This window comes from Cherax quadricarinatus, chromosome 6 (assembly GCF_038502225.1).
Source record: "Cherax quadricarinatus isolate ZL_2023a chromosome 6, ASM3850222v1, whole genome shotgun sequence".
Classification (NCBI taxonomy): Eukaryota; Metazoa; Arthropoda; class Malacostraca; order Decapoda; family Parastacidae; genus Cherax; species Cherax quadricarinatus.
In genome coordinates this window covers 6544583-6688761 of record NC_091297.1, presented here as the reverse complement: position 1 = coordinate 6688761, position 144179 = coordinate 6544583, and the positions used below count along the sequence as shown (strand labels likewise).

The 144179-nt window shown below is 41.0% G+C and overlaps 1 protein-coding gene across 3 annotated transcripts; it reads right to left on the bottom strand.

Annotated features, from left to right (window-relative positions):
* Window positions 1–38073: 38073 nt before the first annotated feature.
* GCS2beta (glucosidase 2 subunit beta) lies at window positions 38074–119077 on the bottom strand. 3 transcript variants are annotated; one of them, XM_070079985.1, is made up of 11 exons: window positions 118857–119077; window positions 114471–114608; window positions 103287–103537; window positions 89090–89392; window positions 86488–86655; window positions 76714–76776; window positions 52171–52215; window positions 46942–47074; window positions 45314–45504; window positions 45012–45155; window positions 38074–38845 (listed from the first exon to the last, which is right to left on the bottom strand). In XM_070079985.1, exons 1-11 carry the CDS (start codon window positions 118942–118944, stop codon window positions 38690–38692), a joined length of 1680 nt encoding a protein of 559 aa, XP_069936086.1. In that variant the 5' UTR covers window positions 118945–119077; the 3' UTR covers window positions 38074–38689. The 3 variants fall into 3 exon arrangements, with proteins under 3 accessions (XP_069936086.1, XP_069936090.1, XP_053637927.1); XM_070079989.1 differs by lacking the exon at window positions 52171–52215 and having other exon boundaries at window positions 118857–119076; XM_053781952.2 differs by lacking the exons at window positions 52171–52215; window positions 76714–76776.
* Window positions 119078–144179: the final 25102 nt, after the last annotated feature.

Here is a 144179-nt window from a genome sequence, read left to right as displayed (position 1 = left end):
AACTATGGGTTGTTGCTGTGGGGGTGAAGTTTGTAATGTAGTGGGTGGGGGCATTGGATGTGGCATGGGTGTTTTGATTTAGAGTGTTTGGTTGCACTGGGGTTGACCTGGTTGGGAGGCTTCTATAGAAAGTTGTGAGGGAGGCTGTATTAGATCTTCTTCCTGGGTCTGGGATCTCCTGTCTGTCTTCTCCATCCTCTCTCTTTCCTCCTTTCGCCTTTGTACCATCTCTCTCAGTTTCTTCCTTTCTTCTTGTGTTCTGTCGCGGTCGAGATACACCCTCCTGTATGCCGTCATGTCCCTTAATCGTGCTTTCTCCTGCAGGATCCTGGTCCGAGTCGCTTCTGCCTTGAAGGTCACTCTCACTGGCCGGGTTCTTTTTTTTACAAACCCCCCTATTCTCCGAAAATTTTCCAGCTGGGTCATATCGTCTTCTCCTATTGCTTTCATGATGCTTTCAATTGCTTTTCTTTCCCCTTGTTTTCTTGCTTCATATGTTTCCCCTTCGACTTCCTGGAGCCCATACACAAAGACTGACCTCACCCTTTCATTCTCCCACTGCATATCCCTGTGTATCCCCTCATTTAATTTGGTTTCCTCCACTGCAGCTTTCCTTTCATCAGTTTCACTGGCTAATGTACTTGGGCTCAGTGGCCTGTCATTTTCCCTTCTCGGCTTTCCTTTGGCTCTGTTGTTGTCTGTTAGGGCCTCCACATAAAGCTTAGCTCTTTCATTTGCTACAGTCTCCTCTGATAGAGCATCTCCATGCAGTTGTGCCCCTTCTTTCCCTACAGTCCCCTTATTTGTGGCTGAGGTAGCAGTCTCTGTTGTCAATCCCAAAATGTTCTTTAGTTCTTTAGGCTGTTTCAGATTTTTCAATTCCTCTTCTAAACTCTGTATCCTAGCTTCTGCTGCTTTGACATGCACCTCCCACTTCCTGCTTTCCATATCTATCCTTTCTTCCATTCTCATGCTAAGTTCTTCTAGTTTCTTTTCCCATTCATGATCCCTTTTTATGAGCTCTGCTGCCCAATCTTCCTTTGCATTTTCCTCCTCCTGTCCCTTGGTTTTTCTTGTTGCTCTCTGGCAACCCATTTTTGTTTTATCCTGATTGCCTCAGAGTGGGAAACCTATGTAGTTCTGTATGTTAGGTTAGTAGTGTGTATGTCAGAGTGTGGGGGGGGAAGTAGTGGAGGAACTGTGGCTATTTGGGAGCTGAGTGGGGAGGGGTGGGGAGGGTTTGGGGTGAACGGGGGAGGGGAGGGTGATCGAGGGAGGGGAGGGATCAGGGGAAGTAGTGAGATGTCGGTGGTGAGGGGGGAGTGTATGTGTACTCACCTATTTGTACTCACCTATTTGTGGTTGCAGGGGTCGAGTCACAGCTCCTGGCCCCGCCTCTTCGCTGATTGCTACTAGGTCCTCTCTCTCCCTGCCCCATGAGCTCTATCATACCTCGCCTTAAAACTATGTATGGTTCCTGCCTCCACCACATCACTTTCTAGGCTATTCCATGGCCTGACTACTCTATGACTGAAGAAATACTTCCTAACATCCCTTTGATTCATCTAAGTCTTCAACTTCCAATTGTGACCTCTTGTGTCTGTGTCCCATCTCTGGAACATCCCGTCTTTGTCCACCTCGTCTATTCCGCGCAGTATTTTATATGTCGTTATCATGTCTCCCCTGACCCTCCTGGCCTCCAGTGTCGTCAGGCCGATTTCCCTCAACCTTTCTTCATAGGACAATCCCCGTAGCTCTGGGACTAGTCTTGTTGCAAACCTTTGCAATTTCTCTAATTTCTTGACGTGCTTGACTAGGTGTGGATTCCAAACTGGTGCTGCATACTCCAGTATGGGCCTGACGTAGATGGTGTACAGAGTCTTAAACGAATCCTTACTGAGGTATCGGAACGCTATCCGTAGGTTTGCCAGGCGCCCGTATGCTGCAGCAGTTATCTGATTGATGTGCGCCTCAGGAGATATGCTCGGTGTTATACTCACCCCCAGATCTTTTTCCTTTAGTGAGGTTTGCAGTCTTTGGCCATCTAAACTATATTGTGTCTGGATATGTGTGTGTGTGTGTGTGTGTGTGTGAGTGTGTAATTTTGTGTGTAATTGTGTGTGGAATTATGTGTGGGTTTATTATGTACTGAAAGGTAGGTGGCTTGTGCGTTTAAGGTAAGTCTCAGTGGTCCTTGGCTGCCCACACCTTCTTGTGACCTGACACCCCAACCTCCTGGGACTTACCGCACTTACAGTGTGTGTGTGTGTGTGTGTGTGTGTGTGTGTGTGTGTGTGTGTGTGTGTGTGTGTGTGTGTGTGTGTGTGGTGTGTGTGTGTGTGTGTGTGTGTGTATGTGGGTGTGTGTGCGTGTGTATGTGGGTGTGTGTGTGTATGTGTGTGTGTGTGTGTGTGTGTGTGTGTACTCACCTATTTGTACTCACCTATTTGTGGTTGCAGGGGTCGAGTCACAGCTCCTGGCCCCGCCTCTTCGCTGATTGCTACTAGGTCCTCTCTCTCCCTGCCCCATGAGCTCTATCATACCTCGCCTTAAAACTATGTATGGTTCCTGCCTCCACCACATCACTTTCTAGGCTATTCCATGGCCTGACTACTCTATGACTGAAGAAATACTTCCTAACATCCCTTTGATTCATCTGAGTCTTCAACTTCCAATTGTGACCTCTTGTGTCTGTGTCCCATCTCTGGAACATCCCGTCTTTGTCCACCTCGTCTATTCCGCGCAGTATTTTATATGTCGTTATCATGTCTCCCCTGACCCTCCTGGCCTCCAGTGTCGTCAGGCCGATTTCCCTCAACCTTTCTTCATAGGACAATCCCCGTAGCTCTGGGACTAGTCTTGTTGCAAACCTTTGCACTTTCTCTAATTTCTTGACGTGCTTGACTAGGTGTGGATTCCAAACTGGTGCTGCATACTCCAGTATGGGCCTGACGTAGATGGTGTACAGAGTCTTAAACGAATCCTTACTGAGGTATCGGAACGCTATCCGTAGGTTTGCCAGGCGCCCGTATGCTGCAGCAGTTATCTGATTGATGTGCGCCTCAGGAGATATGCTCGGTGTTATACTCACCCCCAGATCTTTTTCCTTTAGTGAGGTTTGCAGTCTTTGGCCATCTAAACTATATTGTGTCTGCGGTCTTCTTTGCCCTTCCCCAATCTTCATGACTTTGCATTTGGCAGGGTTAAATTCTAGGAGCCAGTTGCTGGACCAGGCTTGTAGCCTGTCCAGATCTCTTTGTAGTCCTGCCTGATCCTCGTCCGATTCGATTCTTCTCATTAACTTCACATCGTCTGCAAACAAGGACACTTCTGAGTCTATCCCTTCCGTTATGTCGTTCACGTATACCAAGAACAGCACAGGTCCTAGGACTGACCCCTGTGGAACCCCGCTTGTCACAGGCGCCCACTCTGACACCTCGTCGCGTACCATGACTCGTTGTTTCCTCCCTGTCAGATATTCTCTGATCCATTGCAGTGCCTTTCCTGTTATGTGTGCCTGGTCCTCTAGCTTTTGCAATAACCTCTTGTGAGGAACTGTGTCGAAAGCCTTCTTGCAGTCCAAAAATACGCAGTCGATCCACCCCTCTCTCTCTTGTCTTACTTCTGTCACCTTGTCATAAAACTCTAGTAGGTTTGTGACACAGGATTTTCCTTCCCTGAAACCGTGCTGGTTGTCAATTATACACTTGTTTCTTTCCAGGTGCCCCACCACTCTCCTCCTGATGATCTTCTCCATGACCTTGCATACTATACACGTTAGAGATACAGGTCTGTAGTTTAGTGCCTCATGTCTGTCTCCCTTTTTAAAAATTGGGACTACATTTGCCATTTTCCATACCTCAGGGAGTTGCCCAGTTTCAAATGATGTGTTGAAGATCTTTGTTAATGGCTCACACAATATCTCTGCTCCCTCTTTAAGGACCCATGGAGAGATGTTGTCTGGTCCCACCGCCTTTGAGGTGTCAAGTTCGCATAGCAGCTTCTTCACCTCCTCCTTGGTTATATGTACCTCATCCAGCACTTGCTGGTGTGCCCCCCTGTTCTGATTTCTTGGAGTCCTACTGGTTTCCACTGTAAATACCTCTTTAAATCTTGTGTTGAGCTCCTGACATACCTCTCGGTCGTTTCTTGTGAATTCCCCATCACCCTTCCTCAGTCTGATTACCTGGTCCTTGACTGTTGTTTTCCTCCTGATGTGGCTGTACAACAGCTTCGGGTCAGTCTTTACTTTTGATGCTATGTCATTTTCATATTGTCTCTGAGCCTCCCTTCTTATCTGTGCATATTCGTTTCTGGCTCTTCGGCTGATTTCTTTATTTTCCTGAGTTCTCTGTCTTCTGTACCTTTTCCATTCTCTATTACACCTAGTTTTTGCCTCCCTACACCTTTGGGTGAACCAAGGACTCGTTCTGTTCTTCCCATTATTTCTGTTTCCCTTGGGAACAAACCTCTCCTCTGCCTCCTTGCATTTTGTTGCTACATAGTCCATCATTTCTTGTACTGGTTTTCCTGTGTGTGTGTGTGTGTGTGTGTGTGTGTGTGTGTGTGTGTGTGTGTGTGTGTGTGTGTGTGTGTGTGTGTGTAATTATGTGTCGAATTATGTGTGGGTTTATTATGTGTCTGAAAAGTAGGTGGCTTGTGCTTGGAGTGTAATGTAGATTCTCAGTTGTCGCTTGTGTCCACAACCTCTTGTGACCTGAATCCCACCCTTGCAGTGGTGCCTATATCACCTGCTTATAGTGAGTTAATCGCCTTGTTCAATGGATTACCATTTCTAAACCTTATTGAATACTTGAGTGCCTATTCTTTATCGTGCTATGAGAGACCATTCACATTCAGCTTGGCGGTTAATTGGAACCTGGACCCCACACCCAAACAACCACTCATAGGTGATACAGTACTTGTAGTGCAGCTGTAGCAGTGTAGATTGTCCAGGTCGATGTGACGTCCTGGAGTAGATCCAGCTCGATGTACGTCCTGGCGTAGATCCACCTCAATTTCTTCTCGTTAATAATGTACCCTATTCACTGTATTTCTTTCACTGGTCACACTATTGTTTCACTTTATTAAAATCTTGGGTGACACTTGGCAATGCCGCCTTCACACTAGCCTGCGCCACGACGCTTTTATTTTCCAGATCACTTTCAAAATTGTGGCTCTCCCCACACTTGTGTGGCTCAGGCAATTAAAAAAAAAACACTTCTAGGATTGTTGACTACCCTGACACACTTAGCAACCCTTGCAGAACACTTAGTAGCCCTCAAAAACACTTAAATCCCCGGAGCACCGACGGCGTGTGTGTGTGTGTGTGTGTGTGTGTGAGAGAGAGAGACTCAGCAATCAACATTTGCACCAATAACTCACTACAGTTTTGACCGGGTGTGGAAGTGTGAATTGCTCATTACTCTAAAATTTGTTCATGATTGCAGCCATGTATACACGTAAGTAACCATTCTTACAGTATTCATTACCTTTGTAACTTGTGAGTTCATTACCTTGTACCTAGTTCAGCCATCAAAACTTTGGAGTCCAGTCCCTGGACCAATTATGTACCTCTGTAATCTTTTGACTACCGCCCACAGGATGGGTATGGGGTGCATAATAAACATATTAAATTGAAACTGAAAAGCAGGGGTGTCACTAGCACGTTAAGAGACCATGCAATAAGTGTCAGGGGCCCGAGACTGTTCAACTGCCTCCCAGCATACATAAGGGGGATTACCAACAGACCCCTGGCAGTCTTCAAGCTGGCACTGGACAAGCACCTAAAGTCGGTTCCTGACCAGCTGGGCTGTGGCTCGTACGTTGGTTTGCGTGCAGCCAGCAGCAACAGCCTGGTTGATCAGGCTCTGATCCACCAGGAGGCCTTGTCACAGACCGGGCCGCGGAGGCGTTGACCCCCGGAACTCTCTCCAGGTAAACTCCAGGCTCTATGGTGTCACCCGGGGCGCCCCCCCCTTACCACGCCTCTGCTTTGGGTGAGCCCATTGCATGTTCAACTGTGTCGGCCACGAGGTATAGTCGTGGTACTGATAGGGTTAGGGCATGTGTGTGTGTACATTATCTTTCTGTGTCTTTTTTCTTGTACACGGGACTTCTCCCTTAAGACAGAGGTTTTAATACCTCATTGCTTCAGAACTTGAAGAGGTTACTGAAACCTTAAGTATTCACATGGCCTCTTATTATGAGTGGCTCAGTGGGTTTACTGTACAGCATTGTGTCTTTCAGATGTACCCTATCAATGGAATGTACATGTACTATGAGAAATTTTGTAATATATATGTAAGAATTATCGTTGTATTTGAGGTTAGTTAGTTAGTTTAATATGTTTATTATGCACCCCATACCCATCCTGTGGGCGGTAGTCAAAAGATTACAGAGGTACATAATGGGTCCAGGGACTGGACTCCAAAGTTTTGATAACTGAGCAAGTTACAGAGGTAATGAATTCACAATTTACAAAGGTAATGAACTCACAATTTACAAAGGTAATGAACTCCAGGTAGGTCTAGTCACAATCATGACAAGTTACAAAGGTATTTACAGATTACAGAGGTACGTAATGGGTCCAGGGACTGGGCCCCAAAGTTGGATGGCTGAACTAGGTACAAGGTAATGAACTCACAAGTTACAAAGGTAATGAATCCTGTAAGAATGGTTACTTACGTTTATACATGGCTACAATCATGAACAAATTATAGTGTAATGAGCAATTCACACTTCCACACCCGGTCACAACTGTAGTGAGTTATTGGTGTGTGTAATGACATTTTATACCACTGTTTTCGCTATGTAATTTTGTCGGTTGTTTTTATGTACTATGTATGTCTTAAATAAAATAAATAAGATAAAAATAAATAAAATAAAATATGTCTTAAATAAAATATGTGTATCTCTTCAGTACAGGAAAGACTGTGCTATAACTTAAATTGCCAGGCATACCATCTAAAGGGGACAAAAAGATACAAAACATCCAGGCCATGGGAAAACCTGGGTAGCCACAGCCACTCAAGAGGGAGAGGTTTTTTAGTGCCAGGAAGGAAAAAAAACTGGCAGGAAATGGCAGAAATCGTACACCAAATCCAGTCATTCCTGGAGTGGAACCACAGTCGATGGCCTCCACTCCAAACCAACAGATACAGATACTAATGCCGGAAAAAAAATCCCCCCCCAGTACCAACAATACCACCAGTCCGATAACATTCTTCTTTGCAAATATACAGGGTCTAAAGCCAGCAATAAACAACAAAATACCTTTCATCCGTGGACTGCTTGCAGAGGCAAAGGCAATGTTCGCGGCTTTCACTGAGACCCACATAAAGGATCACTTGGACAACGAAATATGGATCCCAGGTTACAACCTATACAGATGTGACAGAGTGAACAGGCAAAAGGGGGGGGGGTTGGCCTGTACATTGCAGAGTCACTTGTTTGCACAGAACTGCTTAATGCCTCAAATGACGTAGTGGAAGTTTTAGCAGTAAAGGTCGAGAACCAAAACCTAGTCATTGTGGTAGTCTACAAGCCTCCGGATGCAACATCCCAGCAATTCCAGGAACAGCTGTTAAAAATTGACCACTGTCTGGAAAATCTTCCAGCTCCTGCACCCAACATCTTGCTCCTGGGGGATTTCAACTTAAGGCACCTAAAATGGAGGAATATAGCAAATAATATTGTTGCAGTAATAACACCAGGAGGCAGCTCTGATGAAAACTCACACTCACACGAGCTTTTAAATCTCTGCACAAAATTCAATTTAAACCAGCAAATAATAGAGCCTACTAGACTGGAGAATACACTAGACCTCATCTTCACTAACAATGATGATCTGATAAGAAATGTCACCATATCAAAAACAATATACTCAGATCACAACATAATTGAGGTTCAGACATGTATGCGTGGAGCCTCAGACCGACAAAATGAGACTAGTCACGAGGGAGCATTCACCAAATTCAACTTCAATAACAAAAACATAAAGTGGGACCAAGTAAACCAAGTCCTAACCGATATAAGCTGGGAAGATATACTAAGCAACACAGACCCAAACTTATGCCTAGAACAGATTAACTCGGTGGCACTCGATGTATGCACAAGGCTTATTCCTCTAAGAAAAAGGAGGAGTAGATGTAAAATAGAAAGAGACAGGCGCTCCCTTTACAGGCGACGGAAAAGAATAACAGAGCGGCTAAAAGAGGTCAATATATCAGAAATGCGCAGGGAGACACTGGTCAGAGAAATAGCAAGCATCGAACTTAAGCTAAAAGAATCCTTTAGGAGTCAGGAATCGCGGGAAGAACTAAAAGCCATAAATGAAATCGAAAGAAACCCAAAGTATTTCTTCTCCTATGCCAAATCAAAATCGAGAACAACGTCCAGTATTGGGCCCCTACTTAAACAAGATGGGTCCTACACAGATGACAGCAAGGAAATGAGTGAGCTACTCAAGTCCCAATATGACTCAGTTTTTAGCAAGCCGCTAACCAGACTGAGAGTCGAAGATCAAAATGAATTTTTTATGAGAGAGCCACAAAATTTGATTAACACAAGCCTATCCGATGTTATCCTGACGCCAAATGACTTCGAACAGGCGATAAATGACATGCCCATGCACTCTGCCCCAGGGCCAGACTCATGGAACTCTGTGTTCATCAAGAACTGCAAGAAGCCCCTATCACGAGCCTTTTCCATCCTATGGAGAGGGAGCATGGACACGGGGGTCGTCCCTCAGTTACTAAAAACAACAGACATAGCCCCACTCCACAAAGGGGGCAGTAAAGCAACAGCAAAGAACTACAGACCAATAGCACTAACATCCCATATCATAAAAATCTTTGAAAGGGTCCTAAGAAGCAAGATCACCACCCATCTAGAAACCCATCAGTTACACAACCCAGGGCAACATGGGTTTAGAACAGGTCGCTCCTGTCTGTCTCAACTACTGGATCACTACGACAAGGTCCTAAATGCACTAGAAGACAAAAAGAATGCAGATGTAATATATACAGACTTTGCAAAAGCCTTCGACAAGTGTGACCATGGCGTAATAGCGCACAAAATGCGCGCTAAAGGAATAACAGGAAAAGTTGGTCGATGGATCTATAATTTCCTCACTAACAGAACACAGAGAGTAGTCGTCAACAGAGTAAAGTCCGAGGCAGCTACGGTGAAAAGCTCTGTTCCACAAGGCACAGTACTAGCTCCCATCTTGTTCCTCATCCTCATATCCGACATAGACAAGGATGTCAGCCACAGCACCGTGTCTTCCTTTGCAGATGACACCCGAATCTGCATGACAGTGTCTTCCATTGCAGACACTGCAAGGCTCCAGGCGGACATCAACCAAATCTTTCAGTGGGCTGCAGAAAACAATATGAAGTTCAACGATGAGAAATTTCAATTACTCAGATATGGTAAACATGAGGAAATTAAATCTTCATCAGAGTACAAAACAAATTCTGGCCACAAAATAGAGCGAAACACCAACGTCAAAGACCTGGGAGTGATTATGTCGGAGGATCTCACCTTCAAGGACCATAACATTGTATCAATCGCATCTGCTAGAAAAATGACAGGATGGATAATGAGAACCTTCAAAACTAGGGAGGCCAAGCCCATGATGACACTCTTCAGGTCACTTGTTCTATCTAGGCTGGAATATTGCTGCACTCTAACAGCACCTTTCAAGGCAGGTGAAATTGCCGACCTAGAAAATGTACAGAGAACTTTCACGGCGCGCATAACGGAGATAAAACACCTCAATTACTGGGAGCGCTTGAGGTTTCTAAACCTGTATTCCCTGGAACGCAGGAGGGAGAGATACATGATTATATACACCTGGAAAATCCTAGAGGGACTAGTACCGAACTTGCACACGAAAATCACTCACTACGAAAGCAAAAGACTTGGCAGACGATGCACCATCCCCCCAATGAAAAGCAGGGGTGTCACTAGCACGTTAAGAGACCATACAATAAGTGTCAGGGGACCGAGACTGTTCAACTGCCTCCCAGCACACATAAGGGGGATTACCAACAGACCCCTGGCAGTCTTCAAGCTGGCACTGGACAAGCACCTAAAGGCAGTTCCTGATCAGCCGGGCTGTGGCTCGTACGTTGGTTTGCGTGCAGCCAGCAGCAACAGCCTGGTTGATCAGGCGCTGATCCACCAGGAGGCCTGGTCACAGACCGGGCCGCGGGGGCGTTGACCCCCGAAACTCTCTCCAGGTAAACTCCAGGTAAGACAATTTAGGAAATTTGCTTAGTATATCTGGTATCTTATTTTCATTAATAAGATATCTTGACATGTCACATAGATTATTATATTGTCTATCTCTGTATTCCTCTATAAGTGGACAGTTAAGCACATAGTGTTCAAGAGAGTGACCATATGCCTGATCACATAATTTACATTTAGTTTGATCATCATCTGTGTGTCTCCCAAACTGCCAGAAGTACTTGTAACCAAGCCTAAGTCTGGCCACTACAACATCAGTCTGTACTTGTAACCAAGCCTAAGTCTGGCCACTACAACATCAGTCAGTACTTGTAACCAAGCCTAAGTCTGGCCACTACAACATCAGTCAGTACTTGTAACCAAGCCTAAGCCTGGCCACTACAACATCAGTCAGTCTGTTCACATTGCAAGTTGCTCCATAAACATACTTATCTACGTTCATGTTATCATAGTGGGTTATAGATCTACTCAGGCTTCTAACTGCATTCCTATAACAATCATTTTCATTATTTACTTCTCTCCTAATATTATTCCTAATGCTAGACACAGTTATACCAAAGTTATATTCTACATTCTCCTTCTGGGTACTCTTCTTGGCTAAAATATCAACTTTATCATGAAGGAGTTATCCAATGTGTGATGGGATCCATACCAATTGTACATTAATTCCTTTGTCCCTGATTTTTCAGTATCTATACCTGGCTTCTCCAATGAGCATGTTGTTGGAGTCATTATATGAGTTGAGAGCCTTCAGTGATGACATAGAATTACTTCCCTTATAATTTTTACACTCTCTTTTGTCCCCTTTGCCTTTATACAAAGGAACAATGCATACTCTCTGCCAATCCCTAGGTACCTTACCCTCTTCCATACATTTATTAAATAAAAACACTAACCACTCCAAAACTATATCCCCACCTACTTTTAACATTTCTATCTTTATCCCATCAATCCCGGCTGCTTTACCCCCTTTCGTTCTGCGCACTGCCCCACGCACTTCCCCCACACTCACAACTGGCTCTTCCTCACTCCTACGAGACATTATTCTTCCTTGCCCTATACACGAAATCACAGCTTCCCTATCTTCATCAGTATTCAACAATTCCTCAAAATATTCCCTCGATCTACCCGATACCTCTAACTCCATTTAATAACTCTCTCTCTCTCTCTCTCTCTCTCTCATATATATATATATATATATATATATATATACATATATATATATATACATATATATATGTATACAATATATACATATATATATATATATATATATATATAAATATATATATATATACATATAAATATATATATATATATATATACATATATATACATATATATATATTTTTTTTTTTTTTTTTATTATCACACCGGCCGATTCCCACCAAGGCAGGGTGGCCCGAAAAAGAAAAACTTTCACCATCATTCACTCCATCACTGTCTTGCCAGAAGGGTGCTTTACACTACAGTTTTTAAACTGCAACATTAACACCCCTCCTTCAGAGTGCAGGCACTGTACTTCCCATCTCCAGGACTCAAGTCCGGCCTGCCGGTTTCCCTGAATCCCTTCATAAATGTTACTTTGCTCACACTCCAACAGCACGTCAAGTATTAAAAACCATTTGTCTCCATTCACTCCTATCAAACACGCTCACGCATGCCTGCTGGAAGTCCAAGCCCCTCACACACAAAACCTCCTTTACCCCCTCCCTCCAACCCTTCCTAGGCCGACCCCTACCCCGCAATCCTTCCACTACAGACTGATACACTCTTGAAGTCATTCTGTTTCGCTCCATTCTCTCTACATGTCTGAACCACCTCAACAACCCTTCCTCAGCCCTCTGGACAACAGTTTTGGTAATCCCGCACCTCCTCCTAACTTCCAAACTACGAATTCTCTGCATTATATTCACACCACACATTGCCCTCAGACATGACATCTCCACTGCCTCCAGCCTTCACCTCGCTGCAACATTCATCACCCACGCTTCACACCCATATAAGAGCGTTGGTAAAACTATACTCTCATACATTCCCCTCTTTGCCTCCAAGGACAAAGTTCTTTGTCTCCACAGACTCCTAAGTGCACCACTCACTCTTTTTCCCTCATCATATATATATATATATATATATATATATATATATATATATATATATATATATATACATATATATATATATATATATATATATATATACATACATATATATATATATATATATATATATATATATATATATATATATATATATATATATATATATATATATATATATATATATATATATATATATATATATATAAAGTAGAACCTTGGTGTTCGAACTTAATTCGTTCCAGAAGGCTGTTCGAGTCATAATCAGTTCGACTGAAAGTTAAGACACATGTGCAACATCTGGATATCTTTATTGTAGACGTTTCGCCATCCAGTGGCTTTATCAATACAGATTCTAGGACATAATAGGAAGACAGTAGAACTATATACAAAAGATGAGGTAATCAGTCCCTCAGCCTTGGAGTTAGTGTTCACAGCATCGTGGTGGAGGAGAATCTGGAGCAAACGCAAGAAGACTGGCGGTTATATAGGCGTCAGTGGATAAGGACGGGCAGCAGACGAGGGCATAGTTACTGGTAGGCGGGATTCCTCAGTGGAAGTAGGTCCTACCCAAAGGGATGGGTTAGTAGTAGTAGCAGTGAAGAAGGTCTTGTGGATGTCCTCTGAACCAAGATTCCTATATAAGACGCCTATATAACCGCCAGTCTTCTTGCCTTTGCTCCAGATTCTCCTCCACCATGATGCTGCGAACACTAACTCCAAGGCTGAGGGACTGATTACCTCATCTTTTGTATATAGTTCTACTGTCTTCCTATTATGTCCTAGAATCTGTATTGATAAAGCCACTGGATGGCGAAACGTCTACAATAAAGATATCCAGATGTTGCACATGTGTCTTAACTTTCATATTGTCGGTATTTTATACCTTTCTTGCACATCAGTTCGACTACCGAACGAATTTTTCCCATAAGGAATAGTGTAAACTTGATTAATCCATTTCAGATCCCCAAAAATACACTTGCAGCGACTTTGCGGTGTATTTTCGTGTGGTATTTATGGTTGTATTCTCGTTTTCTTGGTCTCATTTGATAGAGTGAAAGATACTAATTACCCAACAAAAGGCTGCAGTCAGAATGATAACAAATTTCGACTCCAAGCAGCATACTCCACCAATATTCAAAACTTACTCACCGCACAAAACATCCATACTTATTACTGCACCTACTACATACATAAAACACTAAACTCAGATATAAACCCTCCCCTCAAACTTATCCTTACCAACCTTACCAACCTCAACAGAACACATGACCACAACACAAGGCACAGATCACTCTTTGATGTTCCCCGTGTCCATCTCACACTATGTAAAAACGCAATGAACATAAAAGGCCCAAAAATCTGGAATTCATTACCTGTTTACCTGGAGTTTACCTGGAGAGAGTTCCGGGGGTCAACGCCCCCGCGGCCCGGTCTGTGACCAGGCCTCCTGGTGGATCAGAGCCTGATCTTTGTGTCATCGGCGAATTTGCTCATATCACTAGTAATTCCCTCATCAAGATCATTGATATATATTATAAACAACAACGGGCCCAAGACTGATCCCTGTGGAACGCCACTAGTTACAGATCCCCACTCGGATTTAACCCCATTTATGGACACTCTCTGCTTCCTGTCAGTGAGCCATGACTCGATCCACGAGAGCACTTTTCCCCCAATGCCATGAGCTGCCACTTTCTTTAACAGTCTATGGTGCAGAACTCTATCACAAGCCTTACTAAAATCTAAGTAAATAATATCAAATTCTTTATCGTGGTCAACAGCCTCAAAAGCTTTACTGAAGAAAGTTAATAAATTTGTTAGACAAGACCGGCCTCTTGTGAATCCATGCTGAGTATCATTAATCAAGCTATGCTTATCGAGATGGGTTCTTATAATCTCAGCTATAATTGACTCTAGTAATTTGCCTACAATTGAGGTCAGGCTTATTGGGCGGTAATTTGACGGTAACGACTTGTCCCCTGTTTTAAAAATAGGAGTTACATTAGCCATCTTCCACATATCAGACACTACACCTGTTTGAAGAGATAAATTAAAAATATTAGTTAATGGTTCACAGACTTCCATTTTGCATTCCTTAATAACCCTTGAAAAAACCTCATCAGGACCCGGCGACTTATTTTGCTTCAGTCTGTCTATCTGCTTCACAACCATCTCACTAGTGACTGTGATGTTACATAATTTATCTTCTTCTAGCCCACTGTAAAAATTAATTACTGGAATATTGTTAATGTCTTCCTGTGTAAAAACTGAGAGAAAATAATTATTTAAAATCAAGCACATTTCATTCTCTTTGGAAAAAACTTTTTGGGTTAGTTTTAGAATCCCTAGCAACTTTAATTTCATAGTCCCTTTTAGCTTTTCTTATCCCCTTTTTAATGTCCCTCTTAATGTCAATATACTGATTCATAAGATGACCCTCACCTCTTTTGATACGCCTATAAATTCCTTTCTTATGCCCTAGTAGATATTTGAGCCTATTATTCATCCATTTTGGGTCATTTCTATTTGATCTAATTTCTTTATATGGGATAAACGCTCTTTGAGCAGCATGTATAGTGTTCAGAAAACTGTCATGTTGATAGCTCTCTTCGTTACCCCAGTCAACAGATGATAAGTGTTCTCTAAGCCCATCGTAATCTGCTAAGCGAAAATCTGGGACTGTTACTGAGTTATCGCTACTATCGTACTTCCATTCAATGCTAAATGTAATTGATTTGTGGTCGCTAGCACCCAGTTCCTCTGAAATTTCTAAATTATTAACAAGGGATTCATTGTTTGCCATAACTAAGTCAAGCAGGTTATTTCCCCTTGTAGGTTCTGTCACAAACTGCTTCAAAAAACAATCCTGAAATACTTCTAAGAAGTCGTATGATTCTAAATTCCCAGTCAAGAAATTCCAATCAACATGACTAAAGTTAAAGTCTCCTAGAATTACTACATTATCGTGCCTTGTGGCCTTAACAATTTCCTCCCATAGTAGTCTCCCTTGGTCCCTATCTAAGTTTGGGGGACGGTATATCACCCCTAAAATCAGTTTTTCATGCCCCTCTGAAAATTCTATCCAAACAGACTCTGTGTGTGTTACTTCAGACTTAATACCCGTTTTTATGCAACAGTTCAAGCGATCTCAGACATACAATGCCACCCCCCCCCCTCCCAATACTTCTATCTTCTTGGAACAATTTAAAACCCTGAATATGACATTCCGCAGGCATGTCCCGACTTTTTGAATTAAACCACGTCTCAGTTAAGGCGAATACATCAATGTTACCTACACTAGCAACTAATCTAAACTCGTCCATCTTATTCCTAGCACTACGGCAATTAGCATAATAAACATTGAAAGACTCTCCTTTCTCTTTACCCTTCCTGCTCATTTCTATTTTTCTACTAAACCTATTACTGTCCTTATCACCCAAGGTCCCTGGCTTTTCAATATCTATCTCGTTCTTATTATTACTAGTTCCCCTAGAACTCGTAATATTACTACACTGGGACTTCACTGTTTTCCTGCCAAAACCCATACCACTAACTATTCCTAGTTTAAAGTCCTAACTGCTCCCTCCACTGCAGTTGCCAGTGCTCCCACCCCACACCTAGATAAGTGAACCCCATCCCTAGCATACATGTCATTTCTGCCATAGAAGCGGTCCCAGTTGTCAATGAATGTTACCGCATTTTCCTTACAGTATTTGTCCAGCCAGCAATTGACACCAATTGCCCTGGACAACCATTCATTTCCAACTCCCCTCCTTGGCAAAATACCACATATGAGAGGGTTCCCACCCTTACTTCTAATTATTTCTATTGCTGACCTATACCTGCTAATCAGGTCCTCACTCCTACGTCTGCCAACATCGTTGCCTCCAGCACTGAGACAGATAATAGGATTGCTCCCATTACCTCTCATGATGTCATCCAGACGGCTAACAATATCCTCCATCCCAGCCCCAGGAAAGCAAACTCTCTGTCTCCTACTCCTGTCCTTCAAGCAGAACGCCCTATCCATATACCTAACTTGGCTATCCCCAACAACAACAATATTCGTACCTTCCTTAATGTCTTTCGTCGTGACATTCCCAGCAGTCGACTCACATTCGTCGGGTAGCACTGAGAATGTATTGGATGTTTCCACAACAGTTTCCACGGCAGTCTCTTTCTTCTTCATCGTTTCTACCTTTCCATTCGTCTTCTTGATCGTCAACTTCTTTCCCTGCTGTCCAGCCACTGACCAGTTTCCCTTCTTGACCTGAGGACTCAAAACAGGAGGACTACTCCGAATCTTTTTGTTTTGCTCGGTCAGTCGCCGAATTTCCATATTTGCCAACCTCAATTCTTCCTTAAGCTGTTGGTAAAGTTGCTCGATGGAGGGCATCTTGCTTCAATTCTAGAGAGCGCGCAAACAGGTCTTCACAGAGCCAAGTACACGTCAACACGTCAACACGTCAGTCTGTTCACATTGCAAGTTGCTCCATAAACATACTTATCTACGTTCATGTTATCATAGTGGGTTATAGATCTACTCAGGCTTCTAACTGCATTCCTATAACAATCATTTTCATTATTTACTTCTCTCCTAATATTATTCCTAATGCTAGACACAGTTATACCAAAGTTATATTCTACATTCTCCTTCTCGATACTCTTCTTGGCTAACATATCAACTTTATCATGAAGGAGTAATCTAATGTGTGATGGGATCCATAGCAATTGAACATTAATTCCTTTGTCCCTAATTTTTGAGTATCTATACCTGGCTTCCCCAATGAGCATGTTGTTGGAGTCATTATATGAGCCAAGAGTCTTCAATGATGACATAGAATCAGTAATGATGACAGAGTCAAGCTCAGTGTCATAGGTTAGCTTTAGCGCCATTAGGATTGCAAACAATTCAGTTTGCAGTGTAGACGCCCAGTTGTTAATTCTTATGCCTAACTCAACAAATTTATTATCGTTCTTAACTAGGGAGGTGGCAACAAGAGCAGATGCAGCCCTGCCAGAAGACTCCTGTTTAGATCCATCAGTGTATATAACTTGTGAAAACTTGTTACTACCAGCTAGGTGAGAAATTTCTTCTTGAGCAGTTGCTCTAACAAGAGATTTAAGGAAGGGATTACTAGCAATGAGCTTCTTGGGAGGGACTTGTAGGTATGTGATATTAAATGAACACATCTTCCATGGAGGGGTGAAATGCTCTTGTTGCCTACAGTGATACAGCTCATGCGGGTTATAAAACTTAATGCAATTGCACGTTTTCACAATCCATTTAGATCTGTGTGTATTTACCTCTAGACACTTGGTAAGATTCACTGTGACAATGTCTGGTTCGTTTCTCAACATTCTAATACCGAGTACAGTGTTAATTTCAACAATCCTATCACTGATACTAGAAATACCAAGCTCCTTCCTCATGTTAAGAACTTTTGTAGATCTGGGACAGCCAAGAATAATCCTGAGAGCTTCATTTTGCATTAACTCCAAGGGTCGGAGAGAACTTTCTCTAGCTAATATCAACATGGGAGCAGCATAATCAATTAAGGACCTAACATAGGCTATGTACATCATTCTCACGATTCTCACATTTGCACCATAGTTGGGATTGTAGCCAGCAACAGCTAAGAGAGAATTTAGCCTAGCTTTACATTTCTTGTTTAGTTGTGGTATAGTGCATTTGTTAAAGGGTACATCTACACCAAGATATCTGTAAGTTTTAACGTAGCTAATGATTTCACCCTGCAAATAGATGGGTGGGGGATGTCGTTTGCTTGTTAATATCTTAGTTTTAGAGGAAGATATTATGAGGCCTAGTCGATTACAAATTGCTTGAACTTCATTAAGAATGGTATTCATCTTCTTATGCCCTGTTGTATGGATCATGATATCATCAGCATAGCTTATAGCTATATGTTTAGGTGAGGCAGGTAGAACATTTAGGAGAGCATTAATCAGAATATTAAATAGCATGGGACTAAACTCCTCCCTGCGGTGTACCTAAAGACATTTCTTTAGAATCACTTCTGAAGCCTTGGTAAAGGACAGAGGATACTCTATTTGACAGGTATCCTATTATCCAGCAGAGTAAGCTACCACCAATATTCATTTTGGCTAGTTCATGTAGTATAACGGTTCTGTTCGCAATATCAAATGCAGATTTTAGATCAAGAAAAGTGGTAAAACTAGTAGAGGTGTGTGCAGTGAGAAAGGTGGAAATACAGTTCTGCACACTTTTACCTTTCATGAACCCATAGAGGTAGGGGGAAAGTTGATGTCTGATTCTGTAGTACAGTCTGTTAAGCATCATTCTTTCAAAAGTTTTACAAAGACAACTAGTTAAGGAGATCGGCCTAAATGTATCAGGCTGTTGGGGCTTAGGGATAGGCACAATGAGACTATTGGTCCAGGAAGTAGGAAGAACGCCCTCAATGTAACTGAGATTATACAGTGCCAACAAAGGGTTATCAGGCACGTGCCTTAGAGTTCTGAGAATATCATAGGTTATACCATCCTCTCCAGGAGCAGTTGATCGACTTTTGGTTAATGCATTATCTAATTCATACTCGGTAAAGAGGCAATCACTCTCATCAATATTTTGGCTCATAAAATTAATCAGTTTCAACATTTCTTCAGAAGTACTCTCTAAATTTTTTCTAATATGAGATGGAAGGCTTTCATGCCTGGATGTTTTGGACCAGTCATTTATGAGGTCATTTGCTTTTTCAAGAGGAAATGGATGAGCAACATTGCCAGTCTTTTTCCTGGTTATTTTATTTATACCTTTCCAAGCCAAACTCAAAGGGGTGGACCTATTTAATCCACTAACAAACTGTTCCCATTCCTGTTGCCTAAGTTCTTCCTTTCTATTCGTTGCATTTGTTAGTGCAGCTTGGAACGTTCTGAGCAGGTCTGGGGTTCTACATTCACGGTATGCTTTACCAATCCTCCTAGCTGCATGTGTTAGATTGCGCAGCTGTGGATCATTATAGTATTTACATTGGTTTTTATTGTTATTTATAGTGGAGGGTTTTTGTTTCCTATTCCTGCCCACTTGATCTGTGAGAACACTCTCAATAGTGGTAATTAAATCATCATTAAATTTTTGTGTGCCAATGGGCTCGTAATTCTTATACCATTGATCCAAGTGGTTAATAAAGTTGTCTCTGTGTTCTGGTTTGAGAATAAGTTTTCTCCTTCTGTATTTAGCTCCTTGATTGCTGGAGATGTGATCAAGATTGACAGTTGTTAGTCTTGGGAAGTGATCAGATAGAAGATCATCAACTATGACAGAGTCATGCATCGTATATGATGTATTAAATCCAAGACACAGATCTAGTATGCCACCATATATGTGAGTAGGCTCAGTAGTGCACACAATTCGAACATTATCATGCTCATTTAGCAATCTCACTAGTTTAGTTCCATTGGTGTTTGTTATAGACCCACCAATATTCTTATGTCTGGCATTAAAATCTCCAAGAATGATGGTAGGTTCACTATTGATGCGATCTGGTAAAGCATCAGGTCGAAGCTGGTTCGCTGGGGCATAGAGATTAAAAATGTTTATGGAAAAATCGCCTGCATATACTTTGACACCATGATACTGCATGTTAACTCGACTCTGCAAGGAAAGGAGTGAATGTGGCAAGCTCTTTCTGACATGCATCACACAACAGTTGGTTGACCTTAGGTTATAAGCTGCATATCCAGGCAAGTTTGGTGGAGGTGCTCCATCTTTCAATCTACATTCCTGCAAACAGATGACATCAATATTCTTGGTTGCACTAATATGATGTAAGTCAGGCAACCGCTTCTTGATGGAAGCAATGTTCCATGAAAAGATTTGTAATGTATCCATTGTAGTGAGTTATTACAATCTCTTGCTCATAAGATGGTAAAACTATAATGATTTGACTACAGTGTGCAGATAAGTAAGAGCAAATAGCATAGTTTGTACGTCTTTATCTTCAGGACCTTTATTTTTAAGCATTTTTCGGCATTTTGGCAGCCAGTTATAAGGCAAGTCTTGAAGGCAAGAGTTATGGGCTTCTTTCTCACAAATTGCTGGAAGCTGAACGGAGATTGCTGCACTTTTGACATCATCACCATGCTCAAGAGCATCATCCTGATTACATATATTTATTAAACTTGTCAGGATCTGTTCAAGATGCTCAATTTTTTCCTGGAAAGTTGTTATAATATGAGGAAGGTCAGGCGAATCCAATGCCTCTCCGGAGGATGGCACTTCTGGGTTAGTGCTTTCTTTAACACCTATCACCTTAACAGGTACCATGGTTACATTAGTGTTCTCTGTTTCATCATTCATTGCAGGTAGGTCCTGTGCATCTGACTCATCTCCAATTTCCAGGGAGGTTACCTGTGTGGTGTCCGTCTGACTGTTGTAGTTGTGTGTATTGGGAGAAATGACAAACTCATCCCCATATTCAGGTGTAGCCATAGGTATCTGTAGTGGCAGACCAGTAGTTCCATATGTGCTAGCAGGGATGGCTAGCTCCTCCACAGCTGGTGTGTGTGATGGCATTCTGGTATCACCAGAATCCTTTGCAGTGAGGTGGGGTTCTTGCACACTTTGCAGAGGTTCAGTCTCAGATCTGGCTGTGGTAGACTGGATGGCCCCATCCTCAGTTACCATTAAAGGACTGTTATCAGGTTTACATCGAAGGTTGTTTGGGTTCTGACTGCAGTCCTTGTGGGAAACTGTAACCCCAACTTCGAACAGGCGATAAATGACATGCCCATGCACTCTGCCCCAGGGCCAGACTCATGGAACTCTGTGTTCATCAAGAACTGCAAGAAGCCCCTATCACGAGCCTTTTCCATCCTATGGAGAGGGAGCATGGACACGGGGGTCGTCCCACAGTTACTAAAAACAACAGACATAGCCCCACTCCACAAAGAGGGCAGTAAAGCAACAGCAAAGAACTACAGACCAATAGCACTAACATCCCATATCATAAAAATCTTTGAAAGGGTCCTAAGAAGCAAGATCACCACCCATCTAGAAACCCATCAGTTACACAACCCAGGGCAACATGGGTTTAGAACAGGTCGCTCCTGTCTGTCTCAACTATTGGATCACTACGACAAGGTCCTAAATGCACTAGAAGACAAAAAGAATGCAGATGTAATATATACAGACTTTGCAAAAGCCTTCGACAAGTGTGACCATGGCGTAATAGCGCACAAAATGCGTGCTAAAGGAATAACAGGAAAAGTCGGTCGATGGATCTATAATTTCCTCACTAACAGAACACAGAGAGTAGTCGTCAACAGAGTAAAGTCCGAGGCAGCTACGGTGAAAAGCTCTGTTCCACAAGGCACAGTACTCGCTCCCATCTTGTTCCTCATCCTCATATCCGACATAGACAAGGATGCCAGCCACAGCACCGTGTCTTCCTTTGCAGATGACACCCGAATCTGCATGACAGTGTCTTCCATTGCAGACACTGCAAAGCTCCAGGCGGACATCAACCAAATCTTTCAGTGGGCTGCAGAAAACAATATGAAGTTCAACGATGAGAAATTTCAATTACTCAGATATGGTAAACATGAGGAAATTAAATCTTCATCAGAGTACAAAACAAATTCTGGCCACAAAATAGAGCGAAACACCAATGTCAAAGACCTGGGAGTGATCATGTCGGAGGATCTCACCTTCAAGGACCATAACATTGTATCAATCGCATCTGCTAGAAAAATGACAGGATGGATAATGAGAACCTTCAAAACTAGGGATGCCAAGCCCATGATGACACTCTTCAGGTCACTTGTTCTATCTAGGCTGGAATATTGCTGCACACTAACAGCACCTTTCAAGGCAGGTGAAATTGCCGACCTAGAAAATGTACAGAGAACTTTCACGGCGCGCATAACGGAGATAAAACACCTCAATTATTGGGAGCGCTTGAGGTTCCTAAACCTGTATTCCCTGGAACGCAGGAGGGAGAGATACATGATTATATACACCTGGAAAATCCTAGAGGGACTAGTACCGAACTTGCACACGAAAATCACTCACTACGAAAACAAAAGACTTGGCAGACGATGCACCATCCCCCCAATGAAAAGCAGGGGTGTCACTAGCACGTTAAGAGACCATACAATAAGTGTCAGGGGCCCGAGACTGTTCAACTGCCTCCCAGCACACATAAGGGGGATTACCAACTTTTGTTGATGTAAATATAGGTGAGAGTGGTACACCGCTGGTCGTAATAAACACACTGAACTTCTCAAGGTCACACACTAGGCCCAGCTTCTGGAGTTACCAGCGTTTTAATGTGTTTATTATGTGTCAGTGCGTGTCTGCAGTCATTAAATTGGTGTATCAGAAGTTAAACACTACAATCCAGTTGATCAAATAGTCTAAAACAATTTACACAATGTATAGCTAGAAGTATAATGATTGCAAATTGTTACTATTACAATTTTAACTAGGCGCTAGACCCACTAGATGAGATGGCAAGGAACATAGATGTTAACAGGCTGACTCTTGCTTAACACAGTTGAAAGGTAACCGAATTACTCAAGTAAGAAAGTATTCATGAAACTGAACATTATGCAGGAGTAAGCTTGTTCACAGCAAAAATACAAAGCATAAGTTACACACTCACACCACAGATGAACACTGCAATTTGAAATATTACTGGGAATTTAGCAGTAAAGTTTCAGTCTGAACGAGAAAATGTATTAGAAAACACAACAATGACACTAGGACAAGCAACTTAATTATGTAACCGTATTTAATAGTTCAGTTACACTGAGCAGAGCATGTATTACACTGATTTATCAAATGTAAGGAGTCACTACACTGAAGTACACTCTGAGCCTTTTAAAGTCTTAATACAGGCTTACAAATGACAATTAACTGTTGGGGAAAGCAGCACTTCTAGCACACATATGACAGATGAATGTTCACTGTGTACAAGCCAATCACCACAAGCTTACTATGTTTATAAGTGAACCTCTGGCATGTCCCACTCAAAATGTCAGCACTGCAATGCTCGTCAAATTGTTCTCAAGCCACTACAGGAAACACTGGTATGCCAGCAGCACTGCAGAACGTATACAGACATGCTGGGCCCTAGGACAGCTATAACTGCAGGCTGCCTTAGCTTGTTCTGGCTAGCTTTTAGTGCTGCCCTCAAGCTTGCTTGACTGTGCTCGCCAAGCCCGCGCCAACCACCCGGACACCTGCTTGCAGCAGGCAGGCAGGCACACAGGAGACACTTGCAAGATGAGCGGAGTGCGGCACAGAGGACATGGGCACTCAAGAACCCATGTGGTCTGGCAAAAAACTGCCTCTAGACCACAAGCAAATAGAGGCGAACGGCTGAGTTCCAAATCGAGGAAGGAGAAGGGACAAGGAAAGGATATTCACCTCGCTAGACACAGGCAATATGGGTGTAGTGGCCTGCAGGTCGCAGTGCAATTTTCAAGGTCATTCACTGGGCCCACAGTCGTCTCGAGAGTTACCAACCCTGTACTACTTGTTAATTACTCCAAACCCACAGCACTTAACACATCTAGCACACGTGTCTTGGAATGACAAGACAAATTTTCACTACATAAGAACTAGTTCTCACAACACCGAAGGTACGGCCGGAACACTGTAGAACGTTCACAAAGGCATTCTGGGATTCAGAATGCCTTGGTCAGAGTACAAAACAAATTCTGGCCACAAAATAGAGCGAAACACCAACATCAAAGACCTGGGAGTGATCATGTCGGAGGATCTCACCTTCAAGGACCATAACATTGTATCAATCGCATCTGCTAGAAAAACGACAGGATGGATAATGAGAACACGAGGGATGCCAAGCCCATGATGACACTCTTCAGGTCACTTGTTCTATCTAGGCTGGAATATTGCTGCACACTAACAGCACCTTTCAAGGCAGGTGAAATTGCTGACCTAGAAAATGTACAGAGAACCTTCACGGCGCGCATAACGGAGATAAAACACCTCAATTACTGGGAGCGCTTGAGGTTCCTGAACCTGTATTCCCTGGAACGCAGGCGGGAGAGATACATGATTATATACACCTGGAAAATCCTAGAGGGACTAGTACCGAACTTGCACACGAAAATCACTCACTACGAAAGCAAAAGACTTGGCAGACGATGCAACATCCAACCAATGAAAAGCAGGGGTGTCACTAGCATGTTAAGAGATCATACAATAAGTGTCAGGGGCCCGAGACTGTTCAACTGCCTCCCAGCATACATAAGGGGGATTACCAATAGACCCCTGGCAGTCTTCAAGCTGGCACTGGACAAACACCTAAAGTCGGTTCCTGATCAGCCAGGCTGTGGCTCGTATGTTGGTTTGTGTGCAGCCAGCAGTAACAGCCTGGTTGATCAGGCTCTGATCCACCAGGAGGCCTGGTCACAGACCGGGCTGTGGGGGCATTGACCCCCAGAACTCTCTCCAGGTATCCAGGTATATACATATACATAAATATATATAAGCAAAGAAGGTGGCAGCAGTAGGCTTGAGGAAGTAGAGCCGACATAACAGGTTGGGTGTCATCACAAATAAGAAGTGTACTTACCAAAAGTGAAGTGTAAATTATGAAAGTAGCAGTATACAAGTGATAAGTGTGGTAAATGAGGACTCAAAAGGGCAACGAGAAAAGAATAGTTGAAGTCAGAGGCGGAAGGGCGAGGTGCGAGTCATCGTACAGTGAGCATCGTACATCAGGCATCTGGATGGACGTCGCCTCTGAGTTGTAACGTACAAATCACCTGTTTGTGGTTGGCGGGAAGTTTTGAGTGGTAGTGCCGGCCCTACGATCACTGGTAGCTGACCGTCACAAACCCTGCTCCAGAGCGATTATCATACACACAACACCTAGCAGTAGTAGGAAGATAAAATTTGTAGGAGCAAGGAATAGGCAGGAGCATTAAGTCGGGGCTAATGGGACTACAGCCCTGACAACAGTTTCGAGAGATAATGTTTTAGGACACAAAGACAGTACAATCTGAGAAGCAAGTATTGGGTACACATGTAGTAAAAGGTAGTACATAACTGGGTGAAAGAAAGACTCGTTAACACACGCTAGTATTATAATTATTAGAATTACTCTCAGTGTTAATGGTATCTTATTAGTATTATGGATACACAGAGGTGAAATGTATTTCTGAGACATAGAAACAACTGACGTGCTCACACACACACACGCGCACACACATACACACTCGGGGCCAGGAGCTGAGTCTCGACCCCTGAAACCACAACTAGGTGAGTACACACACCCACTCATTCACACAGCTGATCCTTGGAATTTGACCACGTCCCCTCACCCCCCCACACACCTTTCCCTCCCCCACACACCTTTCCCCTCCCCCGCTCTTGCCTTCACTCTCTCCTCCCTTCTATCTTTCTCCCCCTCCCTCGCGTTTCTCTCATAGCCTTTTTCCCTCCCTTTCCCCCTTCTCTCTCTCTCACTCCCATAACCCTATCCCTCACCCTCCTCTCTCTCTATAGGTTTCTCTCTCCATCTCCCTTTTTCTATATTTATACCCTTCCTTCGCATTTCTCTCTCTCATAGCCTTTTCTCTCACCCTCCTTTCTCCCTCTCTCTATCTCTCTCTCTCTCTCTATCTCTCTCTCTCTCTCTCCCTCTCTTTCTCCCTCTCTCTACCCTTTCTCTCCCCTTCACATTTCTCTCTCTCTCCCCCTTGGTCTTATCCTTCACCCCCATACTCTCTCCTCTCTCTCCCTCTTTCTACCCTTTCTCTCTCCTCTCTCTCCCTCTTTCTACCCTTTCTCTCTCCCCCTCTCCCTCCTCTAGCCTTCTGTCTGTGGTTAAAAAAAAAAAAATGGGTGGCCCTAGAGGACGGAAAACCAGAGATCTGTTGGACGAACCAGGGAGGAAAGACTGGGAGTTAGAGCTCCAAAAAAGGGAGGAAAGGTGGGGAAGGAAGATAGTAGAGCTTAGTAAGAAAATGGAGGAGCGGATAGCTGAAGAGTGCAGAAAGTGGGAAGTACAGGTCTTAGCAGCAGAAGCTAGGATACAGTGCTTAGAAGAGAAACTGCAAACCTGAAACAGATTAGAGAGACAAATGACAATTCAGATGTGACAGGAAATTCAATGTCAGGCACAGACAAGGAGATGGTAAGCAACAAAGGAGACATGCCGTACGTGAAGGCCCTATCAGACCCACGTGGGACCAGGGAAAAGACGAGGAGCACACTAAGATCAAATGACAGGTCCGAAGACAATGAAGGTATGCTATATGCAGAGATTCTTACAGCCAACTGCAGTAGCAAGGGACAGCTGGTCATGAAAGACAGTTCACTGAGAATAGAAGTTTCAGATATGACAGGGACTGAAGGCAAGAACATGCCAATGGAAGGAAATAAAATGCCTCAGAGGAAGCAGATGGAGACTCAGTGGGAGGAGGAAAGGGCGAGGTCAGTTTTTGTGTACGAGCTCCAAGAAGCCAAGGGGGACAACATCGAAGAAATAAAACAGGAGGAGAAAAAAATGATTGAAGGCATCATGAAAACAATAGGTGAGGGCGATATGACCCAGGTGACAAATTTTCAGAGAATTGGGTGGTTTGCGAGTGGAAGGATACGGCCTGTCAAAGTAATTTTCAAGGAAAAATCAGTTCAAACCAGGATTCTGCAAGAGAAAGCAAGACTGAGGGACAAGGGTACCAGAGAGTATACCTCGACCGCGACAGAACACAAGAAAGGACTACACTGAAAGAGAGGGTACAGAGACGCAAGGAGGAACGAGAGGCAATGACGAAGATGAGCAGGACCCAGACACAGGAGGAAGGGCAAACACACCACACAGAATCTCCCACCAAAAGACTCCAACTGCGACATTCCCAACGCAACTGAGCAACCTATACTACAACCCACTCACTGTTCCCTCTGCCACCAACCCCCATATCACAAACCTCACCCCCAACAGCTGTCCCTTATGGGCATTCTGACCCCACCCCCATCATCACAAACCCCACCTACACCAAAGCCCCATATAGGCCCCCACCAAGGCTCTCGGTCCCCCAACCCCAATATTCTTGCATGACCACAATGATAGAAAAGAAACTGAAAGTTTGGTACACAAACGCGGATGGAATAATGAATAAACATGAGGAGTGGAACGAAAGAATCAGTGAAAAATCCCCAGACATCATAGCAGTCACAGAAACAAAACTCGCTGAGACAATAACAGACACAATCTACCCAATGGGATATCAGATCCTGAGGAAAGATAGAAGGAGTAGAGGGGGAGGAGGGGTTGCACTGCTCATAAAACACCGATGGGGATTTGAGGAAATGGAAGGCATGGACATGATTGGAGAAAGAGACTACATTGTAGGTACAATTCAGTCCGGAGAACATAAAGTAGTCATTGGAGTGATGTATAACCCACCACAGAACTGCAGGAGGCCAAGAGAGGAGTATGAAGAAAACAACAGGGTGATGGTGGACACACTGGCTGAGGTGGCAAGAAGAGCTCACTCGAGCAGAGCAAAGTTACTGGTAATGGGCGATTTCAACCACAGGGAGATCGACTGGGAAAACCTGGAGCCACATGGGGGTCCTGAAACATGGAGAGCCAAGATGATGGATGTGGTACTTGAAAACCTCATGCATCAACATGTCAGGGATACAACCATAGAGAGAGGGGAGGATGAGCCAGCAAGGCTGGATCTTGTGTTCACCCTGAGCAGTTCAGACATTGAGGACATCACTTACGAGACGCCCCTTGGAGCTAGCGATCACGTGGTTCTGAGTTTTGATTATATAGTAGAGTTAGAAGTGAAGAAGGTAACAGGAACTGAAGGGGACAGGCCAAACTATAAAAGGGGGGACTACACAGGTATGATAAACTTCCTGCAGGAGGTTCAGTGGGACAGAGAAATGGTAGGAAAATCAGTAAACGAGATGATGGAATATGTGGCAACAAAGTGCAAGGAGGCAGAGGAAAGGTTTGTTCCCAAGGGAAACAGAAATTGTGGAAAATTTTTAGGGAGTGATTACTTGTACATACCTCAACATTACATACATACGAGTAATCTCCTTGGGAGACAACAACGATATTGTTTACCGTAGTCACCCATGTAGACATGTGAGACAACTTAACCACCTCTGGTCACTGCAGGTGGCCCCTCGACCCTCACAATCTTGTCCATATCTATCCGAGACCAGTATAAATTGGGTAGCACCCTCAAGTACGGCGCTACTAATTAATTGTGGACTGTATAGATTATATTAGTTTAACTGAATGAAGGGGGGGGGGTAGGCTACACATGGATATACCCATCAAGGAAAAAACACTTGTACATAATCCCACCACTTACCAGATATTCTCTGGTGGTCACTTGATGTGGCTGGATCACCCATAACCTATCCAATTAAAACATACCTAACTGGCCAGTATCAGTCTGCTATAACTAGAAAGGTTACTTAACTGTGGGTGATTGATGCTCCTTATTTCCTCCATTCACCATCTCTTTTCGATGTCCTGCTTCACCGACACGGTTGTTATTCCAGCAGGACGAGGTATCCGTTGGTTTGTCCTGGTTTAGAAGTCGTGATTCCATAAAACTTCGGGACGAGAACCACGCGTTCACTCGGAGCAGGGCGATTTATTTCACTTCATGCATTCTCTTAACTTAGCGTTATTATCATTAATTACATTACAATTCACAAGACGATTTAATGTCTCATAATTATTATACACATTAGAGATCACTCCATTAAGATCTGAGACTGATGAGTGATGATTAAACCAAGGGTAATTTTCCCCAGGACACAGTCCATGGTGACACGCCAGTCACCCGGTCCTACCCTTATTCACTCATTTTACCACTCTATTACGGTGGTCCCGTAAATCACGTTCCCTCACTCTCCACCAGGAACAGTTACGACACTTCCTATTATGAAATGAGGCCTATATTAATCCTTTGGCCGCCGTAAACGCCAATTTCCTGGTTCCATGCTTTCCCAGCCTCCTCACTACATTCAAAACACTCCCGCCTCTCGTGCCCCAGTTCGACCTATACCCCGGCACATCTGCGCATGCGCAGCGGGAACCCAGTTAGTTCCATTCAAAATACAGAAGCGTGCGATCGCTCGCCGTGTCCGTGATGCTAAACGCACTTGCTGGCGAGATTGTCTCCACCATCACCTCTGCTTCCTCTATGAGTGCAGTCTGGAAAAAAGTACGAAAACTGAGTGGTATATATTTTCCTGACTCGGCTCCTGTTCTGCGGGTTGCCCACTCAAACCCACTAGATGTTGCCAATGAAATTGGCAATCATCTGGTCCGTATTTCTCAGGGACTCCATCTATGCCCCTCATTTCTTTCCTCAAAGTCTGCCAGAGAGTTAGCACCCTTGGACTTTTCTTCTCTCAGAGAAGAACAGTATAATGTGCCTTTTACACTTCAAGAACTGGAGGCAACACTCTCAGCTTGCCGATCATCGGCAGCTGGGCCCGACGACATTCATATTCGTATGCTACAACATTTACATCAGTCAGCCCTTGCAGTCCTATTACGCCTTTACAATCTTATTTGGTCACAAGGAGTTCTTCCACAGCTGTGAAAATCCGCCATTGTTCTCCCTTTCCACAAACCAGGCACTACGGGACATGAAACCTCCCACTATCGTCCCATTGTTCTTACCAGTGCAGTTTGCAAAGTGATGGAACGCCTAGTATTATTATTATTATAATCAAGGGGGAAGCGCTAAACCCGGAGGATTATACAGCGCCTGGGGGGGGGGGATGTGGAAGGCATTCAGGCTTAATTCAGGGAACTGGAGCACAGATCCAATTCCCTAAATCAAGAGCCCCTCACCAACATCAAGGAACCTTCCTTGAGGGGCGAACGCCTAGTAAATAGACGTTTAGTGTGGTATTTAGAGACACACAACAGTCTCTCCACTCGTCAATATGGCTTTCGTAAGGGACGTTCTACCATAGACCCCTTACTGCGCTTGGATACGTATGTTCGTAATGCCTTTGTGAATAACCACTCAGTTATTGCCATATTTTTTGACCTTGAGAAGGCATATGACACAACTTGGAGGTATAATATTTTAGCCCAAGCCCACTCCTTAGGCCTTCGAGGCAATCTACCATCCTTCCTTAAGAACTTTTTAACTGACAGGCATTTCCGTGTTCGGGTTAATAATGTGCTCTCCCCGGACTTTATCCAAGCTGAAGGTGTCCCTCAGGGATGTGTTCTGAGCACAACACTTTTTCTCCTTGCTATTAATGATTTGGCCTCTAGTCTTCCATCAAATATTTGGTCATCACTCTATGTTGATGACTTCGCTATTGCCTGTGCAGACGCTGACTGTCACCTTATTACAGTTTCTCTCCAGCATGCAGTCGACCGTGTTTCCAATTGGGCCACCACACATGGGTTTAAATTTTCCAGCACTAAAACCCACCAAATTACTTTCACTAGACGACGCTCTGTCATCTCCAATCATCCTTTGTACTTCTATGGCTCCCGTATCCCTGAACGTGATACAGTCAAGTTTCTGGGCCTCCTCTTTGATCGTAGGTTATCCTGGAAACCTCACATTACCTTTCTGAAGGCAACTTGTCACAGCCGGCTGAACCTTCTTAAAATCCTTGCTCATCTTTCATGGGGAGCTGATCGCTGAACCCTCCTTCGCCTACATTCCACCCTTATCTTATCGAAACTTGATTATGGTGTCCAGATCTATTCAGCGGCATCTCCTGCTACTCTCTCTAGCCTTAACCCCATTCATCACCAAGGATTACGTTTATGCCTTGGTGCTTTTCGCTCTTCCCCTGTCGAGAGCCTCTATGCAGAAGCGAACGTTCCATCCTTATCCGATCGCCGTGATGCCCATTGCCTTCGCTACTATGTACGCTCTCATGATCTCCGCAATCCTTCCATTTATAGAATGGTCACTGATATTAGTAGACATTCTTTATTTGTTTGCCACCCCTGTTTACTCCGTCCCTTCTCTCTTCGCCTTCATTCGCTCTTGTCTTCTCTTCAATTACCACCTTTCTATGTACATGTAGCATCTCACTTTTCCCTACCCCCCTGGGAAGTTCCAGCTGTTTGAGTCTGTTCTTTCTCTCTCCCTTGCTCGAAAGCCCAACTGTCTACGGCCGCTTCCCGCTCTCTTTTTCTTGACCACTTTCACTCTCATTCTCATGCCATTGCTGTGTACACAGATGGCTCTAAGTCTTCTGACAGCGTAAGATTCGCAGCAGTGTTTCCGGACAGCGTCGTACAAGGGCATTTACTATCTTCGGCTAGTATTTTTACTGCTGAATTGTATGCCATCCTTACAGCACTTATCCGTATTGCATCTATGCCTGTGTCATCATTTGTGGTTGTCTCAGACTCCCTTAGTGCTTTACAGACTATACAGAAATTTGATACACCTCACCCCTTAGTCCTCCATATCCAACTTTGGCTACGCCGCATCTTTACCAAGCATAAAGATATTGTTTTTTGTTGGGTCCCTGGTCATGTTGACGTACAGGGCAATGAACAGGCAGACAATGCTGCGCGGTCAGCAGTACATGACCTACCAGTTTCGTGTAGAGGTATTCCATTTACTGACTATTTTGCTGCAATATCTTCCCACCTTCACACCCGTTGGCAACAACGTTGGTCTACTATGCTCGGGAACAAACTTCAATCTATTAAACCAAGTATAGGTTACTGGCCATCTTGTTATCACCAGTGTCGAGGTTGGGAGACTACTCTCTCCCGTCTTCGCATTGGCCATACTCGTCTTACTCATGGATATCTCATGGAGAGGCGCCCTGCTCCTCTCTGTGAGAATTGCCAAGTTCCATTATCATTCAGCCACATTCTGTTGGACTGCCCACTTTATCAACGAGCACGCAGAATTTACCTCCGTCGTAGTCTTCGCTCTGCTGCTCTCTCTTTGCCTTCCCTTCTCGCTGATGGACCCACCTTTCATCCAGACTCTCTCATTGACTTTTTGACAACAACTGACTTACTTCACAAATTCTGATACCTTCAGCCCTTTCTACTTCAATCTCTTGCTACCCTCTACCCCCGTACTATCCCCTGCCCCGCTGTTTTCTGTAACCTACTGATCATCCCTCCTCCCTTCTGCCATCCAATACCCTCGCTTCCTTCCCTACCCTGCAGCGCTGTATAGCCCTTGTGGCTTAGCGCTTCTTTTTGATTATAATAATAATATGGAGCGGGAGCATGGATGCAGGGGTTATCCCACAGCTGCTAAAAACAACAGACATAGCCTCACTCCACAAAGGGAGCAGTAAAGCCATAGCAAAGAACTACAGACTGATAGCACTAACATTCCATATCATAAAAATCTTGAAAGGGTTCTAAGAAGCAAGATCACCACTCATCTAGATACCCATCAGTTACACAACCCACGGCAACATGGGTTTTGAGCAGTTCGCTCCTGCCTGTCCCAACTACTGGACCACTATGACAAGGTCCTGGATGCTCTAGCAGACAAAATGCAAATGTAGTATACACAGACTTTGCAAAAGCCTTTGACAAGTGTGACCATGGTGTAATAGTGCACAAAATGCATGATAAAAGAATAACAGGAAAAGTTGGTAGATGGATCTAGAACTTCCTAACAAATAGAACACAAAGAGTAGTAGTAAAAAGAGTAAAGTCAGAGGTGGCTACAGTGAAAAGCTGTTCCGTAAGGCACAGTACTTGCTCCCATCCTGTTTCTCATCCTATCTGACATAGACTGGGATGTAAGCCACAGCACCGTGTCTTCCTTTGCAGATGACACCCGAATTTGCATGACAGTGTCCTCCACTGAAGACACTGAAAGTCTCCAGGCAGACAACACTAAAATCTTTAAATGGGCAGCAGAAAACAATATGAAGTTCAACGATGAGAAATTTCAATTACGTACTCTGATATGGAAATCTTGTGATGAAATTAAAACTATATCAGAATATAAAACAAATTCCAACCACACAAGAGAATGAAAAACTCGTGTAAAAGATCTGGGAGTGATAATGTCAGAGGATCTCACTTTCCAAGATCACAACATTGTATCAATTGCATCTGCTAGAAAAATGATAGGATGGAGAATGAGAACCTTCAAAACTAGGGATGCCAAGCCCATGATAACACTCTTCAGGTTGCTTGTTCTATCTAGGCTGGAATTTTGCTGCACACTAACAGCACCTTTCAAGGCAGGTGAAATTGCTGATGGCACACACAAGTGCTATAAAACACCTAAATTACTGGGAACATTTCAAGTTCCTCGACCTATACTCCCTGAAACGCAGGCAGTAGAGATGCATGATTATATACACTTGGAAAATCCTAGAGTGATTAGTACCATATTTGCACACGAAAATCACTCCCTATGAAAGCGAAAGACTAGGCAGATGATGCAACATCCCCCCAATGAAAAGCAGGGGTGCCACATGCATGATAAGAGACAACACAATAAGTGTCAGGGGCCCCAAGACTGTTCAATTGTCTCCTAGCATACATAAGGGGGGATTACCAATAGATCTCTGGCTGTCTTCAAGAAGGCTTGAACAGGCACCTAAAGTCAGTATCTGACCAGCTGGGCTGTGGTTCATACGTCGGTTAACATGCGGCCAACAGTAACAGCCTGGTTGATCAGGCCCTGATTCACTATGAGGCCTGGTCACAGACCAGACTGCAGGGAGCATTGAGCCCAGAAACCCCCTCCAGGTATACTCCAGGTACTACACAAATTATGTCACTTGTCCAATAAACATCCAACTGGCCAGTCTAATATGCATTTAGGAATGCACTGACATTATTTATACAATTATTACAATAATGCAGTAGTCTCCTTAACAGTAAATCTTCTATTTTTTTGTGTGAATAAAAATTCAAAATGGAAAGCAAGCATAATATAATTATTATTATTATTATAATCAAAAGGAAGCGCTAAGCCACAAGGGCTATACAGCAAGCATAATATAAGAGGGGCTGGAGACGTGACCCCTCAAGGAAGATTCCTTGATGTTGGTGAGGGGCTCTTGATTTAGGGAATTGGATCTGTGCTCCAGTTCCCCGAATTAAGCCTGAATGCCTTCCACATCCCCTTCCCCCAGGCGCTGTATAATCCTCCGGGTTTAGCGCTTCCCCCTTGATTATAATAATAATAATGTAGACGTGACTAAGGAACAGGGGAAATGTTTTTTTAGTGCCATGAATGTCTACATTGTTTATTCTGGACCCTATTTTGAAATTGACAATTTTTGAATTTTGCGTGAAATTGGCCAAATTACTGATTTCTGATCACTTCATTGAGTAGTTGAAATAGATAAATGGGTGGCTTCTTGTACTCAATCAATAGAAGAAATACTAGTAAAATAGCAATCAGTTTGGTCAACGGGAACAATGGAGTTGCCAAAAATTGGGCACAAAGTGAGCAAAATTGCCAATGCATAAATATCACAGACAGCTAACTTTGCAGGATCGTAATTCTGTAAGTTTTCCATCAAATTTTGTACTTTTGGTTTCATTACCTTGTGAAAAAGATTCTCTACCATTTCATAAGAAAATTTTTTTTTTTTTTTAAATTTTGCGACCCTAAGACCAAGTCTGAGAGCACGGGTCACAACTTTGAAAGGGTTTAAAGAACTGCTTTGTTTTATTTACAAAAGTACTAGAACAGCTTGGTTGGTCACAGCTTTAATCGTATACTGTTTCTAACAAACTTTACCATCATCATCAACTTGTTACTTTCATGACCAATTCAAAGTCAATATTATTGAAATCATAATCCCACAGCATGTAAAGCTATTTGAAGTCTAATTTTTAGCATTTCACAATCCATATCTATACCTTTTTCAGGTTTGACCACAGGAAAGGGAGGGGTAACTCCAAATTCCTTGGATTGAGAGATCTCAAGCCCTAGCATCAAGGCATACTCCTTAAGTATTAAATTTATATAAAGCACTAAATCTGTCAAGGTAACACAACACCTGGAGAACTGGCAAGTAATAAGGTTTGATCCAAAAGAAAACACAGTTTCACTTTGTCAGATCAAGAGTCCATCACCAAGAAGTAAGGAACTCTCGTAGAGGAGTAAATTTAGCTAAAACCTACCAGACTTCTATTTCATTAACCTAAATTTAGCAGTTATTTTTCATCATCATTGAAACAATTTCAAAAGATTAAGACTGATATTTGCTGTAGAGTTATAGCAACAATGAATTTTCACTGGACTTGTTTGGACAAATGATCGTTGTTGTATAAGCAAAGATTGCAAATTCCTGAATAGAAAAGTATGACATATAACAAACAAGAGTAGTGTTAAGTGAAGGCAGCAGCTTAACTGACTACACACTGTACACTTATTAAAAATTATACCTTGTCAATTTGCAAACCAGAATTTTCCTAATTAATTTTTTTTTTTAACACATCGGCTGATTCCCACCAAGGCAGGGTGGCGCGAGAAAGAATAACTTTCATCATTCACTCCATCACTGTCTTGCCAGAGGGCTGGTTTACACTAGTTATAATAATGCAACATTAACATCCTCCTTCAGAGTGCAGACACTGTACTTCCCATCTCCAGGACTCAAGTCCGGCCTGCTGGTTTCCCTGAATCCCTTCATAAATGTTACTTTGTTCACACTCCAACAGCACGTCAAGTATTAAAAACCATTTGACTCCATTCACTCATCAAGTATGCTCATGCATGCTTGCTGGAAGTCCAAACCCCTCGCACACAAAACCTCCTTTACCCCCTCCCTCCAACCCTTTCTAGGCCGACCCCTACCCCACCTTCCCTCCACTACAGATTTATATACTCTCAAAGTCATTCTGTTTTGTTACATTCTCCCTACATGTCCGAACCACCTCAACAACCCCTCCTCAGCCCTCTGGATAATAGTTTTGGTAATCCCACACCTTCTCCTAATTTCCAAACTACGAATTTTCTGTATTACTGTATTACTAAATCTGTATGGGCTATACAGCACCTACGGAATGAGAGGTAACCAGGTTTGATCCAATTCCTTGAATCAAGAGCCCCATCACCTACATCAAGATGCTCTTTTAAAGGGTCTAATATAGATCATAGCAGGTTACATCACATTATTATTTATAACTAAGTCCATACTGTGGAGCATGTGCAAGACCAAATAATTTTTACATTCAAAAGAAAGCACCAAACCCAAAGGTACCTATGTACTGCACCTGAGGAATATGAAGTAATCAGGTTTGATCCAATAATATTTTTATTTATTATCACACTGGCTGATTCCCACCAAGGCAGGGTGGCCCGAAAAAGAAAAACTTTCACCATCATTCACTCCATCACTGTCTTGCCAGAAGGGTGCTTTACACTACAGTTTTTAAACTGCAACATTAACACCCCTCCTTCAGAGTGCAGGCACTGTACTTCCCATCTCCAGGACTCAAGCCCAGCCTGCCGGTTTCCCTGAACCCCTTCATAAATGTTACTTTGCTCACACTCCAACAGCATGTCAAGTATTAAAAACCATTTGTCTCCATTCACTCCTATCAAACACGCTCACGCATGCCTGCTGGAAGTCCAAGCCCCTCGCACACAAAACCTCCTTTACCCCCTCTCTCCAACCTTTCCTAGGCCGACCCCTACCCCGCCTTCCTTCCACTACAGACCGATACACTCTTGAAGTCATTCTGTTTCGCTCCATTCTCTCTACATGTCCGAACCACCTCAACAACCCTTCCTCAGCCCTCTGGACAACAGTTTTGGTAATCCCGCACCTCCTCCTAACTTCCAAACTACGAATTCTCTGCATTATATTCACACCACACATTGCCCTCAGACATGACATCTCCACTGCCTCCAGCCTTCTCCTCACTGCAACATTCATCACCCATGCTTCACACCCATATAAGAGCGTTGGTAAAACTATACTCTCATACATTCCCCTCTTTGCCTCCAAGGACAAAGTTCTTTGTCTCCACAGACTCCTAAGTGCACCACTCACTCTTTTCCCCTCATCAATTCTATGATTCACCTCATCTTTCATAGACCCATCCGCTGACACGTCCACTCCCAAATATCTGAATACATTTACCTCCTCCATACTCTCTCCCTCCAATCTGATATTCAATCTTTCATCACCTAATCTTTTTGTTATCCTCATAACCTTACTCTTTCCTGTATTCACCTTTAATTTTCTTCTTTTGCACACCCTACCAAATTCATCCACCAATCTCTGCAACTTCTCTTCAGAATCTCCCAAGAGCACAGTGTCATCAGCAAAGAGCAGCTGTGACAACTCCCACTTTGTGTGTGATTCTTTATCTTTTAACTCCACGCCTCTTGCCAAGACCCTCGCATTTACTTCTCTTACAACCCCATCTATAAATATATTAAACAACCACGGTGACATCACACATCCTTGTCTAAGGCCTACTTTTACTGGGAAATAATTTCCCTCTTTCCTACATACTCTAACTTGAGCCTCACTATCCTCGTAAAAACTATAATCAAACTAAGCCTAAATCTGTAAGGGTCAGGTCTGATCCATGAAATAAGCATTAAACAGTAAACAACAAAGGCTCCTCAAATTGATCAAATTCAAAATTGTGACTGGCATGAAGACTGAAGGTGTGGGCAGTTAAAAAGTGCTCATAACCATAGTATTATGGTTATGGTTCAGGCTGCAAAAAGGTTCATTAAAAAAGTTCCATAAGAATCAGCTTTTACATTTTACTAAGAAAACATCAGGTTATTAATGAAGTTTATTATTAAATTTCCACAAATGCTATTATTTATCATGTTTTAGAGGAATGTAATCATCACAGGTACCAGCTTAAACACTCACTCAAACTGAATTTAAATAATACAGAATTTATATGCACAGACAAATAAATGAAAAAATTATTACAGTACAATTATTACACAAGTTAATTTTTATTGTGAAAATATTGTGTGACTAAGTACTAATTGCTACAGTAAACAACAATGTGTAACAGAAGTGCATTTTAACCAAACCCAAATAAAATAGTGCTGAACATTTAGTATTATTAAAAAGATTAATTGAACCTTGCTTCAAATTACCAGTCTGGTATAATATACTCTGTCATCTTTTACACTAGTACATTTTAAAGAAACTGAAAATATATTTAATCAGCATAAATCCCAAACCAATGTGAATCTCGAAATGAGTAACATGACACAATATTTTATCTTAAACAAGAAGATAAGTTTACTCTCTGAAATAAAATACATGAATTTTTAAAATTCGCATTTAATTACAGTTACAAAAAAAATATAATGTACAAAATCCTGGAGTTACATTACAAGAGTCACTACAACTCTATATGGCTGTGATCTGTGCTCTCGTCTCCGTTAGTCTCCTCCGGTTTGGTACATACTGCTGGACTGGTTAAAAGGAATAAGTATTCGCATCGATTTGGTTCAGAAACACCTATAAGCTTCGTTTCAGTCCCACAGGATATTTGAACCTGAAATTATGATAATTTGATACATCATATGCAACAAAAGATAATCAATAATTATAAACAAGAAACATAAAAGTGAACAGTGATTAGCAAACTACTTGTGATATTTCATATATGAAACATTACAAAAAAGAAAATTCCATTAGAAACCATAAAAAACATATATAGGATACTCCATTCACAGCTACTTAATGAATCAATATTTCATGTTTATTTGAGGGTCACCCTACCTAAGTGGGCGATGGCTGGTGGGGTAAAAAAAAAAAAAAAAAAAAGAAGTGTGATACAGTAATCACTGATATGAATAAATCAAACAGGCCAGATTATGAGAATTTTTTTTTATTAACACATCAACCATTTTCCACTGAGGCAGGGTGACCTGAAAAAGAAGAAACATTTTCATCATTCACTCCACTGTCTTGCCAGAGGCATACCTACACTAATTTAAAAAAAAAATGCAACTTTTCAACAACCCTTCCTTCAGAGTGCAGGCGCTATACTTCCCACCTTCAGGATTCAAGTCTGGTTAACCGCTTTCCCTGAATCCCTTCATAAATGTTGCTTTGCTCACACTCCAACAGCATGTAAGGTCATAAAACCCCTTGTCTCCACTTGCTCCTATCTGACACATTAACTGACTCTTGCTTGAAGTCCAAGCAGCTCGCACACAAAACCTCCTTTACCCCCTTCCTCCAACCTTTCCTAGAACAACTCCTACCTGCCTTCCTTCCACTATAGATTTATACACCTTTTAAATCATTCTATTGTGTTCCAGCCTCTCTAAATGTCCGAACCACCTCAACAACCCCTCCTCAGCCCTCTGGATAATACTTAAGAACATAAGAAAGGAGGAACACTGCAGTAGGCCTGTTGGCCCATACTGGGCAGGTCCTTCACAAATCCAACCCACTAACAGAATACTTGCCCAACCCACTTTAGTGCTACCCTAACAATAAGCTCTGATAAATCCACTAGCTCGTGTGCATGTTCCACTCAAATTCAACCTTTCTCACTCGTATATTTATCCAACCTAAACTTGAAATTACCCAAGGTTTTAGCCTCAATCACCCTACTAGGCAGATTGTTCCACTCATCAATCCCCTATTTCCAATCCAATATTTTCCTATATCCGTTGTAAATCTAAACTAATTTGAATGCATCATTGCAGGCTCTCTCTTGGAGGGACATCTTCAAGACACTATATTCTTTTTTTCAACACACCGGCTGTATCCCACTGAGGCAGGGTGGCCCAAAAGGAAAAATGAAAGTTATTTTTTTTTTTCAACAAGTCGGCCGTCTCCCACCGAGGCAAGGTGACCCAAAAAAGAAAGAAAATCCCCAAAAAGAAAATACTTTCATCATCATTCAACACTTTCACCACACTCACACATTATCACTGCTTTTGCAGAGGTGCTCAGAATACAACAGTTTAGAAGCATATACGTATAAAGATACACAACATATCCCTCCAAACTGCCAATATCCCAAACCCCTCCTTTAAAGTGCAGGCATTGTACTTCCCATTTCCAGGACTCAAGTCCGACTATATGAAAATAACCGGTTTCCCTGAATCCCTTCACTAAATATTACCCTGCTCACACTCCAACAGATCGTCAGGTCCCAAGTATCATTTGTCTCCATTCACTCCTATCTAACACGCTCATGCACGCTTGCTGGAAGTCCAAGCCCCCTTGCCCACAAAACCTCCTTTACCCCCTCTTTCCAACCCTTTCGAGGACGACCCCTACCCCTCCTTCCTTCCCCTATAGATTTATATGCTTTCCATGCCATTCTACTTTGATCCATTCTCTCTAAATGACCAAACCACCTCAACAACCCCTCTTCTGCCCTCTGACTAATGCTTTTATAAACTCAACACCTTCTCCTAATTTCCACACTCCGAATTTTCTGCATAATATTTACACCACACATTGCCCTTAGACAGGACATCTCCACTGCCTCCAACCGTCTCCTCGCTGCTGCATTTACCACCCAAGCTTCACATCCATATAAGAGTGTTGGTACTACTATACTTTCATACATTCCCTTCTTTGCCTCCATAGATAACGTTTTTTGACTCCACATATACCTCAACGCACCACTCGCCTTTTTTCCCTCATCAATTCCATGATTAACCTCATCCTTCATAAATCCATCCGCCAACATGTCAACTCCCAAGTATCTGAAAAACATTCACTTCTTCCATACTCCTCCTCCCCAATTTGATATTCAATTTTTCTTTATCTAAATCATTTGATACCCTCATCACCTTACTCTTTTCTATGTTCACTTTCAACTTTCTACCTTTACACACATTCCCAAACTCATCCACTAACCTTTGCAATTTTTCTTTAGATTCTCCCATAAGCACAGTATCATCAGCAAAAAGTAACTGTGTCAGTTCCCATTTTGAATTTGATTCCCCATAATTTAATCCCACCCCTCTCCCGAACACCCTAGCATTTACTTATTTTACAACCCCATCTATAAATATATTAAACAACCATGGTGACATTACACATCCCTGTCTAAGACCTACTTTTACCGGGAAGTACTATTCTCCCTCTCTTCTACATACCCTAACCTGAGCCTCACTATCCACATAAAAGCTCTTTAAAGCATTTATTAACTTACCACCTATTCCATATACTTGCAACATCTGCCACATTGCTCCTCTATCCACTCTATCATATGCCTTTTCTAAATCCATAAATGCAATAAAAACTTCCCTACCTTTATCTAAATACTGTTCACATATATGCTTCAATGTAAACACTTGATCTACACATCCCCTACCCACTCTGAAGCCTCCCTGCTCATCCGCAATCCTACATTCTGTCTCACCTCTAATTCTTTCAATTATAACCCTACCGTACACTTTTCCTGGTATACTCAATAAACTTATTCTTCTATAATTTTTACCATCTCTTTTGTCCCCTTTCCCTTTATATAAAGGGACTATACATGCTCTCCGCCAATCCCTAGGTACCTTCCCCTCTTTCATACATTTATTAAACAAAAGTACCAACCACTCCAACACTATATCCCCCCCTGCTTTTAACATTTCTGTCATGATCCCATCAGTTCCAGCTGCTTTACCCCCTTTCATTCTACATAATGCCTCATGTACCTCCACCACACTTACATTTTGCTCTTCTTCACTCCTAAAAGATGGTATACCTCCCTGGCCAGTGCATGAAATACCGCCTCCCTTTCTTCCTCAACATTTAAAAGTTCCTCAAAATATTCTCGCCATCTACCTAATACCTCCCTCTCCCCATCTACTAACTCCCCTACTCTGTTTTTAACTGACAAATCCATACTTTCCCTAGGCTTTCTTAACTTAACTCACTCCAAAATTTTTTCTTATTTTCATTAAAATTTCTGGACAGTGCCTCTCCCACTCTTTCATCTGCTCTCCTTTTGCACTCTCTCACCACTCTCTTCACCTTTCTTTTACTCTCCATATACTCTGCTCTTCTCATAACACTTCTGCTTTGTAAAAACCTCTCGTAAGCTACCTTTTTCTCTTTTATCACACCCTTTACTTCATCATTCCACCAATCACTCCTCTTTCCTCCTGCCCCCACCCTCCTATAACCACAAACTTCTGCCCCACATTCTAATACTGCATTTTTAAAACTATTCCAACCCTCTTCAACCCCCCCACTACTCATCTTTGCACTAGCCCACCTTTCTGCCAATAGTCGCTTATATCTCGCCCGAACTTCCTCCTCCCTTAGTTTATACACTTTCACCTCCCTCTTACTTGTTGTTGCCACCTTTTACATTTAGTAATTTATGCAGGAGAAGGGATTACTAGCCCCTTGCTCCTGGCATTTTAGTCGCCTCTTACAACATGCATGGCTTATGGAGGAAGAATTCTGTTCCACTTCCCCATGGAGGTAAGAGGAAATAAACAACAAGAACAAGAACTAGAAAGAAAATAGAAGAAAACTCAGGTGGGTGTGTATATATATGCTTGTACATGTATGTGTAGTGTGACTTAAGTGTAAGTAGAAGTAGCAAGATGTATCTGAAATCTTGCATGTGTATGAGACAGAAAAAAAAGACACCAGCAATCCTACCATCGTGTAAAACAATTACAGGCTTTCGTTTTACACTCACTTGGCAGGATGGTAGTACCTCCCTGAGTACTACCGTCCTACTACCTACACTACCAACCTACTACCTACACTATTTATATACCCTTTATTAATACCCATCTTCCACTTCTACACTTCGATCATGTCTGCCCTCATTCTTCGTCTTACAAGTGAATGAATTTAAGGGACTTCAATCTTTCTTCATACGAAAGATTTCTAATGCTATGAATTAATTTTGTCATTCTTCGCTGAATGTTTTCTAACAAATTTATATCCTCTCTGTAATATGGAAACCAGAATTGAGCTGTATAATCTAGGTGAGGACCTATTAATGATATATAAAGCTGTATTATAACAGCTGGACTTCTGTTGCTTACACTTCTTGATATAAAACCCAGTAATCTATTTGCCTTATTATATATGCTTAGGCATTGTGTCTTGGTTTAAGGTTACTGCTCACTGTAACCCCAAAGTCCTTTTCGCATTCTGTACGGCTAAGTTCTACATTATTAAGCTGATAGGTGCTAGGGTTATGAACATTCTCGAGCTTTAGAACTTTGCATTTATCTACAATGAACTGCATCTGCCACTTTTCTGACTCCCAAACATAATATACGATATATAAAGCGGCCCAGAGCGATAAAATACACATAAAGTACACTTATTACTTAGCTTAAAATATGTGTAGTCTTAATGTAGGACAAGAGGTGAGTAGTATTTATTTGTAGGTTAGGTGTACATAGCTGGTAGGTGTAGCTATGTAGCCCATCTGAGCTACATAGCTACACCTACCTACATAGCTATACAATATTTAAAGCAGCCCAGTGATATTATTACCATCGATATACCTTGTTCACTGAGTTTAATAATTTCTAACAAGTACCTTTAGATGCTATCACAAACAAAGGGAGAAGTAATGAGAAGTCATGCTGAGAATTGTAAACAAAGCTGAATGCGTTATGGGGAGTCACTGGGTCAAAGGCGGATCGATACACATTTTCTCTGGTGCTGGACCAAAGAAATCGGAATTTTTTTCCTCCTCCTGGCTACCACACCTCATATTTATGTGAAATTTATTGTACTGTGGGTGTGTGTATCATGTGTATATGCTATGTAACCTGTTTCTTATAAAATTTTGAAGAAAATATCATAGGGGTAAAGGAGGTTTTGTGGGCGAGGGGCTTGGACTTCCAGCAAGCGTGCATGAGCGTGTTAGATAGGAGTGAATGGAGGCGAATGGTATTTGGGACCTGACCAGCTGTTGGAGTGTGAGCAGGGTAATATTTAGTGAAGGGATTCAGGAAAACCGGTTATTTTTATATAGCCAGACTTGAGTCCTGGAAATGGGAAGGACAATGCCTGCACTTTAAAGGAGGGGTTTGGAATATTGGCAGTTTGGAGGGATATGTTGTGTATCTTTATATGTATATACTTCTAAACTGTTGTATTCTGAGCACCTCTGCAAAAACAGTGATAATGTGTGAGTGTGGTGAAAGTGTTGAATGATGATGAAAGTATTTTCTTTTTGGGGATTTTCTTTCTTTTTTGAGTCACCCTGCCTCGGTGGGAGACGGCTGACTTGTTAAAAAAAAAAAAAAAAAAAAGAAACATAAAATATGCAATAGCTTTAAAACCCTTGAAATTTTGGAAAATTTCCATTCATAATGGAGAGACGTGCTCACAGAGAATGCAAACAAACCAAGTCGCATGCAGTGACTATATTAGAAAGTCAGGTGGGGGGAACCATATAGCAAGTTTTGGTCATAATTTGAAGTGTCCATATTAGCGAAACGCTGTAAAGCGGGGCCTTACTGTATATCTCCTTTTGAGGTTCTGTAGTGACTTATTCTACATCAAACCAATCTAGAGATTAAACCTGCCTTAGGATACTGCTATTCAAATGGGTTAAGTCAAAAAGTAGTAGTATAATGCAGTAGGTTTGCCTAAAGTAATCTGACTATACTGTAATCAGGTAAACTGTGGTTTAACCAAATAAAAGGCAGTAATATACATAAAATTCATGTTCTAAGTTTTATACACTAACTGCAAACAATTTGACTCACATCAGCAGATCTAGTAGGCCCATTCCAACAGGCCTGACCATTGCTATATAACATTCTGCTGTATTTGTATTCTTCTGGTCCCGTCCACTCGCCCCACTGACCAAGCCGTGTTTCACCATGACCAGATTTGGGTTTCTGGATTGCCTGTAATTAATAAATAACAACAATTTGATACAAGTTATGATAAATTCTTAAGGATATGCAAAAATTACAAACTGATGAGCTAAATTCCATATTTATAAGTATCCTCATAACTTTGCTAAGAAGAAAATACTACGAAATTTAATAAACCATCAACACACCTTATCAAACGGACAAAGTCTGTAGGTGTATTCTCTATCTGTATATTCAAAGCAGTTTCCTTCAAGAACCCTAAATTCTTCCTCTGGCCCATAGTCTTTTTCTTGAGATTCTTCCAGTGATTTCAATTCCCTGGCCAAATCTCTGACGTGCCTGTCTGCTTCATCAAACTGTTCACGAGCTTCATTAGCCACTGTTTGAGAAAAAAAAGTGTGTGAATACACCACATATCAGTATTAAGGAAATGAAATATTATATTCACAAAAAATACTTAAACCCTAAGGGTTACTCAATGCTACACAGCAGAAGAAAAGAAAAAAAAATGGTAGACGGGGAGAGATAGAGGTGTTGAGGGAAGGACAGTGAAGAAAGTGAGGAAGGGAAAGGAAGGGGAGACAGGGAAAAGGGGGAAAAAGATTCAAAGTTGATGTAATAATTTTTTTTTTTTTTTTTTTTCAACAAGTCGGCCGTCTCCCACCGAGGCAGGGTGACCCAAAAAAGAAAGAAAATCCCCAAAAAGAAAATACTTTCATCATCATTCAACACTTTCACCACACTCGCACATTATCACTGTTTTTGCAGAGGTGCTCAGAATACAACAGTCTAGAAGCATACACATATAAAGATACACAACATATCCCTCCAAACTGCCAATATCCCAAACCCCTCCTTTAAAGTGCAGGCATTGTACTTCCCATTTCCAGGACTCAAGTCCGACTATATGAAAATAACCGGTTTCCCTGAATCCCTTCACTAAATATTACCCTGCTCACACTCCAACAGATCGTCAGGTCCCAAGTACTATTCGTCTCCATTCACTCCTATCTAACACGCTCACGCACGCTTGCTGGAAGTCCAAGCCCCTTGCCCACAAAACCTCCTTTACCCCCTCTCTCCAACCCTTTCGAGGACGACCCCTACCCCGCCTTCCTACCCCTATAGATTTATATGCTTTCCATGTCATTCTACTTTGATCCATTCTCTCTAAATGACCAAACCACCTCAACAACCCCTCTTCTGCCCTCTGACTAATACTTTTATTAACTCCACACCTTCTCCTAATTTCCACACTCCGAATTTTCTGCATAATATTTACACCACACACTGCCCTTAAACAGGACATCTCCACTGCCTCCAACCGTCTCCTCGCTGCTGCATTTACCACCCAAGCTTCACACCCATATAAGAGTGTTGGTACTACTATACTTTCATACATTCCCTTCTTTGCCTCCATAGATAACGTTTTTTGACTCCACATATACCTCAACGCACCACTCACCTTTTTTCCTTCATCAATTCTATGATTAACCTCATCCTTCATAAATCCATCCGCCAACACGTCAACTCCCAAGTATCTGAAAACATTCACTTCTTCCATACTCCTCCTCCCCAATTTGATATCCAATTTTTCTTTATCTAAATCATTTGATACCCTCATCACCTTACTCTTTTCTATGTTCATTTTCAACTAAAGAAACTAAAGAAAATGAAATGTTATAAATGATAACTACAAACATTTCTGTTTATATAACATTATCTAAACTCAGGTCTGCAGTGACTAAGGTACAACCAATGAACAGAAATAATTCTTTAAATAAACACTACATTAATTACTGTCATAAAATCTGACCATCAACAAGTTTCTGGGTTTCATCGTCATATTTAGGGCCGTCTTCCTCTTCCTTCTGTTCTCCTTCCTTGGCATCATCGTGGTCATCTTCAGAATTGTCATACTCTTCACTATCTTCATCCTCACTTTCATCCTAATCAACATCAGTAATATATTAGCAAATTTGTACATGCACTTTTAAGAAAATGTTATCATAAACCAAAGAGGTACAGTAGTTTAATCTTAACCATAAAGTAAAATATTTGTTCCTGAAAATATATACATGTAGTTGTAAATTGATTGTAAAATTCTATGAGAAACAGCATGGCACCACAACAGCTGTGGTAAGAGTTAGTGTGCTACATTTGTAATCAATCAACTATCCTAGTGTTATGAAAGCAGTACATCACAGGACATCAAAAACACTTCAACCCCTACAACAGGGATTGAAGTAAATTCTCAGTGTATATAGACTAAGAGATACACACCCTGATGTACAATATATTTCAAGTACAGGAGGACCCTGCCTTACAGTGGTACACTTTACAGCATTTCGCTAATGCAGTGGTTTTCAATTACGGTGCACCCCCCGTGAATTCGCAGTTCCGAATTTACGGCTTCAGTAATTCATGAATTTTTCCTTGCAACCGAAATAATAATTGTTTGCTGAAATCTCCACAAATTCACAGAATTTTTTTTGGCTTTTTTTGTGGCAACATATAATTTTTTGTGTTTTAACAGTAAATATCAAGAAAAATATAATTTAAATTATTACCGTATATTTAAGGAGGGGTGTTAATGTTGCAGTTTAAAAACTGAAGTGTAAAGCACCCTTCTGGCAAGACAGTGATGGAGTTTTTCTTTTTCGGGCCACCCTGCCTTGGTGGGAATCGGCCAGTGTGATAATAAATAATAAATATTTATTGTATGTACAGTATACCAAAGAAAACAAAGTTGCATGAATTACAGTACAGTACTGTATATGGGTTGATCTTTACATTCTTTTTTTTTTTTTTTTAAGGGTGATGTATGAAGCTGAGTTTGAAATTAAATTGTAGTGTTTTGGGGAATATTTAGGGTTTAACCCTTTCGGCTTACACATCAGGGTTTTTGACGTACTACTACACCTAAATTCTAGTGCCCTCAAATCTAGTGAGAGAAAACTGGTAGGTCTACATATGAAAGAATGGGTCTATGCGGTCAGTGTGCGCAGTATAAAAAAACTCCTGCAGCACACAGTGTGTAATGAGAAAAAAAAAACTTTGACCGTGTTTTTGGATTAAAACAGCAAATCTGCACTGTATTTTCGTATGGTATTTATTGTTGTATTCTAGTTTTCCTGGTCTCATTTTATAGAATGGAAGACATACTACAGAAATTGAGATGATTTTGACTGGTTTTACAATGAAAAGTACCTTGAAATTGAGCTCAAAGTAACAGAAATGTTTGATTTTTACCAAAGTTCAAAAGTAAACATATCATGCTAAGCGTCCAATAAATGGGTGGTTTCTTGTACTCGTTCGATAGAAAAAAATGGAATTCTAGCAAAATAGTTATGATTTTTGTCGACTAGTACACTGGAATTGGCCGAAAATAGGGCTCAAAGTGGGCAAAATCGTCGATGCGTAAACATCTCCGAGACCTCTAACTTCGCGAGAGCATAATTCCGTACGTTTTCCATCAAATTCCATACTTTTGATGTCATTATGATCAGGAAAAGATTCTCTATCTTTTCATAAGAAAAAAAAAATTTTTTTTTTGGAAATTTGGGTGACATTGAGAACAAGTCTGGGAGAGGGCCTGGAGACCTTGAAAGGGTTAAACTATAGAAATATGCATTTTTTCAACCACATCTAGAATTTGCGGGTGGTCTTGGAACATAACCCCCGGAAATTTGGGGGGACTACTATATACCCATTCCTCATTTATTTCCACTTCGTATAATAAATATATTCACCACTCGCTATAAGCTAAGGATGAAAATATTTCAAGATAAGTAATGTGTCCTAGGTAGACAGCAACCTCCCAGGGAGGTATTACCGTCTTGCGAAGTGAGTGTAAAACGAAAGCCTGTAATTGTTTTACATGATGGTAGAATTGCTGGTGTCCTTTTTTCTGTCTCATGAACATGCAATATTTCAGGAACCGTCTTGATACTTCTACTTGCACTCAGGTCACACTACACATACATGTACAAGCATATATATACACACCCCTCTGGGTTTTCTTCTATTTTCTTTCTAATTCTTATTCTTGTTTATCTCCTCTTATCTCCATGGGAAAGTGGAACAGAATTCTTCCTTGGTAAGCCATGTGTGTTGTAAGAGGCGACTAAAATCCCAGGAGCAAGGGACTAGTAACCCCTTCTCCTGTACAGATTACTTTTGTTTTTCTTTTTGGGCCACCCTGCCTTGGTGGGATACGGCCGCTTTGTTGAAAAAAAGAAAAAGTAATGTGTGTACTGTATATGTATTTTTAGGCCTAGTTATATAGCTTACTTAATCTATGATAGTGTAAAAATGCTATCAGGCTTTTATATGCATTTGAAAGCAATTTTTGCTATACAGCAATAGCCCAGAACCTAACCTGCTGTATAAGCAGGGCCCACCTGTATACACACGCTAAAAGATACTACTCTGTGTATACTGTACCCTGTTATCTGCTCTAGGTTAAAGAAAGCCTTCTAGTGTTAATATATAGTTTGGAGCTCCTTAACCTGTTACAATATAGGAGAAATGATTTAATAAAATTCAGGCCAAAAAGAGAGCCTATAAAAAAAAAAAAAACAGAATAGGCAGGGCTCAAATTCATGGCAAGTGATTTGTAAAACTCCAGGTCAGTATGTAAGCCAGTGGGCCAGCTGGCCCACTGGCTTACGTACTGACCTGGAGTTTTACGACTCACTTGCCATTAGTTCAAGCCCCACCCGCGTCGTGGTTTGTTTGCAATTTTATTACAATTTCATGAGTCAGGAGCCTATAAAACAAAAACATTTGTTTATAACACTTCATGAAATGTGCTTCCAAATTTTCTATGCAGCCTGAGTACTACATTTACATTCCAGCTGTGAATAAATAACCTTAACACTTTAACTAGACATAACAGAAATAATTAATTGTTGGAGAACTAGGAGCATCGAGTAGGTAGACATAAATCATAATGGTCACAAATGAAATTTTGCATATCATAATTTATGCAGTAATTGTGAATGAGTGATAAAAGATGCAAAAAACCACAAAGGGAGTTGACTGATAGCTTTAGGCCTTTTGTGTTGCAATCAGCACATCAGGAGCTTGCAATATTGCAGAATTAGAGTAGGAAACAAAACTGCCTGGATTTACTACTATAATTCTGCAACACTGCAAGCTTCTGATGTGTTGATTGCAACACAAAAGGCCTAGAGCTATCATTCAACTCCCCCTGTAGTTATTTTGCATATCATAATTTACATCAGGTAAGCAACTTGGCCCTGATGCTCTAAATTTAATCCCAGTCAAAAATATGTACTTTATGAATCGTATCATAGCAGTTTTTTGTGTTTAACCCTTTTGGGGTTTCGGCCGTACTAGTACGACTTATGCACCAGGGTTTTTGACGTACTAGTACGCATAAATTCTAGCGTCCTCAAATCTAGCAAGAGAAAGCTGGTAGGTCTACATATGAAAGAATGGGTCTATGTGGTCAGTGTGCACAGTATAAAAAAAATTCTGCAGCACACAGTGCGTAATGAAAAAAAAAAAACTTTGACCGTGTTTTTTGTTTAAAACAGCAACTTTGCACTGTATTTTCGTATGGTATTTATTGTTGTATTCTAGTTTTCCTGGTCTCATTGTATAGAATGGAGGACATATTACAGAAATTGAGATGATTTTGACTGGTTTTACAATGAAAAGTACCTTGAAATTGAGCTCAAAGTAACATAAATGTTCGATTTTTACCAAAGTTCAAAAGTAAACAGATCATGCTAAGCGTCCAATACACGCCAACTGGTGAGTCTAATATTCTTTCACAAGTGCGCTGATATTATTTATACCATTTCTACACTAATGCAGTAGTCTGCATAACAGTAAATCTTATTTTTTTTTGCGAGAATAAAAAATTAAGTGGAAAGCAAAAGAAATGTAAGAGGGGCCTAGGGACGTGACTAATGAACAGAGGAAATGTTATTTTAGTGCCAGGAATGTCTTTCTTGTTTATTCTGGATCCTATTTGGAAATTGGCATCTTTTGAAATTTGTGTGAAATTGGCAAAATTGCTAAATTCTGACCACTTTACTGGATAGCTGAAATCGGTAAATGGGTGGTTTCTTGTACTCGTTCGATAGAAAAAAACGGAGTTCTAGTGAAATAGTTATGATTTTTGTCTACTAGTACACTGGAATTGGCCGAAAATAGGGCTCAAATTGGGCAAAATCGCTGATGCGTAAACATCGTAGAGACCGCTAGCTTCGCAAGAGCATAATTCCGTAAGTTTTCCATCAAATTTCATACTTTTGGTGTCATTATGATTGGGAAAAGATTCTCTTATCTTTTCATAAGAAAATAATAATTTTTTTTTTTTTTAAATTTTGGCGACTCTGAGAGGGCCTGGCGACCCCAAAGGGTTAATAACATTATGGCAATCATAAGGGTAAGGATGCTATCCTGTGGAAACACAACACTGGTGTTACTGGGAAACAGAGTTGCAGATAGCAGTAGCAATCATACCAGTGGCATAGTAATTCTTATAATGATCAGCACTTCTGTGAAATTATACTTGCTTACCCAATATTATTAATTTCCAAAGATTGTAATCCTTATTAATTTGCATAATTCTTAAAATGTACAAAAAGTTCTTTTAACTAATAAATTTTCACAGCTCAAATGTAAACTGGTATTGCTAAAATTACTATTATTATCATTACATTACTAGAAGTAGAGCTAAACCGGCAGATATCATACAGCACCTGGGAAAAGGGAGGCAAACAGGTTCGATTCAAGAGGAGGAGGTTAAGTCTAATTTCTTGGCTTAAGAACCCCTACCTGTACCAGCATCAAAGAACCTACCTTCAGGGGATTACAAAGTAGAAATAGCTAGATGCTGTACAGTTTTGCTAACCTAAAAGACACCAGATTAATGAACATGCTTAGAAAATTTTTACATCACGAATGATATGTGCAACTTTCCTCAAGTGAAAGGATATTAACAACACATTACAAACACAAACAAGTTGTAAAGACAGCGATCATGCACCAAGCATCAGCCCCTCACCGACAAAAGGTCCCAGTTAGCTCTGGAGTTAACGTAGCGTGATATCTGCTTGACAATGATGGCAAGAAAAATTTGGAAAGGTTAGTATTTGTTGAGTAAAAACATTATATATTTATTAAGGCATCCTTTCATATTTTGAAAGCATTTTTTTTCCAACTTTTATACCTTCGAAATGGATTTCAATTATTCCTGAAAATTGCTAATAAAAATTATTATTGTATTAACACTTACAATCTAGTCAGTGAGATTATTATTTGTACAACAGATACTTAATGAGTTAACTAAAGCTTGGACGAAAAAACGCAGTCAAGATATATAATCCTCTAACTGATTTTCAATTTGCCATACGAGTCTTTTCTTAATACAATAACATTTCTGGCTTTTAGTATTAAACTTCCAATCCTGCAAATACTGCAAGCCATTAATAGAGGAGAAAAGCAGCTGGGATAAATAAGATTAAGAAATATTTAAAGCAGGAGAGGATATATTGGAGCAGTTGGTGTATTTGCTTAATACAGTGGAACCCTGAGTTTCGAACACATCGACTATCGAATGCTTTGAGTTTTGACTGCTTTTTTCGCACAATTTTGTCCCAAGTATGAAATGTGCCCAGTGTTTCAAACCGCGTACCAGACCTGTCCACCTGCCCTGTGCACCTCCCCGTGCAGGTGTCGTGAGTCAGTCTGGCTTTGTTTCTCGAGTGAACAGTACATTATACACTAGGCATTTAAAGTGCCCTAGAGCAATAAGATGCATATACAGTACACTCATTACTTACCTTAAAATATTTGTAGTCTTAATAGAGGGTGTAAGGTGGAGTAAGGTAGGTGGGTATCACAGAGTGGTTGGTATGTAACCCCCATCTGGCCATGCCACCCCACCCCACACATTATATAGCAGGCATTTAAAGTGCCCCAGAACGATAAGATGCATAACCAGTACACTCATTACTTATCTTAAAAAATCTGAAGACTTAATGGTCTTAATATAGGGTGCAAGGTTGAGTAAGGTAGGTGGGTATCAAAATGTGGTAGATATGTAACCCCCATGTTTGCGAGTTTTGTAAACAAACCAGTTGTTGTTGTTGATACCAGCCTGGACACGAATGGTTTTGGTTCACTTCGTCAAGCCGACTGGAAAAACATCTTATATTTATGTTAATTTATATGTTACGTAGCATGTTTATTATTTTTTTTTTTTTTTAACAAGTCGGCTGTCTCCCACCGAGGCAGGGTGACCCAAAAAAGAAAGAAAATCCCCAAAAAGAAAATGCTTTCATCATCATTCAACACTTTCACCACACTCGCACATAATCACTGTTTTTGCAGAGGTGCTCAGAATACAACAGTTTAGAAGCATATATGTATAAAGATACATAACATATCCCTCCAAACTGCCAATATCCCAAACTCCTCCTTTAAAGTGCAGGCATTGTACTTCCCATTTCCAGGACTCAAGTCCGACTATATGAAAATAACCGGTTTCCCTGAATCCCTTCACCAAATATTACCCTGCTCACACTCCAACAGATCGTCAGGTCCCAAGTACCATTCGTCTCCATTCACTCCTATCTAACACACTCACGCACGCTTGCTGGAAGTCCAAGCCCCTTGCCCACAAAACCTCCTTTACCCCCTCTCTCCAACCCTTTCGAGGACGACCCCTACCTCGCCTTCCTTCCCCTATAGATTTATATGCTTTCCATGTCATTCTACTTTGATCCATTCTCTCTAAATGACCAAACCACCTCAACAACCCCTCTTCTGCCCTCTGACTAATGCTTTTATAAACTCAACACCTTCTCCTAATTTTCACACTCCGAATTTTCTGCATAATATTTACACCACACATTGCCCTTAGACAGGACATCTCCACTGCCTCCAACCATCTCCTCGCTGCTGCATTTACCACCCAAGCTTCACATCCACATAAGAGTGTTGGTACTACCATACTTTCATACATTCCCTTCTTTGCCTCCATAGATAACGTTTTTTGACTCCACATATACCTCAACGCACCACTCACCTTTTTTCCCTCATCAATTCTATGATTAACCTCATCCTTCATAAATCCATCCGCCGACACGTCAACTCCCAAGTATCTGAAAAACATTCACTTCTTCCATACTCCTCCTCCCCAATTTGATATCCAATTTTTCTTTATCTAAATCATTTGACACCCTCATCACCTTACTCTTTTCTATGTTCACTTTCAACTTTCTACCTTTACACACATTCTCAAACTCATCCACTAACCTTTGCAATTTTTCTTTAGACTCTCCCATAAGCACAGTATCATCAGCAAAAAGTAACTGTGTCAGTTCCCATTTTGAATTTGATTCCCCATAATTTAATCCCACCCCTCTCCCGTACACCCTAGCATTTACTTATTTTACAACCCCATCTATAAATATATTAAACAACCATGGTGACATTACACATACCTGTCTAAGACCTACTTTTACCGGGAAGTAGTCTCCCTCTCTTCTACACACCCTAACCTGAGCCTCACTATCCTCATAAAAACTCTTTACAGCATTTAGTAACTTACCACCTATTCTATATACTTGCAACATCTGCCACATTGCTCCTCTATCCACTCTATCATATGCCTTTTCTAAATCCATAAATGCAATAAAAACTTCCCTACCTTTATCTAAATACTGTTCACATATATGCTTCAATGTAAACACTTGATCTACACATCCCCTACCCACTCTGAAACCTCCTTGCTCATCCGGAATCCTACATTCTGTCTTACCTCTAATTCTTTCAATTATAACCCTACCGTACACTTTTCCTGGTATACTCAATAAACTTATTCCTCTATAATTTTTACCATCTCTTTTGTCCCCTTTCCCTTTATATAAAGGGACTATACATGCTCTCCGCCAATCCCTAGGTACCTTCCCCTCTTTCATACATTTATTAAACAAAAGTACCAACCACTCCAACACTATATCCCCCCCTGCTTTTAACATTTCTGTCATGATCCCATCAGTTCCAGCTGCTTTACCCCCTTTCATTCTACGTAATGCCTCGCGTACCTCCACCACACTTACATTCTGCTCTTCTTCACTCCTAAAAGATGGTATACCTCCCTGACCAGTGCATGAAATTACCGCCTCCCTTTCTTCCTCAACATTTAAAAGTTCCTCAAAATATTCTCGCCATCTACCTAATACCTCCCTCTCCCCATCTACAAACTCCCCTACTCTGTTTTTAATTGACAAATCCATACTTTCCCTAGGCTTTCTTAACTTGTTTAACTCACTCCAAATTCTTTTCTTATTTTCATTAAAATTTCTTGACAGTGCCTCTCCCACTCTATCATCTGCTCTCCTTTTGCACTCTCTCACCACTCTCTTTACCTTTCTTTTACTCTCCATATACTTTACTTTTCTTATAACACTTCTGCTTTGTAAAAACCTCTCATAAGCTAACTTTTTCTCTTTTATCACACCCTTTACTTCATCATTCCACCAATCACTCCTCTTTCCACCTGCCCCCACCCTCCTATAACCACAAAGTTCTGCCCCACATTCTAATACTGCATTTTTAAAACTATTCCAACCCTCTTCAACCCCCCCCACTACTCATCTTTGCACTAGCCCACCTTTCTGCCAACACTCTCTTATATCTCCCCCGAACTTCCTCCTCCCTAGTTTATACACTTTCACCTTCCTCTTTTCCCATCTACCTCTTACTCTAACTGTAGCTACAACTAAATAATGATCCGATGTATCAGTTGCCCCTCTATAAACATGTACATCCTGGAGCCTACCCATCAACCTTTTATCCACCAATACATAATCTAACAAACTACTTTCATTACGTGCTTCATCATACCTTGTATATTTATTTATCCTCTTTTTCATAAAATACGTATTACTTATTACCAAATCTCTTTCTACACATAGCTCAATTAAAGGCTCCCCATTTACATTTACCCCTGGCACCCCAAATTTACCTACTACTCCCTCCATAACATTTTTACCCACTTTAGCATTGAAATCCCCAACCACCATTACTCTCACACTTGATTCAAAGCTCCCCATGCATTCACTCAACATTTCCCAAAATCTCTCTTTCTCCTCTACACTTCTTTCTTCTCCACTTGCATACACGCTTACTATAACCCACTTTTCACATCCAATCTTTATTTTACTCCACATAATCCTTGAATTAATATATTTGTAGTCCCTCTTTTCCTGCCATAGCTTATCCTTCAACATTATTACTACTCCTTCTTTAGCTCTAACTCTATTTGAAACCCCTGACCTAATCCCATTTATTCCTCTCCATTGAAACTCTCCCACCCCCTTCAGCTTCGTTTCACTTAAAGCCAGGACATCCAGCTTCTTGTTTATTATATAGTTCTGAAAAAAATATCATAGATGGATTAAGCAAAATGTCCACATTAACATTTTATATGACATTTAATGCACCTCAGAGTGATTATTATTGTCTTATTGTTATTATTATTAATATGTCATCTTCATGACTAATAACACACTCTTAATGATTTTAATGTGTTCCTGCATGCCAGCACATGTACAAGTTGTGGAGTTTAAAGCCAATCTTCTGCAAGGTATGTTAACGGTGTACGTACACCATTTCATTTCTATATTATGGTTTTCTTATGAAAGAAGTGATCTAATGCAGTTGGCATTACAAACTCCACTTTCCCTTATACTAACACGTCTGAAGAAGGAAAGAATGGGAAGATATTTTCATAGCCGGAGCAAGAATGCCCGCGACTGCGTACTCCCCGCAACCACATACGTAATGACATACATATTTTATTAATTCTAGAGTATATATCAGGTTTTTATGTTACTTATATTGTTTATTATGTCATATTAGATGAATTGTGATAGATAAATAAGCCGTAGAGTTGATAACAGTGTCATATTGAAGTACTATTTTGTCATGCCTCCTGACAGCAGGAACGAATTAATTGGATTTACATTATGTATTTCTTAAGGGAAATACTGCTTCAAGTTTCGAACGTTTCGACTTTAGAAATAGAACAGATTAAGTTCGAAACTCGGGGTACCACTGTACATGCATGAAAGATACCTGAGGACTGGCAGACAGCATGAAGAATTCCTTTACATAAGGGAAAAATGGGACAAGTGTGTGTTAGAGTTATTGGGTAACTAGTCTGTTAAGGATGCTGGGTAAAGTGTGTGTGACAAAATTATTAGTGAAAGAGGTACGAGTAAGAAAATACGATTGCAGAGGAACATGGAAAATTTAGGAAGGGTAGGGGATATCTAGAACAAGCATTTACACTGAAACAATAATGAATGATGCTTCAATAAATGTAAGGAAGTATTTGTTGCATTTGTGGATGTAGAATAAATATACAATAGGGATGATACGGAAGTACCATTGCAAATACAGTGGTACCTCAAGTTTTGAATAGCTCCCAACTCGAACAATTATGTAAGTGTGTTTTTGTAAGCGTATTTTTGGGGGCCTGAAATGGACTAATCTAATTTACATTATTCCTTATGTGAAGAAATTCGTTCGGTATTGGTACTCGAACAGCCTTCTGGAACGAATTGAGTTCGTACCTCGAGGTACCACTGTATACGAAACAGGTAGTTACTAAAAGCAGGGAAGAGTTTTTATACAGAGCGAGAACCAGGTTAGGGTGTATAGGAGAAAGAAGGGACTTTTCCAATAATAGTGGATCTTAGAGAAGGATGTGTGATGTCACCATGGTTAACATATTTACTTAACACATTTACCTCTGCAAAAACAGTGATTATGTGTAAGTGAGGTGAAAGTGTTGAATAATGATGAAAGTATTTTCTTTTTGGGGATTTTCTTTCTTTTTGGGTCACCCTGCCTCGGTGGGAGATGGCCGACTTGTTAAAAAAAAAAAAATTACAGATGGGGTTGTAAAAGAAGCGAATACTAGGGTACTGGTGAAAAGTGTGGGACTGTAAGATAAAAGGACAATGTGAAACTAATGAGACACTGCAGCAACATATGGCCTGACACAGCTCTTAGAAAGCAAAACATTGCTGTAATAAAATGTCTCCATTAGATGCACATGTGTATTTTACCTAACATATTCAAATTCAAATTGTCAGTAATTCTACAAACATAACAGTTCTTTTGAGAAATTCTAGCAAGTTGTAAAGGGTGGTAGAGGAATTTGGGAGAATAAAAGGAAATTAAAAGGGGACATAGAAAAAAGCAAGGTGATGATATTAACAAAAAAAGTCTAAGTAATAGAGAAGTGGATATCAGATAGGAGGGATGAAGTATGGATGAGTGAATGTATTCAGACATTTAGGAGTGGACATGTCAACAGGTGGTTGAACCATAGAACAGACTAGGAAAAAAAAGGTAGGTAGTGTGTTGAGGCATCTGTGGAAAAAAAGTTTATATATGGAGGCAATGAAAGAGAATTACTAGAGTATAGTTGTACCAATACATTTGTGGGTGTGAGGTATGAAGCTGGAGGCAGTGAAGATGTCATGTTTGAGAGCTAGGTGGTTTGAATATAATGCAAAGAATCCAAAATGTGGAGATTAAAAGAGTTACCAAAAGTATAATTCGAGGACTAAGAAGGAATTGTTGATGTGTTTTGGGTTTTTACAAAGAACAGAGCAGAATAGGATAACTAAGAGGCTATATAAATCTGGGGAGGAAGGAAGGTGGATGGGGTATGCATCCTAGGAAGAGTTGGAGGGAAGGGGTAAAGGTACTGAGTGGTAAGGGCTTAACCATGTAACAGGCTTATATGTGTGAATCAGAGTTAAGGGAGACTAAATGGTTTTTACGATTAGAAGTGATGGTGGAGTGAGCAAGGTAAAATTTATCAAAGGATTCAGGGAAACCAATTATCTGGACTTAAGCTCTGGAGCTGGGAAGTATAGTGCCTGCACCCTGAAGGAGGGATGTGGGGATGTTAAGAGTTCAGAGGGTCATCAGAACTGCAAAGTCAGCACACTTCTGACAAAACAGTGATTAAATCAATGATGGTCAATGTGTTTTCTCTTTTTGGGGTCATCCTACCTTAGTGAGAGAGAGACAGTGTTAAAAAATTAATACAGGTGTTAATAATCTTGACACTGTGGCCCAAAAGAAAATAATAAATGAATATAATGGACTGAAGGGGGATTTTCCAAGTGTCTTTTAAGTCAGAATGGTATTAAATAATCAATTAGAAGCACTAAGATACTTTACTGTCTACTTAATATATTCAGTACACACAACTTACAGATATACTGCATTAAACACTGAAAATAAATTAAAAGTACAATTTATGCAGTGAATTTTCTTTTCATCTGGAAGTCCATTATATCAAGGTTCATTGTGTTAACCCTTTCAGGGTCCGTCCCGTAGATCTACGGCTTTATGGTGAGTGTCCAAACCGTAGATCTACGCCATGAGCTCAGCTCACTCTGATAAACTGTGAGTGGTACATTTGGGCCTAGATATGAGAGAATACATCTATGTGGTATGTGTGCACCACATAAAACAGATCCTGCAGCACACTGTGTATAATGAGAGAAAAAAACTGAAATCATGATTTTTCGATTAAAACAGCAACTTTGCAGTGTTTTTTCGTATGTTTTTTATAGTTGTATTTGCGATTTCTTGGTCTCATTTGATAGAATGGAAGACATATTACAGAAATAGAGATGATTTTGATTGGTTTTAGCACTGGAAATGGCTTGAAACTGAGCTCAAAGTAGCGGAAATGTTAAATTTTTGCCGATATTCAACAGTAAACAAACGACCTCACACGTCTAATACACGTCAGCTGGTGGGTCTAATATACATTCACAAATATGGTGATGATATTTATACAAATATTACAGTATTGCATAGCAGTAAATCTTCTATTTTTTGGTGTGAATAAAAATTCATTATGTGAATAAAAAATCAAAATGGAATTTATTTGTAAAGCCTCAAAACATGACTAATGAACAGAGGAAATGTTAGTTTAGTGCCAGGAATGCCTACATTGTTTATCCTGGACCCTATTTTGAAATTGGAATATTTTGAACTTTGTGTTAAATTGGCCAAATTAACAATTTCCGATCACTTTATTTTGTAGTTGAAACAGTTGACTTGGCGATTTCTTGTGCTCAATCGATAGAATAGAAGTAATACTAGTGAAATAGCTAAGAATTTGGTTGATTGGAATAATGTAATTGGCCTAAAATGGGAGTCAAAGTCGGCAAAATCGCCGATTCGTAAATATCGCTGACACATCAAAATTCGCGAGAGCATAATTTCATCAATTTTCCACCAAATTTCGTACTTTTTGTTTTATTACCTTCACAAAAAGATTCTCTACGATTTCATAAGAAAAAATAACAAATTTTTTTTTTGAAAATTCTTGGACACTGGTGCGTGACTCCAGATTTGGGCCTTGGACCCTGAAAGGGTTAAGGGTTAATTATACAACACTTGCAATGAAAAATTCTAAAAACTTCCTGCAGTACTCAAGTTCCTTACTACTACATCCACACAACTGCTTCTTCTTTCAATGTGCTCACTATGTACCAATGATACATCACACAAACTCTCTAACAATGCTTCATGCACAAGTTCCACTTGTTTTATTAAGCCTAGTAGCAATAGTAATTTTTCTGTCTTCACAGTACCCTTCACAATTCACTATCATCACCGACATAAAATCAACGTAAATAACTGATTTTACCTTACCCCTAATACATCCTATTTCATTATATGTAGCTACTTTTCACATAGTTAGGTTACTTACCTGTTTTAACTTTTAAATATAAATAATACTCATCACAAGGACCCCAATGGAAATCTACACATATGCTGCTATGTATGATAATTATCATAATTATTAGTGTTTATGTAACTTTATTTATGTGCACCTGTACCTAAATAAACTTACTTATCAACCTGAACAATAAATAAATGTCAAAGATCACTACGGGTGGAACAAAACACCTCACAGTGCAATCTTTAAATATCAACATCAATTAGCAAAATTATATCACTTGACTGAAAATTTAAATGCAAAAGTTCTCACTCTGAAACCTTTCATTTCTCTTTTCTTTTCCCTCTGATGAAAAATAACAGATGAAACAGAATTATAAGCAGAAAAAGCATAAGCAGAAATAATAGTAGTAGTAGTAGTAGTAGTAGTAGTATAGTAGAGGTGGAAGAAGTAAAAGTAGAAAAAGATAAAGTAGATAATGGTGACAACAGTGTCTTAATCAATAAATAATTCCTCTGTTATCCATGCTGACTGGTCTGACCTCCAAATAATTGGTAGTGATTTTATCTGTATCTTTCAAAGCACAGGGGGTTCTTACAGCAATAAATAACCATGGGCTGACACTTAAAATTTCTTGACACATTACCAAAATGTAGCAAGCTGAAGCGATCCTTTGCTAATGCAAGTTCTCACTGGTATCTTCTTCCAATAAAGACTTGATTTGTCAACATTAAACACTTACTGTAGCTCATGGCCACCTTCAGAAATAATTTCCCATAACTCAGCAGGGAAATTCCCTGCAGTTGTATGGTCTGAGTGCTCTAAGGCTTATTTTCTTTAGAAAGATGAAATTAAATGGTGCACCTTTTTTGTTTTTTGCTCAATCCATTCATTCAGTAACTTATTTAGCTGTCGTTACTTGTCATTCTTCTCAGGAGCTCACAACCTGGGTTACTTATTGCACCTCATTCCTTCTATGAATATTAAAGCTTCATTCATGCCATCTTCATCACACATGCATCACTCTTAAATTTATCAAATATCTATATTTTAAAACACCATGACTTTCATGATTATGCTTCTCACTGGCACTTCCATGATTGCTCGCATTCCTTTTAGGTGCTGTGGTTATTGACCAGAGACAATAAAGGATGGTGAAAAGATCAAAACTGATTCACTAAGACAGGCCGAGTATAATACTGGAAGTGTACGAATGGAACACTGAGATAAGGGAGGGTGTGTACATTGAGAAGGCCTTCCTCACAAGACAAATTATTATAAAATCAAATAAAGCACTAAACCAACAAGGGTCATGCACAAGACAAAGAATTCATCCATAAGTTCACTGGGAGGAGGGGCAAGAACCCAGTGTGTACCACATTTTTCCCCAATACTTAGTAACTTAGGAGGTACTCAGACATGTTGCATTTCCAACATAATTCATCAGAACCCAAACCAAAGCTAGGAGGGAGTAAATTGGGCACATGGAAAGTTGAAAGACAGAGCCAAGAGCTGAGATTCAACCCCTGGAATTATAAATAAGGTGAGTACAGAAATATACACACCTACTGTTCTGTAGTTCAAATGGAACAAAACTGCTTAGTTAAGTAAATATATTTGAGAGATATTGATTTACAAGTGCTTATTTTTTTCCCTAGAGTTTATAGCCTTGTTTACAGCCATTTCTAGTTTCAATAATGTTTTGATATCCTGCAACTGACTCTGAGCCATGCATATGCAGTTAATTAGCAGATGGAGCCAAGAGCTGGGACTCTAACCCTACAACCACAATAAGACAAATACATACACTGTAGTGCACTAATTGTATCCTTAATAACACTATGGGTGCTCCCTGGCTAACGATATTTTGACTTTACGATGGTGCAAAAGCAAATGCTTGAAGATGAAACTTAAGATAATTACCCAGAATGAAGGCAGCAAGTACGCAACATTTTTTTTAATGTGTCGGCTGTCTCCCACCAAGGAAGGGTGACCCAAAAAGGAAACACTTTCACCATCATTGAACACTTTCATCATCATTCACACATAATCACTGTCTTTGCAGAGGCTCCCAGATATGACAGTTCACATGTCAATCTGAACAGCCAGTATAACAAACAACTCCTTAAAAGTTCAAGCATTGTACTTCCTACCTCCAGGACTCAAGTCCAGCTAACTAGTTTCCCTGAGTCCCTTCACAAAATATTACCCTGCTCACACTCCAACAGCTCGTAAGGTCCCAAAAACCATTCGTCTCCATTCACTCCCATCTAACATGCTCACGGACGCTTACTGAAAGACCAAGCCCCTCGCCCACAAAACCTTTACTCCCTCCCTCCAATCTTTTTGAGGATGACCCCTACCCCGCCTTCCTTTCCCTAAAGATTTATATGCTCTCCAAGTCATTCTACTTTGTTCCATTCTCTCTAAATGACCAAACAACCTCAACAACCCCTCTTCAGCCCTCTGACTAATACTTTTAATAACTCCACACCTCCTCCTAATTTCCACACTATAAATATCAGATCACTTTCTAGTTGTAGCTACACTGAGAGTAAAAGGTAGATGGGATACAAGGAGAATAGAAGCATCAGGGAAGAGAGAGGTGAAGGTTTATAAACTAAAAGAGGAGGCAGTTAGGGTAAGATATAAACAGCTATTGGAGGATAGATGGGCTAATGAGAGCATAGGCAATGGGGTCGAAGAGGTATGGGGTAGGTTTAAAAATGTAGTGTTAGAGTGTTCAGCAGAAGTTTGTGGTTACAGGAAAGTGGGTGCAGGAGGGAAGAGGAGCGATTGGTGGAATGATGATGTAAAGAGAGTAGTAAGGGAGAAAAAGTTAGCATATGAGAAGTTTTTACAAAGTAGAAGTGATGCAAGGAGGGAAGAGTATATGGAGAAAAAGAGAGAGGTTAAGAGAGTGGTGAAGCATTGTAAAAAGAGAGCAAATGAGAGAGTGGGTGAGATGTTATCAACAAATTTTGTTGAAAATAAGAAAAAGTTTTGGAGTGAGATTAACAAGTTAAGAAAGCCTAGAGAACAAATGGATTTGTCAGTTAAAAATAGGAGAGGAGAGTTATTAAATGGAGAGTTAGAGGTATTGGGAAGATGGAGGGAATATTTTGAGGAATTGTTAAATGTTGATGAAGATAGGGAAGCTGTGATTTCGTGTTTATCTGGAGTTTATCTGGAGAGAGTTCCGGGGGTCAACGCCCCCGCGGCCCGGTCTGTGACCAGGCCTCCTTAGGTCAGTGTCCCAGGATGCGACCCACACCAGTCGACTAACACCCAGGTACCCATTTTACTGATGGGGAACATAGACAACAGGTGAAAGAAACATGTCCAATGTTTCTACTCTGGCTGGGAATCGAACCCAGGCCCTCACCGTGTGAAGCGAGAGCGTTAACCACCAGGCCACCAGAGCCTCATATAGGGCAAGGAGGAATAACATCTTGTAGGAGTGAGGAAGAGCCAGTTGTGAGTGTGGGATAAGTTCGTGAGGCAGTAGGTAAAATGAAAGGGGGTAAGGCAGCTGGGATTGATGGGATAAAGATAGAAATGTTAAAAGCAGGTGGGGATATAGTTTTGGAGTGGTTGGTGCAATTATTTAATAAATGTATGGAAGAGGGTAAGGTACCTAGGGATTGGCAGAGAGCATGCATAGTTCCTTTGTATAAAGGCAAAGGGGATAAAAGAGAGTGCAAAAATTATAGGGGGATAAGTCTGTTGAGTATACCTGGTAAAGTGTATGGTAGAGTTATAATTGAAAGAATTAAGAGTAAGACGGAAAATAGGATAGCAGATGAACAAGGAGGCTTTAGGAAAGGTAGGGGGTGTGTGGACCAGGTGTTTACAGTGAAACATATAAGTGAACAGTATTTAGATAAGGCTAAAGAGGTCTTTGTGGCATTTATGGATTTGGAAAAGGCGTATGACAGGGTGGATAGGGGGGCAATGTGGCAGATGTTGCAAGTGTATGGTGTAGGAGGTAGGTTACTGAAAGCAGTGATGAGTTTTTACGAGGATAGTGAGGCTCAAGTTAGAGTATGTAGGAAAGAGGGAAATTTTTTCCCAGTAAAAGTAGGCCTTAGACAAGGATGTGTGATGTCACCGTGGTTGTTTAACCCTTTGAGGGTTTTCGTCGTACTAGTACGTCTTACGCGTAGGGGTTTTTGACGTACTAGTACTCATAAATTCTAGCGACCTCAAATCTAGTGGGAGAAAGCTGGTAGGCCTTCATATGAAAGAATGGGTCTATGTGGTCAGTGTGCACAGTCTAAAAAAAATCCTGCAGCACACAGTGCATAATGAGAAAAAAAAAACTTTTTCCATTTTTTTTTAATAAATCAGCGACTTTGCAGTGTATTTTCGTATAGTATTTATTGTTGTATTCTAGTTTTCTTGGTCTCATTTTATAGAATGGAAGACATATTACTGAAATTGAGATGATTTTGACTGGTTTTACAATGAAAGGTGCCTTGAAATTGAGCTCAAAGTAGCAGAAATGTTCGATTTTTACCAAACTTCAAAAGTAAACAAATCGTGCCAAGCGTGCAATACACGTCAACTGGTGAGTTTAATATTCTTTCACAAGTGCACCAATAATATTTATACCATTTTTTACACTAATGCAGTAGTCTGCATAACAGTAAATCTTATATTTTTTGTGAGAATAAAAATTCAAAGTGGAAAGCAAAAGAATATAAGAGGGGCCTTGAGACGTGACTAATGACTAGAGGAAATGTCATTTTAGTGCCAGCAATGTCTTTCTTGTTTATTCTGGACCCTATTCCGAAATTGGCATCTTTTGAAATTTGTGTGAAATTGGCAAAATTGCTAAATTCTGACCACTGTACTGGATAGTTGAATTTATAAATGGGTGGTTTCTTGCACCCATTCGATAGAAAAAATGGAGTTCTAGCGAAATATTCATGTTTTTTGTCGACTAGTACAGTGAAATTGGCCGAAAATGGGGCTCAAAGTGGGCAAAATCGCCGATCCGTAAACATCGCCGAGACCGCTAACTTTGCGAGAGCATAATTCCGTAAGTTTTCTATCAAATTTCAAACTTTTGGTGTCGTTATGATCGGGAAAAGATTCTCTATCTTTTCATAAGAGAAAATAATTTTTTTTTTTTTTAAATTTGGCCGACCCTGAGAACGAGTTTCGGAGAGGGCCTGTCGACCCTCAAAGGGTTAATATATTTATAGATGGGGTTGTAAGAGAAGTAAATGCGAGGGTCTTGGCAAGAGGCGTGGAGTTAAAAGATAAAGAATCACACACAAAGTGGGAGTTGTCACAGCTGCTCTTTGCTGATGACACTGTGCTCTTGGGAGATTCTGAAGAGAAGTTGCAGAGATTGGTGGATGAATTTGGTAGGGTGTGCAAAAGAAGAAAATTAAAGGTGAATACAGGAAAGAGTAAGGTTATGAGGATAACAAAAAGATTAGGTGATGAAAGATTGAATATCAGATTGGAGGGAGAGAGTATGGAGGAGGTAAATGTATTCAGATATTTGGGAGTGGACGTGTCAGCAGATGGGTCTATGAAAGATGAGGTGAATCATAGAATTGATGAGGGAAAAAGAGTGAGTGGTGCACTTAGGAGTCTGTGGAGACAAAGAACTTTGTCCTTGGAGGCAAAGAGGGGAATGTATGAGAGTATAGTTTTACCAACGCTCTTATATGGGTGTGAAGCATGGGTGATGAATGTTGCAGCGAGGAGAAGGCTGGAGGCAGTGGAGATGTCATGTCTGAGGGCAATGTGTGGTGTGAATATAATGCAGAGAATTCGTAGTTTGGAAGTTAGGAGGAGGTGCGGGATTACCAAAACTGTTGTCCACAGGGCTGAGGAAGGGTTGTTGAGGTGGTTCGGACATGTAGAGAGAATGGAGCGAAACAGAGTGACTTCAAGAGTGTATCAGTCTGTAGTGGAAGGAAGGCGGGGTAGGGGTCGGCCTAGGAAAGGTTGGAGGGAGGGGGTAAAGGAGGTTTTGTGTGCGAGGGGCTTGGACTTCCAGCAGGCATGCGTGAGCGTGTTTGATAGGAGTGAATGGAGACAAATGGTTTTTAATACTTGACGTGCTGTTGGAGTGTGAGCAAAGTAACATTTATGAAGGGATTCAGGGAAACCGGCAGGCCGGACTTGAGTCCTGGAGATGGGAAGTACAGTGCCTGCACTCTGAAGGAGGGGTGTTAATGTTGCAGTTTAAAAACTGTAGTGTAAAGCACCCTTCTGGTAAGACAGTGATGGAGTGAATGATGGTGAAAGTTTTTCTTTTTCGGGCCACCCTGCCTTGGTGGGAATCGGCCAGTGTGATAATAAAAAAAAAAAAAAAAATTCTCTGCATAATATTTACACCACACATTGCCCTTAGACACGACATTCCACTGCCTCCAGCCTCCTCCTTGCTGCAGCATTTACAACTCGAGCTTCACACCCATATAAGAGTGTTGGTACCACTGTACTTTCATATACAGTGGACCCCCGGTTAACGAACTTTTTTCATTCCAGTAGTATGTTCAGGTGCCAGTACTGACCGAATTTTTTCCCATAAGGAATATTGTGAAGTAGATTAGTCAATTTCAGACCCCCAAACATACACGTACAAACGCACTTACATAAATACACTTACATAATTGGTCGCATTTGGAGGTGATCGTTATGCGGGGGTCCACTGTATTCCCTTCTTTGCCTCTATGGATAACGTTTTTTGTCTCCACAGATACCTCAACGTACCACTCACCTTTTTTCCTTCGTCAATTCTATGGTTAACCTCATCCTTCATAAACCCATCTGCTGACAAGTCAATTCCCAAATATCTGAAAACATTCACTTCTTCCATGGTCCCTCCCTTCAATGTGATATCCAATTTTTCTTTATCTAAATCGTTTGAGATCCTCATTACTTTACTCTTATCTATGTTCACTTTCAACTTTCTACCTTTACACACCCTCAATAAACTTATTCACCTATAATTTTTACATTCTCTTTTGACCTTCCCTTTATATAAAGGAACTATACACACCCCACCAATCCATAGGTACCTTCCCCTCTTTCATACATTTACTGAACAAAAGTACCAACCACTCCAAAACTATATTCCTGCCTTCTTTTAACATTTCTGTCATGATCCCATCAGCTCCAGTTGCTTTACCCCCTTTCATTCTACCCAATACCTCATGCACCTCCCCCAAACTCACCTCCAGCTCTTCATCACTCCTGAAAGATGTTATACCTCCCTAGCCAATTTATGAAATTACTGCCTCCCTCTCTTCATCAACATTTAACATTTCCTCAAAATATTCCTGCCATCTTCCCAGTACCTCCAACTCCTCATCTACTAACTCCCCTATTCTGTTTTTAACTATCAAGTCCATTTGTTCCCTAAGCTTTCTTAACTTATTTATTTCACTACAGAAAAAATTGCTGACAGCACTGCACCCACTATCATTTGCTCTCAATTTGCACTCCTTCACCCCTCTCTTTTACTCTCCATATACTCCACCCTTCTTTTATCACTTCTGCTTTGTAAAAAACTTCTCATAGGTGACCTTTTTCTCTTTTATCACACCGTTTACCTCATCAGTCCACCAATCATTCCTCTTTCCTCCAGCACCCACCCTCCTATAACCACAAACTTTTGCCCCACATTCTAGCAATGAATTTTTAAAACTATCCCACCCCTCTTAAACCCCCCACACTACCTATACTCTTACTAACCCACTTTTCTTTCAATAGTTGCTTATATCTCACCCTAACTTCCTCCTCCCTTAGTTAATAAACTTTCACCTCATTCTTACCTGCTGTTGCCATTCTCCTATTATCCCATCTACCTCTTACTCTAACTGTAGCTACAACTAAATAATGATCTGATATATCAGTTGCCCCTCTATAAACGTGTACATTCTGAAGTCTACCCATCAACCTTTTATCCACCAATACATAATCTAACAAATTGCTCTCATTATGCACTATATCATATCTTGTATACTTACTTATCCTCTTTTCCTTAAAATATGTATTACTTATTACCAAACCTCTCTGTATATATAGTTCAGTTAAAGACCTCCCATTTTCATTTACCCCTGGCACCCCAAACTTACCTACTACTCCCTCCACAACAGTTTTACCCACTTTAGCATTCAGGTCCCTCACCACAACTATTATTTCACTTGGCTCAAAACTCCCCAAGCACTCACTCAACATTTTTTTTTTTTTTGCTTTACTACTTCTTTCTCGTATGTTTTATTTCGTTTTACTTCTTTATTTCTTCTCCCCATGGGTGTCATTTGCAATTACATAGCTCGCTATCAAGCTCCACAAATGTGTAGACAAATCTCTCTTTCTCTCTACACTTCTCTCTTCTCTGGGTAAAGAAACACTTACTATAACCCACTTTTCACATCCAACCCTTATTTTACTCCATATAACCCTTGAATTTATACATTTATATTCCCTCTTTTCCTGCCATAACTGATCCTTCAACATTATTGCTACTCCTTCCTTAGCTTTAACTCTAACTTTATTAGAAACCCCTGACCTAATCCCATTTATTTTTCCCCAGTGAAACTCTCCTACCTCCTTCAGCTTTGTTGTACTTAAGAGCCAGGACATCCCGCTTCGTTTTCATTCATAACATCCACAATCATCTCTTTCTTATCATCTGCACTACATCCATGCACATTCAAACATCCCAACTTAAAGGTTTTATTTTTATTTTTAGTAAGCTATATGGGAAAAGGGGTTACTAGCCCACTGCTCCCAGCATTTTAATCGACTTTTACAGCACACATGGTTAACAGAGGAAAGATTCTTATTCTATTTTCCCATGGATATGAAAGAAAAAATAATAAGAACAAGAACTATTAAGAAAAAATTAAAGAAAACTCAGATGAGTGTGTATACATTAACATGTATATACATGTGTAGTGTGACCTAAGTGTAAGTAAAAGTAGCAAGATATACCTGTTATCTTATGTGTTTATGAGACAGAAAAAAAGACACTAGCACTCCTTCCATCATGCAAAACAAATACAGGTTTCTGTCTTACACTCATTTGGCAGGACAGTAGTAGTACCTCCCTGGGTGGCTGTATTCATTTATTTACTTTTCAGGGGCTTGGACTTTCAGCAAGCATGCATGAGCATGTTAAATAGGAACAAGTGAGGAGTGCGAGTGAAGTAACATTTATGAAGGGATTCAAGGAAACCAGCAAGCTGGACTTGAGTCCTGGAGATGGGAAATACAGTGCCTGCACTCTGAAGGAGATAGGTGATGGGGTGAATAATAATGAAAGAGTTTTTTTATTTTTTGGGTCACCCTTCCATGGTGGAAAATGGCTGATGTGTTAATAAAGTACTTACTCAGAAAGAGTAGTTATTTACTTATTTATTTACGATATTATATTCATATTGGACTTACGATGAGTTTGTCAGAAGGTAACCCCATCGTAAGTCGAGGAGAACCTGTATCTGCAAATTCTGTAAATTATACACACCCACAAACATGAACAAATCTGATGTATACTTTAGGACAACAAATAACACGTAGCAGTATAACACACAACACTACACTATGGTAAGAATACCATCGAGAAGCAAAACACTTTTTTTTTTTTTTTAACAAGTCAGCCGTCTCCCACCGAGGCAGGGTGACCCAAAACGAAAGAAAATCCCAAAAAAGAAAATACTTTCATCATCATTCAACTCTTTCACCTCACTCACACATAATCACTGCTTTTGCAGAGGTGCTCAGAACACAACAGCTTAGAAGCATATACAGTGGACCCCCTCATAACGATCACCTCCGAATGCGACCAATTATGTAAGTGTATTTATGTAAGTGCATTTGTACGTGTATGTTTGGGGATCTGAAATGGACTAATCTACTTCACAATATTCCTTATGGGAACAAATTCGGTCAGTACTGGCACCTGAACATACTTCTGGAGTGAAAAAATATCGTTAACCGGGGGTCCACTGTACGTATAAAGATACACAACATATCCCTCCAAACTGTCAATATCCCGAACCCCTCCTTTAGAGTGCAGGTATTGTACTCCCTATTTCCAGGACTCAAGTCTGGCTATATAAAAATAACCGGTTTCCCTGAATCCCTTCATTAAATATTACCCTGCTCACACTCCAACAGATTGTCAGGTCCCAAATACCATTCGTCTCCATTCACTCCTATCGAACATGCTCACGCACGCCTGCTGGAAGTCCAAGCCCCTCGCCCACAAAACCTCCCTTACCTCTTCCTTCCAACTCTTTTCGAGGACGACCCCTACCCCGCCTTCCTTCCCCTACAGATTTAAATGCTCTCCATGTCATTCTACTTTGATCCATTCTCTCTAAATGACCAAACCACCTCAACAACCCCTCTTCAGCCCTCTGACTAATACTTTTATTAACTCCACACCTTCTCCTAATTTCCACACTCCGAATTTTCTGCATAATATTTACACCACACATTGCCCTTAAACAGGACATCTCCACTGCCTCCATCCGCCTCCTCGCTGCTGCATTCACAACCCAAGCTTCACACCCATATAAGAGTGTTGGTACTACTATACTTTCATACATTCCCTTCTTTGCCTCCATAGATAATGTTTTTTGTCTCCACACATACCTCAACACACCACTCACCTTTTTTCCCTCATCAATTCTATGATTAACCTCATCCTTCATAAATCCATCCGCTGACACGTCAACTCCCAAGTATCTGAAAACATTCACTTCTTCCATACTCCTCCTCCCCAATTTGATATCCAATTTTTCTTTATCTAATCATTTAATACCCTCATGACCTTACTCTTTTCTATGTTCACTTTCAACTTTCTACCTTTACACACACTCCCAAACTCGTCCACTAACCTTTGTAATTTTTCTTTAGAATCTCCCATAAGCATAGTATCATCAGCAAAAAGCAACTGTGTCAATTCCCATTTTGTATTTGATTACCCATAATTTAATCCCACCCCTCTCCCAAACACCCTAGCATTTACTTCTTTTACAACTCCATCTATAAATATATTAAACAACCATGGTGACATTACACATCCCTGTCTAAGACCTACTTTTACTGGGAAGTAGTCTCCCTCTCTTCTACACACCCTAACCTGAGCCTCACTATCCTCATAAAAATTCTTTACAGCATTTAGTAACTTACCACTTATTCAATATACAGAGGACCCTCGCCTAACGAACGCATCCATAACGTTAAATCTGCCTAGCGATACATTTTAACGCAAAAATTTTGCCTCGGCTAGCGCTAAAAAACTCGCTCTACGCGATTCGTTCAAGACGCGTCCACGTGCGGCCTAAGCCCACCTCACTTGTTCCGTGGGTGCCAGTGTTTACAAGTCAGCCACCGCGGTCGCTTCCAAGCATACAATCAGAACATTTCATATTATCACAGCCTTTTTATTGATTGCACCTGCAAAATAAGTCACCATGGGCCCCAAGAAAGCTTCTAGTGCCAACCCTACAGGAAAAAGGGTGAGAATTACTATGGATATGAAGAAAGAGATCATTGCTAAGTATGAAAGTGGAGTGCGTGTCTCCGAGCTGGCCAGGTTGTACACAAAACCCCAATCAACCATCGCTACTATTGTGGCCAAGAAAACGGCAATCAAGGAAGCTGTTCTTGCCAAAGGTGCAGAGATCGCAAGTGATAGAAGATGTTGAGAGTCTATTATTGGTGTGGATAAACGAAAAACAGATAGCAGGAGACAGCATCTCTCAAGCGATCATATGTGAAAAGGCTAGGAAGTTGCATGACGATTTAATTAGAAAAATGCCTGCAACTAGTGGTGATGCGAGTAAATTTAAGGCCAGCAAAGGTTGGTTTGAGAGATTTAAGAATCGTAGTGGCATACATAGTGTGATAAGGCATGGTGAGGCTGCCAGTTTGGACCACAAAGTGGCTGAAAAATATGTGCAGGAATTCAAGGAGTACATAGACAGTGAAGGACTGAAACCTGAAGAAGTGTTTAATTGTGATGAAACAGGCCTGTTTTGGAAGAAAATGCCAAGCAGGACCTACATTACTCAGGAGGAAAAGGCACTCCCAGGACATAAGCCTATGAAAGACAGGCTTACTCTGTTGATGTGTGCTAATGCTAGTGGTGATTGCAAAGTGAAGCCTTTATTGGTGTATCACTCAAACTCCCAGTGTTCAGGAAAAACAATGTCCTCAAGGCTAATTTGTGTGTGCTGTGGAGGGCAAACAGTAAGGCATGGGTCACTAGGGACTTTTTCTATGACTGGTTACACCATGCATTTGCCCCCACTGTGAAAAATTACCTCCTGGAAAATAAATTGGACCTTAAGTGCCTCCTGGTATTAGACAATGCTCCTGGTCATCCTTCAGACGTGGCAGAGCGACTTTATGCGGAAATGAGCTTCATTAAGGTCAAGTTTTTGCCTCCTAATACCACTCCTCTCCTGCAGCCCATGGACCAGCAGGTCATTTCCAACTTCAAGAAACTGTACACAAAAGCTATGTTTGAAAGGTGCTTTGTAATGACCTCAGAAACTCAATTGACTCTAAGAGAGTTTTGGAGAGATCACTTTAGCATCCTCAATTGTGTAAACATTATAGGTAAGGCTTGGGATGAAGTGACTAAGAGGACCTTGAACTCTGCTTGGAAGAAACTGTGGCCAGAATGTGTAGACAAAAGGGATTTTGAAGTGTTTGAGGTTAACCCTAGGAATCCTATGCCAGTTGAGGAATCCATTGTGGCATTGGGGAAGTCCTTGGGGTTGGAGGTTAGTGGGGAGGATGTGGAAGAGTTGGTGGAGGAGGACAATGACAAACTAACCACTGATGAGCTGCTGGATCATCTTCAACAGCAAGAGGCCAGACCTGAGGAAACTGCTCCGGAGGAGGGGATAGAGAAATTGAAGAAGTTGTCTACTTCAAAGATTAAGGAAATGTGTGCAATGTGGCTTAAAGTGCAAACCTTTTTTGATGAAAATCAGGTAAAAATTTTTTTTTGATCATACTTTGGGGTGTCAGGAACAGATTAATTTGATTTCCATTATTTCCTATGGAGAAAATTAATTCGGCTAACGATAATTTCGCCTAACGTTGAGCTCTCAGGAACGGATTAATGGTGTTAGGCGAGGGTCCACTGTACTTGGAACATCTGCCACATTGCTCCCCTATCCACTCTATCATATGCCTTTTCTAAATCCATAAATGCAATAAAAACTTCCCTACCTTTATCTAAATACTGTAGAATGAAAGGGGGTAAAGCAGCTGGAACTGACGGGATCATGACAGAAATGTTAAAAGCAGGGGGGGACATAGTGTTGGAGTGGTTGGTATTTTTGTTTAACAAATGTATGAAAGAGGGGAAGGTACCTAGGGATTGGCAGAGAGCGTGTGTAGTCCCTTTATATAAAGGGAAGGGGGACAAAAGAGATTGTAAAAATTATAGAGGAATAAGTTTACTGAGTATACCAGGAAAAGTGTACGGTAGGGTTATTACTGAAAGAATTAGAGGTAAGACAGAATGTAGAATTGCGGATGAGCAAGGAGGTTTTAGAGTGAGTAGGGGATGTGTAGATCAAGTGTTTACATTGAAGTATATATGTGAACAGTATTTAGATAAATATAGGGAAGTTTTTATTGCATTTATGGATTTAGAAAAGGCATATGATAGAGCTGATAAGGAAGCAATGTGGCAGATGTTGCAAGTATATGGAATAGGTGGCAAGTTACTAAATGAGGATAGTGAGGTTCAGGTTAGGGTGTGTAGAAGAGAGGGAGACTACTTCCCGGTAAAAGTAGGTCTTAGACAGGGATGTGTAATGTCACCATGGTTGTTTAATATATTTATAGATGGGGTTGTAAAAGAAGTAAATGCTAGGGTGTTCGGGAGAGGGGTGGGATTAATTTATGGGGAATTAAATACAAAATGGGAATTGACACAGTTGCTTTTTGCTGATGATACTGTGCTTATGGTAGATTCTAAAGAAAAATTACAAAGGTTAGTGGACGAATTTGGGAGCGTGTGTAAAGGTAGAAAGTTGAAAGTGAACATAGAAAAGTGTAAGGTGATGAGAGTATCAAATGATTTAGATAAAGAAAAATTGGATATCAAATTGGGGAGGAGGAGTATGGAAGAAGTGAATGTTTTCAGATATTTGGGAGTTGACCTGTCAGCAGATGGATTTATGAAGGATGATTTTAATCATAAAATTGATGAAGTAAAGAAGGCTAGTGGTGCATTGAGGTACATGTGGAGGCAAAAAAATGTTATCTATGGAGGCAAAAAAATGTTATCTATGGAGGCAAAGAAGGGAACGTATGAAAGTATAGTAGTACCAACACTCTTATATGGGTGTGAAGCTTGGGTTGTAAATGCTGCAGCAAGGAGGCGGTGGAGATGTCCTGTTTAAGGGCAGTGTGTGGTGTAAATATTATGCAGAAAATTTGGAGTGTGGAAATTAGGAGAAGGTGTGGAGTTAATAAAAGTATTAGTCAGAGGGCTGAAGAGGGTTTGTTGAGGTGGTTTGGTCATTTAGAGAGAATGGATCAAAGTAGAATGACATGGAGAGCGTATAAATCTGTAGGGGAAGGAAGGCGGGGTAGGGGTCGTCCTCGGAAAGGTTGGAAGGAGGGGGTAAAGGAGGTGTTGTGGGCGAGGGGTTTGGACTTCCAGCAAGCGTGCGTGAGCGTGTTAGATAGGAGTGAATGGAGACAAATGGTATTTGGGACCTGACAATCTGTTGGAGTGTGAGCAGGGTAATATTTGGTGAAGGGATTCAGGAAAACTGGTTATTTTATATAACCGGACTTGAGTCCTGGAAATGGGAAGTATAATGCCTGCACTCTAAAGGAGGGGTTTGGGATATTGGAAGTTTGGAGGCATATATTGTGTATTTTTATATGTATTTGCTTCTAAACTGTTGTCTTCTGGGCACCTCTGCAAAAATAGTGATTATGTGTGAGGTGTAAGTGTTAAATGATGATGAAGGTATTTTCTTTTTGGGGATTTTGTTTCTCTTTGGGTCACCCTGCCTTGGTGGGAGACGGCCAACTTGTTGAAAAAAAAAAATATATATATATATACATGCATATTTAAGATGCTACAATGCTATCCCTGGACACACACATTTTCTGATCCTATTACGAGTGGCTCAATGGCACATGAATACCTACATTATAGACTCTGGGTGCACTTTAGCTGTTATTGCTAGAATCAAATACCCTTAAATTTTAGGTGACTACCGTACCTATAACAATACAGCATGTGTTGACAAGATAGCACTAAAAGTCATTTGCTGTCCTCAAGCTCAGATTGAAATAGATGTCTGTTTTGTATAGTTTGGGGCATAATATAAACAAAGTGGGTAGTTAATGTATGTGGTTCATCAAACCTAAGAACAGAAATACCTTTTATTGTGCCTCTCTCATTAAACATTAAAATCAGATGATTTTTTTAACACATCGGCTGTTTCCCACCAAGGCATAAAAAGAATTGCTGCTTCTGCTGTGTGCCAAATTAGTGCCAGTTCCCCTCCAATGCTGCATAATATCTATATCAACATTTAACTAATTAGAATGCTAATAAATAAATTTGTAACAGTTCATGCTTCAGTGCAGATTTCTGTCACACGCATCAGTTCATGGCTTTTTTGTTTACTAAAATATGAATATAAAATGCATCTGAGATACATGTACATATATTTTTACTATGTAGATGATGCTGAAACAAGACAAAGCAATGTACCCCACAGCAAAGCAATCATATCCAAGAGGTAAGAACAAGCAGAAACACATTTATCATGCCACAGAGATTACCTCAGGGTCTAAGTTGGATTCAAAATCTTCATGATCTTCTTCCTCTTCAGTACCATAATTGTCCTGTAAGAGGAAAGTTCATCAAGTGGAGGCTCTACAATGAAACTTTACAACAAACACAGTTTATATACAACATTCTGACACCTCTCACTCTCTACAAAATATATATGTATGTACATATGCATTCTTCGTCTTTAAGCCATAGGTGTTGTACGAGGCGACTAAAATGCCAGGAGCAAGGGGCTAGCAACTCCTTCTCCATACAAATTACTAAATTTAAAAAGAAACTTTCGGTTTTCTTTTTAAGTCACTTTGCCTCAGTGATACGGCCGGTGCATTAAAAAGAAAGAATGAATTAATGTATGTATGTATGTAATAAGCGTGTATGCACCTGGAGAAGAGAGGAATGCAGAGGAGAGAGAGAGATTTTGGGAGATGTTAAGTGAATGTATAGGAGCCTTTGAACCAAGTGAGAGAGTAATTGTGGTAGGGGACTTGAATGCTAAAGTAGGAGAAACTTTTAGAGAGGGTGTGGTAGGTAAGTTTGGGGTGCCAGGTGTAAATGATAATGGGAGCCCTTTGATTGAACTTTGTATAGAAAGGGGTTTAGTTATAGGTAATACATATTTTAAGAAAAAGAGGATAAATAAGTATACACGATATGATGTAGGGCGAAATGACAGTAGTTTGTTGGATTATGTATTGGTAGATAAAAGACTGTTGAGTAGACTTCAGGATGTACATGTTTATAGAGGGGCCACAGATATATCAGATCACTTTCTAGTTGTAGCTACACTGAGAGTAAAAGGTAGATGGGATACAAGGAGAATAGAAGCATCAGGGAAGAGAGAGGTGAAGGTTTATAAACTAAAAGAGGAGGCAGTTAGGGTAAGATATAAACAGCTATTGGAGGATAGATGGGCTAATGAGAGCATAGGCAATGGGGTCGAAGAGGTATGGGGTAGGTTTAAAAATGTAGTGTTAGAGTGTTCAGCAGAAGTTTGTGGTTACAGGAAAGTGGGTGCAGGAGGGAAGAGGAGCGATTGGTGGAATGATGATGTAAAGAGAGTAGTAAGGGAGAAAAAGTTAGCATATGAGAAGTTTTTACAAAGTAGAAGTGATGCAAGGAGGGAAGAGTATATGGAGAAAAAGAGAGAAGTTAAGAGAGTGGTGAAGCAATGTAAAAAGAGAGCAAATGAGAGAGTGGGTGAGATGTTATCAACAAATTTTGTTGAAAATAAGAAAAAGTTTTGGAGTGAGATTAACAAGTTAAGAAAGCCTAGAGAACAAATGGATTTGTCAGTTAAAAATAGGAGAGGAGAGTTATTAAATGGAGAGTTAGAGGTATTGGGAAGATGGAAGGAATATTTTGAGGAATTGTTAAATGTTGATGAAGATAGGGAAGCTGTGATTTCGTGTATAGGGCAAGGAGGAATAACATCTTGTAGGAGTGAGGAAGAGCCAGTTGTGAGTGTGGGGGAAGTTCGTGAGGCAGTAGGTAAAATGAAAGGGGGTAAGGCAGCCGGGATTGATGGGATAAAGATAGAAATGTTAAAAGCAGGTGGGGATATAGTTTTGGAGTGGTTGGTGCAATTATTTAATAAATGTATGGAAGAAGGTAAGGTACCTAGGGATTGGCAGAGAGCATGCATAGTTCCTTTGTATAAAGGCAAAGGGGATAAAAGAGAGTGCAAAAATTATAGGGGGATAAGTCTGTTGAGTGTACCTGGTAAAGTGTATGGTAGAGTTATAATTGAAAGAATTAAGAGTAAGACGGAGAATAGGATAGCAGATGAACAAGGAGGCTTTAGGAAAGGTAGGGGGTGTGTGGACCAGGTGTTTACAGTGAAACATATAAGTGAACAGTATTTAGATAAGGCTAAAGAGGTCTTTGTGGCATTTATGGATTTGGAAAAGGCGTATGACAGGGTGGATAGGGGGGCAATGTGGCAGATGTTGCAAGTGTATGGTGTAGGAGGTAGGTTACTGAAAGCAGTGAAGAGTTTTTACGAGGATAGTGAGGCTCAAGTTAGAGTATGTAGGAAAGAGGGAAATTTTTTCCCAGTAAAAGTAGGCCTTAGACAAGGATGTGTGATGTCACCGTGGTTGTTTAATATATTTATAGATGGGGTTGTAAGAGAAGTAAATGCGAGGGTCTTGGCAAGAGGCGTGGAGTTAAAAGATAAAGAATCACACACAAAGTGGGAGTTGTCACAGCTGCTCTTTGCTGATGACACTGTGCTCTTGGGAGATTCTGAAGAGAAGTTGCAGAGATTGGTGGATGAATTTGGTAGGGTGTGCAAAAGAAGAAAATTAAAGGTGAATACAGGAAAGAGTAAGGTTATGAGGATAACAAAAAGATTAGGTGATGAAAGATTGAATATCAGATTGGAGGGAGAGAGTATGGAGGAGGTGAACGTATTCAGATATTTGGGAGTGGACGTGTCAGCAGATGGGTCTATGAAAGATGAGGTGAATCATAGAATTGATGAGGGAAAAAGAGTGAGTGGTGCACTTAGGAGTCTGTGGAGACAAAGAACTTTGTCCTTGGAGGCAAAGAGGGGAATGTATGAGAGTATAGTTTTACCAACGCTCTTATATGGGTGTGAAGCGTGGGTGATGAATGTTGCAGCGAGGAGAAGGCTGGAGGCAGTGGAGATGTCATGTCTGAGGGCAATGTGTGGTGTGAATATAATGCAGAGAATTCGTAGTTTGGAAGTTAGGAGGAGGTGCGGGATTACCAAAACTGTTGTCCAGAGGGCTGAGGAAGGGTTGTTGAGGTGGTTCGGACATGTAGAGAGAATGGAGCGAAACAGAATGACTTCAAGAGTGTATCAGTCTGTAGTGGAAGGAAGGCGGGGTAGGGGTCGGCCTAGGAAGGGTTGGAGGGAGGGGGTAAAGGAGGTTTTGTGTGCGAGGGGCTTGGACTTCCAGCAGGCATGCGTGAGCGTGTTTGATAGGAGTGAATGGAGACAAATGGTTTTTAATACTTGACGTGCTGTTGGAGTGTGAGCAAAGTAACATTTATGAAGGGATTCAGGGAAACCGGCAGGCCGGACTTGAGTCCTGGAGATGGGAAGTACAGTGCCTGCACTCTGAAGGAGGGGTGTTAATGTTGCAGTTTAAAAACTGTAGTGTAAAGCACCCTTCTGGCAAGACAGTGATGGAGTGAATGATGGTGAAAGTTTTTCTTTTTCGGGCCACCCTGCCTTGGTGGGAATCGGCCGGTGTGATAATAAAAAATAAATAAAAATGTATGTAAGGTAGTAGGTTGGTAGACAGCAACCACCCAGGGAGGTACTACCGTCCTGCCAAGTGAGTGTAAAACGAAGCCTGTGATTGTTTTACATGATGGTAGGATTGCTGATGTCTTTTGTCTGTCTCATAAACATGCAAGATTACAGGCATGTCTTGCTACTTCTACTTACACTTAGGTCACACTACACATACATGTACACATTTATTTATACACACTCATCTGAGTTTTCTTGGATTTTATCTTAATAGTTCTTGGTCTTATTAATTTTCCTTTTATATCCATGGGGAAGTGGAATAAGAATCTTTCCTCCGTAAGCCATGCGTGTTGTAAAAGTCAACTAAAATGCCGGGAACAATGGGCTAGTAACCCCTTTTCCTGTAAAGATTACTAAAAAGAATAAGAAGAAGAAAATTGTCAAAGTGGGAAGTCTGAATGTGCGTGGATGTTGTGCAGATGATAAGAAAGAGATGATTGTGGATGGTATGAATGAGAAGAAGCTGGATGTCCTGGCTTTAAGTGAAACAAAGCTGAAGGGGGTGGGAGAGTTTCAGTGGAGAGGAATAAATGGGATTAGGTCAGGGGTTTCAAATAGAGTTAGAGCTAAAGAAGGAGTAGCAATAATGTTGAAGGATAAGCTATGGCAGGAAAAGAGGGACTATAAATGTATTAATTCAAGGATTATGTGGAGTAAAATAAAGATTGGATGTGAAAAGTGGGTTATAATAAGCGTGTATGCACCTGGAGAAGAGAGAAGTGTAGAGGAGAGAGAGAGATTTTGGGAAATGTTGAGTGAATGCGTGGGGAGTTTTGAATCAAGTGTGAGAGTAATGGTGGTTGGGGATTTCAATGCTAAAGTGGGTAAAAATGTTACGGAAGGAGTAGTAGGTAAATTTGGGGTGCCAGGGGTAAATGTAAATGGGGAGCCTTTAATTGAGCTATGTGTAGAAAGAAATTTGGTAATAAGTAATACATATTTTATGAAAAAGAGGATAAATAAATATACAAGGTATGATGTAGCACGTAATGAAAGTAGTTTATTAGATTATGTATTGGTGGATAAAAGGTTGATGGGTAGGCTCCAGGATGTACATGTTTATAGAGGGGCAACTGATATATCGGATCATTATTTAGTTGTAGCTACAGTTAGAGTAAGAGGTAGATGGGAAAAGAGGAAGGTGGCAACAACAAGTAAGAGGGAGGTGAAAGTGTATAAACTAAGGGAGGAGGAAGTTCGGGTGAGATATAAGCGACTATTGGCAGAAAGGTGGGCTAGTGCAAAGATGAGTAGTGGGGGGGTTGAAGAGGGTTGGAATAGTTTTAAAAATGCAGTATTAGAATGTTGGGCAGAAGTTTGTGGTTATAGGAGGGTGGGGGCAGGAGGAAAGAGGAGTGATTGGTGGAATGATGAAGTAAAGGGTGTGATAAAAGAGAAAAAGGTAGCTTATGAGAGGTTTTTACAAAGCAGAAGTGTTATAAGAAGAGCAGAGTATATGGAGAGTAAAAGAAAGGTAAAGAGAGTGGTGAGAGAGTGCAAAAGGAGAGCAGATGATAGAGTGGGAGAGGCACTGTCAAGAAATTTTAATGAAAATAAGAAAAAATTTTGGAGTGAGTTAAACAAGTTAGGAAAGCCTAGGGAAAATATGGATTTGTCAGTTAAAAACAGAGTAGGGGAGTTAGTAGATGGGGAGATGGAGGTATTGGGTAGATGGCGAGAATATTTTGAGGAACTTTTAAATGTTAAGGAAGAAACAGAGGCAGTAATTTCATGCACTGGTCAGGGAGGTATACCATCTTTTAGGAGTGAAGAAGAGCAGAATGTAAGTGTGGGGGAGGTACGTGAGGCATTACGTAAAATGAAAGGGGGTAAAGCAGCTGGAACTGATGGGATCATGACAGAAATGTTAAAAGCAGGGGGGGATATAGTGTTGGAGTGGTTGGTACTTTTGTTTAATAAATGTATGAAAGAGGGGAAGGTACCTAGGGATTGGCAGAGAGCATGTATAGTCCCTTTATATAAAGGGAAAGGGGACAAAAGAGACTGTAAAAATTATAGAGGAATAAGCTTACTGAGTATACCAGGAAAAGTGTACGGTAGGGTTATAATTGAAAGAATTAGAGGTAAGACAGAATGTAGGATTGCGGATGAGCAAGGAGGTTTTAGAGTGGGTAGGGGATGTGTAGATCAGGTGTTTACATTGAAGCATATATGTGAACAGTATTTAGATAAAGATAGGGAAGTTTTTATTGCATTTATGGATTTAGAAAAGGCATATGATAGAGTGGATAGAGGAGCAATGTGGCAGATGTTGCAAGTTTATGGAATAGGTGGTAAGTTACTAAATGCTGTAAAGAGCTTTTATGAGGATAGTGAGGCTCAGGTTAGGGTGTGTAGAAGAGAGGGAGACTACTTCCCGGTAAAAGTAGGTCTTAGACAGGGATGTGTAATGTCACCATGGTTGTTTAATATATTTATAGATGGGGTTGTTAAGGAAGTAAATGCTAGGGTGTTTGGGAGAGGGGTGGGATTAAATTATGGGGAATCAAATTCAAAATGGGAATTGACACAGTTACTTTTTGCTGATGATACTGTGCTTATGGGAGATTCTAAAGAAAAATTGCAAAGGTTAGTGGATGAGTTTGGGAATGTGTGTAAAGGTAGAAAGTTGAAAGTGAACATAGAAAAGAGTAAGGTGATGAGGGTGTCAAATGATTTAGATAAAGAAAAATTGGATATCAAATTGGGGAGGAGGAGTATGGAAGAAGTGAATGTTTTCAGATACTTGGGAGTTGACGTGTCGGCGGATGGATTTATGAAGGATGAGGTTAATCATAGAATTGATGAGGGAAAAAAGGTGAGTGGTGCGTTGAGGTATATGTGGAGTCAAAAAACGTTATCTATGGAGGCAAAGAAGGGAATGTATGAAAGTATAGTAGTACCAACACTCTTATATGGGTGTGAAGCTTGGGTGGTAAATGCAGCAGCGAGGAGACGGTTGGAGGCAGTGGAGATGTCCTGTTTAAGGGCAATGTGTGGTGTAAATATTATGCAGAAAATTCGGAGTGTGGAAATTAGGAGAAGGTGTGGAGTTAATAAAAGTATTAGTCAGAGGGCAGAAGAGGGGTTGTTGAGGTGGTTTGGTCATTTAGAGAGAATGGATCAAAGTAGAATGACATGGAAAGCATATAAATCTATAGGGGAAGGAAGGCGGGGTAGGGGTCGTCCTCGAAAGGGTTGGAGAGAGGGGGTAAAGGAGGTTTTGTGGGTAAGGGGCTTGGACTTCCAGCAAGCGTGCGTGAGCGTGTTAGATAGGAGTGAATGGAGACGAATGGTACTTGGGACCTGACGATCTGTTGGAGTGTGAGCAGGGTAATATTTAGTGAAGGGATTCAGGGAAACCGGTTATTTTCATATAGTCGGACTTGAGTCCTGGAAATGGGAAGTACAATGCCTGCACTTTAAAGGAGGGGTTTGGGATATTGGCAGTGTGGAGGGATATGTTGTGTATCTTTATATGTGTATGCTTCTAGACTGTTGTATTCTGAGCACCTCTGCAAAAACAGTGATAATGTGCGAGTGTGGTGAAAGTGTTGAATGATGATGAAAGTATTTTCTTTTTGGGGATTTTCTTTCTTTTTTTGGGTCACCCTGCCTCGGTGGGAGACGGCCGACTTGTTGAAAAAAAAAAAAAAAAAAATGTATGTATGTATGTATGTATGTATGTATGTATGTATGTATGTATGCATGCATGTATGCATGCATTTTAGTTTAAAAAATTGCCGATTGGTGGTACAGAGGTGAAATGCAGCCTTAACAGCCCTAACAAAATAACCTGGGCATAAAGTAACTAACAATACAGCCCATTCATTTTAAACATATACTCTTAATGAGTACACTAACAAAAACTTAACACAGATGAAGAGTGGCACATTACACAAACTGTTCCCATGTGCTTAAGAGGCACTGTTATCCAAAAGACACTCCATGGACCTGCCTGGCCCTAAATTTTTTTCTTAGTTGAGAAGAGATGATAGAACATCTAAACAGTTGAGCTGAAGCACAAAATGTCAGCAGGTATCAAATTTGAAGGCATAAAAATTATGCGTAAATTTACAATGGAGTACGATCCCCTGCATAAATTTTACATTAAATAATTAAAGGCATAAACTATATTCTTAAATCTATTTGTGCTGCATGATACTTCTGGTTGAAAGTACCAACCAAGTGTCATACTGTGTTCTGAGCCCCAATATGAACACAACTTTGAGCCATGGATAACAAGATACCATCTCCTGCCTTACTACCTAAACAATTAATTTGATTTTATTCCTAATTACAATTAACCATTGTAAATAAACACATTTTAATGAAATATTTAAAACAATTACAGTACTGCATTATAATAAAGAAAACTCAACTTTCACTGGGGCTGTAGATGAATGGTTCAGAGAACCGACATGTTGAATTAGACACATGTGCAACTCTTGGGTATCTTTATTGAGTATCTTTATCCCCAATAAAGATACCCAAGAGTTGCACATGTGTCTAATTTCACTGGGGCACCAGTATAGCAATCTTCTCCCTCCCTCACTCACTCACTGACACACTGGCTCACTCAGTTTTTCTCTCACATGCTCACACTTTCTACATCCCATTATTATAAGTTTACAGTATACTTACATAGTCCTTTTATGTCATCCATCTGTGCTAATGCCAACAGAAAATATTTGCTACTGATAAGCTATTAAGAGAACTACGTGGATGATTGGCTATTATGAGAACTAAGCCTAAGATAAGTTAGTAAGGGACCCAAGCCTATAACAGGGAATTGAAGGAACTAATCTTATTAAAGAGTACATTTTTTAGGTAAGTCCAGACAATCAGTAGGGTCTCAGTCCCTAGAGTGCTGGAGTGAATGGTTTGCACCACACAAAATAGTGGAACCCCGAGTTTCGGCTGCCCTGAGTATCGGCTGCTTTGAGTTTTGACTGCTTTTTTCGGCTAAATTTTGTCCCGAGTTTTGGCCGTTGCCCCGTGTTTCGGCCGGCGTACCAGACCCGTTCACCTGTCCGCGCCTCCATTCGCAGGCGCCATGAGCCAGTCTAGCTTATTTATCCTTGAGTGAACATTACCCTGTGTGCTCATCTGAACGTTTCACAATAAATTCATTGTGTTTAGTGCTTGTTTATTGATTGCGACTGTGAAATAAGCCACCATGGGCCCAAAGAAACTTCATAGTGGCAGTGGTTGAGGCAATAATAAGTCCTCCCTCTCTCCTCCTCCCTATCTTCCAGATGCAAACGAGTCTTCAATAAAGGTACGTAAATGTGATTTTAAATGCTTAATTAAATGTTTATTTATGTATTGTATTACTCATTTAATACTCATTTATGTGCAAGAAAGGTATAAAATACCAACAATATGAAAGTAAAGACACATGTGCAACATCTGGATATCCTTATTGTAGACGTTTCACCATCCAGTGGCTTTATCAATACAAATTCTAGGACATAATTGGAAGACTGTAAAACTATATACAAAAGATGAGGTAATCAGTCCCTCAGCCTTGGAGTTAGTGTTCACAGCATCGTGGTGGAGAATCTGGAGCAAAGGCAAGAAGACTGGAGGTTACATAGGCGCCTATATAACCACCAGTCTTCTTGCCTTTGCTCCAGATTCTCCTCCACCACGATGCTGTGAACACTAACTCCAAGGCTGAGGGACTGATTACCTCATCTTTTGTATATAGTTCTACAGTCTTCCAATTATGTCCTAGAATTTGTATTGATAAAGCCACTGGATGGTGAAATGTCTACAATAAAGATATCCAGATGTTGCACATGTGTCTTTACTTTCAATACTCATTTATGTACTATGTATATGTTAAGCTATAGTTATTCTTTAAACATTATATTTTCTTGAGAATATTTTTGTGGGTCTGGAACGGATTAATTGTATTTACATTATTTCTTATGGGAAATATTGCTTCAGCTTTTGGCCGTTTCGAGTTTAGGCCTAGCTCCTGGAATGAATTAATGCCGAAACTTGGGGTTTCACTGTATAAGTAAAATAAAACATTCTTTCTTTTCAGAATCAAATAAGATTAAGTTGGATGCAACAAAAAGTAACTTTTATACATTTGTTAATAGTGGTATGCTCAAACTGTACTTCAGGGAAAACAATTAACTCTTCTTCTTGTTCTACCAAAGGACTAAATGAATATGAATGATTTAATGATCCATGTCACATTCTTGACACTAAAGATTATTACCATAATTAGCAAGTAAAAGATATAATGGGTTTATCATTATTAACAAACTTGATCCAATTCGAACATTAGGCAGGCTACATAGAGAGACAATGAAGTCATTAATATTACATTCTAACTGACGGACATATCTAATGAGCAAGAAGTTACAATTTTTAAGACTTTCACGGACCTAAGTTTAGATTTAAAGCCATTCCATTTTCCAAGGCTAGTATGAAGCATCATAAATGAAGACATATGACAACATACCTCATCAAACACAGGTGGGGGTGGAGTGAGACTCTCCTCAGGAGGGGTTGGGGTGGACGAAGGAGGTGTGAACATTCTCTTGTCCATATTGTAGACAGGCCGCATCATTAGCCATCCAGAGTTGAAGAAGTCATCCTTTGACATGATATCCCCTTGCCTAAGGTAGAACTATCAAAGCAGAAATTTGTTAAAATTTGTTGTAGCAAAGGCTTGCCCAGTTAAGCTGCTGTATCCTAATTTATCAGAATGAATACTGGTCTACCTCAACTGCTATTGTTGAAACAATGATTCCACAGCAGCATAACTGTTAATTTAGAGAGGATTCAAGGTGTTAAAAGTTTATTTTTAACACGTCGGCCGTTTCCCACCAAGGCAGGGTGACCAAAAGAGAAAGAAAATCCCAAAAACAAAGAAAAAACTTTCATTATTCAACACTTTCACCATCACTCATACATAATCACTGTCTTTGCAGAAGCGCTCGGTTACAAAAGTTTAGATGTCCCTCCAAACAGCCGATATCCCAAACCCCTCCTTTAAAGTGCAGACATTGTACTTTTCACTTCCAGGACTCGAGTCCGGCTAACCAGTTTCCCTGAATCCCTTCACAAAATATTACCCTGTTCACACTCCAACAGCTCGTCAGGTCCCAAAACCATTCGTATCTATTCACTCCTATCTACCATGCTCACACGTGCTTGCTGGAAGTCCAAGCCCCTCACCCACAAAACCTCCTTTACTCCCTCCCTCCAACCTTTATGAGGATGACCCCTACCCCACCTTCCTTTCCCTACAGATTTATATGCTCTCCAAGCCATTCTACTTTGTTCCATTCTCACTAACTGACCAAACCACCTCAACAACCCCTCCTCAGCCCTCTGACTAATACTTTTAGTAACTCCACATCTCCTAATTTCCACACTACGAAATCTCTGCATAATATTTACACCACACATTGCCCTTAGGCATGATACTGTGATTTTGGGAGATTCTGAAGAGAAGTTGCAAAGGTCTGTGGACGATTTTGGGATGGCATGTGAAGGAAGAAAGTTGAATATGAACATAGATAAGAGTAAGGTCATGAGGGTATCAAATGAGTTAAAAAAGTGTCAGCAGATGGATATATGAAAGACAAGGTAAACCATATAACTGATGAAGGTAAAAAGGTGGGTGGTGCATTGAGGTATTTGTGGAGACAAAGAACATTATCCATGGAGGCAAAGAAAGGAATGTATGACAGTATAATGGTACAACACTCTTACATTGGTGTGAAACATGGGTTGAAAATGTTGCCGTGGGAGAGGAGGCTAGAGGCAGTGAAGATGTCATGTCTGAGGGCAATGTGTGGCATAAATATTATGGAAAGAATTCATAGCTTGAAGATTAGGAGGAGGTGTGGAGTTACTAAAAGTATTATCAAGACTGTTGAGGTGGTGTGGTCATTTAGAAAGGCTGGAGCAAAATAGAATGACTTGGAGGGTGTATAAATCTGCAGTGGAGGGAAGGCTGGGTAGGGGATGCTGTAGGAAAGAATAGAGGGAGGGGGTAAAGTATATTTTGTGAACAAGGGGCTTGGACATACAACAGGCATGTGTGAGCATGTTAGATAGAAGTAGAGACAAATGATTTTGGGACTTGATGAGCTGTTGGATTGTGAGCAAGGTAATATTTTGTGAAGGGATTCAGGGAAACTGGTTAGCTGAACTTGAGTCCTGGAGGTGGGAAGTACAGTGCCTGCACTCTAAAGGAGGGGTTTGGGATATTGGCTGTTTAGAGGGGCATCTTAACTGTCATATCTGAGTGCCTATGGCAAGATAGTGATAGTGTAAATCATGGTGAAAGTGTTTCTTTTTTGGGTCACCTTGCCTAAGGTGGAAACACCTCCACTGTAAATGTTTATCTACACAACCTGCACATGAGAGGAACTTAAGATAATGTTTCGATCAAACTTGGACCATTTATAAAGTCAAGTGTGACTTTGTAAGTGATCTAAGTTGGACTGAAACATCACTGTAAGCTCCTCTCTCCTATGTGCAGGTTATTTGTGTATTGTTCCAGTCTCAGTATTGTGCCTCTTTCTTTCTTTCTAAATGGTTATCTGAATGTCCTATGTAAAGTCTGTCAATTGCATCACTGAATAGCATGTATGAACCATACTATAAAATATATTACTTTTCAATTTATTAAGATGGTTATAAAAAAAAAAATTGCAATGTAAACATCTTAATATGGCTAATGAGAAAACACATTATAATAACAAAAATATGTTCTATTTATGACTTCATGTGCCATTAGTGTGTGAGCAAGGTTACATACATGAATGGAGTAAGGGTAACCAGTTAGCCAAATAGGAGTCCTCAAAGTGGGTGGTACACTGCCTGCACTCTGAAGGAGTGATGGGGATGCTGTAGTTGGAGGATCATTTAAACTGTGATGTCAGCACACCTCTGGCAAAACAGCAATTGAATGAATGATGGTGAAAGCTCCCATTTTTGGGTTACCCTGCCTTGGTTCAAGATTTATCTATCAAGGTAAAAACAAATTTTCATTTCAAAGCTTTGGCCCAATTTTTTTTAAAAAGCATATAAAATAAATATACACTAACCTTAGCCTCTTCTTCTGAAACATGTCCATCCCTATTTGTATCGAAAGTTTGCCGGGACTGAAGTTCATCAACTGTCAAGTAGCCATCGCCATTGTTGTCGAGATGAGCAAAGGCCTCCCTGGCCTCCTGCTCATCTTTCTTCTTTTCTTCCTCCTCAGCTACTGCCTTCTTTTCTTGTTCAGCAGTTTGATATTTTTCTAACGCTAGCTTCTCTGGCTCTTCTGCAGCCTTCTTAATGTCTTCTTTCTCTGTACGAATGGCTTCTGCATTTTCTTTCTCTTTTTTAAGATGTTCAATTTTAATCTTAGGGAAAAAATGTCTCTTATTATAACCAAACCTGCTGCAAATTTCATGTGGAAAAATAATTAATACTATATGGAATATATTCATAATAATATGCTTTGCATATTGAAAAATAATGCATACAACACTAGAAAAAATTGAGACAAGCAGCATTGTGTAAAGTCAACAGTATGAATGTTAACTAACGAGTCACAGATTTACTACAATGACTAAGCTGAATTCATGGGTCATCCTTTATAAAAATGATAATGAATAATGTTATGCAGGTGCTGTGCATGGTGCAGTATGAATCCATAATGTACTTCCCACTTAGCAACCCCCCAGGGAGGTACTACCGTCCTACCAAGAGAGTTTAAAACGAAAGCCTGTACTTGTTTTACATGATGGTAGGATTGCTGGTGTCTTTTTTCTGTCTCATAAACATGCAAGATTTCAGGTACATCTTGCTACTTCTACTTACACTTAGGTCACACTACACATACATGTACAAGCATATATACAGTGGACCCCCGCATAACGATGGCATCACATAGCGATTTTTCCGCATAACGATTACTTTTATCGCAAAATTTTTGCCGCGCATACCGATTAAAAACCCGCTTACCGATTTTCGTCCGAGACGCGTCCAATGTGCCCTCACATGTGCTGGCCGTCCCATTGTTTACCAGCCAGCCTCCGCGGTAACATCCAAGCATACACTCGGAATATTTCGTATTATTACAGTGTTTTCGGTGCTGTTTCTGGAAAATAAGTGACCATGGGCCCCAAGAAAGCTTCTAGTGCCAACCCTGTGGTAAAAAGGGTGAGAATTAGTATGGAAATTAAGAAAGATTTTGAAGGGTTTGGGGCTAACCCTGAGAAGCCTATGCCAGTTGTGGAATCCATTGTGCCTACTTCAAAGATTAAGGAAATGTGTGCACAGTGGGTTGAACTGCAAACCTTTATAGATGAAAATCACCCTGACACAGCTGTTGCAAGCCGTGCTGGTGACTATTTCAATGACAATGTTATGGCCCATTTTAGGAAAGTCTTGAAGGAACGGGAGGTACAGAGCTCTATGGACAGATTTGTTGTGCGACAGAGGTCCAGTGACTCTCAAGCTGGTCCTAGTGGCATTAAAAGAAGAAGGGAAGTAACCCCAGAAAAGGACTTGCTACCTCAAGTCCTAATGGAAGGGGATTCCCCTTCTAAACAGTAAGAAGATAATGCTCTCCCCTCCTCCCATCCCATCAATCATCACCAGATCTTCAATAAAAGTAAGTGTCATTTAATTGTGCATGCCTTTTTCAGTTTGTGTGTATTAAAATTAACATTTCATGTGGTAAAAAAAAATTTTTTTCATACTTTTGGGCGTCTTGCACGGATTAATTTTATTTCCATTATTTCTTATGGGGAAAATTCATTCGCATAACGATTATTTCGCATAACGATGAGCCCTCTTGCACGGATTAAAATCGTTAACCGGGGGTCCACTGTATACACACACCCCTCTGGGTTTTCTTGTATTTTCTTACTAGTTCTTCTTCTTATTTATTTCCTCTTATCTCCATGGGGAAGTGGAACAGAATTCATCCTCCGTAAGCCATGCGTGTTGTAAGAGGCGACTAAAATGCCGGGAGCAAGAGGCTAGTAACCCCTTCTCTTGTACAAATTACTAAATTTAAAAAGAAAAACTTTCATTTTTCTTTTTGGGCCGCCCTGCCTTGGTGGGATACGGCCGGTTTGTTGAAAAAAAAAAATTAGCAAATTTTTGTTTTCCAGTGTTTTATTATATTTTTTCCAATGGCTTGTTCAACTATCTCCACAACAGTGCTTGTCAATAAGATATGCTTGTAGTTCAAATGATTGCTGCTAAAAATCAGCATGCATGTCATTTTTTCCATTTTTCTGCCAGTTTACCTACTTGCAACAAAATGCTCAAATTGTACAAAACAGATATCTCAGATTTACATATTCTTTTAAAACCAATAGTGTTATGTTATCTGGTTCTACTGATTTTTATGCCAACAAAGTATTAGCTTGAAGAATAAAAATTCACAATATTGTAGTTGGAATAACTCAAACTAAACCACAATTTAGATACCAAACTTAGATATTTCAGTCCATCCTGGACCAATGTTAAGTTCCTTACTTCTTCTTTGGATACTTTAACGTCTGTGAAAAAGTTTGAGACTACTGAAGTAAATCATAATGTACCGTATTTTTCTAGCATACATGATGAATGAGCATTACAAGTACAGTGGACCCCCGGTTAACGAACTTTTTTCATTCCAGTAGTATGTTCAGGTGCCAGTACTGACCGAATTTTTTCCCATAAGGAATATTGTGAAGTAGATTAGTCCATTTCAGACCCCCAAACATACACGTACAAACACACTTACATAAATACACTTACATAATTGGACGCATTTGGAGGTGATCGTTAAGCGGGGGTCCACTGTACTACAACTTTATTACTATGATGAACTGCACATTCTTTTATAAAACACCACTTGCCAGTAACCCAAAGCCTACCCTTGACCCTGACTTTGAGCATATAAGGTGCAGGGTGATTTGCCAAGACTTTTCTTGGGGAAAAAAGTACTCCTTATACATCAAAAAATAAGTTATGTGGTTCAACATGTAGTTTGTTTTGCCATCAGAACATGCTACCATTTACTCCTGAATTAGTATGGTTTGTGAAACAATGAACTTAAATGTATAGTGCCTCTTGCTTTGAAAGAAATATAAGTAAATTCTGAAGCAAGCAATATCCAAGGAAACTGCCAATTTAATTACAACTGCCTCAGGATTTATCATCATTTTTCAACTTACAGACAAGCCACACATGAATAATTAATATTAATTTAGGCTATAAATTCCTACTTAAAATGCCCATATAAGCCCCATTATAACACGTCCACAACACTAATCCCTACAACTGATAACTTTAACTTCGAATTTTTTGCAAACAATTCTGATATTTGTGATGTGGTTCATATTTATGCAGTCTTTCTTTCAACACACCGGCCGTATCCCACCGAGGTGGGGTGGCCCGAAAAGAAAAGCAAAAGTTTCTCTTTTTAAATTTAGTAATTTATACGGGAGAAGGGGTTACTAGCCCCTTGCTCCCGGCATTTTAGTCGCCTCTTACAACACGCATGGCTTACGGAGGAAGAATTCTGTTCCACTTCCCCATGGAGATCAGAGGAAATAAACAAGAACAAGAACTAGAAAGAAAAAAGAAGAATACCCAGAGGGGTGTGTATATATATGCTTGTACATGTATGTGTAGTGTGACCTAAGTGCAAGTAAAAGTAGCAAGATGTACCTGAAATCTTGCATGTTTATGAGACAGACAAAAGACACCAGCAATCCTACCACCATGTAAAACAATTACAGGTTTTTGTTGTACACTCACTTGGCTGAACGGTAGTACCTCCCTGGGCGGTTGCTGTTTACCAACCTACTACCTAGGATTTATGCAGTCACTGCTAGTTATTTTCTTTCAACAAATTAATACAAGACTGAATATTAAGAGTGGCCATAATCATTTAGAGGCAGCACTAAAAATGAATTATAGAAATTACTGGTAATGTTGCCATTATCATTACATTGACAAGACAACTGCAAGCAAGTGATAATATTCAGTTGTGGTGAATAGGTGAAACCCTGGACACTAGCATGTAAGAAGCCTTCACTCAAAAAGGCAGTACTATTGTCCTGTCAAACAAATGTGAAGCAAAAGTTTGTTAATGTTTCATAAGCAAAAGTTTGTTAATGTTTTGCACTCTGATAGCTGAACTTCTCTTTCTGCCTCACAAACATGCAAATGACAGTAAATGCTACACTCTTATATATAGGTACTTAACTCTTTCACCGTCGCAACCCTTGCTTGCAAACTTGCTCTCAGTGTCAAAGAATTTAAAAAAAAAAAAAAAAATTCTTATGAAGTGATATGGAATCTTTTCCTGATGGTAATAAAACCAAAAGTACGAAATTTGATGGAAAATTTCCAGAATTACACTCGTGAAGTTAGCGATCTCGGCGATATTTACGCATCGGCAATTTTGCCCACTTTGAGCCCTATTTTGGGCCAATTCCATTGTTCCAGTTGACCATATTCATAACTTTTTTGCAAGTACTTCTTTGGTTCCATCGATTGAGTACAAGAAAGTGCCCATTTACCTGTTTCAACTACCCAATAGCGATTAGAAATTGGTAATTTGGCCAATTTCATACAAAATTCAAGAAAGGCCAATTTCTAAATAGGGTCCACAATAAATAATGCCAACATTCATAGCATTAAAATAACATTTTCTCTGCTCATTAGTCAGGTCTCCAGGACCCTCTTATATTATGCTTGCTTTCCATTTTGAATTTTTATTCATACAAAAAATAGAAGATTTACTGTTACGCAAACTGCTGAATTATTATAAAAATGGTATAAATAATATCAGCGTAATATCAGCGCATTTGTGAAAGCATATTAGACCCACCAGTTGAAATGTATTGGATGCACGATGTGATTTGTTTCCTCTCAAACATCGTCAAAAATCGAACATTTCTGCTACTTTGAGCTCACTTTCAAGCTACTTTTGATCTATAAACCATTCAAAATCATCTCTACTTCTGTAATATATCTCCCATTCTATCAACTGAAGCCAAGAAAGAGAGAATACAACCATGAATACCATACAAAAATACACTGCAAAATCGCAGCGCTGCTTTAAACCAAAAATATGGTCGCAGTTCTTTTTTTTCCCATTATGCGCTGCGTGCTGCACACTGTGCACACTGACCACTTAGACCCATCCTCTCATATGTAGGCCTACCAGCACTCTCCTGCAAGATTGGAAGCTGCTAGAATTTTGGTATAATATTAGAGGACCGACACTGGCTTCAAAGCCATAATATTATGAGACCGACAGTGAAAGGGTTAAATTTAATACAAATGTCCCATGGTGCATAAAACAAACCCAATGCTAAATCTAAAACGTAGTGATACATTTTGAGATTTACAAATTCCACAATTCTTGATAAATGCTTATAAAAACAAGAAACAGCTTATCACACATGCACCAACTGATCATGTACAAAGAAAAAATGAATATGGTTCAGAGAAAACTGAGAAAAAATTAAATAAATTTAATCATAATTCATACACTATACAATTAACCCTAAAACTGCCTGAGGGTCCAAAATTACCAGTAATGTGTTTTCCATTGCCAGCAATTAAAAAAAAAAAAATTACCTCACCAAAAAAATTCCCCTGATTTTACAAGTGTAATACAATAAGAATGAGTGAAATCTTATAATTACCATGTGGAGGAAGTTGATGTATTTTAATTTTTTTTTTTTTTTTTTATGATTTTTTCCACTTAATCTATTTATTTTTATTGATCATGTTCTGTACCTATAGATGTGCTTTCATATCATAGTCTGCTTACATTTTTTAAGAATGCAGTGTTAGTGTGTGCAGCAGAAGCTTGTGAATATAAGAGGGTGGGTGCAGGAGGGATGAGAAGCAATTGGTGGAATGTGGTAAAAGAAAAAGCTAATATATGAGAAAGATTTTTACAAAGCAGAAGAGTATAACAATGGTTATAAATGACCATAATTTTTAAAGGGGTGGACCGGTAAGCCAGCGGAAGGCCTCGGTCAGATGACCAAAAGCTCCAAAGGCGGGTCATCATCTGACTAAGACCCGCGTCAGGAAACATTTGTCCTGTTTCCTGACGAACCTTACCTAACCTAACCTAACAAAGCAGAAGTAATATAAAGAGGGTAGAGCATAGGGAGAGTAAAAGAGAGTAACCCTTTGAGGGTCTGTGCCGAAGATCTACGGCTTTATGTTGAGGGTCCAAACCGTAGATCTACGTCATGAATTCAGCTCACTCTGATAACCTGTGAGTGGTATATTTTGGCCTAGATATGAGAGAATACATCTATGTGGTATGTGTGCACCACATAAAACAAATCCTGCAGCACACAGTGCATAATGAGGAAAAAAAAATGAAACCGTAATTTTCGAATAAAACAGCGACTTTGCAATGTTTTTTCGTTAGAGATAATTTTGATTGGTTTTAGTACTGGAAATGGCTTGAAACCGAGCTCAAAGTAGCGGTAATGTTAAATTTTTGCCGATGTTCAAGGGTAAACAAATGACCTCACATGTCTAATACACGCCTGCGGGTGGGTCTAATATACGTTTACAAATGTGGTGATACTATTTATACAATTATTACAATATTGCATAACAGTAAATCTTCTATTTTTTGGTTTGAATAAAAATTCATTATATGAACAAAAAATCAAAATGGAATTCATCAGTAAAGCCTGAAAACGTAACTAATGAACAGAGAAAATGTTAGTTTAGTGCCAGGAATGCCTGCACTGTTTATTCTGGACCCTATTTTGAAATTGGAGTATTTTGAATTGTGCATTTGTCACCCCCACGACACATTAAATTGGCCAAATTACCAATTTCCGATCACTTTATTTTGTAGTTGAAACAGTTGACTTGGCGAATTCTTGTGCTCAATCGATAGAATAGAAGTAATACTAGTGAGATAGCTAAGAATTTGGTCGACTGGAATAATGTAACTGGCCTAAAATGGGAGTCAAAGTTGGCAAAATCGCCAGTGCGTAAATATCGCTGACACGTCAAATTTCACGAGAGCATAATTTTGTCAATTTTCCATCAAATTTCATACTTTTTGTTTTATTACCTTCAGAAAAAGATTCTCTACCATTTCATAAGAAAAAATAACAATTATTTTTTTAAAATTCTTGGACACTGGTGCACACTTTAAAATTTGGCCTCTGGACCCTGAAAGGGTTAAAAGAGTGGTGAAGGAGTGTAAAAGAGCAAATTAGAGTGGGTGAGGTTCTGTTAACAAACTTGGCTGAGAATAAGAAAAAGTTTAGGAGTGAGATTAATAAGTTGAGAAAGCCTAGGGAACAAAGGAATATAATGGTTATAAACAGAAGAGTATAGCTATCAGATGAGGAGAAGGTATTGGGAAGATGGAAGGAATATTTTGAGGAACTGTTAAATGTTGATGAAGAGAGAAAGACAGTGATTTTATGAATTGGCCAAAGAAGTATTAACATCTTTTAAGAGAGATGGGAAGAGCCAGATGTGAGTGTGGGGAAGGTATGTGAGGCTGTGGGTAAAATGAAAAAGAATAAAGCAGCTGGGAAGGACATCAGGAGGACCAGTGTCAGAAGAAAAAGGAACTTCAGAGACAGGACCACCTGTTTAGAGAACTGTTCTCGGAAGAAACCAACAGGATCTCTGAATTGGTGAACACACTCACACATCACCCACTCAGCTACTCCTATCTCACCCCAGCAGGTGGTATTGTGTCTTATACAAGATCACAGACCTACATCCCTGCAGCTGCCCCAGTGCCCTACCTCTCTCAAGGGCAGGCACCTCACATGCCTTACACACCCACCACCTCAAGCTGAACACAGCATGAGGAGCCAGTCTATCAGCATCCTGTTGGCCAACATTAGAAGTTTCATTACTAATACTGGAGAGCTCACACACTGTTTTGTGAACACTCGACATTCCGATATGATAGCTGTTGTTGAAACATTTTTGGACGACAGACTCCAAAAATTTTGCAAGAACTACTGGCTACACCTCATGGATGAGAAGAGACAGGCAAGGGCAAGGAGGAGGTGTTGCTGTGTGCTTCTCTAAATGTGTACATGCCCAGCACATTGATGTTGCCATCCCTACTCCTCTTGAAATGATGTTCTTCAAGGTAGGCATAAACACTAGTACCTCTGTACTAGTATGTGCAATGTACAAACCTCAGTGGTAACATGCAGACCCCATCAACTTCCTAATGAAAAATGTGGACTCCCTTCTCCTTCAACACAACTGTCAACATATCATAATTGTTGATGACCTCAACCAACATCTTCAACAGGGGGACTTTGATGACCTTCTTGTGGCATATGACATGAGAAACTTAGTTGATTTTCCTACTCACATCTCTGCCTCCTCACTTGACCCAGTAGTGAGTGATCTGGCAGAAGGCACAGTCACCTGTCAACCCCTCGGCTATGTTGGACTGTCTGACCACAAGGCTGTTTTTACAACACTTAAGATCCTAACAGAATGAGGTGAGGAGTCCATACGCACAACCTAGCTATGGGAAAGAGGTAACTGGCCAGCCCTTTGTTCTGAGCTTGCCACCACCAATTGGAATGCTATTCTCCAAGGAGATGTTGACAACCAAGCGAAAGCCTTCACTGGACACATCCTTAATCTACAATAGGAACACATCCCTCACCGGCAATATGTGACGAAGCCTACAGATCAGCCTTGGTTTGGCTTTCGTATAGAGAGGCTGCCACTGCTAAGTACAAAGCATGGCGAAGGTATAAGAGACATCCTACCACCTATAACAGAAACTTGCACAGGCAAGCCTGTAGGCATATGGGTGAAGTTCAAAAGTGGGCCATCGCTAAATGGGAGGTGGACACAAAAAGAAAGATAGCATCAGGTAGGGTAGGCTCCAAAACCTGGTGGTCCCTGGTCAAGGACAGACAAGGTTATCTGCCTGATGAACTCATCCCACCTCTAAATCAACAGGACGGGACCACCTCTACTAGTAGTCAAGAGAAAGCGGACCTCTTTGCCAAACACTTTGCTACAAAAATGCAAGTTCCTGCTCCAGCAAGGGACCCTCCTGAGCTAGCTGCAAGAACTGTGTCAAAACTGTCAGTGGTGACAATAAGGCAAGAGGAGGTACATTTCCTTCTTAAATCGCTTGACCAAGAAAAAGCTGCGGGCCCAGACAAGTTGCGCCCAAGATTGCCGAGATGTGCAGACCAGCTAGCAGCACCTCTAACTCGCATCTTTCAGCACTGCCTAGTACAGTGTAAATGGCCTTCTCTGTGGAAAGAGGCAAATGTAGTCCCTGTTCACAAAGAGAAGAGCAGAGCAGAAATCAGCAACTACGGACCAGTGTCACTCCTGTCAATCACTAGCAAGATCCTCGAGACAATAATCTCAAGACAAATGACAGAGCTTTTTTGACTACCACTCACTACTTTGTGACAGTCAATATGGCTTCAGGAAAGGTTGCTCTGCTGCTGATCTGTTGTTAAACCTCTCCACTAAATGGCACCAGTCACTGGATAAATCCAAAGTCAGCTGTGTGATAGCACTGGACATTGCTGGTGCTTTTGACCAAGTGTGGTACCAGGGCCTCTTGGCAAAACTTCAAGCACTGGGAATTGCAGGCTCTATGCTATGTCTCCTCGATGATTATCTTCATGGCAGATCTCAAAAGGTAGTTCTCAATGGAATGTAATCAGCAAGATATCCTATTGGGGCAAGTGTTCCACAAGGAAGTGTGCTGGGACCATTATTATGGAATGTCTACTTCAATGGCCTTCTTCATCTCAACCCAGAATCCCATGCATATGCAGACTACTGTACTCTCGCATTCACTTATCCAAGAGAAGAAATGGCAGCCGCTCTAAGCTACATCAGTCACCAGCTAAGAGCTATATCAGCTTGAGGATACAGATGGCAAGTAACATTTGCACCTGAGAAAACAAATGATGATGGTCTCAATGCACCATTATGGTAATGCCAGTGCACTAGTAAGTATGAAATGGAGGGTGTTGGTACCTGGGGAATAAGTTGATATCCTTGGGGTGAAATTTGACTCTAAACTGACCATGAAGAATCACGCTGTAAATCTTGCAAACAAGGCAGCCAGGAAGCTTACAGCACTTTGCCATATTTCACATCTGTTTCACAGTAGGGGTTGCAAGATTCTGTATGAGGCACAAGTACGCTCACACCTTGAGTATACTCCACTTTCTTGGTTTGCCTGCTCCCCTCTCATCTGTGACTACTTGACAGAGTACAGAAGAGAGCAAGATGTCTCATCTCTCGCCTGGACCCATCCTGGATAGATCTGTCATTTCAGCAGAGCCTTCAACACAGGAGGGAAGTGGGTGGTCTTACTGTTATGTACAAGGCCAACATTGTCAAAGTACCACACCTGGATCCACTTCGAGGACAGCGAGAAGCAAGCTTCTATACCACAAGACGGGCAGAAAGCAGCAACTTCACTCCGGCTGTACCCTTCCCCAGAACATCACTTCATCTGAGATCATTTATCCCCAGGATGACTCAAATCTGGAACACATTCGTACAGCATTATGATGTCAACGAGATTAAGTCAGTTGATCAACTGAAAATGCTGGCCCACAGATGGCTCCAACTTCATCCTGGTCCTTACTTGTATGTTTCATAACAATAAAATGCTCATAGATTGTCAATAAAGCTAGGAATCCTTAACTTGTAAATAGCTTGTCAATAAAGCTAAGGATCCTTAATAACCTTGTCAAACCCTGTGTAAAAAAAAAAAAAGATATAATTCTGGAGTGATTGGTGATTTTGTTCAAGAAATGTATAAAAGGGGAGAAGGTACCTATGGACTAATGGAGAGCATGCATAGTTCCTCTGCATAAAGGAAAAGGGGACAAAAGAGAGTAAGAATTATAGAGGAATAAGCCTGATGAGTATACCAGGAAAAGTGTGTGGCAGAATTATTGGAAGAGTTAATGGTAAGGTGGACAGCAGGATCACAGATGAATAGGGTGGTTTTAGAAAGGGTAGGGGATGTGTTGACTAAGTGTTTACATTAAGGTATATAAATGAACAGTTAGAGTAAGAGGTAGATGGGAAAAGAGGAAGGTGGCAACAACAAGTAAGAGGGAGGTGAAAGTGTATAAACTAAGGGAGGAGGAAGTTCGGGGGAGATATATGCGACTGTTGGCAGAAAGGTGGGCTAGTGCAAAGATGAGTAGTGGGGGGGTTGAATAGGGTTGGAATAGTTTTAAAAATGCAGTATTAGAATGTGGGGCAGAAGTTTGTGGTTATAGGAGGGTGGGGGCAGGTGGAAAGAGGAGTGATTGGTGGAATGATGAAATAAAGGGTGTGATAAAAGAGAAAAAGTTAGCTTATGAGAGGTTTTTACAAAGCAGAAGTGTTATAAGAAGAGCAGAGTATATGGAGAGTAAAAGAAAGGTGAAGACAGTGGTGAGAGTGCAAAAGGAAAGCAGATGATAGAGTGGGAGAGGCACTGTCAAGAAATTTTAATGAAAATAAGAAAAAATTTTGGAGTGAGTTAAACAAGTTAAGAAGGCCTAGGGAAAGTATGGATTTGTCAGTTAAAAACAGAGTAGGGAAGTTAGTAGATGGGGAGAGGGAGGTATTAGGTAGATGGCGAGAATATTTTGAGGAACTTTTAAATGTTGAGGAAGAAAGGGAGGCGGTAATTTCATGCACTGGTCAGGGAGGTATACCATCTTTTAGGAGTGAAGAAGAGCAGAATGTAAGTGTGGGGGAGGTACGCGAGGCATTACGTAGAATGAAAGGGGGTAAAACAGCTGGAACTGATGGGATCATGACAGAAATGTTAAAAGCAGGGGAGGATATAGTGTTGGAGTGGTTGGTACTTTTGTTTAATAAATGTATGAAAGAGGGGAAGGTACCTAGGGATTGGCGGAGATCATGTGTAGTCCCTTTATATAAAGGGAAAGGGGACAAAAGCAATTGTAAAAATTATAGAGGAATAAGTTTATTGAGTATACCAGGAAAAGTGTACGGTAGGGTTATAATTGAAAGAATTAGAGGTAAGACAGAATGTAGGATTGCGGATGAGCAAGGAGGTTTCAGAGTGGGTAGGGGATGTGTAGATCAAGTGTTTACATTGAAGCATATATGTGAACAGTATTTAGATAAAGGTAGGGAAGTTTATATTGCATTTATGGATTTAGAAAAAGCATATGATAGAGTGGATAGGGGAGCAATGTGGCAGATGTTGCAAGTATATGGAATAGGTGGTAAGTTACTAAATGCTGTAAAGAGTTTTTATGAGGATAGTGAGGCTCAGGTTAGGGTGTGTAGAAGAGAGGGAGACTACTTCCCGGTAAAAGTAGGTCTTAGACAGGGATGTGTAATGTCACCATGGTTGTTTAATATATTTATAGATGGGGTTGTAAAAGAAGTAAATGCTAGGGTGTTCGGGAGAGGGGTGGGATTAAATTATGGGGAATCAAATTCAAAATGAGAATTAACACAGTTACTTTTTGCTGATGATACTGTGCTTATGGGAGATTCTAAAGAAAAATTGCAAAGGTTAGTGGATGAGTTTGGGAATGTGTGTAAAGGTAGAGAGTTGAAAGTGAACATAGAAAAGAGTAAGATGAGGGTATCAAATGATTTAGATAAAGAAAAATTGGATATCAAATTGGGGAAGAGGAGTATGGAAGAAGTAAATGTTTTCAGATACTTGGGAGTTGACGTGTCGGCGGATGGATTTATGAAGGATGAGGTTAATCATAGAATTGATGAGGGAAAAAAGGTGAGTGGTGCATTGAGGTATATGTGGAGTCAAAAAACGTTATCTATGGAGGCAAAGAAGGGAATGTATGAAAGTATAGTAGTACCAACACTCTTATATGGGTGTGAAGCTTGGGTGGTAAATGCAGCAGCGAGGAGACGGTTGGAGGCAGTGGAGATGTCCTGTCTAAGGGCAATGTGTGGTGTAAATATTATGCAGAAAATTCGGAGTGTGGAAATTAGGAAAAGGTGTGGAGTTAATAAAAGTATTAGTCAGAGGGCAGAAGAGGGGTTGTTGAGGTGGTTTGGTCATTTAGAGAGAATGGATCAAAGTAGAATGACATGGAAAGCATATAAATCTATAGGGGAAGGAAGGCGAGGTAGGGGTTGTCCTCGAAAGGGTTGGAGAGAGGGGGTAAAGGAGGTTTTGTGGGCAAGGGGCTTGGACTTCCAGCAAGCGTGCGTGAGCGTGTTAGATAGGAGTGAATGGAGACGAATGGCACTTGGGACCTGATAATCTGTTGGAGTGTGAGCAGGGTAATATTTAGTGAAGGGATTCAGGGAAACCGGTTATTTTCATATAACCGGACTTGAGTCCTGGAAATGGGAAGTACAATGCCTGCACTTTAAAGGAGGGGTTTGGGATATTGGCAGTTTGGAGGGATATGTTGTGTATCTTTATATGTATATGCTTCTAAACTGTGGTATTCTGAGCACCTCTGCAAAAACAGTGATTATGTGTGAGTGTGGTGAAAGTGTTGAATGATGATGAAAGCATTTTCTTTTTGGGGATTTTCTTTCTTTTTTGAGTCACCCTGCCTCGGTGGGAGACGGCCGACTTGTTGAAAAAAAAAAAAAAAATTAGATAAGGGTAAGGAAGTTTTCATTGCATTTATGGATTTAGAAAAGACAGATGACAGTGGATAGGGGAGCAAAGTGGCAGATGTTTCAAGTGTATAGAATAGGTGGTAGGCTACTTAAAGCAGTTAAGAGTTTTTATGAGGATCATTTTAAGAGGCTGTTATGAATCGAACTGGATTAGTCTCATGCAGTTACAAAAAAAAAAATTATTTGTGGAGGATAAAGGTGTTTGGATTACTATATATTTAAGGTACTACTGTATACTGCAACATTCATTCCAAGACTTTCTACAACAAGTAAAGGTTGTTTATTGTTCAACTGAGGAGCAGCAGCCTTGGTACTGAACTGTGCATTAAGATTTCCCACCTTTACAACAGTCTACCCAGGACTGTAAATGGTTTGGTAAACCAACCTGAAATAATTAATATTGGCACTCCCAATGTTCTACACTTTTAAGCAATTAAAGATAAATGTGCTATTTCATAACCTGACAATAACATAGGGAGAGAGAAGTACTATTAAAATACTTAATTTGTTTTATAGTACAGCCTTGCATTAAAAGTTAAACTTGATTCGTGTGATATTCAAGGGAAAGTGTTAAACCCGTAAGGGTACTACAGCAGTTGAGGTTAATTAAACATGAGAGAGTAAGAATTTTACACAAACCTGTACATCCTTTTTCCTCTTGTGCCCTTCTTCAATCATCGATTGTCGTAAGTGATACCCTTTAAGTCTTTCCTCTCGTTGCTTGGCTGCCTCCTCTCGAGCTGCACGACCCAACTCTCGACAGGTGTCGACACAATTGGCATTAGAAGCATACTCATCCGAAGCATCACAGCAATCACAGACACCGTCATTGACTCTTGAGGATGGAATGTTTAGAGGTGTGTGGCCAACATTGGTGCAGTAGAAAAAGCCTGTTAAAGCAGGGAGGTATTACCATCTATTATTTTAATGAACTATTATATTGTAACACCACATGCTTCAGTGATGAATACGGTGAATAAATATTTACCAACTTCTCTGTAAAAAACTTAAAGACTGCTATTATAGTTGGTGCTATACACATGATGCCTCGTATTAATATTCCTAATTTTGGTGATAAACTAAAAACACTAATAACAAGCAAACAAATGAATAAGCACTACCTACTACTAGCTGGAGACTTCGACATTAACCTTGGCCTAGCAGATGACTAACCAGTAACTGATTTCATTAATAGCAGGAACAATTCACTACTCATACCAGCTGTGGAGAAAAATCTCCAGTTTATGAAGGGGATGACAACCCCCTCTTGAAAGGGGGGGGGTAGTGACCCTCTCAGAAAGGGTTGTGAGCAGTCTTGCTTCCCCTTTCCCACAGCAGAATTATCAGGAACACATGTTGGGCAAGACGTCACAAGACACGCCTCTCTTTACCAGAATGTCTGGCCACTTGCACATACGAGTGGAACCCTAAGGGAACTGCTGTTTCCCCATAGCAGAAAAAAATTGTGAAAAACTGCATCCCACTTGATAAAGCTAGGGGTATTATGACTCCCTAAACCAGCTTAGAATACCAAGAAATAGGGATTTTATAATGAGCTCTGTTCAAGAAGCAAAAGTCAGCATTTCCTTTGTGGGGCAAGGATCTGTGGTGCTAAAGAGCATCAGATTGCTACAAGGAAATGGGAACATGTCACAAAGAATGCTGCAAGTGCGTAGCTCCTCCTGCCGAAGAATTGAAACATAGTATAAGTACAGAGTACAAAGGGAACAAAGGGCCATACAGGATATTGCAAGAAACCCAAAATATTTCTATTCCTACACAAAATCCAAGCTAAGAACTACTTGTAGAATTGGAGCACTACTGAGAGGAGATTCGTATACTGACGAACAGGAAATGAGTGAAATCCTAAAAGAACAGTATGAGTCAGTGTTCAGAATCCCACTAAATGACAGCAAGGTACAAAATGCAGAAATATTTTTCACTCCAGAAGGCCATAGTTTTTGAAAAAGAAATGGAAAACATGCCCACTCACTCAGCATTTGGACCAGATTCATGGAATGCTCTGTTTATAAAGAAGTGCAAAGTACCACTAGCATGAGCCCTCAGTATTCTAGAGAAAGAGCTTAGATCTAGGTGAAATACCAGAGGCCTTAAAGTGTGCAGACATAGCTCCTTTGCATAAGGGAGGTAGTAGAGCACTAGCTAAAAATTACAGACCAGTAGCCCTATCCTCTCACATCATAAAAATCTTCAAAAGAGTGATGAGATGGCAGATTACAAATTTCATGGACCAGTACAACCAACATAACCCAAACCTGTCACAGCTGCTGAACCATAATGACAGAATTATGGAGGCATTGGAAGATGACCAAAACGTAGATGTGATTTACACAGATTTTGCAAAGGCGTTTGACAAATGCGATCATGGAGTGATAGTGCACAAAATGAAGGCCGTGGGCATTACGGGGAAGGTAGGCAGATGGATCTTCGGTTTCATAACACACAGAACACAAAAAGTAGTAGTGAACAGGGCAAGATCCAGCATCAGCAAGGTCAAAAGCTCAGTGCCCCAAGGCACAGTCCTGTAACCTCTGCTGTTTCTCATCCTCATAGCAGACATAGACAAAATGCCCAGCACACTTTTGTATCATCATTTGCAGATGACACTAAAATAAGCATGAAAGTCACTACACTAGAGGACACTGAACAAGTGCAGAAAGACAAACTGGGTTTTCCAGTGGGCAGTGGAGAACAACATAACGTTCAATGGTGATAAGTTTCAGCTGCTTAGGTATAGAAAGAATGAAGAACTAAGGAACACTATATACAAACTCAAGAGGGTCACCAAATAGAACGTAAGGAACACATAAATGACCTGGGAATAATTATGTCAGTGGACCTTTCTTTTAAAGACCATAACAAGACGAAAGATCATGACAGCCAGGCAGACGACAGGGTGGATATTGAGAACTTTCAAAACAAGGGAAATAATGCTGATGGCAGCACTCTTCAAATCGCTAGTGCTCCCTCACTTAGAATACTGCTCAGTGCTGACGGCCCCGTTCAAAGCAGGAGAAATATTGGAGCTGGAACAAATACAAAGATCATTTACGGCTCACACTGAGCTTGTAAAGCATCTAAACTACTGGGAACGCCTGCAAATCTTGAACATGTATTCACTGGAGCAGAGGAGAGAGAGATACATGATGATAATATTTTTTTTATTATCACACTGGCCTATTCCCACCAAGGCAGGGTGGCCAGAAAAAGAAAAACTTTCACCATCATTCACTCCATCACTGTCTTGCCAGAAGGGTGCTTTACACTCCAGTTTTTAAATTGCAACATTAACACCCCTCCTTCAGAGTGCAGGCACTGTACTTCCCATCTCCAGGATTCAAGTCCGGCCTGCCGGTTTCCCTGAACTCCTTCATAAATGTTACTTTGCTCACACTCCAACAGCACGTCAAGTATTAAAAACCATTTGTCTCCATTCACTCCTATCAAACACGCTCACGCATGCCTGCTGGAAGTCCAAGCCCCTCACACACAAAACCTCCTTTACCCCCTCCCTCCAACCTTTCCTAGGCCGACTCCTACCCCGCCTTCCTTCCACTACAGACTGATACACTCTTGAAGTCATTCTGTTTCGCTCCATTCTCTCTACATGTCTGAACCACCTCAACAACCCTTCCTCAGCCCTCTGGACAACAGTTTTGGTAATCCCACACCTCCTCCTAACTTCCAAACTACGAATTCTCTGCATTATATTCACATCACACATTGCCCTCAGACATGACATCTCCACTGCCTCCAGCCTTCTCCTCGCTGCAACATTCATCACCCATGCTTCACACCCATATAAGAGCGTTGGTAAAACTATACTCTCATACATTCCCCTCTTTGCTTCCATGGACAAAGTTCTTTGTCTCCACAGACTCCTAAGTGCACCACTCACCCTTTTCCCCTCATCAATTCTATGATTCACCTCATCTTTCATAGACCCATCTGCTGACACTTCCACTCCCAAATATCTGAATACATTCACCTCCTCCATACTCTCTCCCTCCAATCTGATATCCAATCTTTCATCACCTAATCTTTTTATTATCCTCATTACCTTACTCTTTCCTGTATTCACTTTTAATTTTCTTCTTTTGCACACCCTACCAAATTCATCCACCAACCTCTGCAGCTTCTCTTCAGAATCTCCCAAGAGCATAGTGTCATCAGCAAAGAGCAACTGTGACAACTCCTACTTTATGTGTGATTCTTTATCTTTTAACTCCACGCCTCTTGCCAAGACCCTCGCATTTACTTCTCTTACAACCCCATCTATAAATATATTAAACAACCATGGTGACATCACACATCCTTGTCTAAGGCCTACTTTTACTGGGAAATAATTTCCCTCTTTCCTACATACTCTAACTTGAGCCTCACTATCCTCGTAAAAACTCTTCACTGCTTTCAGTAACCTACCTCCTACACCATACACCTGCAACATCTGCCACATTGCCCCCCTATCCACCCTGTCATATGCCTTTTCCAAATCCATAAATGCCACAAAGACCTCTTTAGCCTTATCTAAATACTGTTCACTTATATGTTTTACTGTAAAGACCTGGTTCACACACCCCGTACCTTTCCTAAAGCCTCCTTGTTCACCTGCTATCCCATTCTCCATCTTACTCTTAATTCTTTCAATAATAACTCTACCATACACTTTACCAGGTATACTCAACAGACTTATCCCCCTATAATTTTTGCACTCTCTTTTGTCCCCTTTGCCTTTATACAAAGGAACTATGCATGCTCTCTGCCAATCCCTAGGTACCTTACCCTCTTCCATACATTTATTAAATAATTGCACCAACCACTCCAAAACTATATCCCCACCTGCTTGTAACATTTCTATCTTTATCCCATCAATCCCGGCTGCTTTACCTCCTTTCATTTTACCTACTGCCTCACGAACTTCCCCCACACTCACAACTGGCTCTTCCTCACTCCTACAAGATGTTATTCCTCCTTACCCTATACACGAAATCACAGCTTCCCTATCTTCAACAACATTTAACAATTCCTCAAAATATTCCCTCCATCTTCCCAATACCTCTAACTCTCCATTTAATAACTCTCCTCTCCTATTTTTAATTGACAAATCCATTTGTTCTCTAGGCTTCCTTAACTTGTTAATGTCACTCCAAAACTTTTTCTTATTTTCAGCAAAATTTGTTGATAACATCTCACCCACTCTCTCATTTGCTCTCTTATTACATTGCTTCACCACTCTCTTAACCTCTCTCTTTTTCTCCACATACTCTTCCCTCCTTGCATCACTTCTACTTTGTAAAAACTTCTCATATGCTAACTTTTTCTCCCTTACTACTCTCTTTACATCATCATTCCACCAATCGCTCCTCTTCCCTCCCGCACCCACTTTCCTGTAACCACAAACTTCTGCTGAACACTCTAACACTACATTTTTAAACCTACCCCATACCTCTTCAACCCCATTGCCTATGCTCTCATTAGCCCATCTATCCTCCAATAGCTGTTTGTATCTTACCCTAACTGCCTCCTCTTTTAGTTTATAAACCTTCACCTCTCTCTTCCCTGATGCTTCTATTCTCCTTGTATCCCATCTACCTTTTACTCTCAGTGTAGCTATAACTAGAAAGTGATCTGATATATCTGTGGCCCCTCTATAAACATGTACATCCTGAAGTCTACACAACAGTCTTTTATCTACCAATACATAATCCAACAAACTACTGTCATTTCACCCTACATCATATCTTGTATACTTATTTATCCTCTTTTTCTTAAAATATGTATTACCTATAACTAAACCCCATTCTATACAAAGTTCAATCAAAGGGCTCCCATTTTCATTTACACCTGGCACCCCAAACTTACCTACCACACCCTCTCTTAAAAGTTTCTCCTACTTTAGCATTCAGGTCCCCTACCACAATTACTCTCTCACTTGGTTCAAAGGCTCCTATACATTCACTTAACATCTCCCAAAATCTCTCTCTCTCCTCTACATTCCTCTCTTCTCCAGGTGCATACACACTTATTATGACCCACTTTTTGCATCCAACCTTTACTTTAATCCACATAATTCTTGAATTTACACATTCATATTCTCTTTCCTCCTTCCATAACTGATCCTTCAACATTACTGCTACCCCTTCCTTTGCTCTAACTCTCTCAGATACTCCAGATTTAATTCCATTTATTTCCCCCCACCGAAACTCCCCTACCCCCTTCAGCTTTGTTTCGCTTAGGGCCAGGACATCCAACTTCTTTTCATTCATAACATCAGCAATCATCTGTTTCTTGTCATCCGCACTACATCCACGCACATTCAAGCATCCCAGTTTTATAAAGTTTTTCTTCTTCTCTTTTTTAGTAAATATATATACCTGGAAAATACTCGAGGGCCTGGTCCCAAATCTGCACACTGCCATAACAACATACTGGAGTGAGACATATGGGAGGAAGTGTAAAATAAACCCAGTGAGGAGCAGGGGTGTGGTGGGGACAATGAGATAACATTGTATCAACATCCGGGGTCCCAGACTATTCAACATCTTACCAGAAGACATCAGAAACATGGCTGGGACAAGTGTAGAAGCCTTCAAGAGGAAACTGGACCAGGTGCCAGATCAACCAGGCTGTGATGGATATGTTGGGCAGCGGGCTTCCAGCAGCAACAGCCTGGTTGACCAGGCAAGCACCAGACATGCCTGGCCCATGGCTGGGCTCAGAGTAGATTAACTCTTGAAACTCTTCAAAGGTATATAGGTATATATTCAAGGTATATATTCATAGATTCTTGATCAGACAATCTCAGGAAAACAAGGAAAGTTAGACTAGTTTCCCTTATATGAGTGAGCAAAATCCCATGGTAAAATTACAATCATGAATAAATTAGTGTTCAATATATCCGCATTGTGAACTCGAGCACAATCATGAACACTGGGAGAACATCCTCCCTACTGTGGACAGTTCCCAAAAAAACAATTTACACGGCAACTCATGAACAAGTGGTTGTCGTGAAGTGATGGTGTACTGGCACGTTGTGAGTGAATAAGAACACTAGAGTAATGACCTGAGTGACATAGCTGCCCATTCATCAATCAAGCCATCATTCTTGGTATCATAACTAGGTCCAATACAAACACCCAGGTGAGTCCTTTCAAACAGATATTAACTAGTTTTAGCTGCAGCTAACAGGTGGATATGGGATTTGATTGGGGTTACCAAAGGATGCCATCAGCCGTGGGCAATTTGCCCAACAAACCTGAGTAACCTGTAGGATTCCAGGTAAAATTGACATTTTGGAATACCTTCATTAAGGTCAAGATACAATATGTTACTCATTCTCCTCAGCCACTTGTGGACACAACTGCAATTGAGGGCAGTTCCAGGGAGAGGCTGCTGGAATCTGAACTGCAAAACATAAGTGCCTTTCTATTATGTACATATCTCCTATTACTATGCAGTAAAGTGTGCTTATCCAACAAGTTCCTCCACACCAGCTATAGCTAGACCAACAAGGCTAACTGAGATGAGTGCAACCACAATTGACCATATATGGACAAATATACTAGCTCCCCTCAAATCAGGGATAATCACAGACAACACTACTGACAACTACCCCCACCTTCTTCCTAACAAATATTTCTAAACAACCAATGGAATAGAGCAAGATCTCTTTTTGACTCCATGATGAGGCATCAGTGAGTAACTTCACTGCAGTGCTAAGCTCAGTTGGCTGGCCTACAGAATTTTCCAATGCCAATGATATTGATGAATGGATAGACATATTTCTAAAAATACAGACTGTACAACAAACAGTGTCCCACAAAAACTAAACAGATTACTAATAAACAACTAGGTTGCCCATGGTTTACTAACAGCATTCTAAGATCCACTGATAAGAAACATCAATATGAAAAACAATATAGACAGTGAGGGCTTAATAACTAAAGAACATCAGCCCTCACCAAACTAATAAGAAAGTTCAAGCATCTGTACTATTCTAATAGATTCACTGAAATGAGAGGAGGTATAGAAAAGAACTGGAAGACACTCTCTCAGATCCATGGTACCCAAAAGCTGAACAAAACTAGAGATATTGTCCTAACTCAACCAAATGAACTCCTGCCTATCAAAACGGCTAACACGATAAATGACCTCCTCTCAACCATAGGATCAAGTCTCACCAGTAAAATTCCAAGCACCAATACCCGAGTGAGTGATTACTTAGATGGAGACTTTCCAACTTCCCTCTATCTTACTCAAACCGAGCCCACTGAAGTCACTCTGATTATTAATTCACTAAAAAATAAATCAGGAAATCTAGCTCATGTCCCACCCCTACTGTTCAAACAACTAGTTCATGTCCTCTCACCTACCATTACATTGCTCTTTAACAAATCACTAAAAACCAGCACTTCCACGACATTACTCAAGATAGCAAGGGTTACTCCAATACACAAAGGTGGGGACCCAACAGATGTAAACAACTATAGGCCAATATCAAACTTGCCTTTGCTATCCAAAATCTTTGAGAAACTCATACACAAGAGATTATACTCCTTTATAACATCACGAAGCATTCTAAACACCTGCCAGTTCGGCTTCAGGAGAAACAAAAGCAAAAATGATGCAACTGTAAAAATGCTAGACCTACTTTACACAGCAATTGAAAAAATGAATATCCATTAGGACTCTTTATCGACCTAAGGAAAGCTTGTGATACAGTAGACCACAGCATCCTACGTCACAAACTTGATCGTTAAGGTATCAGAGGCCATGCACTTGTATAAAGTCTTACCTTACTAACAGACAGCAATAAATCTCTATCAAGGACACAACCTCAACAAAACCCTCGGACGCTGGCGTTCTCAGTCCCCTACTTTTCCTTTTATACGTCAGTGACCTTCCAAATGTATCACAACAACTCAAGACGTATTCTCTTTGCTAATGACACAACTTTTGTCATCTCTCACCCAAATCCAGCATCACTTAACAACACTGTTAATGAAGGGCTCTTAAAAATATCAACCTGATGACTACTAATAAACTTACATTTAACACTGACAAAACCTTCTACTTAATGTTTGGGAGCAGGGCAAGTAATGTCCAACTAAACATTATGATTAACAATACTCTTATTGCTAAACATAATGAGGGAAAATTTCTGGGTCTGCACCTTAACAACAACCTGAAAATTCAACACCTATATCCAATACATAACAGATGGCATCCTCTCAAAGATATGTTATTATGCACCACAAACAGCACTACTTACATTATATTATTCACTGATCTACCCCTACCTCGCTTACATTATTTGTGCTTGGGGGATCCACAACAGCAAATCAGTGTAAGCCAATAACAACTCAACAAAAAGCTGAAGTACAAATGATCACACAGTCCACTGCTAGACAACCCCCCCCCCCCCCCACTCTTCAAACACCTAAATCTACTCACTATACAAAACATTCATTCTTGCTACTGAGCATCCTACATTTACAGAACAATAAAATTTAACATTAATCCCAGCCTGAAGCACTCTCTTGATACTTGCAACAAGATACATAGACATAATACTAGGCACAAAATCTCTATGACATATCCCATGTCTGGCTAAATCTCTGTAAAAATTCAATGTACAGTGGAACCTCAAAAATCGAACTGCTCCCAGCACGACCAATTATGTAAGTGTATTTTTGTAAGTGCTTTTATAAGTGTATTTTTGAGGGTCTGAAATGGACTAATCTAATTTACATTATTCCTGATGGGAATAAATTCATTCGGTAAAGGCACTCGAACAGCCTTCTGGACCGAAGAAAGTTCGATATTTGAGGTTCCACTGTACATAAAAGGGCCCAAAATCTGGAACTCTGCCAGAAATCTCTGGAGCCACTGTCTTAGCAGGCATCTTCAAAACTATCATTAAAAAAAAGTTTCTCCCTAATATATCCCAACACCAGCTAAATATGTGAATACTATATATCCATATTCTCAGTGTCACAAACATATGGAAAACAATATAAGCTAATTCTTAATATCTGTAATCCTTCCAACCATTAAAACACTGATTGTGTCCACATTATGTTAATATGCTAGAATTCTCATTACCCATGCAGCCTCTCCTCACTTTGCGACGTACTTACTTACTGACAACTCGGACTTACGACGGGCTCTCCGACCAGTATGCGCACCCAAATAATGTATAAAAAGAGTTGATTTCTTCCATTCTATTTTTAACAATATACAATAGTATATAAACACTTAAAAATATACCAGAAGTGTTATAAATGGTGCAAAGGCGACATTAAAACAATATCAAAGATGGATGACACAAACCCGCTACCATTATAGTATGCTCCTCACTTAGCAACGAATTCATTTACCGACACGGTCTTAGGAATGGAACTCCATCGTTAAGTGAGGAGAGACTGTAATCATAATTAAACCTGTAATTCTTTAAACAATTAAAAATGATAAAAGCCATATAGCATGCACTAAAAGGATATTCAATTCTTTCATATTCATTATAACTCCTAAATTTATATTTACAACCACCTGAGAGACTATATAAAACCACTCAATTTGTCATTGCTTTATTAATCTTACGTTAGTCTTAAGTCTGCCTGAAATGCTCTTCATATTAAGGGGCTTTCTACATGCACACCTAAATGTCATTCACCTCTGTACATTGTATCACGCTGAAATATAGTATATTATCTAATCTTATCTATACTATTTACAACTAAGAATATAAGGGAGCACAAAAAATGAAGGATGTTTAATATAGAAACAAACTATAGTACTTTGCTGAAATAATTACACAATACAGTGAAACCATGATTTAATGGATTACTATGAGGAAGGGGTGTCTGGTAATACCGAATGTTCTTTAAATCAAAATGGAGACTTTTTTTCCACAATTGTAACAGTATCTGACAATTCCAGAATTGTCTGCTGAATTTGAAATTAATTTACCCAGTGAACTTTAACAATAACATGCAATCCCAAATCTAACATACTGTGTCTTTTATACTCAAAGTCACTATTCAGAGTGTGAACAACTCTCTGTTTAGTGGATTTCATGTGAAATTCGAAATTAATTTAATCAGCAGTCCATAACATAACTAAACCATAACTTAAAACCATAACAGTTGTTATGGATTAACCCTTAAACGGTCCAAACAGATCGACGTTCAAATTCGTAGTGCTACAAAAGTAGATCTACTTTTTTTTACATATTTTCAAATATAACAAAAAAAAAGATGTAGATAAAAATTTTTTTTACACGTTTTCACATGTGAAACAAAAAAAAAATCTACATTTTTTTACATACTTTCAGATGCTGAAAAAACGTATATATACGTTTGGACCATTTAAGGGTTAAAGTCCATTAAATTCATATCAATTATGGATTTAATGGACTCTACCCATTTTTTTCAGATGTTGTCCACCCACAGATTTTGTCCATGAAATCTGAAATTTATTAAATTAGGATCCATTAAATTAGGACTTTACTGTCCTGCATAGTTTTTTGCAAAGTTCCAGCTTAAATACACTTTGTAAATTTTAAAAATGGAAATGAAATATTTAAAATGCTATTGATTTACTGTAAAACACCAAATTTATTGCACACCTCCTTAATATATAAATCATTGGAGAATTAATTATATGATAAACATTTACTAAATTTAGAAAAAATGTAATTTAAAAATTATTTCATTTACTAATTCTGAATGTAAAAGCAACTGCAATCTGTGTTGCACACACTAATATTATACTGACAAATTTGGGTGATAATCAGCTTACCATTAGGACAAGCAGCAGTCCCAGGTTCGTCACTCCCATCTTGACAGTCACAATAATCATCATTCACGTATGAAAATGGGATAGTCCCAGAACCATCAAGACAGTTAAAATCTCTCTTTGGGTCATAAAAAGATGCTTCTGAAAAATAAAATTACCAACTGTATTGACGCAATAAAAACACTCACTATTACCAAAAGGATAAACTATTTAAGCTTGTGTTTTAGGTTTATAATTTTCCTTAGTTTCATAAAAATAGATGATTCATATTGGAGTCTAACAAGAAAATTTCAACATAACATCACCCTGAAGTACAGTGGAACCTCGGGATACGAACAGCTCAAATCTCGAACAATTTTGTAAATGTATTTATGTAAGTGTGTAGGTGGTAGGTTGATAGGCAGCAACCGCCCAGGGACGTACTACCGTCCTGCCAAGTGAGTGTAAGACGAAAGCCTGTACTTGTTTTACATGATGGTAGGATTGCTGGTGTCTTTTTTCTGTCTCATAAACATGCAAGATTTTAGGTACATCTTGCTACTTCTACTGACACTTAGGTCACACTGCACATGCATATACAAGCATATACATACACACCTCTCTGGGTTTTCTTTTATTTTCTTACTAGTTCTTGTTCTTGTTTATTTCCTCCTGTCTCCATGGGGAAGTGGAACAGAATTCTTCCTCTGTAAGCCATGTGTGTCGTAAGAGGCGACTAAAATGCCGGGAGCAAGGAGCTAGTAACCCCTTCTCCTGTATACATTACTAGAGTTAAAGAGAAACTTTTGTTTTTCTTTTTGGGCCACCCCGCTTCAGTGGGATATGGCCAGTTTGTTGAAAGAAAGCTTTATGCAAGTGCTTTTGTAAGTGTATTTTTGGGGGTTTGAAAGGAATTAATCTATTTTACATTATTCCTTGTGGGAACGAATTCATTTGGTATCAGCACTCGAACAGCCTTCTGGAAAGAAATAAACTCGTATCCCGAGGTACCACTGTATATGTTAAAGTCACATTACTATGGCTTAAAGAATTCAGGGCAAACCATAACATTATACAAATTTCTTTTTCCAAAGTGTGGGTTATTTCAGTTACATCAACATAGTCATAAATATCTAATACACATCTTATGACTGCAAGTATTTATACATTATTACTGAAAAGGAAGTAGTATTGGGTTATTTGCATTTTACAACTGTGTACTAAAAGCACCATTTGGACAACCAGTGGTATTAAAATCTAAAAACATAACCACAAGTCTTGTGGATCAACTGGACCATCAGTTTGTTAGTAATTACCTATTTGCAGCTACATTACCATTATGTTCTCCCATCTTCATTAATATGTCCATCACATTTTTTTTTTTAAATTTCCAATGGTTGTAACATTTACTACTACTCTTTCAATTTGGTCTAGTCTTCTACCACTTGATTCCTAAATAACTATAAAATTGAAGACCTGCAGATGAAAATGTCTTGAGTCATTAATCTCCATTTCAGAAAATCATGCAGAATAAAGTCAGCTTTATTCTGTAGACCATTAGCATGAATCATCTACAAAAAGAAAAACCCACCACACCCACTATTAATGGAAGCTAGTACGTTAAGTAAGTTCATTTAGGTACAGGCACACACAGGTACAATTATCATACACAGTTTAACGTATGTGTAAATTACCTAGGATAACCCAAAAACATCAGACAAAGTGACGTATTTCCATTGGGTCCTTCCAACATCTTAATATTCAACCCTATTAGAAATTAGTCACAGTTATAACCTTAAAAATTAAAACAGCAAAGTAACACAACTGTGTGAAAATCAGTTACAGTAAAAGGAGATACAATAGAAATAAAGTGAACTGAATTATTTACATAAAGACGTTCAGCTTACAATAACAAGTACACTAACTACACAAGAAATCCTTTCCTCCCTTTCTGTAGCTTCATTCATTAGGTACTTGTTAGCTCTCTTCCTGAACTGGATCATGCTACGACAGGCTCTGACATGTGCAGGCACTCCATTTCACTCTTTTATTGCTATATTACCTGGAGTTTACCTGGAGAGAGTTCTGGGGTTCAACGCCCCCGCGGCCCGGTCTGTGACCAGGCCTCACGGTGGATCAGAGCCTGATCAACCAGGCTGTTACTGCTGGCTGCACGCAATCCAATGTACGAGCCACAGCCCGGCTGGTCAGGTACCAACTTTAGGTGCTTGTCCAGTGTCTGCTTGAAGACTGCCAGGGGTCTATTGGTAATCCCCATTATGTATGCTGGGAGGCAGTTGAGCAGCCTCGGGCCCCTGACACTTATTGTATTGTCTCTTAATGTGCTAGTGACACCCCTGCTTTTCATTGGGGGGATGTTGCATTGTCTGCCGAGTCTTTTGCTTTCGTTGTGAGTGATTTTTGTATGCAAGTTCGGTACTAGTCCCTCTAGGATTTTCCAGGTGTATATAATCATGTATCTCTCCCACCTGTGTTCCAGGGAATACAGGTTCAGGAACTTCAAGCGCTCCCAGTAATTGAGGTGTTTTGTCTCCGTTATGCGTGCCATGAAGGTTCTCTGTACATTTTCTAGGTCAGCAATTTCACCTGCCTTGAAAGATGCTGTTAGTGTGTAGCAATATTCCAGCCAAGATAGAACAAGCCACCTTTAGAGTGTCATGGGCTTGGCATCCCTAGTTTTGAAGGTTCTCATTATCCATCCTGTCATTTTTCTAGCAGATGCGATTGATACAATGTTATGGTCCTTGAAGGCGAGATCCTCCGACATGATCACTCCCAGGTCCTTGACGTTGGTTTTTCGCTCTATTTTGTGGCCGGAATTTGTTTTGTACTCTTGATGAAGTTTCAATTTCCTCATGTTTACCATATCGGAGTAATTGAAATTTCTCATCGTTGAACTTCATATTGTTTTCTGCAATCAAATGAAAGATTTGGTTGATGTCCGCCTGGAGCCTTGCAGTGTCTGCAATGGAAGACACTGTCATGCAGATTCGGGTGTCATCTGCAAAGGAAGACACGGTGCTGTGGCTGACATCCTTGTCTATGTCAGATATGAGGATGAGGAACAAGATGGGAGTGAGTACTGTGCCTTGTGGAACAGTTCAAAGCCTGACCACTTACTGTAGGTACTACAAAACTGTTCACTTCCCTTAGTACCATACTGGTTTTGGTTCCCAACCTTGACAAATTTGGCAGCCAGATACTCTGGACACTGCTTGTGAGCAATTTTATAAACATGATTCAACTTCAGTTGCTTTACTCCGTCTTCAACACTCAGAATGTCCAGTTGTATGTTACAGTAAGTCTGTTAATTTTTAAAACTGTTGTTTACCGCAGTGCTATGTTCTTCGTGTAGCACATCATTTTCTCTTTATATACCCCCTGTGTTTTTTGTAGTGGCTTAATAAATTATTATAATCATAAGTAAGCGTTAAACTCACAAGGGTCATACAGCATTGGCTTAAGATAAGAGAGAAGATTTCATTTGAATTTTTAACCCCAAAGGGTTAGCCACCCAGGATAACCCAAGAAAAGAAGTGTGTCATCGAGGGACTGTCTGTCTTATTTCCATTGGGGTCCTCAATGTTGCTCCCCAGGATGCGACCCACACCAATCGACTATCACCCTAGAATGTACCTACTTGCTGGCTAAGCCTAAGGGACAACAGGTGTAAGGAAACATACCCAACGTTTCCACCCTCGCCGGGGATTAAACTACGGACACCTGTTGTGGGAAGTGAGAACATTGTGAACACAAACCATAATGTCTCTTAAGCTGCGTGTGTCCATTTACTATTCATTACCTTATTCAAATTTTTATTTTTTGAATATGCTGCGCAAAGGTAATGTAATCTACATGTTCTTCTTAAGTAATAAAACAATGTCAGGCACATAAGAAAGCCAACAGTAGGCAAATAAATTTGTTCAAAAACAACCATGGAGAAAATATGCCAATACTTGACAATAATGTCCCCTCATTATACTGTTTGAAGGAAATCTTTATTAAGAATATTACAGCACTTTCAATAATTATATCAACAAAACCCCAATGGAAACTAAGTGTTTCTGAATTTTCTTTGGGGGGCTATGGCAGGTAATTTATATATATATTAATCTATAATGCAATTACAGTCATGTAAAATTGTATAATATACCTAAATAAACTTAAGACTAAATTTGTAAAGGGTCATTAACCGCATATGTATTTTGAGAAGACTCAATTTATTGCAAAATAACAGTGAAGATCCCCGTGACCAAGACATAAATGTCATTAAATGTACAACAACGAACTAAAAAAAAAAAAAAGGTAACCAACAATTAACATGCAGGATTGTAGGTTGATCCTGGCAACAAGGAATGACATGGAGGCGACCATGAGCTAGAGACTTACTAGAGAGGAGCACCCCCCTGGGTGTGAGCACCTGAGCAGGCTCCACCAGGGCTCCACACAACACCCACACTGCTACAATACTCTTCATGGTGACCTCCTGAGGCAGTTACAAGTACTAGTGTGACCACTGTGAGAGGAGGATCACCACCATCACCTGGCTGAGATGTCTTGTTTACGTCGTGTTGGATCCTTCCCATTGGTGGCTCATCACCCCCTACCTAACACCCCCCCCCCACCAACCATCTACATTCACAGAAAACTGCTACCCATTTTCTGCTTCCCTTCACACTAACTACTCCTTTTAGTACTAAGTAAGTCAGTTTATTCAGGTATATATAAGTAAGTAAGTTTATTTAGGTATACATAAATACAGTTACATAGAATTATCATACATAGCAGCATATGTGTAGAGAACCTGGGATAACACAAAAAAGTAAAAAAATTCATCAGTAAAATATTTGGGAATCCCCTTTGACCCATGCATGTCAGGAGAATTGATAGGGAACAGTGTAGTAAAGAAAGCGAATGCCAAACTGAAGTTCCTGTATAGACAAGCACAGTGTCTACCTACTGAGGCTCGCAGGACCCTATGTCTAGCCCTTATACAATGCCATATGGATTACGCTTGCTCTTCTTGGTACTCTGCCTTGACAAAAAAACTGAAAGATAGACTGCAAATCACCCAGAACAAAATCGTAAGATTCATCCTGGGGCTGGGACCAAGAGAACATGTAGGCCAGGATGAATTACAGCAGTTGGATATGCTGAATGTTGAAGACAGAGTAAAACAACTGAAGCTAAATCATGTTTATAAAATTGCTCACAAACAATGTCCAGAATATCTTGCTGTCAATTTTGTCAAGGTTGGGAACCAAAGCAATCATAGTACTAGGGGGAGAGAGCACAACTTTGTAGTACCCACAGTCAGTGGCCAGGCTTCAAACACCTTTTATTGTACAGCAATAAAGGAATGGAACAGACTACCCGCACATGTCAAAGCCAGTCATAGCGTGAACCAGTTCAAGAAGAGTGCCAAAAGGTGTCTGATTAATGTAGCTACAGAAAGGGAGGGGAATGATTTTCTAATATTTTAGCTAACATACGTGTAAATTTTACCTTATTCCTTGTAATGACCCTCGTATTGTAGATAGTCTTAATGACCTTGGTGTAGCAGATAGTCTTTTTAGTATGATAATAAGATGTTATCTTCATGGTAGAATAATAAGAAAATATTATAACCTTTATACTATAATAATAAGGTAAAAGGACCCCAATGGAAATAAGTCACTCTGTCTGACTTTTTTGGGTTATCCTAGGTTCTCTACACATATGCTGCTATGTATGATAATTCTATGTAACTGTATTTGTGTATACCTGAATAAACTTACTTACTTACTTACTTACTTATTCCAATGGGGGCCTTTTAATATCTCATTATTATACAATGTAGGAGATAATTTATTATTATTATACTATAAAGGATATATGCTAGGAATAAGGTAAAAAGTTATTTACATTTACATGTGTGTTAGCCAAAAAAAACATAAAAAATAATTCTCCTCCCTATCTGTCACTACATTCATTAGGCACCTTTAGGCTGTCTTCTTGAACTGGTTCATGCTATGACTGGCTTTGACATGTACAGGCAGTCTGTTCCATTCATTTATTGCTGTATAATAAAAGGTGTTTGAAGCCTGGCCACTGACTGTGGCTACTACAAAGTTATGTTCTCTCCCTCTAGTACTATGATAACTTGGGTTCCCAACCTTGACAAAATTAGCACCAAGATATTCTGGACACTGTTTGTCAGCAATTTTATAAACATGATTTAGCTTCAGTTGTTTAACTCTGTCTTCAACATTCAGCATATCCAACTGTTGTAATTCATCCTGGCTTACATGTTCTCTTGGACCCAGCTCCAGGACCCAGCTCCAGGACCCAGCTCCAGGACCCAGCTCCAGGACCCAGCTCCAGGGCCCAGCTCCAGGACCCAGCTCCAGGGCCCAGCTCCAGGACCCAGCTCCAGGACCCAGTTCCAAGACCCAGCTCCAGGACCCAGCTCCAGGACCCAGCTCCAGGACCCAGTTCCAGGACCCAGTTTCAGGACCCAGCTCCAGGACCCAGCTCCAGGACCCAGTTCCAGGACCCAGCTCCAGGGCCCAGCTCCAGGACCCAGCTCCAGGACCCAGCTCCAGGACCCAGCTCCAGAACCCAGCTCCAGGATCCAGCCTCAGGACCCAGCTCCAGGACCCAGCTCCAGGACCCAGCTCCAGAATCCAGCCTCAGGACCCAGCTCCAGGACCCAGGTCCAGGACCCAGGTCCAGGACCCAGCTCCAGGACCCAGCTCCAGGACCCAGCTCCAGGACCCAGCTCCAGGACCCAGCTCCAGGACCTAGCTCCAGGACCCAGGTCCAGAACCCAGTTCCAAGACCCAGCTCCAGGACCCAGCCCCAGGACCCAACTCCAGGACCCAGCTCCAGGACCCAGCTCCAGGACCCAGCTCCAGGACCCAGCTCCAGGACCCAGCTCCAGGACCCAGCTCCAGAACCCAGCTCCAGGACCCAGCTCCAGGACCCAGCTCCAGGACCCAGCTCCAGGACCCAACTCCAGGACCCAGCTCCAGGACCCAGCTCCAGGACCCAGCCTCAGGATGAATACTACCATTTTGTTCTGGCTGATTTGCAGTTTATTTTTCAGTTTTCTGTCAAGGCACACTAACAGCACCTTTCAAGGCAGGTGAAATTGCTGACCTAGAAAATGTACAGAGAACCTTCACGGCGCGCATAACGGAGATAAAACACCTCAATTACTGGGAGCGCTTGAGGTTCCTAAACCTGTACTCCCTGGAACGCAGGCGGGAGAGATACATGATTATATACACCTGGAAAATCCTAGAGGGACTAGTACCGAACTTGCACACGAAAATCACTCACTACGAAAGCAAAAGACTTGGCAGACGATGCAACATCCCCCCAATGAAAGCAGGGGTGTCACTAGCACGTTAAGAGACCATACAATAAGTGTCAGGGGCCCGAGACTGTTCAACTGCCTCCCAGCATACATAAGGGGGATTACCAATAGACCCCTGGCAGTCTTCAAGCTGGCACTGGACAAGCACCTAAAGTCGGTTCCTGACCAGCCGGGCTGTGGCTCGTACGTTGGTTTGCGTGCAGCCAGCAGTAACAGCCTGGTTGATCAGGCTCTGATCCACCAGGAGGCCTGGTCACAGACCGGGCCGCGGGGGCGTTGACCCCCGGAACTCTCTCCAGGTAAACTCCAGGTAAACCATGGAGAGCAAGTGTAGGTAGACACTGTGCTTGTCTGTAGAGCAACTTCAGTCTGACATTCGCTTTCTTTACTACACTGTTCACTATCAATTCTCCTGACATGCATGGGACAAAGGGATTCCCAGATATTTTACTGAGGAAACGGAAGTGAAGTAAGATAATATTTACTTCGGAGAGTCAGCCGCCCAGAATAACCCTAGAAAAGTGTATCATCGAGGGACTGTCTGTCTTATTTCCATTGGGGTCCTTAAATCTTGTCCCACAGGATGCGACCCACATCAGTCGACTAACACCCAGGTATCTACATGCTTGCTAGGTGAACAGGGACAACAGGTGTAAGGAAACTCAACTCACACACCGTGACTCTCGAAATTGTAATGACACAATTGCAAATAAACCATACCACGGGCGGGGATAGAACCCGCTATCAGAAAGTCTCTGATTGCGGGTTCTATCCCCACCCGTGGTGTGGTTTGCCACACACCGTGATCCGGGGATCAATCCCCGGTACGGGTGAAAACATTAGGACGTGTTTGACACCTGCTGTCCAATATTCACACGTCAGTAAAATAGGTTCCTGGGTGTTAGTTGACTAGTGTGGATCGCATCCTGGGGACAAAACTGCCTCAATTTGCCCGAAATGCTCTACATGACGAGGGGCTTTCTATATAGTAGTATGTCATTGATATTATCTAGACCTGTATACCTTGTACATGTACTTGTAGAAATAAACATTATTATGAAACATGCTGTGGAAATTTATTTGGTCCCTAAAGTTCCACAGCAGATCCAGCATGGACGTATGGGACAGCTGAGCCGGGCGGCCCTTAAACCCTCCCAAACAAACAAAGCATTCTCTGGTTGGCGATTGTTGGTAAGCTTATTTAATTTATAGATTTACTCTTCAGGGAAGGAGTAGGTAGTTCTACTGATAGTATATTAATATTAGGTTTACTAAGGCAAATGTAGATAATAATAATGTAGACCTAAGACCTTAACATAGGTAGTAATAGGCCGATAATGTAGGCAAACACTAGGATAAGTTAGCTAGGGAGAACTGGCAGCCCTAGCTTGAATGATGAGGCGCAGGTCTCAAGAACACAATAGCGTTCTTCTTACGACAGACACCATCAAGACAAGACGTGCCGTGAACAACAGACGGCGCCCCACGTGTCTTCACATCTGAGACCCGGGGGAAATCGGGTAGAGGCACCTTGATGTACCATAGATGACCTCCGTCAGGCCCTTACAGTAAGACAAGACCTTCACTTTTTTTCTCGTAGATTCTGGCCAGTGTCTTGGGAGATCGTGGGTGAGTTTTAACTGTGGGCCCGGTGTGCAACAGAGAGAGCATGCCCAGTAAGTACCAGTGTCTCAGAGCCGTCTGAAGCTAGGGTCTGAGTCTGCATAGTTATACTAGGGGATACATACCCTCTTGGATATAGGAATTTCTGAGGTGCAGGCAGGACACTAATTACGATTGAATATTGCAGGAATTAATGCTCCCGGTTGCACGTGGGTCCTGAGGGGGAGTCCAAAGGGGCTAAGGCTAGCTTAGGGAAGTGAAGATCAGGATATATGCTGCAACACCAAGTAAGTTAGTCCTTTATACGTGCATGCAGGCGAGGTTTCTTGCAATACCAATCATTTGTGAAAATCTGTCCTATAAGCCACTTGTGAGGCTGAGGTACCCACCTCAGAGCTCGGTGTCAACAGAGTTTGCCAGGGTAGGCGACTCACTTGGAGGCAGTCCACACAAATTTTCACAAAAGTGGTCATTCGAAAACCGTGATGTGGAATAGCTAGGTTAAGCTATCATAGCTAGGCCACAGTTAGGAACCAGTTTAACGGAGTTAGGTTAAGCTATCATACCTAGGCCACAGTTAGGAACCAGTTTAAAAAAGTTAGGTTAAGTTAGCACACCTAGGTCAAAGTTACACAGAGGCTAGGCCAAGCTGACTATACACAGAAGTTGTTCTTTGCAGTAATTTACAGGCAGGCCAGGTAGGCTAGAGAAGCTTGTGAATTTAATTATTTACAGTGATTACAAGTAATCCAGAGTAAGAGACTTGTGTTGATTACTTACAGTGGATTTGCAAGGTAGCCACAGATAGGCTAGGCTTGTGCAAATTTTTACAAAGGTTATAGCAGCTAGGACAGATTTAACCTAGTTATTATTTACAGGGAGTTATAAAGCCAGGTTTAAGTTATAGCACACTAGCTAGGTTAGGATTTACCTTATCCAACCATCCACGCTAGACAGAGTAAGCTGGGCACAGTTAGGCCAAGCTGGTTACATACATTATTTATTTACTGTTTCACAAGTTGAATTGTTGAATTTATTTGTGTTAACCAAGTGATTTTAATTTGTATACTGCACTTTTATTGTGATTTTCATTGTCTTCGATTCATGTTAATGTGGGATTTGTGAATTGTACCTGAGACTAGGTTAAGTTCTGTAATTATTTGCTGGTATTGTACAGGAAAGTGCTAGGTTAAGCTTTCACATCGATACACATCTCAATTGGGATTTGAAAGCTAACAGTGTACATTTTTGATTCAGAGTAGAGTCAATATAATAAAGGGAGTTGTCAAGCTTGTTGAGAAGCCTTGAGACTCGTTCATTCTTGCCTAATACCGTTCGTGCTGTGAGGTGGGCTAATTGAAGTACAAATTAGTACCGTGATCTTAACTAAACCGTAACTATGGTAGGTGAAGATGCAGTACCAGCTGTCCCAGCTCTAAGTCAATTAAAGCGGTCTATGGGAGCCTATAAGGGGTGCCTGAGCAAAGCATGTGAGGAGTGTCGTACGGTCAGGCAAGATCCAGACGTAGACTGGGAGGAACTAGAGAGTTGCCTGAAACCTTTGGAGCAAAGACTGGAGGCCTTTGAGAGATCATTTATCCTTTATGAGACAGAGGCCTATACTACAGGTGAGGCTGAATATACAGTCGAAGTAGCACGGACGGACTATGACGAACGAAGGGCAGAGTGTAAAGCAGAGTTGAGACTCTGCAGGCAGTTAATAAAGACTTTGAAGGCCGGTACAGCAGGGGCAGCAAATGTTTCAAGGAACACGAACAACAGCACGCCTGTTAATGTGTTGCCCAGATTGCCCCAGTTGAATTTACCAACGTTTGACGGAACCTTAACAGAGTACATTGCTTTCTGGGATCAGTTTAAAGCCCAGATAGATGACAGAGATGATTTGTCAGATGCCGTCAAGTTACAATATTTACGTTCACAGCTCAAGGGTAAAGCCTTGGACTTGGTCCGGCATTACCAAACCACCGACACCAATTACCAACATGCCAAAGACCAATTAAAGGACACGTTTGTCAACACTGAGGAGATAAAGGTAGCTATACTTTATCGGTTGTTGGATCTAGAGGCTTGTCGCCATGATCGTCAGAGCCGAGAGAAGTTCCGAATCGAAGTTATGAGTTTGACGAATAGTCTTAAAGATTTACATGATTGGGGTAAGTCGGAATGGTTCATCAGTCAGGTGATTTAGAGGAAACTGGCTGGCACTACAGTGCATGAGTTACACTTAAAATATCAGATGAATAGGTTCACGATGCAACAGATCGTTGAGGGGTTGGGAGATCTCGTTTCTCATTTGAGTATAGGTGTGAGAGAAGAGTTTACCTGGAGTTTACCTGGAGAGAGTTTCGGGGGTCACCACCATCGCCACATAAAAACCCAGACAGTCACTCAAAGATCTCAAGAGATCAGTCTAAAGCTCGTACGACTAACGTTGGAGTGTACTATGGTAAAGAGGTGTCTAAGGTAAGAACCTCTAAGCAGAGCCTTAGAGGCACTCATGCCAGAATATGCGTGTTCTGCGAAGGCGAACACTCTAGCACGAGTTGCTCGGAGTATATAACACTGAGCAGTAGGCAACAGAGACTAAGGGAGTTGAGACTCTGCTTCAAGTGTTGTGGGGAACACTATGCGAGAGACTGTGGCACCCAGCTCAGTGAGTGTCGAGTCTGTTGCAAAGGTAAGCACCATACTGCACTATGTCCCAATAATTTAAGGGAACCCCAAGCTAGTAGGGATATCTCTCAGGTAGAGATAGAAAGTGAGTCCGAGCCTGAAAGTTACCAGCGGTCGCAATATACACAACGATAAGCAATTATTACTACAGAAAAAGCGTCCTTCCTCCAAAATTTGCACCAGTCAACTATAGTGATAATATAGCATTTATTGTGGTGGAGACGGAAAAAACAAAAATAGAAAAGCCAGATACAGCGATTGATAAACAAAGAGGTCGACTGTATGTCATTGTAGGAGCTGCCAGATATCACCGGCTCTTCAACACGCAAGTTATACTTTTGTATCAGTCAAATCACATATTACTCGGGTAGATAATTTCCAGTAGATCCTTCATGTGTTAGCTCAAATCACCGACCAGTATGTTTTAAATAAGTGACCCACTGATCAGAGCAGATCGACTGGTCCGAACCCTTGACTGGTCCAAACCCTTGACTGGTCCGAACCCTTGACTGGTCCGAACCCGGGACTGGTTTCAAACAGTTTCGTTGGACAATAAAGCAGACTGTAAACGGATGGGTTTGTAGGCGCCCTTATAAACACAAACATTAAAAATCAGGAACGTGACGGTAAGCTGTCCAATATACAAAAAGAGTTAGAAACAGAAATACAAATAGCTAGAGCTTCATTTAAGGTTATTAATATAATATTCAAGAGGTTGCTAGTAGAATTGCAGTAAATCAACCATTCAAATCATTATGAAGCTGTGTGTAGTCTGTGGTCAGTCAAACAAACGGGCTTCCACATGGATAAATTGTCATTTTTGTGGAAATTGGTGTCACGCTCCTTGTGCAGATATCCCAGAACTAGCTACAAGCAGTATTAAAACAGAGAAGTGTTTTTGGGTATGCCCAAATGAGGAAAATCTGTGGACTAAAATCACAAGGGTATTAAAAGAGGATAACATCAAAGCTGCTTTCATAGAAAACCTGGAAGCTTTCTACAACAGATGGGAACATAAAAAGTCTGGGCTGAATGGTACTGCCCTTGATACTGGCCATGTAGTCACAAACTGTAAGGCTGGAGGTGATGTCCTGGTAGTCAGTAAATGTGGGGCTGATAGTGCTGTCCTGGGAGACAGTAATGGTGAAGCTGGAGGTGCTGTCCTGGGAGACAGAAATGGTGAAGCTGGAGATACTGTCCTGGGAGACAGTAATGGTGAAGCTGGAGTTTTTGTCCAGGTAGTCGGGAATTATACGCAGGAAGGAATACATATAAATGACCTCATAGAGGACAGGAGCCATAGTAGGGAAACAAGTGTAGTCAAAGATAAGATAAAACCAATATTGCAAACTAGAAATACCGCAGGAAATAGCAAACAAGAGGACTCCAATAGCAATAGTGAGGATAAATTACCAAAAACAACTGGTGGGAGCTCCATTGTTGGTGCTAGGGAGGATAGGAGTAAGACAGGGAAACATGCACCAACAGGGAATACAGTCACAGAAACCCAAGGCAAACGGAAACCAAGCCTGTGCACATACTATGCACTTGGTATCTGCTGGCATGGGAAATCTGGAAAAACAGATGGGACATGCAACTATGACCACCCTAGAAAATGTCATGCCCATATGACAACAGGAAAATGCAAACTCCCTTCCTGTAAGCTTTTTCACCCTGAAATGTGTACCTCTTCAGTACAGGAAAGACTGTGCTATAACTTAAATTGCCAGGCATACCATCTAAAGGGGACAAAAAGATACAAAACATCCAGGCCATGGGAAAACCTGGGTAGCCACAGCCACTCAAGAGGGAGAGGTTTTTTAGTGCCAGGAAGGAAAAAAAACTGGCAGGAAATGGCAGAAATCGTACACCAAATCCAGTCATTCCTGGAGTGGAACCACAGTCGATGGCCTCCACTCCAAACCAACAGATACAGATACTAATGCCGGAAAAAAAATCCCCCCCCAGTACCAACAATACCACCAGTCCGATAACATTCTTCTTTGCAAATATACAGGGTCTAAAGCCAGCAACAAACAACAAAATACCTTTCATCCGTGGACTGCTTGCAGAGGCAAAGGCAATGTTCGCGGCTTTCACTGAGACCCACATAAAGGATCACTTGGACAACGAAATATGGATCCCAGGTTACAACCTATACAGATGTGACAGAGTGAACAGGCAAAAGGGGGGGGTTGGCCTGTACATTGCAGAGTCACTTGTTTGCACAGAACTGCTTAATGCCTCAAATGACGTAGTGGAAGTTTTAGCAGTAAAGGTCGAGAACCAAAACCTAGTCATTGTGGTAGTCTACAAGCCTCCGGATGCAACATCCCAGCAATTCCAGGAACAGCTGTTAAAAATTGACCACTGTCTGGAAAATCTTCCAGCTCCTGCACCCAACATCTTGCTCCTGGGGGATTTCAACTTAAGGCACCTAAAATGGAGGAATATAGCAAATAATATTGTTGCAGTAATAACACCAGGAGGCAGCTCTGATGAAAACTCACACTCACACGAGCTTTTAAATCTCTGCACAAAATTCAATTTAAACCAGCAAATAATAGAGCCTACTAGACTGGAGAATACACTAGACCTCATCTTCACTAACAATGATGATCTGATAAGAAATGTCACCATATCAAAAACAATATACTCAGATCACAACATAATTGAGGTTCAGACATGTATGCGTGGAGCCCCAGACCGACAAAATGAGACTAGTCACGAGGGAGCATTCACCAAATTCAACTTCAATAACAAAAACATAAAGTGGGACCAAGTAAACCAAGTCCTAACCGATATAAGCTGGGAAGATATACTAAGCAACACAGACCCAAACTTATGCCTAGAACAGATTAACTCGGTGGCACTCGATGTATGCACAAGGCTTATTCCTCTAAGAAAAAGGAGGAGTAGATGTAAAATAGAAAGAGACAGGCGCTCCCTTTACAGGCGACGGAAAAGAATAACAGAGCGGCTAAAAGAGGTCAATATATCTGAAATGCGCAGGGAGACACTGGTCAGAGAAATAGCAAGCATCGAACTTAAGCTAAAAGAATCCTTTAGGAGTCAGGAATCGCGGGAAGAACTAAAAGCCATAAATGAAATCGAAAGAAACCCAAAGTATTTCTTCTCCTATGCCAAATCAAAATCGAGAACAACGTCCAGTATTGGGCCCCTACTTAAACAAGATAGGTCCTACACAGATGACAACAAGGAAATGAGTGAGCTACTCAAGTCCCAATATGACTCAGTTTTTAGCAAGCCGCTAACCAGACTGAGAGTCGAAGATCAAAATGAATTTTTTATGAGAGAGCCACAAAATTTGATTAACACAAGCCTATCCGATGTTATCCTGACGCCAAATGACTTCGAACAGGCGATAAATGACATGCCCATGCACTCTGCCCCAGGGCCAGACTCATGGAACTCTGTGTTCATCAAGAACTGCAAGAAGCCCCTATCACGAGCCTTTTCCATCCTATGGAGAGGGAGCATGGACACGGGGGTCGTCCCTCAGTTACTAAAAACAACAGACATAGCCCCACTCCACAAAGGGGGCAGTAAAGCAACAGCAAAGAACTACAGACCAATAGCACTAACATCCCATATCATAAAAATCTTTGAAAGGGTCCTAAGAAGCAAGATCACCACCCATCTAGAAACCCATCAGTTACACAACCCAGGGCAACATGGGTTTAGAACAGGTCGCTCCTGTCTGTCTCAACTACTGGATCACTACGACAAGGTCCTAAATGCACTAGAAGACAAAAAGAATGCAGATGTAATATATACAGACTTTGCAAAAGCCTTCGACAAGTGTGACCATGGCGTAATAGCGCACAAAATGCGCGCTAAAGGAATAACAGGAAAAGTCGGTCGATGGATCTATAATTTCCTCACTAACAGAACACAGAGAGTAGTCGTCAACAGAGTAAAGTCCGAGGCAGCTACGGTGAAAAGCTCTGTTCCACAAGGCACAGTACTAGCTCCCATCTTGTTCCTCATCCTCATTTCCGACATAGACAAGGATGTCAGCCACAGCACCGTGTCTTCCTTTGCAGATGACACCCGAATCTGCATGACAGTGTCTTCCATTGCAGACACTGCAAGGCTCCAGGCGGACATCAACCAAATCTTTCAGTGGGCTGCAGAAAACAATATGAAGTTCAACGATGAGAAATTTCAATTACTCAGATATGGTAAACATGAGGAAATTAAATCTTCATCAGAGTACAAAACAAATTCTGGCCACAAAATAGAGCGAAACACCAACGTCAAAGACCTGGGAGTGATTATGTCGGAGGATCTCACCTTCAAGGACCATAACATTGTATCAATTGCATCTGCTAGAAAAATGACAGGATGGATAATGAGAACCTTCAAAACTAGGGAGGCCAAGCCCATGATGACACTCTTCAGGTCACTTGTTCTATCTAGGCTGGAATATTGCTGCACTCTAACAGCACCTTTCAAGGCAGGTGAAATTGCCGACCTAGAAAATGTACAGAGAACTTTCACGGCGCGCATAACGGAGATAAAACACCTCAATTACTGGGAGCGCTTGAGGTTTCTAAACCTGTATTCCCTGGAACGCAGGAGGGAGAGATACATGATTATATACACCTGGAAAATCCTAGAGGGACTAGTACCGAACTTGCACACGAAAGTCACTCACTACGAAAGCAAAAGACTTGGCAGACGATGCACCATCCCCCCAATGAAAAGCAGGGGTGTCACTAGCACGTTAAGAGACCATACAATAAGTGTCAGGGGCCCGAGACTGTTCAGCTGCCTCCCAGCACACATAAGGGGGATTACCAACAGACCCCTGGCAGTCTTCAAGCTGGCACTGGACAAGCACCTAAAGTCAGTTCCTGATCAGCCGGGCTGTGGCTCGTACGTTGGTTTGCGTGCAGCCAGCAGCAACAGCCTGGTTGATCAGGCGCTGATCCACCAGGAGGCCTGGTCACAGACCGGGCCGCGGGGGCGTTGACCCCCGAAACTCTCTCCAGGTAAACTCCAGGTAAACTCCAAGGTAAGCACCATACTGCACTATGTCCCAATAATTTAAGGGAACCCCAAGCTAGTAGGGATATCTCTCAGGTAGAGATAGAAAGTGAGTCCGAGCCTGAAATGGTAGCCAGCGTGATTAGTGGGAGTGAAGTCTCTAATCCGAGTGAGAATCACGGAGGTGCTGCCCTACCTACAGTCATGGCAAAGGTTGTGAGTGGGCACAGGTCCGAAACAACCCGATTATTCTTTGACCCAGGAGCACAAGTATCCTTGATAACAAAGAAGTTGGTGGCTAAATTAAAGTTGAAGGCCACAAAGAAAGTTAGTATGATGTTGGGAGGGGCTGTAAGTCAGGTCCCACCCAAATCTTATGATGTGGTGGATGTCACAGTCAATTTAGGTGGACATCGCAGAGACATTACAGCCTTGGTGGTAGAAACATTACCCAGGGCAATTACCGCGAGAGGTCTTGCTGCAGCAGCTAAGCGATTGAAAGACCTTGACGTGAAGCTGGCAGACCAGGGAATTACCACTGACATGGTCAGAAATGTAGGTATCCTGGTGGGAGCCAATCATATAGATGACTTCCTGTCTACACGACGGACGTTTAAGGAAGGAATTGGTTTATACAGATCCCCAGTAGGATATATCATAGGCGGCAGGATTCCACCTGAATTCCCTGCCACGCCAGAGAGAGGAGAAGCTGTCCCCATGATAGCTGGGGGAGTAGTGATAATGAGTACCAGTATACACGATGAACCGCCAGGGGAGCTGAACCAGGTAGGGAGTGACGAACACTCGGCCACCTTGGGAAAACACTTTTACAGGGTACGTCGTAAAGAGGGAGATAGATTGCCTTTAAATCCAGGGAACCTCGTAACAGTGGGAGGAAAGGCTACCAGGGCATGTGGGCCACTGGGTGGGAAAGTACGGAGCTGCTCAGTCAAGGCTAGACATGCGAAAGATGTTAAAGTTAAGGGAAAGGGTGCTAAGACCACTGGGACCAACAAGTTTGCACCCCCAGAGGTCCACACAGGGGAAACTGGACGGTTGAAGTTAGACCGGAGTCTGCTCGACGAGAGTGGCTGGACGGCACTCGTGTCCAGGGTCCGCCGTGGGGGCTTGCGGAAGGTGGACTTGATTTAGACTTAGCGCCTACCTTTGCCGGCGGGAGGATGTGGAAATTTATTTGGTCCCTAAAGTTCCACAGCAGATCCAGCATGGCCGTATGGGACGGCTGAGCCGGGCGGCCCTTAAACCCTCCCAAACAAACAAAGCATTCTCTGGTTGGCGATTGTTGGTAAGCTTATTTAATTTATAGATTTACTCTTCAGGGAAGGAGTAGGTAGTTCTACTGATAGTATATTAATATTAGGTTTACTAAGGCAAATGTAGATAATAATAATGTAGACCTAAGACCTTAACATAGGCAGTAATAGGCCGATAATGTAGGCAAACACTAGGATAAGTTAGCTAGGGAGAACTGGCAGCCCTAGCTTGAATGATGAGGCGCAGGTCTCAAGAACACAATAGCGTTCTTCTTACGACAGACACCATCAAGACAAGACGTGCCATGAACAACAGACGGCACCCCACGTGTCTTCGCATCTGAGACCCGGGGGAAATCGGGTAGAGGCACCTCGATGTACCGTAGATGACCTCCGTCAGGCCCTTACAGTAAGACAAGACCTTCACTTTTTTCTCGTAGATTCTGGCCAGTGTCTTGGGAGATCGTGGGTGAGTTTTAACTGTGGGTTCAGTGTGCAACAGAGAGAGCATGCCCAGTAAGTACCAGTGTCTCAGAGCCGTCTGAAGCTAGAGTCTGAGTCTGCATAGTTACACTAGGGGATACATACCCTCTTGGATATAGGAATTTCTGAGGTGCAGGCAGGACACTAATTATGATTGAACATTGCAGTAATTAATGCTCCCGGTTGCACGTGGCTCCTGAAGGGGAGTCCAAAGGGGCTAAGGCTAGCTTAGGGAAGTGAAGATCAGGATATATGCTGCAACACCAAGTAAGTTAGTCCTTTATACGTGCATGCAGGCGAGGTTTCTTGCAATACCAATCATTTGTGAAAATCTGTCCTATAAGCCACTTGTGAGGCTGAGGTACCCACCTCAGAGCTCGGTGTCAACAGAGTTTGCCAGGGTAGGTGACTCACTTGGAGGCAGTCCACACAAATTTTCACACATGCCCAATATTTCCACTCTTGCCGGGGAACGAACTACAGACACTCAGTGTGTGAGGCGAGAGTGTTGCCTACCAGGCCACGGGACACCTATTAAGTTTATTTAGGTACAAGTATACATAAGTACAATTATCATATGTAGTGTAAATTACCTAGGATAACCTAGAAAAGTGACATAAAGTGACTTATTTCCATTGGGGTGTCTTAGAAAGTTTATTAAGGTACAAGTAAATTTATTTAGGTACAGGTCCACATAAGCACAATTACTATACATAGTAATATATGCGTAACCCCCCCCCCCCAAAAAAAAAAGGTCTAACAGCGACTTATTTCCACTGAAGTTCTTGTAATATCTTATCTGATGCTCTTGCAGTGTATAAATAAGTTTATTAAGGCTCAGGTACACATAAGTAAACTTTTAAATAACTACTATTACATTAGTTTTAGGTGATTACAATTGTCTCACATATTAGCATCTATGCAAATTACCTAGGATAACCCCCCTCAAATAAGTCAAACTAAGTGACTTATTTCCAGTGGGGTCCTTGTAATATCTTATTATTAACAGCCTAGCTTTTACATACAGTAGAACCCTATAGGTACGTAAGTACCTATGTGGCCCGGTGGCCTGGTGGCTAAAGCTCCCGCTTCACACACGGAGGGCCCGGGTTCGATTCCCGGCGGGTGGAAACATTTCGACACGTTTCCTTACACCTGTTGTCCTGTTCACCTAGCAGCAAATAGGTACCTGGGTGTTAGTCGACTGGTGTGGGTCGCATCCTGGGGGACAAGATTAAAGGACCCCAATGGAAATAAGTTAGACAGTCCTCGATGACGCACTGACTTTCTTGGGTTATCCTGGGTGGCTAACCCTCCGGGGTTAAAAATCCGAACGAAATCTCTCTTATCTCTCTTAAGTATCTGTCACTCAATTTCTCATATTACTAATGTTCAGTTACTTATAACTCTACCTTATTCTTCCTATATATATATCGTACAGAAAGGGATGAGAGTGATTTCTTGTACAGTTAACATACATGTATCTTGTACTGTGATCTGATCCTCTTTTTAATATTAATGTAAATAACTCAGTTTACCTTATTCTTAGTATATTTTCTTTTACTGTAACTGCTTTTCACATAGTTGAGTTACTTAGTTGTTTTAACTTTTATGGTTTAAATAATAAGATATTACGAAAACCAATGGAAGTAAGTTACTTTGACTTTCTTGGGTCAATCTAGGTGAGTTACAAGTATGCTGCTTTGTATGGTAATTTATTTAACTGTATTTATGTGTCCCTGAATAACTTATGGTTGATAGATACGGATACTGACCCCGAGTTAAACCTTCTGTCTTATCACGAAGATAACACTGGTCAACAACCAAAATGTTTTCGAGACCAGAGTAACAATTTCCAACTAATTTTAAGTCACTGATAATGAACATCATGGTTAAAATTGTTTGTTATCTCTACTTTTCAATATAGACCAACGTGTGACAACAGGTTCCAACAGTCTTGTGGCAGTGTGTTTCTTACCACACTCACAGTCTGACTGATCCTCATTATTGTTCCAGCAGTCATAGATGGTGGTTGTTTCTTACCACACTCACAGTCTGACTGATCCTCATTATTGTTCCAGCAGTCATAGATGGTGGTTGTTTCTTACCACACTCACAGTCTGACTGTTCCTCATTATTGTTCCAGCAGTCACAGATGGTGGTTAAACCATACCACGGGCGGGATTTGAACCCGCGGTCAGAGAGTCTCAAAACTCCAGACCGTCGCGTTAGCCACTGGACCAGCTAGCTACAATAAGATTCGTCCAACTAGGTATATTTCTACACCATAGGAAGGTTAGCATAGGTACCACTGTGACCACAAATGTAAGTTTATGGTATGGTTTGTTTGCAATCGTGTCATTACGATTTCTTGAGTCATAGAAAGTGGTTGTTTCTTACCACAATCACAGTCTGACTGACCCTCATTATTGTTCCAGCAGTCATAGAAAGTGGTTGTTTCTTACCACAATCACAGTCTGACTGACCCTCATTATTGTTCCAGCAGTCATAGAAGGTGGTTGTGATGTCCAAGTTTATATTTTGAGGTGAAAGGTGTATGTGTGTGTATGTGTATGTGTGTGTGTGTGTGTGTGTGTGTGTGTGTGTGTGTGTGTGTGTGTGTGTGTGTGTGTGTGTGTGTGTGTGTGTGTGTGTGTGTGTGTGTTTGTTGGTGATTTTCTTAGACAAACACTTTTTAAACTTAAAATAAATATTCTCTGAGGAAACTATTGATATATATGTGAGACATATTATATTAATTTTATTTTCCTACTGAATGATATAAACACTTCAGCTTAGCTGTCATACTCTGTATTATAATGATAAATTAATGAATAAATTTTCTGTTTATCCTCTAATTGTTTGTTATTTTCTTCTTTCAGATGTCTCGTACTTGTGTGAATAATGCAGACAACTTCTGTTATACTTGTGGTGAGGTGACCTTTGTATCACAGAAGCGCCATACAACTGCTATGGTTAGAATGGCATATCACCTATATTTTGGAGACAAGATTGGTGACCAGGATAAGAACTGGACTTCACACATGTGCTGCAACAATTGTGCTACTAACCTTCGCCAATGGTTGAACAGGAAGAGGAAAGGAATGCCTTTTGCTGTGCCAATTACATGGCGGGAGCCAACAGACCATACCAACAATTGTTATTTCTTCATGGTACCTCCATGGGTCCATTGAATATCCAAACATTCCATCAGCTATTCGCTCAGTTCCACATGGAGAAGGTCTACCTGTTCCTGATGCACCAACTTCGGTATCCTTCGAGTCAGATGAAGAAAATGGTAAGGAAGAAGTAGAGGAGGATGACATTGCTGGATTATAGTGACCGAAACTTTGATGAAGCACACTCCTCTAGGCCACATCTCATAACAAAAGGGGAACTCCATGACCTTCTCAGGGATCTGCAACTACCCAAAAATAAGGCAGAGCTGCTAGGCTCTCGTCTTCAACAGTGAAATCTCCTAGCAGCCGATGTGAAGATTTCAAAACTTTGCGACCGTCAGCAGCGTACAAGAACATGGGATGTAACATGTCACTTAAAATCACTTTTTGGACTCACATTTAGAATTTTTTCCAGCGAACTGAGGCAGTTAGTGACGAACATGGTGAAAGGTTTCACCAAGATATTACAACCATGGAAAAATGGTACCAGGCAAATCTTCACAAATAATGAGGACCTGATAAGAGACATAAGAATATCAAAAACAACTAATTCCGATCACAATCTAATCGAAGTCCAGACGTACATGCATAGGGGTCCTGAACAGCAGAATGCATGTACCTGTGAAGGTGTCTTCACAAAATACAATTTCAACAACAAGAACATCAACTGGGACCAAGTAAACCATGTCCTAAACGAAACATGTTGGGAAGATGTCTTAAATGACATGGACCCAAACCAGTGCCTTGAAAGGATCAACTTCCTGGTAGCCGAAGCATGTTCTAGGCATATTCCCCTAAGAAAGAAGAAGAGCAGGAGTAAACTGGAGAGAAAAAGACGCTCCCTCTACAGAAGACGACGAAGAGTCACTGAGCTCCTCAGGAGTGCTAGAATATCTGATACACGAAAGGAGGCGCTGACCAGGGAAGTGGAAACTATCGAACTTAAGCTAAATGACTCTTACAGGAACCAGGAGAGGCAGGAGGAGCTTAAAGCTATTAGTGAAATTGAAAGAAATTCCAAATATTTCTTTTCATATGCCAAAAACAAGGCAAATACCACATCTAGTATTGGGCCCATACTCAGACAGGATGGGACTTACACAGACGACAACAAGGAAATGAGTGAAATATTGAAATCCCAGTACGACTCTGTGTTTAGTGAACCACTAATCAGTCTGAGGATCGACGACCCAAATGATTTCTTCATGAATGAGCCTCAAAACTCCATAAATGTATGCCAGATTTCCGACATTACCCTAACTCCGATAGATTTCGAAAAAGCCATTGACAACATGCCTATGCACTCAGCCCCGGGCCCAGACTCGTGGAACTCTGTTTTCATTAAGAACTGCAAGAAACCCCTCTCGCGTGCCCTAAGTACACTATGGAGGAGGAGCTTGGACATGGGTGAAATTCCACAGTCACTTAAAACAACGGATATAGCCCCGCTCCATAAAGGTGGCAGCAAAGCATTAGCTAAGAACTATAGACCAATAGCTCTGACGTCCCACATCATAAAAATCTTTGAAAGAGTGCTAAGAAGCAGGATTGCAAATCACCTGGATTCCCAAAATCTGCACAATCCAGGGCAACATGGGTTCAGGGCAGGTCGCTCCTGCCTCTCACAACTACTGGATCACTATGACATGGCCTTGGATGCACTGGAAGAAAATCAGAATGCAGATGTAATATACACAGACTTTGCAAAAGCATTTGACAAATGCGATCATGGCGTAATAGCCCATAAAATACGTGCTAAAGGAATAACTGGGAAAGTGGGGAGATGGATCTTCAACTTCCTAACAAATCGAACACAAAGAGTAGTGGTCAACAGAGTTAAATCGGAGGCTGCCATAGTGAAGAGCTCTGTTCCACAAGGCACAGTACTCGCCCCCATCTTATTCCTTATCCTCATATCAGACATAAACAGAGATATACACCACAGCACCGTATCATCCTTTGCGGATGATACTAGGATCTGCATGAGGCTGTCATCTGCTGAGGACGCGGTTAACCTCCAAGAAGATATAAACAAAGTTTTCCAGTGGGCAACGGTAAACAATATGATGTTCAATGAGGACAAATTCCAACTACTCCGTTATGGAAAACTGGAGGAGATAATAACTAGAACAGAGTATACTACTGACTCCGGCCATACAATAGAGCGGAAAAATAATGTAAGGGACCTGGGAGTAGTAATGTCTGAGGATCTCACTTTCAAGGATCACAACAGTGCCACGATCGCACGTGCAAAGAAAATGATAGGATGGATAATGAGAACTTTCAAAACGAGAGATGCCAAGCCCATGATGATCCTTTTCAAATCACTTGTTCTCTCTAGGCTGGAATACTGCTGTACATTAACATCTCCATACAAAGCAGGTGAAATCGCAGATCTAGAGAGTGTACAGAGATCCTTTACTGCACGTATAAGTTCTGTCAAGCACCTTAACTACTGGGAACGCTTGAAAGCACTTGACTTGTACTCGTTGGAACGCAGGAGGGAGAGATATATCATAATCTACACTTGGAAAATCTTGGAAGGAATGGTCCCAAATCTGCACACAGAAATCACTCCCTACGAAAGTAAAAGACTGGGCAGGCGATGCAAAATGCCGCCAATAAAAAGTAGGGGCGCCATTGGTACACTAAGAGAAAACACCATAAGTGTCCGGGGCCCAAAACTGTTCAACAGCCTCCCATCAAGCATTAGGGGAATTGCCAATAAACCCAGTGCCGGATCAGCCGGGCTGTGGCTCGTACGTCGGACTGCGTGCGGCCAGCAGTAACAGCCTAGTTGATCAGGCCCTGATCCATCGGGAGGCCTGGTCGTGGACCGGGCCGCGGGGGCGTTGATCCCCGGAATAACCTCCAGGTAACCTCCAGGTAACCTCCAGGTAAATGGGACACAAGAATGCTTGCAGACTGTTGCTGGACATTGGCAAGAGATGATTCTTCAGCCCACTGTAAGTGTCAAGCAAAAAGGCAGAGAATATGTACGGATTAGAGTTTAAAACATACTGACACATATTGTACGTTATAATAATCAAATATTACATGTCTCGTAAATTTTAACCTATAACCAATAAGCATTTTTCAAGGTGATATTTGGATTCAGTACATGAAAATATATAAGAATTAACTAATCTCATTTAAGAACCATACAAATTTTCAAAAATTGTTGACCAGTGAATCAATATTCTGACCATAACCATCTTTATTACACAGGAAATATAGTATAGTGTGCATATTAATCGGGACAGTGATATTTATTTGGAAAATACACGGCAGTGATATGACAGACAATTGATTTTATAAGCATTGCTACATACTTTGGCATAAAATCGACCAATGTTGAACACATGTCCTGTTAACTGCAACAATATAGATATTATTGCTATAACAGAGACCTGGTTCAGCTTGAAAGTTAGATAAATGCCTTCCGAATGCAACATACAGGGTTGTAAACTATTCCACACTGATAGGGTCAACAGGAAGGGTGGTGGAGTGGCGATGTATGTCAGAGATAATTTAAATTGTTTTGTTAGACAGATATAAGATTAGAAACATCGGACACAGAATCTGTTTGGCTACAGTTTCTCGAGGGTCGTGAAAAGTTAATTTTGGGTGTAATTTATAGGCCTCCAAACCTTGATAGAGAGTGCAGTAAGCTGTTATGGGACGAAGTTCATAAGACATCTAGATATGAAAATGTTGTGATAATGGGAGATTTTAACTTTAGACAAATTGATTGGAACAATGTGACAGGAAATCTTGAGTCTAGTGACTTCCTTGATACAGTTCAGGACTGCTTTTTAAAACAGTTTGTGACAGAACCAACTAGAGGAAACAATCTACTTGACTTGGTTCTTGCCAACTATGGCTTGATAAAGCTCCTGGAGAGCGAAACGTTGCCACAATGAATCACTAATTAATAATCTTGAGGTTAATGATGAGTTAGGGAAAAGCGATCACAAATCACTTAGTTTCAATATATCATGGAATTACCCGGATAACTGTAATCAAGCCTCTGTCCCAGACTTCCACTTGGCTGATTTCATGGCACTAAGAAATTACGTGGGTGGGCCCACTTAAGAGTAACTCAGGTAAGATCACTGACAGTGATAAGGAAATGTGTGATTATAACCTAACAAATCCCCAGGTCTTGATGAACTGTTTGCAAGGGTGTTAAAGGAATGTAAAGATTAACTTAGCATACCTTCGGCTAATCTTTTCAACATATCACTACAAACTGGCATAGTGCTTGATAAGTGGAAAATGGCAAATGTAATACCTATTTACAAGGCAGGTGACAGGTCCTTAGCTTTGAACTATGGACCAAAAAGTCTTACCTCCATAGTGGGAAAATTTATGGAATCAGTAATTACAGAGGCAATTCGTGGCCATCTTGAAAGGCATAAATAGATTAATGAATCTCAACACGGTTTTACTAAGGGGCGTTCCTGTCTTACGAATTTACTAACTTTTTTTCACTAAGGTATTTGAGGAGGTAGATCATGGTATTGAATCTGATATCGTGTATAGGAGGAGAAATATTTTCCTGGGTAGAGGCATGGCTGACAAATAGGCAGCAGAGAGTTTGCATCAATGGGGAGAAATCAGAATGGGGGCACATCACAAGCGGTTTTCCGCAGGGGTCAGTGTAGGGCCCGTTGTTGTTCACAATTTACATAAACGACATAGATGAGGGAATAAAAAACGACATAAACAAATTTGCTGATAACACCAAAATAGGCCGTCCAATTCATTCTAATGAGGACACTAGAGCACTCCAGGATGATTTGAACAGACTGATGCAGTGGTCGGAGAAGTGGCAGATCAAGTTTAATATAGATAAATGCAAAGTTCTAAATGTTGGAAAGGATAATAACCATGCCACACATAAACTAAATAATGTAGATCTTAATATTACTGATTGCGAAAAGGATTTAGGAGTTCTGGTTAGCAGTAACCTGAAACCAGGACAATGGTGCATAAGCGTTCACAATAAAGTTAACAGAATCCTTGGCTTCACATCAAGAAGCATAAATAATAGAAATCCTCAGGTTGTTCTTCAACTCTATACATGTATATCCTTGGTTAGGCCTCATTTAGATTATGCTGCTCAGTTCTGGTCACCGTGTTATAGAATGGATATAAATACACTGGAAAACGTACAGAGGAGGATGACAAAGTTGATCCCATGTATCAGAAACCTTCCCTATGAGGATAGACTGAGGCCCTGAATCTGCACTCTCTAGAAAGGCGTAGAATTAGGGGGGATATGATTGAGGTGTATAAATGGAAAACTGGAATGAATAAAGGGGATGTAAATAGCGTGCTAAAAATAACTAGCCTAGACAGCACTCGCAGCAATGGAAAAATTCAGATTCAGGAAGGATATTGGAAAGTACTGGTTTGGTAATAGAGTTGTGGATGATTGGAACAAACTCCCGAGTACCGTCATAGAAGCTAAGACGTTGTGTAGTTTTAAAAATAGGTTAGTTAAATACATGAGTGGGTGTGGGTGGGTGTGAGTTGGACCTGACTAGCTGGTGCTTCTGGGTCAGATGCTGTGCTCCTTCCTTAAGTGGAGGTGACCTGACTGGTTGGGCCATTGGTCTAAGCCGGGGGTTGACATGGATCTGCCTCGCATGGGCCAGTAGGCTTGTTGCAGTGTTCATTCTTTCTTATGTTCTTAACAATTAGCTTCTTCACAATTGAGCAGTCGTGTTTCGCGATCCTGCGTTTGATTATTGCCCATAGATTCTCAATTGGGGTGAGGTCAGGAGATTTTCCAGGCCAGTTTAGAATGCTTAGCTCACTCTCTTCGAAGAATGTCAGCATTTTTCTGGAAGTGTGGCATGGAGCAAGATCCTGCTGGAAAATGCCTTCTCTATCAGGAAAGTCTCTATCCACAATGGGAAGCAAATGAGTTGCCAGGATTGCTTTGTATTTGTCACTGTTCATCGTTCTCTCAACAATAACAAACCATCCAGGGCCTTTAGCAGTAAAACTACCCCAAAACATCTTAGGTGGGTGTTTTGGCGCTTGTTGAATGTGTCCATTCCATAGAGGTTCGCCTTTGCTGTCTCGCTACCATATAACTTTTCTCCATTCATCTGTTGTCCATCCCCTAAGATCAAGTGCCCACCGCAGCCGTTTTTCTTCATAGCAGCAGTCAATAATTGTTACTTTACCAGCTTTCTAGCAGTTCTGCCAACTTTAAGAAGTCTTCGTCCAACAGTTGAAGAATCAACATTTACGTCAGCTGAGGCCAAATCTCACTGTCGGTCTTTGCTGTTTTTCTTGGGATCCTTCACACTATTTTTTATTATAACCTTGTCATCCTCAGGTGTTGTCTTGCATTTTCTTTCGCATCTTCGACGCAGCTCACCACAGTTATCAGTGTCGTCAGTTTTCTTTAGAATCCGACCAACAGTTGACTTTGCTAGGCTCAAATTTTCGGCGGTCTGATACTCAAATCAGCATGTTATCTAAATGGTACAATACTTGCACACTTCCTAGGTGTAACATCCATCATGAATTTCAGCAGTAATCATGAACTGAAGGAGAAAGTTTGGCGAAATCACATTCACTTACAGAGCACACTTGCAAGAACAGCCTTACAGACCAACAGCTGTTGATGTCAGAGGATCTCACTTGCAAAGAACACAACATGGTATCAATCGCATCTGCTAGAAAAATGATAGGATAGATAATGAGAGCCATCAAGACAAGGATGCCAAGCCCATGATAACACTCTGCAGGTCGCTTGTTCTGTCTAGGCTGGAATATTGCTGCACACTAACAGCACCTTTCAAGGCAGGTGAAACTGCTGACCTAGAAAATGTACAGAGAACCTTCACGGCACATATAAGTACAATAAGACACCTAAATTACTGGGAAAGGTTGAAGTTCCTCTACCTGTACTCCCTGGAATGCAGGCGAGAGGGATACATGATTATATTCACTTGGGAAATCCTGGAGGGGTTAGTACCAAATTTGCACACGAAAATCACTCCCTATGAAATCAAAAGACTCGGCAGATGATGCAACATCCCCCCATTGAAAAGCAGGGGTTCCACTAGCACGATAAGAGACAACACAATAAGTGTCAGGGGCCCAAGACTGTTCAACTGCCTCCCAGCATACATAAGGGCGATTACCACTAGATCTCTGGCTGTCTTCAAGAAGGCTTTGGACATGCTCCTAAAGCCAGTACCTGATCAGCCAGGCTATGGTTCGTACGTCGGTTTACGTGCGGCCAACAGTAACAGCCTGGTTGATCAGGCCCTGATCCACCATGAGGCCTGGTCACAGACCGGGCCGGGGGGGCGTTGACCCCTGAAATCCTCTCCAGGTATACACTCCTGATAAAATGGGGAAGATTACCTGGAGGTTACCTGGAAGTTATTCCGGGGATCAACGCCCCCGCGGCCCGGTCCATGACCAGCCCTCCCGGTGGATCAGGGCCTGATCAACCAGGCTGTTACTGCTGGCCGCACGCAGTCCAACGTACGAGCCACAGCCTGGCTGATCCGGCACTGACTGCAATCTAATACTCTAATCGTAGAGGTCTCCACCTTGTGGCCCGCGGGCCGCATGTGGCCCTTCTAGGAATTGAATGCGGCCCTCACATGAAATTATGAATTTACACTCCACAGTGTCAACAAAATCGTACGACCCTCATCACACATTTAACCATCAAATGTGGCAGAATTTAATGAATTAATATGTAATAACCTACCTGTACCAGGGATGAACATACCTTCCCTCTTTGTAGTTGAACCAGTCATCTACAATCCTGTCAGACACTGCAACTTCTTGGGATCTTAATACTTGGGAATTCTTCGCTTGCCTAACCCTTGGGCACGACCTACTTCCACACTGGACAAATGTGACACCACCTACAACTGCTGCACCTCTCCTGCCATACGGTTTATAAGCTGCTTCTCCGCTCCTATGCCGTATTCTATTCAAGATTGATGGACTGACCACATCGACTCAAGGTTGAGGGACTGATTACCTCATTCTCCTCCTGTTCTTCAAGTTTATCCTTTGTATGGACTGATGAAGCCACCGT

Excerpts from the sequence above, each read along its gene's own strand:
- GCS2beta (XM_070079985.1), bottom strand. The coding sequence starts at position 118,944 with ATGAAGAGTATTGTAGCAGTGTGGGTGTTGTGTGGAGCCCTGGTGGAG. Across the intron at positions 86,656-89,089 it reads TTTCAGAAGAAGAGGCTAAG|TTCTACCTTAGGCAAGGGGA; the intron begins GTTAGTGTATAT and ends CTGCTTTGATAG. Across the intron at positions 45,505-46,941 it reads AACCCAGAAACTTGTTGATG|TGGCTAATGAAGCTCGTGAA; the intron begins GTCAGATTTTAT and ends TTTCTCAAACAG.